At 46.1% G+C, this 144,179-nt stretch overlaps 3 protein-coding genes and 1 pseudogene across 3 annotated transcripts; 2 read left to right on the forward strand and 2 right to left on the reverse strand.

The window, feature by feature from the left end:
• Window positions 1–1,858: 1,858 nt before the first annotated feature.
• LOC120849710 lies at window positions 1,859–10,711 on the forward strand (annotated as a pseudogene).
• Window positions 10,712–59,962: 49,251 nt separating this feature from the next.
• On the reverse strand, window positions 59,963–71,582 carry LOC120849873. Its single transcript, XM_040222138.1, has 2 exons — window positions 71,448–71,582; window positions 59,963–60,466 (listed from the first exon to the last, which is right to left on the reverse strand). Exons 1-2 carry the CDS (start codon window positions 71,580–71,582, stop codon window positions 59,963–59,965), a joined length of 639 nt encoding a protein of 212 aa, XP_040078072.1.
• A 668-nt stretch (window positions 71,583–72,250) lies between these two features.
• On the reverse strand, window positions 72,251–95,856 carry LOC8030035 (protein app1). Its single transcript, XM_042292894.1, is given in 8 exon segments — window positions 72,251–73,342; window positions 78,995–79,072; window positions 79,075–79,192; window positions 84,986–85,389; window positions 85,493–85,579; window positions 89,166–89,385; window positions 95,366–95,451; window positions 95,621–95,856. Coding segments are annotated over 8 exon segments (1,296 nt in total). The 5' UTR covers window positions 95,802–95,856; the 3' UTR covers window positions 72,251–73,220.
• A 911-nt stretch (window positions 95,857–96,767) lies between these two features.
• LOC121837299 lies at window positions 96,768–106,552 on the forward strand. Its single transcript, XM_042292895.1, has 4 exons — window positions 96,768–97,794; window positions 99,019–99,276; window positions 102,313–102,573; window positions 105,765–106,552. Exons 1-4 carry the CDS (start codon window positions 96,768–96,770, stop codon window positions 106,550–106,552), a joined length of 2,334 nt encoding a protein of 777 aa, XP_042148829.1.
• The last annotated feature ends 37,627 nt before the right edge of the window (window positions 106,553–144,179 follow it).

The following is a 144,179-nucleotide window of genomic DNA, read 5'->3' on the forward strand; positions in this document are numbered from 1 at the left end:
CGTAGATGCGGACTAACTTTCAAATAACACTCAAAAATTGTATACCAGCGGCGGTCTTTTGAACTATAGAGTTAATATTTTGTACTAACATTTTATTGCACTCCTTGTAAGGGCGCAGCAATGGACAAGTAGTAATGTTTTTTTTTTATGAATCCGTTTGTAGAGTTGCAGTTCCTGTGACCTCTTACACGTTTGAACAAAATATAAACAAGTTGTTTGTACTATACCGACAAACGCATGAACTTATATGAAATATTCAATGTTGTTTTTTACTTCAGCAGATGTGTATTTTGAACTATTCAGTTAATTTTTCATCTGTTAACATTGTCTTGCACCTCTTGTAAGCAAATTATTGAAGGAAAACCAAATATTTGGTTCATTTCTTACAGAAGGTGTGTGCTTTTAATTCGTACACATTTTTATTCAAAATATCTGGTAAGGGTTAGGCCGAGGTTTGTCTTTCCCATGTATTTATCGTACCAGGTGTACATAAGTTAACGATTTCATCGTGTTTCCACGACGAATAGTAATCTAAAGTGTGTCAGTTAACATTTCTATTACTGCTTTTAGGGCTCAAGTGAAAATTAGGGTATAGACGAAAATTATATTTAACGGGCAGACACATTTAAAGATTTTTCGATAAAGGAGATAATTTTAGAATTATGAATCGTTACTTTTTTAGACTTTTTTTGCTCGATATAAAATTTGCGCTCATAAAGATCTTCGCTAACTCTGCCCATAATGAGACATGAAAGAACGACATTGTTGTTTCAATTATGTCGTTACCACCTTCGCAGCGTGTCCAGTGATGACGAAACGTGACGACGTGACGTAAACCAGTACGCTACTTTTTCAAGTATTATTGTGGCTGTGTCTTGAACCACTATGTTGACCCGCTAACACCGCTTCCTATGTCACCGTCCTGCGATATCCGATGCTCGGGGGCTTCCCTGTTGTCCCTCGTCTCCAGATAATCGAAGTAACTTCTTTTCTGACATTTTGCTCTTGCCACTGCGCAACAGTCGTTGAAAAACACGAAACAGGGACTGTTTTAGAATATACCTCTTACACAATTTCTGGCTAGAGAACCTAGAATCGTCGCGTACCCAACAAGGCAAGGTAAACCCAGGGGAACCAGAAATATTACTCTCTCCGTGTCATGGCGGCCGGAAGTGGCGCGAACATCATTTATACAGTTGCAGCCGCAGTGTCCACGGTGACGTATTTAAGCAAAACCAACGAAAGTCATGCGCACCACGAACAGGCGGCTTATATTTAAAAGAACAGGAAACATATTGACTCCAGTAGAAGTTTCTGAACCTAGAAGGGCAATGTATGCAATTCGGTAACAATTATTTTCAAAACTTGTAAGGACGAAAAAATGACGTAGAAAATTTTAAATAATTGTTGTTTTAAAATTGCATTATTGGGGACTACTGAAACATCTAACTCCAAAAAGTTCATCGTACCCCAACTACTCCTCGGACCACAGATATCTCACTGACAGTTCGTCTTATGAACTTCCATGTTAATATATATATATATATATATATATATATATATATATATATATATATATATATATATATATATATATATATATATATATATATATATATATATAAAGATATGTTATACGCCAAAAAGGAAAATAATAATAAACCTCTCAGCGATACGTTCCCTTATATGGTGCGCCGAATCGCAGCAGATAATTTTGTTACTTAAACTTAGAATACAAGTGTGACATTTAATAAAGGTTGTTTGGGAGTAAAATTACATCAGAGTTCTCCTTTCCGCGTGTATAAAACTAGCACACATTTTCTGTATGTTCACTTGAAGCCATAGCAAAGGTCCTGAAATGGCGTTTAATGTGTTTAGCTTCTTCAACTTGTCTTCTTTGTGGCCATCGTATTCAATGCCAAGTGAGCTTATTTTTTCCGTCTAACCGTTGTTTCTCTTTCAAGTATTTGAATAACGGCGAACTTAGCTCCTGACAAAATACGTCTCTATGGAAAAACTCGTCCATACACCTTATTGTGCACAGAAAGTCTCATGCTTAACTTTGGGCAAACTCGGTGCACTAGCATGTGTTAAGCTTCTAGTATTTCTGTTGTTCCTTCTGTTTGAATTTGCATACTAGATTCTTCACTTTCGAGTTATTTCAAACCCTCAGCACTGCGGAATGTGATGTTTAAATACGCATTAGTGCGGTATTTCTCTTTCATTGTAAAGCGACAAATAAAATATTTGATTAATGCGGCGTTTTAGTAAGCCAACGGATAGCAAAATAACGTCTAAACCGGTTCCCACATGATATCTCCGGATTTGCTGCAACATACTTCGGCCGTCACTTTTGAACGAACTAGTGGTTGGTGGAGCACTGATCCTTACTGCATGAAAAATGTTATTGCTTTTGGAAGGTAAATATCAGAGTTTTGTATATTTACGGGCACTTGCACTTTCATCCATAAATTACATATATAAAGGCAGCGGACATTTTTGTCTAAGGGCCATTATTTTAATTTTCTTAGTGAAATATATTTCATTGCAACACAATTGTGCGTAGACAACACTGTAGTGAAATCAACATCCTCAAATATTGTGCCACAACTTAAAAGAACCGAATATAAAACCACGATTTGTTTTCGAAAAACTTCACGGCTTGTACAGACAAGAACGAAATATCGTGATGTTATTATAATATCGATCTATATCTGCTACAGGTTTATTCATTCTACCATAACTGGATAGTCTAAACGCGCAGGCCGCATTGTCACGTGGTCAGACGTGACCACGTGACAGACTGACGTGGTGAGACTGATGCAAATAGGCGCGAATTTAATTTATCAAACACAGGTCATTTTGCACCGTCACACCGTGCTCGTGAGCTTGCGCTGGCGGGAGGTTAGCGACGGCAAGTGGGCGGAAGGCTGTCGCTCTTTCGTTCGCGTTCTTTTTTTTTTTTTTTTGGTTCAAGAGTGCACATTACTGCATTCTGAATAAAAATAATTATGAACATTTGCAGTTCCACTGAACCGCAAATATTTTCTCGAGAGTTTGCTTGATGATATATAGCGGGTGTTTTAGAAAACGCTGGCCAATTCGCTCCTCCGAAAACTACTCATCGCAAAAAAAGTCGGCTTGTGGCGTTATGGTCCTGGGCCAGGGGCCCATTTAGGAAAATTATTAAAGTTCGGGATATTTAAGTTGTTAATTATTTTTGCATAATTAACTTTTTTAATATTGTGTTTAAGGGCAAGGTTTAAATTAGAAAATTGCTCAGCATCATCCAAAAACACTAAATCAACAAATTGCAGAATGATAGAAGGCACGCGATGCATTTTACAGCTTTCTGAAAGACCGCACAAAAACGACCGGTTTTTAAGTATCGGTTTGCTATCAGAGCGTATCTCAACCCCGGCGGCACCGCGCCCCGTGGGGAGATAGTGCAACCAGCCTCTGCTGCGTTGTGCGATGACGGAGCAGCAGAGGTTGGTTGCACTATATCTCCACGGGGCGTGGTGCCGCCGGGGCCCAGATGCGCTCCGATATAAAAACCGACACTTAAAAACCCGTCGTTTTTGGTCGGTCTTTCAGAAAGCCGTAAAATGCTTCGCGTGCCTTCTATCATTTTTTCAATTTGTTGACTTAGAGTTTTTCGATGAAGCTGAGCAATTTTCTAATTTAAACATGCCCTTAAACACACTATTAAAAAAGATAATTATGCAAAAATAATTAACAACTTCATTATCCCGGACTTTAATAATTTTCCTAAATGGGCCCCTGGCCCAGGACCAAAACGCCACAAGCCTTTTTTTGTTGCGATGAGCAGTTTTCGAAGGAGCGATTTGGCCTGCATCCTCTTAAACACCCTCTATGTATATACTGGCCGAAACGTCGAAGAATAAACCGTCCGTTATTGCTGTTTTCACCGAGGGTTTTCGGTTTTCTTTTCTTCTCTGCTATATATATATATATATATATATATATATATATATATATATATATATATATATATATATGTATGTATGTATACACGGTGTTTTCTTAGCTTCATGCAATTGTTTAAAAAAAGCCGTGACAGCTACACTTATGCCGCTTGTGGAGGTGAGCTATGCGGCCAGGGGGACATAGTATAGGGGGCTTATCGAAACGATCGGTCGGCTATTTAATTAAAATTTATTCATTCCCTTTTTAAATATTGAAAATATACATATAGTTTCAATTTGAAACATGCTCAGCGTCATCGAAAACCACTAAATCAGTAATTTTAGAAAGACTTTGAGCGCGTGAGAAGCGTAGCAGTGCACCAAAGTTACGCCTCATGGAGCAGGTACAAAGCTAGCGGCTACGGTAAGGCGCCCGCGCGCTTTTTCCGTCTCTTATCTAGCCAGTCTTGTACCTGCTCCACGAGTGGTAACTGTGGTACAATACTACGCTTATCACGCGCCCAAAATCTTTCTGAAAATGACTATTTTAGTGGTTTTCGATGGCGCTGAGCAAGTTTCTAGTTGGGAACATATGACTATTTTCGCTAATTAAAACGTTAATTAGCAAATTTTAATTAATTAGCCGACTGATCGTAACGATTAGCCCCCATTATTAATTACCCCTGGCCGCATATATATATATATATATATATATATATATATATAGTACAAAGTCCGGGGCTTGGCTGCCGAGAGTTTGTATAGAATGAAGAGCCACTTCAAAAACTTAACTCCTTTACTTAGACGTTTCGACCCGAGACGGGTGATACGTCTAAGTAAAGGAGGTAAGTTTTCGAAGTGGCTGTTTATCATATATATATATATATATATATATATATATGTGTGTGTAGATATCTATATATTGTGAGCAGCGACGTGAACCAATAAGCTGTGAATATGCGTCAACTTCGGCAAGCTGACTGCGGGCGCGTGAACAGGACCCAGTTTGTGCATCCTGACGGCGGGGCGCGACAGCCGCATGAGCTCAGAGGAAGGATCGGACATTCTGCCGAGCGGCCGGTTCTCCTGGGACCTTTTCCAAGCACGCTGAGACACCTCAATCAACCTGCTCACAATAATATATATATATACTACATCGTACCCAATCGTGCGAGTTATCTCTAGTAAACAAGGATGTAAAAAGTCATGTATTAGAAAAGTAAAGTGCCAAATGCGCTTTTAACTAAAAAAAATAAACAAATTAGCTTTTCTTAAATATAATCGTATGGTTGGTTTAAAAAGTACTGTAATTTCTGGTATTGTATGCTTCAAAAAGGTTTGCATCACATTGTTGCGCATTAAACATTCAAGACGATGAAGGGAGCTTAGTTGTATTCAATCGTTTCATGAATTTATTTATATAGTTACGTTGTTTGTTTTTTTGGTACTTATAAAAGGTGAAAATAAATTCAACAAAATGTTCACTGTTTTATTTTAATCGGAATTCAAAAGTTAAAAGATACAATTAACGCGATAGAAATTTTGAAGGGATACATTTATCCATTTTATAGATTGCAGCATTGAAAGTCAGAAAATGAGTGATTATTCTTTTTTTTGTTTTCGTGCTTTATCGAGCGTTATAAACCTAACATTTTGTAGAAATGTTCATGATTGTGAAAATTACGACACAACATATATAAACGTGTTTACGTATATTAGGAATGAATTTTAAAAAGCGGCAGTCTTCACCACGCATTTATATAACTCGGCGGACTTTACTTGAGAGAACAGCTGTCAAGGAAAGTTGTAAGGCAAACGGAGGGAGATACAGTGCTGACTCTCGACTTGATTTGCCCATTAATGTAATACCTGATTAACTTTCTAATTATCGAGATTATGAAGTATGTTGCAATTCCAGTATTGATGGCAGTTACGGCTAGAGAATACATAAATGTAAAAAAAATTCAAATTGCCAATTTTGTTCGGGGCATTCATTGATTACACTTTGCGTTTTCCACGCCTAATTTTGAAACTGTGTGTATAAAGAGCGCGGTAAATTCCGTTAACAATACCACACAAAGTGTGGCGTAGACGTCTCGTGTTCATTATCATTATCTTGAAATCGTATTCTTAGTTAATGGTCCAACGTCGGGATGACAAGTTAATGACGAAGCTCCTGAAACGACGCCAGTCTTCCGCGCATCATTGCAGGCGGGAGTGTGGCACTCCTTAGCTCAGTTGTGGAATTAGGAAAAAACGAATAGAAAAATTTAGCGAAGTTTATGAAGAAACAAACCGGTTTGCGATAGAAAAATTGTTAAAAATGTTTTACCTTATATTCGAAAATACGATTATTAGTTCAATTGCAGCATTACACTAAATGCCAAGACTCGTAAAGCTAAATCATTGGTTCTTGTTTATTAACCAGCTTAGGATGACGGTTATTCCATCCCATAATGACCGTCGACCTTCATAAAAGCATGTCAAAATGGCACCCGTGTAATATTTATCCTCTATAAAACATGTTTAAATCAATGTCAAACACATTATGATACTTGGAGCGGTTTCAGGATTTCCATGTTTGTTTTAAAAATATGTGATAAGTACACAATGCAGTTTGTGCTGGTGAGTCTTAGAGTCAGGGTGATATAAGACATAATACCGGGAAAATCGTCCCACATTCGATAATTACCGAATATTTCTTAATAGGTGTGCGTTTAGTCGATACAAATATGGTTCGCACTGATTGCGACAACTGACACTAGAATATTGCCGCTTGTATTACCGAAAAGGAAGTATTATCCACATATCTAAAAGATCCGTCCTTAAACTTTCACCGAGTGTAAAAAGGAAAGACTCGAAAATGACCTTGTCTAATTGATCGCGCCGATAGAGTTAATATAACGTACGCTTGATGTTCAACTCGAGCTAGTGTGTTGTCGCAATGCTTAGCAGACAGCAACCATTAGGAAATTCACTTCCAGTTATGCATTTCTATGGGAAAAAAGTCGGTGCATTTTTTACCTGCGCTCGATTATAAGACCAAATATCTCCAATACTTCGTACGTACTAAATAGATTGAAAGTGTTTCAGTCACGCAGAAAAAAACAACTGGTGAGTTACGGCGTCTTTTTTCAAATTGATGGCATTTAACACGAAGCTAAAACGGCTTCGTGCATGCATTTTTTGTGCACTGTCAGACACAGTTAGCGCTAACACGGCGTTGGCACCTTCCAGCCTAAGCGATCAACGTATCCAACCAACGGAGGACACCCGGAAAACCAAGAGACGGCTGGAACTACGCAGGAACAATAAGCACTGCTTTATACTTTCTGCTACTTAATATGTGCGACGAGGCTTGTTTTCTGTTCAAAGCATCCCCCGTACATTTGAAATATTTAAAAATAGAGGGAAGCCAGAGAACGGGTACCCGATAAAAGCTGCTTTGCTTAAAAAAAAAAAAAGACGCATCGTTTATTGTTAACATACTTTGTTTTTCACGTTTTGAATGTTTTGTCACTCGTATAAATGCACGACGCTGTTATTTTTGCATGGTGACAGGACGTGCATATCAGCAATATACAAGCGCCACACGAATGCTGGCGAAGTTTGAGCTTTAATATCGTTCACTGGTAACGTAAACTGCTGTAACTAAAGCAAATACATTTTTTACAACGTTAATGAAGACACATATTATTCGGTACGAACAAAATAATTAATGTTATCCACCTAATTGTCCGGCAAAGAAACAAAATGCTTGGGCGTTTTTCTATAGGAATGCACAAGAGCACTGCAAAAGTAGACTGGATGCTGTCTGCTTCAACTTGCATCCCGGAAATCGCATAAACACTAGCGCCAGTTGAACCTCGAGCATGCATTGTAATAACTCTATGGTCCCGTTCTAGCTCACCCCCGTACATTCTAGATCGAATATTCAAGACACCGACTCAGTGGCAGTCTCTTGATGGTGACGAACGAATTCCACAGAGCTCGATTCTGCGTTTCCGTCGACTCCCACGCCCGCTACGATTTGTACAGTTGTCTTTATCCAGCTCCTTCGGTTGTTCGTTTATTTTGGGCACTAGTTGGCCCGATCAAACGTTGATTTCAGTTCAATATATATCGTCTCTTCACCTTCATACGTGGCAATATTACGCTTAATATATTTAAAATATCTACTTCTTCCAGCCTCCATTCGGTTGGTGCTGAATCAAAAACAAGCGCCACTGGTGGCTCTGGGAAGTCATTCGAAGTCCACTTCTGCGAAACAAACGTAATTGTTTTTAACCATTCTAGAGCATATTGTTACTTGATAAATACTTTTTTGCTTATTGAAAAACAATTATTTTTTATGTGAATGTCATTATTACAAGAAAAGAAACATAAACTTTGTTTATGTTTTTTTTTTAAATATAAATGTCCAACTTTTATCAGTTGAAGAAACGTTTAATTTATCTTGACTTTGCAGACGTCTTAGCTGATATGTTAGGGAAACTTACATGTTCACTGAAATCTCTTGTTTATTTTGTTTATGTGCTAAATTGAGTGTTTTTATTTGACATAAGAAATTTTACATAGTCGACCAGAACACGGTCGATATTTCGCATGCGGGATAAGAAATTCAGCAAATATAAAGTGGTAATGTATTGTGAAAATATATATACAGGGTAAAACAAGGAGACGCCAGGCTCTTAAAATCGACCGGAAAGTTGGTTTCTTAACCTATCGCGCTACGACTTTGTGCAGCGTTGCCCACAGATGGTGCATTTGTTTTTTGTCAAATTTCCGAAGAGCGATTTTACCTGAGGAAAAAGTAAAGCAAGAAAAAGGCTTAGCTCCTATGGAAACGCAGCGACGCCACCAGTCTGCAAACAACACGGCGCCGTTTCGCACGGGAGACAAGAGATGGCGCAAGCGGTCGCGACGCCAACTTCCGCCAACGAACGAGCAGACGACGCCCTAAGCCGGCCCATTCGCAGACAAAGAACTGCAGTTCCTTGCTGTTACCGCGCCTGTCTTTTTTGTTTCTGCGACTGTCGCCGCCTGCGGAACGCGTGCCGCTTTAGAGTCGAAAAGATCGTCTGCTAAAAATGCCTGCTCTCGGCGCCGTATGCTCGTTCGTTGGAGGCGTTTGTTGCGCCATCTCTTGTCTCCCGTACGAAACGGCGCCGTGTTGTTTGCAGACCGGTGGCGTTGCTGCGTTTCCATAGGAGCTAAGCCTTTTTCTTTCTTTACTTTTTCCTCAGGTAAGCTCGCTTTTTCCAGAATTTACCAAAAAAAAATGCACCATCTGTGGGCAACGCTCCACAAAGTCGTAGCGCGATAGGTTTAGAAACCGAATTTTTTGGTCGGTTTAAAGAGCCTGCCGTCTGCTTGTTTCACCCTGTAGTACGAAGCAGTTACTTTTGAGCCAAAGTAATTTTGACTCTAATCCAACACATTTGACTCTCAGTAATTTGTAATTGTAATTCATTACCTTTTTCAAGTAACGGGCACACGTCAGGTAACAAGAATAAAATTGATTTTTTTTAAAATATATTTTAAGCTTTACACTGTTGTTTAAAAAATAGCCGTGAAAGCTATACATATGAGGTTCGTGCACCTGCGTTATACGGCGAGGGAGACGTAGTGTCGGTGCTGATCGTAACGATCAGTAACTAATTAACTAAAATTAACTTTTAATTAATTTATTTACCTTTTTTAATTTATGAAACTATACCCATGGCTTCAATTATAAACTTTCTGAGCGTCATTGAAAACCCCTAAATCACTAATTTTCTAACCTTTGAGCGCGTGAGAAGTGCAGTAGTGCGCTAAAGTAACCCCTGGTGCAGCAGGAGCAAGGCTGTCAATGTGATAAGGCGTCCGCGCGGATTTTTAGTCTCTTGTCATAGCCCAAGCCTTGCACCTGTTGCACGAGTGGTAAGTGCAGTGCACTACTATGCCTCCCATGTGCTCAAGGTATTTATAGAAGTTATTGATTTAGTACTTTTGTGTGCGCTCAGCAAGTTTATAATTGGAACCATATGTTCTTTTTCTCTTAGTAAAAAGTTAAATAAAAAATTTATTTAGTTTCCTGGCTGATCGTTACGATTAAACCCCTATACTAAGTGCGGCTGGCTGTATAACGCACCTGCAAAAACCACATAAGTTTACATTTCATGGCTTTTGTTTTAAGACCAGATCTCTAAATTAATACATACAAAACCCCCTATAACAAATCCAGACTATACATGCCGCTTGAAACAGACTTGAAACAATTATAAATTGAATTAGTTATTCGTTGTTTAAAACAAATATTATACCATTTTGAGATACTATATTTCAACTATATAGATCTTCTATTTGAATCGCCTGAAATTAATATTTTGGATTCCATCGAGACCAAACATTCCAAGCATCTGCTTTGAGACTTTTAATTTTAGCATTTATTTTTAGTACAACAATAAAAATTTATTTCCGGCTATATGTTTTTACCTGTGATTGACTAATTGACTGTAATACGAAACACATGTTTAAGCGTTTCAATGCCAAAACATGAATTCGTACATAAAGATTGCCCGAATTCACGATCTTAGATAACAATTTAAACATACCTGCAAAAGCATGCTTCACACTTATCGCAACTCTTATTTCTCTTTCATTTCTAGTGTACAAAGCAAGAAGGAATGTGGGTCGGGTGCACTGGTAACTGTACCTGTGTACATGTTGACGACAGCAAGGAAGGTCGCTGCATGGAGTGGGAGGGGGACTATGAAGGCTACCCAGAAGCAGAAGACTGAGCTTGACTGTTTTTGGCGCTAACCGAAATGGGAACGTGCTCCCTAAGAAAACGAAATAACAACCCTGAAGCTACAGCCGTTTAATTAAGATGCTCTGATGCATGTATAATTACGAATAAAAAGAAAATAAACTTGCGGTTGGTGCAATCCGCGTATAATTATTAAAATTGTTAGTGTAGAGATAACAATAAAAAATTACTTTTCTCTTGGACAGTGTACGTTTTTCGAAAACAAATATTTTATTGCTAGTCAGAGCTACAAGATCATAATTAGAAAAATATATTTCCACGAGCTTCCGTAGCCGAGTCGGCAGCGCGGTGGGCTCACTCAGAAGCACTTGTCTCTGTTTCGATTCCCGACACTTGTGGGATTTCCCTTGCTGCTACCCGTCTCGGAGAATGACACAGCACACCGGTTCAACAACACGTAAACATTTAATGAGCGCTATCGCCTGCGCCGCGATCCCAACAGCCCCCGCGCATCCGCTGCGACGGCCTTTTATCAGCGGCGGAGCGCCGCTCGCGTGGCCAGTTGCCCTTGGCCCCCTCGTGGTCAAGATGACCACTTATGATTGTCGGAGGGGCAGCCTGGGCCAACCGCTTGGAATCGCCAGGTTGCCCACACATCTCCCCCCTTCCAAAAACGAAAACAGAGGACGTCTTTGATGGTTTTCGGGGGGGGGGGGGGGGGGGGGCTTCCTTCTGGGTCAGCAAGGGTCTTCTCAGATGAGCGAGCACGGGTCCGACGTCAGTACTTCCGGACAGTACCGATGCAGCCGTGGGGGGTGGTCTGATGATGGGAGCTGCGTCGCCGCTGTCTGGCACGAGGAACTAGAAATTAAAAACAACATGAGGCCATGGCGCGGTAGAAAAAAGTAGCCGCACACACGAAAGATGCCTGCCCCACTGTGCCTGCGGGAGCGCGGACCCTTTCTCTTCTCCCCCCCCCCCCCCCCAAAACACCGAAGAGGGCATGAACATAATGCACTTAGAACTCGTGCTACTCCCGGTCGTCTTCACCGCCGTCTCAAGTTGTACCGCTGTAGAGACGGTGTGGAATCTTCCGAGAGGTGGTCCGGATAGCCGTCATCTGGAACCTGCGACACATCTACCTCCTCGGGTTCATAGAAAGCTTTAAGGTCGGCGACATGAATAGACCCGCACACTTCACCAGATTCACAATGCACCAGCTCATAAGACAGGTTGGAGAGCTTGCTACTAACACGGTAGGGGCCATCCCACCTCTTTGCTAAAGAGGCCGTGAAGCCTCTAGCAGCATCACTCAGCGGATGAGTTCGCCTCAGTACCAGATCTCCTACCTTGAACTGCAGATTTCGCCTCCCCTTGTTGTACTGGTTTGCCTGCTGCAGTCTCGAGACATCGAGTCTCTCTCGAGCTTCACGCAGGTTCTCCGTGAGACGCTTCCGGAGATCTTCTGCGAACTGCGTGGTTGTGCGCTGCATGCTTGCAGGATCTGTGCAAAGGAGGCCGTTTCCCAGGGGAAACACGAGCTCTTTCCCAAAGCTAAGTTGGGCCGGAGTAAAACCCGTGGACCGGTTGATTGTTGTGCGGGTAGCGAATGCCATTTCTGCTAATTTCGCGTCCCAGTCTTTGTGTCGCTCTGTATGCGATACAAGCATCTGCTTCAGGTTACGGTTCACTTTTTCCGTGATATTCGCCTGTGGATGGTATGGCGAAGTCCGTTTGTGCCGTATGCCTAGCGCCTTACACGCATCCACGAACACCTTGCTAACAAAATAAGAAGCGTTGTCTGTAATAAGCGTTGCGGCAAAGCCAAAGCGCGCGAACGTCTCGAGAAGACAGTCCCAGATTTTCTTAGAGTCTAGTTTGCGCAAAGGAAACATTTCGACCCATTTTGTGAAATGGTCGGTCACTACTAGCAAATACTGATTGCCGCGTGGACTACGGGGAAAGGGACCGACAACGTCGCAGGCAACACACTCCCAGCGGTACTTGCTTTCGACCGACTGCATTAAACCTGGTGGTTGGCCACCTCGGGGTTTTGCCTTCTGACAAACCGGGCAGCTGCGTGCGTACCTCATCACATCCTGCCTCATACCTGGCCACGTTGCAATTTGGGACAACTTTTGGTAAGTTTTGTTCCCACTGCTGCGGCCTGCCAAGGCGGGATCATGCATATATGTTATAAACGACTTACGCAGTTTATGTGGTATTACAGACCGGAATGGCGGGCCGCAGGACCCATCGTCCGCCTGGGGGATGTATCGCAGCAGGATGCCGTCGCTGCTGAGCAGGTATGAGTCCAAGTCTCTGGGATTCCCAGCGTCGGCTGAGTTTTCTTCTGCCAGCTGGTGCATCACCTTCTGACAAAGTCCATCGGACAGCTGGACCGCTCGGAGCTCCTCTCTGCTCACCAGGGTTCCCCACCGCGACTCTGGTGTGATGGGCGCCGCATTGGCCAGTGCCACCAAGTCGGGATCCACCTGCATTTCCTGCCCGAGAAGTGGAGCACGGGACAACGCATCTGCAACGTGGTTAGCCACTCCACGCTTGTACTCGATTGTGTATTTGTAGCGCTGGAGCGAAAGGGCCCATCGAGCGAGTCGTCCTGCAGGGTTTTGAAGCCCTTTGAGCCACGAGAGAGCCACGTGGTCAGTTTGAATGCTAAACGAAGCGCCGTCAAGGTACATGTCAAACTTCTTAAGCGCAAAAATAATTACCAGGTACTCTTTTTCGGTTGTTGAGTAGTTTCGCTCCGCTCCGGTTAACGTATGACTGGCGAAAGCTACGGGACGAAGAACGCTGTCATGTTCCTGCAGAAGGACTGCTCCTAATCCGCAATCGCTTGCGTCGGTCTGCAAGACGAACGGACGATTCAAGTCGGGCAGGTTTAAACACGCGTTTGTAGTCACAGCCCTTGAAAGACACGCGAATGCGGTTTGCTGCTCTTGCCCCCAGCACCATTTCCTTTTTTTGCGGAGCAATCGGTTCAGAGGTTCAGTTATCTCAGCGCATTGCGGAATAAAATCTCTATAAAACGTAATCATCCGGAGATATCTCTGTAGGCTATTGACGTCATAAGGGGGTGGGTACTCGTTATTGCGCGCAGCTTATCTTCATTCTGCCGCAGCGTTTCGTTATCTACAACAAATCCGAGAAGGTTGATTAGAGGCGATGCCAACTGGACTTTATCTGGATGAATCGTTATGCCGGCTTGACGCATTCGTTCGAGTATGATCTGAAGGTGCACGAGATGCTCCTCGAATGTTCGTGAAAAGACCACTACGTCATCCATGTACGCCATCGCAAACTCGTACTTCGCGTCACCGAGGACAACGTCCATTAGGCGTTGAAAGCTGGCGGGAGCGTTGGACAAACCAAAGGGAAGGCGAGTGAATTCGAACAACCCCCTATGGCAAATGAATGCGGTCTTCTTTACATCAGCCGGATGAACTTCGATTTGCAGAAATCCGCGGCTGCAATCGAGGGTTGTGAAAACAGTCGCGTTTCCAAGGGCATACATTACTGAGGAAATACTAGGAAACAGGTAACTGTCTCTGACTGACACTTCATTTAGGCGTCTGTAATCATCACAAAGCCTTGCTGTGCCGTCCTTCTTTGGAGCAAGGACCACCGGGGAAGCCCACGGGCTTTTTGACTGACGTACTGCGCCTGTGTCGATCATTTCCAATAGCGCCGCATCAAGAAGTTCGCGCTTGTGAGCACTTATGGGTCTCGGATTGCACCTTCGGGGAGGTGCATCCTTGGTTTCGATGCGGTGCAGTAGGAGATCGGTTTTCCCAGGTTTTCCGTGAACATCGGCGAGAAGGGTTCCAGCAGTTGCTGGAGCTGCTTCTGTTTGTCTTCACCGGAACACTTTTGCACGGCTTTGAGCACGCTGTCTGGAAGTAAAGGCATCTGCCCGGCAAAGTTTAACGGGAACGCTTGGCCGCGAATACAATCCTGCCGTCTGGTAAACGGCGTTAATTTCGTTTCGCCACCCAACCAATATCCAGCCTGGGCGAAGTCGAGCAAAACCCTCTCGGCTGCAATAAAATCTCTACCCAGGATCATGGGCACCGGCAGTTCCAGGAGGTATACGAACCGTTGTCTTCGTTTTTACCATGAAAGGACATTCGTAACCTGACTGCGCCGGCAGCAGGCAGTGCGGACCCCGACGCTACTTGCAATTTCACGTTTGCTGACCGAAGATGTATCTTTCTCTTGTTGCACTCCGCAAATACAGCATCCCCAATAAGCGATATGTTTGCTCCAGTATCTAAAAGAGCGGCTACTGGTATACCTAGTACATTCACAGTTATACAAGGTTCAAGAGACTTGGGTAGAGATTCGATTCTACTCACAGCTGGGATGAGCACTGTCGGTCCCCCATTTAGTGAGGTTGTTCCTAACCCCGTCGGCTGGTGCGAGTCCATTAGGGGCCGGCCATCCAGAGCTACCATCTTTGGTGTTGAGAACTTCAAAGCGGCTCTGACGCTGGGCATCGGGCCGGCCTTTGGGTGAAAGGGAATCGCATTAGGGTCCAACTCAAATGCAGTTGCTTCGGGTAGCGTAGGACCGGGAACAGTGGAAGCTGTTCGCCCGGGGATAAGTGCAAAGGCAGACGCGCCGGGAGTCTCATGACCGAGAATGTTGTTAGCTGGCCGCCCGGGTGTCACTGCAACAGCAGGCACGCCGGGAGTCTCAAGACCGCGAACGGTGTGAGCTGGGCGCCCGGGTGTCGGTGTGAAAGCCGACACGACGGGAGTCTCATGACGTGGAGTGTTGTGAGCTGGCCGCCCGGGTGTCACTGCAACAGCAGGCACGCCGGGAGTCTCAAGACCGCGAACGGTGTGAGCTGGGCGCCCGGGTGTCGGTGTGAAAGCCGACACGCCGGGAGTCTCACGAGGAAGAGTGAAAGTGTTATGAGCTGGCCGCCCGGTTGTCAATGCGAGAGCAGACACGCCGGGAGTCTCAAGACCGCGAACGGTGTGAGCTGGGCGCCCGGGTGTCGACGCGGAAGGTGACACGCCGGGAGTCTCATCACGAAAAGTGTTGTGAGCTGGCCGCCCGGTCGTCGATGCGAGAGCAGACACGCCGGGAGTCTCAAGACCGCGAACGGTGTGAGCTGGGCGCCCGGGTGTCCATGCAAAATCGGACACGCCGGGAGTCTCACAACGAAGAGTGAAAGTGTTATGAGCTGGCCGCCCGGTTGTCGATGCGAGAGCAGACACGCCGGGAGTCTCAAGACCGCGAACGGTGTGAGCTGGGCGCCCGGGTGTCAAAGCGAACGCCGACACGCCGGGAGTCTCATGACGAAAACTGTTGTGAGCTGGCCGCCCGGTTGTCGATGCGAGAGCTGACACGCCGGGAGTGTCAACACCGCGAACGGTGTAAGCTGGGCGCCCGGGTGTCCATGCAAAATCGGACACACCGGTAGTCTCACAACGGAGAGTGTTATCAGGAAGAAAAAGTGGTGGAGGGCCACCGAGGGTCGATAGAAAACAGTCTGTCCCCGGAGCCCGTGCGAGCCTCCGGGAGGCCCGAAGGCGTTTGCGGCGGCTCGATCTCGTGGATTGTGTTTTCGACGCGGCCGGCGGAGAGTAGAAATTTCTTACCACCGCCGGCCGTAGCCGTTTCCCTGTGTCTGAGGCGGCCGCTGCCGTTCGCTGCAGTCCCGGTGTATGTGTCCTGGCTGGTCGCATCGGAAACAACGGGGCGTGACCCGCCCGTCGGCTTCGTGCGGTGTCCCGCTCTCGTCTGCCTCTCCCAAGCTCCGCGTTACCAGTCCAGAGGACAAGAACTCATCTTGACCAATGGAGGGGCTGTAGCGTTGTGAATGCGTGCCTTCGTAACCGCTGCACCTCCGTGATTCGTATGCACGAGGATCTAGGGTTCGTGATTCGTATGCACAAGGATTTGGGGTTCGGGGGACGGGCGCGTGATTGGAATCGTCATGTTCTCTCTCGACTCTATGTGCACGTGCGGTTCCAGACCACGCATATGATGGTTCCAGAGTCATGTTCTGCGGTGGAGGGGGTCGGTATCTTAGTTCCGCGAGGATGTCGGCCTGGATGGTGATCGCCTCCCGTGCCATCTCCTCTAAATTCGTAAAGGTACGTCCCCTGAGATGGGGATGGAAACGCGGGTGGCTTTGGCGGATGGCGCGTTGTACTTTCTCCGCGTCCGGTGCCGCGGCGTCGGCGATATCGTACCGGCCCTGGAGAGCCCTTACAAACTCAATAAGTGACACTTCCGGGTGCTGTGTGCGCGCGCGCAGCTCGTCCTTAATCCGCACGCTGTAATCCGGAGGCAGGAACTCCGTCCTAAATCGTGCCTCAAAATCTAACAAACTTGTGAATTTAGTTTGTCTTTGCCTCCCCAGCGCTGCACTGTCTGTCAGTGCAACCGGCAAAAAGCGGGTGAGGATGGTTTCGTCGTCAATTCCCGACGCAGCTTGGTAGTCCCGCAGTTCCGAGACGAACATCGCGACTGACTTTCTATCTGCGTAACCCGGAAAAACCGGAACGCTAAGCGAGAGCCTTAGGAAGCCCCTGGGGGGTGTACTTTCAGCAGGAGTGGGTCTTGAGCGCATCATCTGCTCTCGTGGTATGTTAAGAAGCCTGGTCATGGTCACTCTTAGCTTTGCTAGACCACCCTCTAATGATGCGCCTACCGGGACTGAGACTGCAGGCTTAGCGTCTGGTTTTATGTCGCTGGCGATTCCAAGCGGTTGGCCCAGGCTGCCCCTCCGACAATCATAAGTGGTCATCTTGACCACCAGGGGGCCAAGGGCAACTGGCCACGCGAGCGGCGCTCCGCCGCTGATAAAAGGCCGCCGCGGTGGATGCGCGGGGGCTGTTGGGATCGCGGCGCAGGCGATAGCGCTCATTAAATGTTTACGTGTTGTTGAACCGGTGTGCTGTGTCATTCTCCGAGACGAGCAGCATATCACGTCTGGGCGCCAGTGTGGGATTTCCCTTGCTGCTACCCGTCGCGGAGAATGACACAGCACACCGGTTCAACAACACGTAAACATTTAATGAGCGCTATCGCCTGCGCCGCGATCCCAACAGCCCCCGCGCATCCACCGCGACGGCCTTTTATCAGCGGCGGAGCGCCGCTCGCGTGGCCAGTTGCCCTTGGCCCCCTCGTGGTCAAGATGACCACTCATGATTGTCGGAGGGGCAGCCTGGGCCAACCGCTTCGAATCGCCATGTTGCCCACACACTGCATGTCCTTTTACCTTTCTTTATATAAGTGTAAGATTCGAGAAGGTTGGAAATCCGTCTAGGCGGAATATTCTGGGCTCCCAAAAAGGTTAGAAGCCGCGCCGCGCCGTTAGGAGTCAGCCTCGCCCAGGCGCTCAATACTGCTGTTACGGCGGCAATGACGCCTGCGACGCTAGCTTTTTTTTAAATTTTGTTTTGGGCACGAGTTTTCCCAATTAGCGGGGGATGCAACCGCGCGTCACTCAATCGGCGAATTTCTTTACACAAACCTGAGTTTGAGGAATGCACGAGAGTATTCGTTCTTTGGGAGGTTAATTATGAATTCGTAATGAAGGTTGTACGGCCTAGAGATTTTTTCTTGAGAGTGTTGAGGATTTTTAATAAAATCCAGAATTATTACAGTTTTGACTGTTTTGAGCGCGTTTTGAGGCATCGTTGAAAATACAACTATTTAAAAGACAAACGTGAGAAAACGCTTGACCGTACATACTAGGTGCGCACCTAATCTTAATTTTAAGACCAAGAAGAGAAAACTACATTGCGTTGCATTCGCGTATTTATGTAAATAAATTTACCCTGATAATTTTATTTCCAACGCGTTTAACGAGGTGGCTGCACTTGCACTAAATGCCTCAAACCGGAGATGTATTTGCTATTTTTCTCTCGAGCTCAAATTCGACCGTGATGTCTGGTTGCTCGGTTGCATATTGCATGTATATATGTATATATTTTTTTTCTATGCATAAAATATAAATGTATATATATTTTTAGGTTGCATATATATATATATATATATATATATATATATATATATACAACACGGGCACTTCACACCATCGTATATATATATATATATATATATATATATATATATATATATATATATATATATATGATCATTTTTCCTTCGACACGCAGTGTCTAGGGAAGACTGATCGCTTTTACTATAAATACGATGAAACTGATAATGATAAAATGACATCCCCTTTGAATGGTGACCCGAAGATTTCTTTGTACAAAGATAAGCAAACAACGTAAAAAGTGTCATTTATAATATTTCTTTTTTCATTCACACTTCATGATATGATATCCAATGAAGGCCTGGATTGTGAGTCGGATGCGGTTCCATATTTTGCGAATGCGGTTCGGATACGGATGCAAAGTATGCGGATGCGGATGGGATAGGGATGCAATAATGTAAAAAGTTTGCGGATGCGGATACAAAGTCTGCTGATGCGAATCGGATGCGGATAATCAAACTGTTATCCGAGCAGTGCTCTTGTTTAATAGAGATGGCAAAAGGTAACGGAGACATTCTTTTCCGGAGTTAGCCGAGTTGCAGGGACTAACCAGCCCTATATGTGCCTTGAAGAGTAACTAGAAGTTTTTTATTTGCAGTTGGGACAGATTACGTATATTACATATATTTCTTTGTGTTTCTAATTTAGAGCGAGAACTCAAATGACATATGTATAGGTTGCGTGCCCTGACACCGCGAGAGCGACGAAAGACAATTGAACTTGGAGTTCCGTTAGAGGCCTTATAGATGTGGCGAACATAATTCTTTTGTAATAAATGAATACGCTGTAGGTTTGAAGTCGTAGTTGACCCCTACACTAGTTAACAATAGCTTAAATGTGAGTAAAACAGTGACTTATTAAGAAACAACTTAACTTGTATGGGAAGGAGGTATCGAATGCGTCCAATTATGCCATTAATTTGAGCTATTTTTGTTAGCAGGTAGTTTACATGAGCGTCCCACAGCATCTTGGCGAAAAATACCACACCGGGACACCTGAAATTGTCTACCTCTTCTATATGGCGTGAATTAAGGTAGATTTCTCACTGTGTAGGAACAGGCTGTTTTTGAATTTGAATATAACCGTTTTTGTTCTTTTATCATTTACTTGCATAGAATTAGCTGCCTACCAGCTCTCGAGTGTTTTCATTGTGTTATTACGTCGAACAATAAGTTCATGAATCTCATGGCCAGAGAAAGAAATGTTAGTGTCATCCTTACATACTATAAATTTAGCTGTTCGGCTAATACTTAAAATATCGTTAAGATAAAGGTTGAAGAGTAGTGGCCCTAATACGCTACCCTGTGGCATACCACAAGGCACTGTTTGCGCCTTTGAGCATATATTGTTAATCTGGACAGCCTGTTTTCGATTAGATAAACAAGATTTTAGAAGCAATAAATCCCATCTTAAGATACCGAAGTAGTCAAGTTTTTCCAGCAAAATGTCAAAATTTACTAAGTCAAAAACCTTTGAAAATTCCACAAATACACCAAGAATGACGGCTTAGTTTTCAAATTGTGTGAGTATATATTCTTCTTGATCAAGTAATGCTAGTTCACTTGATTTGTTTTTATTAAAATCCGAATTGCTCTGGCGTCAACAAGTTATACTTATCAATAAATCTCGAAAGTCTCGAGAGCAAAAGTTTTTCAAACACCTTTGAAAAGACTGGCTGAATGGAAATTGGCATATAATTTCCCAGATAATTTCTATCTTCCCTTTTGTAAAGTACTGTAATCTTTGCTTCTTGCATTTTTGATGTGAAGACAGCTGTCTCTAAACGGGTGTTAAATATATCAGTGAGAATAGGCGCGATTATATCAGTACGTGCTTTACATGCCGTATCTGGAGAATGTCAACCTCACAGCTACTGCGACTATTAAGACTTTTGATTACTGATATCCCCTCAGGCGCGGTCACCGGTCGTAGAAACATTGATTTGTCATTTCGAATGCTCACATATTCGACAGCAGCCGACGAGTTACGACGTGTAGTTAGGCTTGCGAAGAAATCATTGAATTCGTCAGATAATTCGGCTCCAGGCAATTCTCTTTCATTCACTCGTAGTTTCAAGACAGGTGCATGAGGAGAACCACGATGTAATTGTTCGTTTAGTCTGGACCATAACACGCCATGGCGATTGCCTTTATCGGTTTAAACAGAGGAGTGGTATTCTGTCCGCACAGATCGCAGCTTCTTTGTCAATTTATTTCAGTGCTGTTTAAACGTCTTCAATTAGTCGAGTGCACGAGTATTCAGGAAGCATCTGTGTAGCTTGTATCTAATTTTCATCTCTCTACGCAGCTCCGGAGTGATCCACGGATTCCCTGTTTTTCGAGTGTATTTAGTTCTTTAATAGGGAAGTGGGCGGCATATAGATTTTTGAAAATGTTAATCAACTTATCGTAAGCATCATTCGCCTCACTGAATGTATCTGTTCTGTTCCAAGTTTCCCCCAGCAATGCAACGCGGAAAGAATTAAAGGCTTTCTCCGTAATTCAGTGGTATAGCAATTTAGGGCCTTTTTTAGCTGCTAGTTGAGTTACTTCCACAGAAAGAAACACAGGGAAATGGTCACTAACGCTGCAGGTTATAACTCCAGCCTTAGCGCAGGACTTCAATGAATTTGTAATAGACAGATCAATGACGAATTGGCATTCGGCTGTGACTCTAGTCGGCGCATTAATCATGTTAACAAAACCATTAGATGTTATTGCAGTGCTAAAATTCCTGGCATATTGGCTATTGTCACTCATGTCGATGTTCAAATCTCCTCCGGCAATTTAGGTATTTTTCTTTTCACCAACGAAGGCTAGAAATTGATCGTAGAATTTTAGAAATATCGAGATATCTCCATTAGGTGGCCGGTAACAAACAGAGTACACTCTCTTATCTGTACACAAAGAATGTATTTCATTGTCAGGCGTAATTAAACTGTAATAATGAAGTAACTGACATTCAGCATTGTCGCAGAGCAGTAAGGCAATTACACCACCTCGTCCATTCGATCGGTTTAAATAGTAAGTCGTACAGTTTAGTAACCTGAGCACATTATTTTCCCTCGTGCTTCAAGTCTGAGTTAACATGATGGCAAAAACTTGAAATGAAAATTCAGTAAAGAATACTTCTAAACAAATTACCTTGTTATTTACAGACCTCGTATTTAAATGAATACATTTTAGTAAACGAGGTGGGAGCCCAGACACAAGCTGGTCAACGTCACTCTGCCAATAATAGCGATGTTCGTCGTTCATGGCACAGTATTCCGTAAAAAGTAAATCTGCAGTGTACTCGCGTCTTCTCTCCCTTCTCCTCCTCCTCCCCCCCCCCCCCCCCCCCGAAAATAAACATAATTGAGAGGGCAGTTTTGAGGGATTTGAAGGGCGGGCTCACCCGAATGAGGACAATGCTAATTAATCCCGATTATAAGGGGGATTGTCCGGTTTCTTGACTTTTTGCCGTTGACTTTGCCTGGTGAACTTGGGCGGCTCCGCTGCACCTGGGCCACTCTGCTGGAGAAACTTGCACGGAGCGGCTGCCTCCGCTGAAGAGGCGGCCGACTTCGATGTCGGCGTCGAGCCGGTTGCTTCAGGGGATGCCGCCAGCCCGTCTGTCAGCTGAACGGCGTCGTCGACCTGTGGCACTGTTTTGTTGTCTTCCTTGACATCGCCACAGGGGGGGCGGGGGGGGGGGGGGGTGGGGGCCTCGGGTGTCGCTGCGTTCTTGCTGTTGTGTGGGGGAGTGTTCTACTTGTGTTCTGTGTATTCTGTGTATTGTGTGTGTTCTGTGATGTATATGTACCTGTATCTACCATGTAGCGTCCTAAAGTCGGGGGAACTTGAAAAACATTTTTTAGAGTGTGTTGGCTAAAAAGAGCCATAGGGAAACCCATACAGCCATCTTTAGCAGGCCATTAAATCGCTAAAGACACGAAAAAAGCCATCGGCAGCTACAGCATGCTGGCTATAGAGAGCCAGCCATTAGAAAAGCTAAAGAGCGCTATGGCTGGGCAGTGATAGGACGATAGACAAAGCTAAAAGGGCCTATAAAGACGACCATAAAATTGCTAAAGACAGCCATAAAAATTTTTTTAGCTAGTTGAGCCAAATAGCTAAAGCCGACCGTAGGACATTCTTGTATGTGGTGCCAAGACTCAATGCCAGGAAAAGCGCGCACAGTCAGCCACTCTTCTTTTTTTTTTTTGTTGACGATGCCGAACAAGCTCATTTTCGTCCAGATACGCAAGATGCACCCAGTTTCTCGAATATAACGCTCACCATTGTCCTGACAGTCTGAATTGCGATTATTGAACATTCGGTCAGGTTGTTCAGCGTGGCCTGGTGCTTCACGAGTCTGCCAACTCCGTCACATGCATTCTCCCATGTCCAGATGCCGATGATTTACTTATTCGAAACTCATGGACATATGACAAAGTTGTGTGCCACACGTCACAATAAGCTCTAAGCAACGTGATGCTAAGTGAAGAGGAAGCCTCGAGGCGGTGTAAGGAGCGTGGACAGAGGTTGCTAAAGCAAGAAGAGAATGAAGGTAATAAATGTAGTGACTCATGCACACGCAGCACACAATATCAGATAAAAAAATTGAAATTTCTGTTCTTGGGTTACGGGATTCTCCCTCGCCTTAAGACAAAAAAAAAAGGTTTCGAGTTTCTGGTGTGTTCTGTGTCGAGGCACGCACCTCGAGAACATCACTTTTCATTTCCTTTATCTGATGTTGGGCGCTGCGTGTGCATGCGCGTTGGCATGAGCCAGTACAGATATGCCAACCTTGGGAGGATTAAAGGTGAATTTGATTGATCCTGACATTGAACATTTCTTCTTCTATGGATGTCGTTTAGGGTTGAGGGTTCTAAGTGTGTAGCCGAGAGGCACAGTATGCGCACTGCGTGAACTTTTTCGTTGATATGAATGATGAATTTGTATTTTCTTTGCTGAATAACTTTGAACAGTCCTTGGTATTGTTGACGTAGAGGCTTCCTCTGGATTTGTCGTTCGAGAACGTGGCAGAGGATTTCTAAAATCCTCTGCCACGCAAGGTAATTTTGTTGGACAGGCCCAAGCTGGACTGGACATCAAGATTCTGGAAGGTATGTCGCAGACTCTCAATGAAATCTTCTGGTCTTGTTGAAATTGTGTCCTCCCCAAGGAAGTTCAATGGCAACCACAGCGGTGTTCCATGAACCAGCTCAACGGCGGAATATCTTACACCTTGTTTTTGAGCACTGCGAATACAAAGAAGCACAAGAGTATTTGAACTACCCACTAGTTCGGAATTTTATGTGGTGTGTGTGCAGATCTAATTGGCGGCGAAAACGGTCCACAAGATCATCGGATTGCGGAATGTATGGTGTGGTCCTCAGTGTGGTTATTCCGAGAATTTCGTTGAGCTCTGAAAAGAACGACAACTCGAAGTTCGTCCACGGTGTGTAACAATCTCCTACGGGTATTCGGATCTGGATACCCGCGTTGAGATGAAGGCGGTGGCGGCAATGAAGGCAGTGATGTCAGTTAATCGTGTCTCTTCTAGCAATCTCGTGCCTCTGTCAATACAGGTAGGAGGATCCCGGTGTCTATGCGATAAGGAAAAAGGCCTGATCATTTCAAGACGAAATTTGTCAAACAGGGCATCGTGATGGAAAAAGGTCCAGGTCTAGGGCACGGGGTTCTAATGTGCAATGGCCTGCTGAAAGGAGATGCAGGAGCGTACCCAGTCACGGGCGTGTGCTTTGACGCGACCTTACACATACATGCTCGTTATGATCTTCTGCGTTGCCCGAACCACCGGGTTTGAGAGGCTGTGATTGGCGTCGAAGCTTTTTTTGAAGTAGAAGAGCAGAATCAAAAGGCAGCCGCTTTGAAGTTTTGATATAGCATTTGACGACGATGTTTCCTGGAAAGGTGACGTCCTGCAGCTGCAGAAAGGATGACGCACGCAAAGTTTCAAGCTCCCGATCGTCGGCTCGCAAACGAGTGCGTTCTGCAGGATCCGGGAGCTGTGGTAAAGAAACGGAGTCCATGAGGTTTAGGACGTCAGCAGGCATGTTAACCACACGGTAGACGTGTCGAATGTCAATCGTAAATTCTCAACAGCAGGGCCAGCTGACTTATTTCCAGTGGAGAGTAGTGAGATCCGGTGTTGAAACTGGCATTAGTCGGAGGGTTATGATCTGTCCACTTGGGATCGTGAATGGTCTTCATTTAACAAAGTGTCACAAGGGCCGAACAGAAAAATATGAAGCAACAAGCACAACCCAACACGCTGTCGCGCGTTCGTGCGTGCTTCAGCTTCTTTAAAAATTAGGCGAGTGGTTTCCAGTGGTCATCTGTGCGTTGCTGAATCGCCGCATTGACTGCGGCCAGTTGCCGAGGCGTCCGTCAGAATTGAAGTTAGCGGGTTGTGCATCGAATACTGGAAAAGTGTTGCCTCCTTCAACGCTCGCTTTGCTTCGCAAAACGCTTGCTTATCCGCTTCATTCCGAGGAACAGCAGACGTTTAACGTCCGCTCTTGCCGACGTGAAGGTTAAGTGATTGAAGCAACTTGGCACAGTGCGGAATAAAGCGCCTTTAAAAGTTGTTGAGGCCAAGGAACTGGAGGATCTTGGTGAGTGATGTTTTACTCGGGAAGGTTTGAACTGCGCTGACTTTAGCAGGCAGAGGTCGAATGCCTGAGCTATAAAGACAGTGGACGCGAGTTTCCAGTTGGAGCACTCCAAATTGGCTCTTCGTGGCGTTGATAATAACTCCATGTTTCGAAAGCAGTTCCAAGAGAAGACGGAGGTGTGCTTCGCGCTCTTCTGGGGATGAGCTTGCAACTACCAGGTCGTTGATGTATGCCAAGACAAAGGGTAAACCCCGCGTCCAGCATCGATCGATCGCTGAAAGGATTGCGCCTCATTACTAAGGCCGGAAGGCATGCGGAAGAATTCAAGTGTTAAAAGGCCTGTGACAGCTGTTTTCGGGGATATTGTCACGGGTGGTGACCAATAAACAAGAAATTAACAGGAAGAAGTAAACGTTTAATGTGGCGAACTTGAGCCAAAAAAAAAAATAAAAGGGTACAAAAGATAATAACAGAGCGTCGCGGGCGTCGAAGTCGGCGAAGCAGCAGAGTCAAACGCTGGGGCGAAACTGGCCCCGCTCGCCTTGCGGAATCCCTTATGTACCCTCGTGGGTTTCTGGATCGTTCGGCGTAGAAGGTTCGGCGCGTAGAACATTCTAACCTCGAATCAGCAAGACGGTTCTCGAATTCACTAGAACATCACATTACAGTGTCAACAAAAATTAGTAGCCGCGGCCAGGAATCGAACCCCGGCCTTTTGCGTGGAAAGCAAGCGCGATAACCGTTATGCCACGCGCGCGCTGTCCACTTGGCCAGCTGCGCGCGCGGCATTACTCCCCCCTTTAAAAAGTGCATCGTCCCGATGCAACCCAAAAACAAAACAAAACAAATAAAAAGAACGCTAAACTAAAGAGTCATTTGGAACACATAAAGTCCACAGTCATATCGAGCGTAGTACGGCTTCAGTCGCACGACGTGAACGACCTGCGTTCGTGGAGGGCGGCGTGACGAAGTCCGTGTTCCGTCGGGCATCACTTCGTAGTTCAGATCTCCGAGTCGCCGAAGCACTTTGTAGGGTCCAAAGTAACTTTTCAGGAGCTTCTCGCTGAGACCGCGGCGGCGAATCGGTGTCCACACCCACACCCTGTCTCCGGGCTGGAAGTGGGCGTCCCGACAACGAAGGTTGTAGCGGGCAGTGTCGACACGTTGTTGAGCCTCAATCTGGAGCCTGGCGAGCTGACGGACTTCTTCTGCCCTTTGGGAAACCACCTGGCCGTCGTCACTTACGTCGACAGCCGGTTCGTGGGGCAACATAGCGTCCAGCATTGTCTTTACCTTGCGCCCATGCACCAGTTGAAAGGGTGTCACTCCGGTGGTCTCTTGTACGGCCGTGTTGCAGGCGAATGTGACGTACGGCAACACCTCGTCCCATGTCTTGTGCTCCACGTCGACGTACATGGAGATCATGTCGGCGATGGTCTTGTTGAGTCTTTCAGTTAGCCCGTTGGTCTGCGGGTGGTACGCCGTGGTGCGACGATGGCTGGTGTGGCTGAGACCAAGGACTTCTTGCGTCAGCTGGGCCATGAATGATGATTCACGGTCTGAGATCGGGACTTCGGGAGCGCCGTGCCGGAGGACGATGGACTCGATGAAGAACTTTTCGACTTCAACAGCCGTTCCTGATGGAAGGGCTTTTGTCTCGGCGTACCGCGTGAGATAATCGGTCGCGACGATGATCCATCGGTTTTCTTGCGTCGACGGTGGGAAAGGTCCGAGTAAATCCATACCGATTTGCTGGAATGGGGCAGATGGCGGCGCAATAGGCTGAAGAAGTCCTGCCGGTCTCGTCGGTGGCTTCTTCCGTCATTGACACTCGTGGCAAGATCGGGTGTAGTGGTGCACTGTCTTCGCAAGCTTGGGCCAGTAGTACTTTTCGCGTATCCTGGCAAGAGTCCTGCGGTAACCAAGGTGTCCCGCCGTCGGGTCATCGTGGCAGGCATGAAAAATTTCTTTTTGAAGACTGGAAGGGACCACCAATAGCCACGCTGTGCTGTTGTCGCTGAAATTCTCATTGTAGAGCACACCTTGTCGGATGGAGAAGGTTGGCAGGGTTCGTACAAAACCGCGGGGAACGGCGCTTCCTTGTCCCTCTAGGTGCTCGATGAGTTCTCGCAGCTCAGGGTCGTCTCGTTGGAGTGCTGCCATGTCGCTGACATCCAGCGCGCCGAGGAAACACTCATCGTCGTCCTCTTTGTTGTATAAAGGACCGGCCTCGACTGGGGCCCTCGAGAGGCAGTCGGCGTCATTGTGCTTCCGGCCGGACTTGTACACCACGGTCATGTCGAACTCCTGCAGTCGTAGGCTCCACCGGGCGAGGCGTCCGGAGGGGTCCTTTAGATTCGCCAGCCAGCAGAGCGAGTGGTGGTCTGTGACTACGCGAAAAGGACCTCCATACAAATACGGGCGAAACTTTGTTATTGCCCAGACGACAGCGAGGCACTCTTTTTCAGTCGTTGAATAGTTCCTCTCCGCGTTAGACAGGGTCCGACTTGCGTATGCGATAACTCGCTCTGCTCCTTCCTGCACTTGGACGAGTACCGCACCCAGTCCGGTGTTACTGGCGTCGGTGTGGATCTCGGTTTCAGCCAACTGGTCGAAATGGCCAAGAATCGGGGGCGTCTGGAGTCTTCGTTTGAGCTCGTCGAATGACCTCTGGTGTTCGTCTGTCCACTCGAACTTTACGACGTCCTTCGTGAGGTGTGTCAGCGGTGCGGATAGTTTTGCAAAGTCTCCAACAAAGGGCCTGTAGTAGGCACAGAGTCCGAGAAATCTTCTCACTGCCTTCTTGTCAGACGGGGGCGCAAATGCAGCTACGGCGCGGGTCCTCTCGGGGTCAGGTAGAACACCTTTGTTGTTCACGACGTGGCCGAGGAACTTTAGTTCTCCATAGGCGAACCGACACTTTGTTGGCTTGAGTGACAGGCCGGCGGTCTTGATGGCTTGAAGCACGGCTCGAAGTCGTCTGAGGTGTTCGTCGAAATCTCGTGAGAATACCACGACATCGTCCAGGTAGACGAGGCAGCTCTGCCATTTCAAGCCGGCAAGGACGGTGTCCATAACGCGCTGGAAAGTTGCCGGTGCTGTGCACAGCCTGACTGCCATTATTTTAACTCATAGAGTCCATCCGGCGTGACGAAGGCTGTCTTCTCACGATCTCGTTCGTCGACCTCAATCGGCCAGTACCCGCTCTTCAAATCCATAGACGAAAAGTATTGGGCGTGGCGCAGCCGGTCCAGGGTGTCGTCGATGCGTGGCAGCGGGTAGACGTCCTTTTTCGTCACAGCGTTCAGTCGACGATAGTCCACGCAGAACCGCAGGGTTCCGTCTTTCTTCTTTACAAGGACGACTGGGGACGCCGATGGACTTCTTGAGGGTTGAATGATGTCGTCGTCGAGCATCTCCTGGACTTGATCTTGAATCGCTTTCCTTTCCTTTAAGGAGACTCGATACGGCGACTGGTGGACAGGGAGTGCGTCCTCGTCAGTAATAATGCGATGTTTCGCCATTGGTGTTTGGCGAACTTTCGTTGTCGTGGCAATTCTGTCACTGTATTCGGCGAGGAGATCAACCAGTTGCCTGCGCTTCGGAGCTGGGAGCTCGGGGTCGATGTCGAGCGGCGGCGGCGTCGTGCTCTTCTGCTGTGGCGACGAGGTTTCCTCGGAGATTACGGTTACCGCGGCTGGCGCCTGAAGCTCCTCGACGTGGCCCACGGTGGTACCCTTCGTTAGGTGCTGTGGCTCCTCTCGAAAGTTGGTCACAAGAACAGTTGTACGTCCTTCTTGGAAATCCGTTACGCCTCTTGCGACACCAATTCCTTTTTCGAGTAGCGGTTGGACGCTGCTTCCAGAAGAGCTTCACCGTGCATGGCTGCATCGGTTATAACGGTGACGAAAACACTCGACCGCGGTGGTAGGTTTACATGGTCGGCGATAACTCGGATAGCAGTTGACGTCGTGTTGGTCTCCACTGGCGGCAGGACAGGCTTTCGCAGCGTCAACTGTCTTGCCGCGAGGTCGATTACGGCGCCATACTCGCAGAGAAAGTCCATTCCGAGAATAACGTCCCTCGAACAGTCTTGCAGAACGACGAACTTCACAGGGCATGTCTCACCATGGATCTCGACGCGAGCGGTGCATCTCCCGACTGGTGTAATGAGGTGTCCTCCGCCGGTTCTTATTTCTGGTCCATCCCACGGCGTCATGACTTTTCGAAGGCGGCGGGCGAGGCTCCCACTCAGGACTGAGTAGTCTGCTCCGGTGTACACGAGTGCCGATGCGTCGAGGCCGTCGATCACAACGTTGAGGTTGTTGGACACCGATGCAGGAGCGTCGTTGTGATGCGCGGCGTCGGGAGAGTGGGGCGCTCCGTCGTTCTTGGAGGCTCTTTACGTCGGTCGTCTTCGGCAACTGCACCTCCAGGGGTTGCCGCGCCTAGTTTCCCCGGCGAGGAGCGTGGGGCGACAGGCTTTCACGGCGGGGTCGGTGCATCGGCGAAGCTGGACGTCGTGGCGACGGCGACCGGAACTCTCGGCGGGACGCAGGCTCGGGGCACTGGGGTCTTCGCAGGTACTCGTCGATCTCCCGAGGGCGTTCACCATACCGGGGGCGCGGGTCGTTTGGGTGGAATCCGCGCAGCCCGAGTCGGCGGTATGGACATCGGCGGTACACATGGTCGGCTTCCCCGCAGTGGTAGCAGAGCGGGCGTCGGTCAGCCGTTCGCCACACGTCGGTCTTCCTCGACGAGGGTTGCTCCGGGCGGACGTCCTGGATTTGCCCTTCCTGGCGTCGAGGAAACTGTGGCATCGGAGGGTCTCGTCGAGGTGGCGCCGTGGCCTGGCGGTTAGCTTGCGGCGGTCGTCGGGCCATGACGGCGTAGCTCAAAGTCGGCTCCTCTGGCATCGTCGTGTTGATCGGAACCTCAGGTTGGAAGGCCCGGTGAACTTCATCTAGCACGACCTCGGCGAGCGACAGGGAGGACGGGCGATCCATAGAGGGGAACATCTTGCGGATTTCTTCCCGGACGACTTCACGGATGATGTCACGGATGCCTGGGAGGTCGGTACCAAGGTTGTATCCGGATGTCGTCAGAGTAGTCACGCCAGGGTGTCGCTCGTAGTGTCTGGCGCGTGCTAGTAGGGCACTCTCCATATTCGTCGCCTCCGTGACGAACCCGTCCAGAGTTGTCTGGGGATTGCGAATGAGACCTGCGAATATCTCGCTTTTCACACCCCTCATAAGGTGTCGCAGCTTCTTCTCCTCTGTAGCCTGAGGATCGGCGCGGGCGCTCAGGCGAAGAACATCCTCGACGAAGCCGGTGACGCTTTCGTTGGGGCCCTGGGTTTTGGTTCGCAGTAGGTCCTCGGCTCTCTCTCGGCGGTGGTGGTTGCTGAACGGAGCCTTGAGATGGGTCTTGAACATGTCCAACGACGTCAAAGAGGACTCATGATTCTCGTACCAGTGCTTGGCGGTACCCTCAAGCGAAAAATAGACGTTGTTCAGGCGCTGCTCGTCGGTCCAGCAATTGTGGCGGGCAACGCGTTCGTACTGGTCAATCCAGTCTTCGACGTCTTCGTATTGCTCGCCGTGGAATGGAGCAGCCGTCCACGGTACGACGGGCAGGTAAACGACGGCTGTAGTGGCCGGGGTCTCCGACTGGTTGGCCATCGTCGTCCTCCTTGTTTGCCTGGTCCTGGGTGACCTACTGAAAAAAACCATATGAATTTTCCATACGGGTCTTCATATAGCGTTATGGTATACGGGTCATACGGTTGGTACGGGTCATATGGTTGGTACGGGTCATATGGTTCGTACGGGTCATACGGGTCATACGGTTGGTACGGGTCATATGGTTGATACGGGTTGGTACGGTTTGTATGGTCCATATGGTTTGTACGGTCCATATGGTTTGTATGGTCTATGGTTGTTATGGATGATATTGTTCATGCAGTTTAAATGGTTGATATGATCTATAGGCCAACGCACTATTTACCAACAAGCCCTCACGAGGTGTGAACAAATTCAGTTTCTACACGAGGTGCAAGCACTGAGTGTGCGCAAGAACGACATTCAAGTGACGTAAAGCGTCTGCACATGCGCCCTAACAGTAGCAGCGCCACCGTAGCAACGTGACGTCAGGGCCGCGTATTGGTGTATATCGATCGTATTAACCACATGGTTCACTCATCAGTGAAACATAAAGTTCAGCAGGGAAACACTTTCCTTTTAAAGCCTATGCAAGATAGCAGAAAGTGCATGCACAGAGAAATGCTCGAACTTCGAGAAATTGTGAACATGCATTCCACCCGCAGGCTCGTTTATTTGTCCTCCAGTCTCAGGCTTTGAAGTAGCTCATGCATGCAAATGAGGCAATTCTTTGAGGCGAGCTGCATCTGCTTTCCCAGTTGGTCACAGGCTGACGCACCTCGGACGGGTATCTGAAAGTAATGTAAACAAAACCGACAGTCACATTACATGTTCTTGTAAAATAGTTTGTACAATATCTATCTAGTCAGTAAACCCTTTTCAAAAGTCTATCAAGCAACAATGGCTGTCAGTACTGCTTGCTCACGAAGTGCGTGACTGGATCTGAGTTCTCGCTGACGCAGGTCTCGCTTTCAGTATATGCTCAGAGTATGAGAGCAAGCAATGGCGGACAGGCGTTTGCACTGACGTTGGAAAAGGGTCTATTGACTTAAATTTTATGACTGACCTAATATTTAAAATCATCTACCTTCTGCAACTTTCACATTTTGAAAACAATCACAAACATTTATCAAGGCAATACATCACCGCATGACGGAAAATACATAACATACGACTTTCGTCAACTTACATACATACAACTTTCGTCACCACGGGACGTCTCTGCAGTCTCCCGGGACGCGGACCTCCCACGTGGTCACACCCCGGTCCAAGCATCCCTCCCGTCCCGTTTCCCAGAAGAACGCAGGAACAGGCAGCTGTCCCGATCATACGCCGAGACCCAAACGTCTCCACTTGTCTCCATCGTTCGTTAGCACCCGGTCCGAAGGCCGAGGAAGCGGGCCTCTGTTTCTCAGCGGGGTGTCAGGGGGGTCAGCTCCCGCTGTGCCGGGTGGCCCGCTCGGCGTCGCTCGGAAGCTGCACCCCACCCACGCCGCGTCGGTCGGCATGTTCGGCGGCGCCAGAATGCCGAGCCCGAGACTCTGGTCAGTCGATGGGAGGTCAATCGCGCTGCCAGGATGCCGAACCTGCTCTCTGGGTGGCCGATCATAACAGAACGCATCCACCAGGTGCACATTGAAAGTCGTTTATTTAGCTTTAAAATTAGTTTTCTTGTGCTTTTCAACGGAAGACTGGTGATTTTGAGGTTAGGGTGCAACATGCAACACATTAAAGCTAGAAAATGAGCGCTGAAATTTCGTTTCCCTACACCTTTAATGGAAGTGTAGACACATAATCTTAGTATAGTATAATTAATAAATTATTCTATGCATGAACAGGAACTTTCAGTTAAGTATATCATCCCTGCAGTCCATTAAGCACAAAATTTTAGTTTAGACTAGACAAATGTAAGCCAGAAACACTCAAATCCTGGAATTCATAAGGAAATAACTTTATTTGTGCTTACTGCAGACTTATTTTTCGCGGGCTCCATATTTCGCAATTAAGGACGAAGCTGAAGTTTTGAAATAATTCGCGGGTTCTAATTTTCGCGATGCAGTGGGATCTCCAAATAGATTCCAATGTGTTTACACTTTACCGGAATTGTTTACGGGACCTAATTTTTCAGCAATTGTAGGCGATTCGTAAAAACGATTCGACAGCAATCTCAACCAAACGATTCGACAGCAACCTCAACCATGGGGTTGCTGTCACGTGCCTTGCTTCGACGCTCTTATTGGGTCGGGAAGGCCGCAGCCTCCACAGCTCGTCAAGTTATCGTGAAACACAGAGTATAGTTGCTGCACTCGGAGTAAGGGTAAAGGATCGCAAACTCAACATGCCCAGCACCTGGAAGAAGGCATAGGACATACACCTCGAGGTTAAAGGGATACTGAACTGAAATTTTGAACTCACAAAACAAGGCTGGACAGATAGGCGGGACGGTGCAAAACCCAAAAACATCACTCATACAGCGATATCTCTAACGGATCGCCATATTTTTAGAAAAGAAGTGCCCGGCCGAGGAGGCCGACGAGACAAGGCACGTCACGATTCTTATTCCCTCTCCTCCTCGCTACGTCCCGTGTCAAGCTGGTGAACCGAAGCGAGGAGGAGAGAAGCGAGGCCGCTTCCCCTCATTCTCAAATTCTCCCGGAGGACAGTGATGTCAAAGACCTCGCTTGATCGTGCCCTTCTTTTCCAAAAGTGCAGCGATCTGTTTGAGATATCGATGTACGAGTAATGTTTTGGATTTCGTAGAGTACTGTTCAACGCTTCTAGAGCCTTATTTCGCGAAATTCAAATTTCGGTTCAGTATCCCTTTAACAAGCCACACGTCAGATAAGGTACTCCATCTGTGTTTAATGGTTCCAGAAATCTATCGATGCCCTTGCACCAGCGGAGTTGAATCGTTCATTATGAAAAGCAAACCAACAAAACTGCAAGATGTTTGGCAAAAATAGGTTACAGCCTGTGCTTTTGATTTGGAACTTCAGAAAGATGAGCTCAATTCTCTGGAAATTAGGAACTATGTATATTCTGAAAGAATTACTGTTCTGCATTTCAAGGTTGTCTCGTTAAAATAAAAAAAAATAAATACCAGAAAAAAGTACTAACCTGATATGCACCTATGAAGTCTTGTTTTGGCTAGCAGTGACCGGCCCTGGTTAGCAATGACTCCATGTCCCGAGGATTGAAATGATGGTTAAGTAACGTCCACCCCTTATGCACTTTTTGGTACAACTGGAAGAGACAAAACATCTTGTTAAAAATTACCAATCCTGTTCACGTGCGAATTTTGCAGTTCATGCTTCCTGAAAGTCATTTCCCACAATATTGTTAAATAAGAAGAATGAGAGCAAAGTTGTTTCAGTAAAGGGCCCCTGAAAAGAAAAACAAATGTTTTTTTTAAACAGACGTGTTGGGACACTCGTGTCAAATAATTAATTTTACGTGAAAAAAAAATTGGTCAGAGCAATATTGACGGCGCGAGACGCAATTTAGTCGGTAGTCACCTCCTTTCCACCTGTTTCCTCTGGGCACTTCGAGCGAGTAGAGGAGAAGGAGATCAGCTTCGCTTTCGTGTTGAAGTGGCGAGAGCGAATGACCATTCCGGGACGTCATGGACTTTGCGCGCAGAATTTAAAATAAATCTCTCGCCGTCAATATTGCTCTAAAAAATTAATTATTTTCGCATAAAATTTATTTTTTTGGCACGAGTGTCCTTATCAGACTGTTCAAAAAACTTTTTTTTTTCCAGGGGTCCTTTAAGAGGTGTTTGCCTGATATGCATCAGTGGAATTAGGTATTGACTATCAATGACTTATTGCCCCCAGGACTGAAGTGCTGTTTCAGTAAAGTGCCGTTCACACTCTTGTGACCGAGTAAGACCGAGAGAGACCAGACCGGTTTTTAAGCCTTTTGCGAGTTCTTAGGACGGGATGCGCCTGAACGCAGCTGGTCCTAAGAGATCGCAAGTGGCTTGAAAACCGGTCTCGTCTCTCACGGTCGTACTCGGTTGCAAGAGTGTGAACGGGCCTTAATGCTTCCTTCACAAAAAATTCAAATGTAAGAACACAAGCCCCAAAATGTTTGTGCCATTCTCCTCCCCCTACTTTTCTGTGCATTTATTTTTTTTATCCCTTGGCAAATCCTAAAGATTTCAAAATGCTTATCCTACATCCTTCCGTTAGACTGAGTGGGTAACCCGGAGAATTCATTGTTTGTGAGAACGCTTTTCCATTCACCCCATGCTGTTCTTGAAAGCAGAAACTCCTCTCTCTTAACCACAGTCATTAAGCACTTTTCATAGACCATGCACACAAGGTTGGCAATGCCAGCACAAGCTCATGTCTTCACTTTGAGCATGGATTAAGCATATATAAATAAATCTGAGACACCGGAAGAAGGAAAAAGGAGGACACAAAAAAGAGGACGACACACATAATGTCTTGAACACAGCTGCAGGTTCATACTAAAACCACACCATTTTATAAGGGTACACCGCAGTCAATGCCAAGAACCCTCACACTAAGTCACACCCCCAGATTGTCAGCAAGGGGGGAAAAAGAACTGCCCTCAACGTTCCCACACTTGCCAAAGTCAACCCACCGACTAAGAAGTAAAAAAAAATGCAGCTGTGGTTGAGGCGTGTTGTGTTTGATGTTCTCTTTTTCGCGTCCTTCTTCCGGTGTCTCAGGTTTAGTTATGTATGCAATTCACCACCCTTGCCTGCACTTTTACTCTTCTCTCAATTAAGCGTACGCCTGCAATTCGTAATATCTGATCTATGGAAAGTCTCTGATCCACCAAGCCTTTTCCATTATGAGCAGGCATTATTTATAAAAACCTCCTTTCATTACATTGTTTCAGAGAACAATTGTTCTTTTTTAATTAGGATCAACTGATCATATTAGGATAATTGCCAAATAATGGCAAATTCACGTGATACATCGAATTGCAATTTTCATCCGTGCACCATTTGTCAAGTTACCATCATGTAGGCTATTCCTGAGATTTGTCCCTCGTCCGCGGACACCCATACTGAAAGGGCAGAGTGCCTTCTTAATCGCAGATTTTTGGCAAGTGAGTAACTCGAAAAGCGTTTTTATGGTAGAGTAGCAACAGCTCACGAATATTTTTGTTTTCAAATCAGTCAAACAAAGAGAGTGGATCATTGCTTTGTCGCGCCACTCTTAAATCTCCACGCGTGAAAAAAGCTGCAAGAACTTTGCCCTGTCTAACACGCCACAGGTCTTGGTACTCCTCCAGCTGGTGTCAAGAAGCTTGTCAAAACTCGCCTAGCATGCTGCAATCTTTCCTGCAGATCCACCCAGTTTTCCATCCAGCAAGACCTTTCTTATGGCTTGTGCTGAAGAGTGGTGCACAAGCGAGCAGTGTGTAAAGGTATTTCCAAATGCCTCTCCGCGACCCCAGGACTTCATCGCTATGATGCTGAAGCCTCCTGAAGCAGGATCATACTTGTGTCATGTCGTTAGTAAAGTAAGTGACACTTCGCTCCAAGCCTGCCACTATGTTTTAGCCCACTTGGTATGCAACAGCGGCACACAACGATTCCTTTTCATGATAGCACCGTGATCCTAGTCGCAAACATCACTTCTGCTCTTGGAAAACAGTGCCACACTGCGATGTAGGCATTTTGCAAAATTGCAAGGCTGCGAATAGGTATAGTATGTCCTCGCTGTCGCCTGCTCGTCTCCTTAGTGTGGATGCGCTTGGTGGACTAACGTTCCATGGACGTCTTGTCACGTGATAAACCCATCCGCGGATTAGCACGTCGTGTAAATCAGCCATAGATGGACTGCGGAGTCTGCAATCACTTAACATTTTTGTTGACGTTGCCTGCACGTCATGAAAATGTGTTTCGTATCCAATTAGATATTCTCGAAGAAACAAGGAAACTGCATAATGATGTCGCAAAATATTCACCTTAACCACTTAACCGGTTTTTGTTTTACAGTTTTCCATCCTAATTTTTTTTTTCCTTTTTTAATGCTTGTGCGGCTTGGGCCGCACGTGCCTCCACAATCGGTCGCCATCCTTAAAAACGTGTACAATAAAAAAATGCGTGCTGCCATCTCTCAGCTGCACCGCAAAATAAGCTCGGAGCGGGCCTGGGACGTCCAAAACAGCCAAGGGGCAAAGTAGGATTCGTGGACATGCTACATTCCTCCTAAACGCCTAGGGAACGGCTCTAGGTGGAAGAGCTAGGCTTGCTTAAAACAGTTAAAGGACACATGCAAAGAAAGCAAACTTTTTTTTTCAACAGCCGGATTAGGAAAAGGAAGTCATAAAACTAATTTACAACGAAAAAGAAAAATTTTTAGAGCTATATTTACGGCGCTAAACGAATTTGTAGTTGGCGCCCGCGGGCACCGCGGAGAAGTGGCCCTTATTTATCACGTGATTGGCCGCTATTTGTCACATGGTGCCGTAAAATACCGAGCAAGCGCCCACTCAAACTTTAGAGATAATCGTGAAAAAATCAGGGATGGGCCCTTCTTCGCTCATCAATTTTACATATAAATGTACTTTGTGTATTTTCTCAGATCCTACAAATTTGGGAATGGGCGCTTAGTGTGGTGTGGGCGGATGCACGGTATTCTACGGTACTTGCACTCTTTCGGATGCTTCGTATGGTCTCGAAAAGTTACTTATTCATCTTCGTTTGAAGTGCAACAAAAAACAAAGATTAATAAGTTACTTTTAGAGCCCAAAGGAAGCTCCTGAAAAAGCGCAAGCAGACGTGATAAACCTGTGGACCGGTAATATGACAATGGCGGCACCCCAGAGCACACAAACTTGCACGGCGACGGCGGCGCCGCCGTGGAGAAATGCATTGGAGCAGCAGCGCACAGTGCTCAGCATGCGGCGGCAGCGGGTCTCCGCGGCTTCGGCGACACAGCGCGGCGGTGCACAGGTCTGACACGTGACCAGCGACGGCTCTCACGGGCGCCAACTACAAATTCGTTTTGCGCAATAAATATAGCTCTAAAAATTGTATTTTTTCGTTGTAAATTTGTTCTAAAGCAATCTTTTTCCATCAAGGCTGTTTTTAAAAAAAAATGTGTTTTTTTTCCTTTGCATGTGTTTTTTAAGGGTTTAAGGAGCTGCAGTACCTTCCATGTCATTGAATCTTATGTAGTAGTATATGATTCTAAGTCACAAGACTAGATTACAGAAAGTAACAAGAAAGAGGAAGACAGGACGTCATATTGTTTCATATTCTAATTTTTTCATCAGTCCCGTATTAAAAGGTTTTCATAATAAAACTTGCACTTGTATTTTATCTACACTTCTCTTTCTCACAACGTCCTGTCTACCAAATGGACCAGCGAAGTAAACTCCCCCCCCCCCCCCAAACATACAGACAACGCACAATGGAAATTTCTGGACACAATATTCCATGAATGTATTGGGCATCTGAACCAAGCTGAAGAAAAATTTTTGGTCTAAGGAAATAAAGGGTTACAAAACTGAAAAACATAGCAGTAGCATACTTCTCACTTTAGCACGTGTAGAAGAACCATTCATTTCTATTAGAAAGGTAGAAAAGACAAAGGCTCAGGTTACTCACCGACAGCAACTACCAGGACAGCAGGGGGGGGGGGCATGATTGTGGAGGCAGCTGGTCTCCAATGCTTGTGCCTTTCTGAAAATTGGAAGTAAGACTTTTAAAGCAAAATGACCCCAACTATTGCCACAAAACATTCTTTCATTCCATTTCTCATACCAAAAAAAGTTGGTATGAGGAACTTTGCCGGGCTGACACGGTGCAGATTCTGGTATTCATCTGCGTCGAAAAGCTTCTGTCAAATCGTGTCTAGCACGACGGAAGCGCTTTGCATCTCCAATGAACCGTTCAGCCAGCAAGACCTTTCTTGTAGGGGTGTCGCAAACCAGCCGACGTTCGAGTTTGACCAGGTTCGACTTTTTCCAACTTCTTGCGAAAAGTTAGAAAAATGTTTGACTGCTGTTCGCACGCGCGACATGCTGGCCACTTGGCTTCGGATTGGATGGTGATGGCTAAGGGATGAATTAAGGGCAGCACCTATTGGTTATTCCAGTTAATACAGTACAAAAAAGTAAGTTATTAACTTCTTCAGTAGTTAGAGTTAGTTTCTTTTATTTGCAACTGTTTATAAAATTAAAATAACCTTTTGAGTGAAAACAAATTTTTGTAGACCTAGACATGTTTGTATCATGGTCTTGCCACGCTGTCCACAAAGTCGAACAAGTAAAATCTGGTTAAACGTTTCGAAGGTTTGTCGAACCGGTTTGACACAGTCGAACCCCAAATGCTCGACCTAAAAATCCGGTTTGTCAAAAGTTCGCGGCACCCCTACTTTCTTGTGGCTGTGGTGTATTGAAGGCGCAAGCACGGAGTGAGTGAAGGCGTCTCCAAATGCCCAGTGGCGAGCCCAGGACTTCGTCGCTTCTACGCCAAAGTCTTCTCGAGTAGGACTACGCTTGTGTTTTTATCATGACTTTGTTCAGTAAAGCTAATGGTGCTTCACACTAAGCCTATCATTGTGTTAAGTCTCCCTCTGCACGTAACAGTGGCGCAGAGTTCTTTTTTTAAAGTAGAAAATGTTGATTTCGATTTGTGACAACTGTGTCACAGTGTGATCGCACAATGTTAGAGTTTCTCAGCAGTGTGGGGCCGCGAACATGTTTGGTACGTCCTGCCTGTCGTTTGTGAGTGTGCTCCTTTGTGTGGATCAGTTCGTCGTATGAATCAGCCATCAATGAAGAGTGCTGTTCATTTTGAACTTGATATAAATTAACTGAGCAGCACCATTTTGTAGGATGGCTAACCCGCCTAAATCCCCCTGATGTGTTTGTGTTAGTTTTGGAACTGGCGTGTAAGTGCCAGTGCACGAGGCCCATGCAGCACTTGTAAGCAAATGGCAATATAGCCCTGAAAGGAGAGGTACTTGGAAGTGAATTCTTTGCAGCTCGGAATAAAGCTATCTCGCCTCTGCCTCCTTCATAAAGTCGACTATCATTGCCCCGACCTCAAGAACTCTTTGTTATCACCTCCGGAATGAACATCATCTCGTATTTCCAGTTCCACAAACGCATTCAATCAGTCTTTCCTTTCTCAAGCCATCTGCGACTGGAACAGCCTATCATCCACCATCGTAATCCCAGAAGTATTTCTGGCAAGCTTACGGATTCATTTTTCTTGTTAGAAGTATTTTATTGCCACTATGTATGATTAATGAGCTTCCTTTTCTTGTTTGTCTTGATTTATATAACAATGGCATGTAAGTGCCAGTGCACGAGTTGCACACTGCACGAATCCTGACCGGGCCCTTAAGGTGAAAATAAATTAAATGAAATGATTGGCAACACAGCACTCACTCGTGGCACATGTCTCTCGCATTCGCACAATAAAGGCTGAACCGCATGTAAGCGGTTTAGCAAGCAACGAGACGAGACTGAGACTTGTCACTGTAGCTCGGTTTTCGGATTTCTAGAAAATGTCGCTCAATTACTTGACTGCTTGCTCCCGTCGCTTTCAAGCGATTACCTTGTCGCGAGACTGACTGAGTGATAGCAAAATGGTTGCCATTGCTTATCTCTTCGCTCGCTCAATCGCTTACACGTAATTTATACTTTTTGGCTGTTGGCGCTTGCAAAAATGTAAAGCGTGAATTTTATCAAAGGCTTTGTTCTTGCTTACTCTCAGACTGCTGCGAAAACTTTGGGTTCCAGTGAAATAAGACCACATGATTTCTTACTTTGCTTATGAACTGAGGAGGAAAGCTGAGGAGGCAGTAGCTTGAAAATCAGCTCATGGTCTCCTCAAGTTGTTTGGAACACCTTTTTTTCTGTTTTCTTTGGCACTACTCAATGCGCGTTTTTTTTCTCCCGACCTTCACAATAAAGTATTGCCAGAGGGTTAGGAAATGAGCGCTACATATACAGCACTTTGTATAAAAAGTCCGTGCCACAGTCGAAAAATAACTCCTTATACTTTTCGCAAGCAACGGCACCAATACAGACGGTACTTCCAAAGGCGCAGGTCACGCAATATTTCGAGTAGTTTCCCAGGACGAAAATCGAACTTGGATCCGACCTCCCACAGTGGAAACAAACGGGGTGCAAATACGAGCGCTAGGACGCAAACTGGTACCTTCAGCAGTCATGGGTTCCGCAAAACACACCGCCTAGCTAGGTGGTACCAAGCCGCCACCCGATTTGCAGGACTCAAGCCTTGAACACCGATCTACGAGATAAAGCTCCCCGATCACTCACCAAGCGCCTCGCTCGGCGCCCCACGCCCCCGTGGGACCTTGCCTCTGGGTCCGTTCCCGCCATTTGACTGCTCGCTCAGTGACAGGTCGGTTCCGGTACTTCCTTGGAAAAAGCTTGAGGGTCATCCAATGCGCAAAGAATGTGTGCGACAAGGAACCGCACACGTCCGCTTTCACGCTGCCTGCACACACAAGAACACGCCATACACGCTCTGAAAAGAAAGGGCTGGAAAAGTACTCACCAAGTAGACTGAAACCCACAGCTGGCTCTATGGGCACGCCGGCACCTGGGACACTTTGTTTCTTCAAGAACGTTCTTCGATGTTTTTCCGTAAGCCTAAAGGCCTGAAACCGCCCGAAATACGGTGGCCCGAGAGTTTGCAGCTTGGCAACGTTACTAAAACACTCAGTTGGGAAACTCACCGTCGAAACCTGGGCCGCTGGCGTCCACCGAGACCGAGCTAAATGCGACAACAGCGCCACTCTTTATCGTTTGTCTGTACTGTGGTCCCCTTGAGCTTTTTGAAAGCCTGTTTTTGCGTAAAAACAAACGGAAAAGACTCTTTTTGTATGAAATTTATTGGAGTTTAGTACCAAATGATGGGCGCGTGATGTTTTTATTGTCTTTAGTTCGCAAGGTTTTGCGGAACAATTAATATTGTTTTCAAACAAACAGGCCTCAGCGGGCCTTTCAGGTAGCACGTCCTGACCTAGGTGCATTTTAACGTCGGTAGTTCAACGCGGCGCGTCCGCCGGGGAGACGGGGTGGCACCCCTGTAACCTCAACCGCCGTATCTGTTCTTAAAGCCAAAGTGGAAGTCACGTGCAGTTCTGCGAGAGGCCGCTGCGGGAGAAATGGTGGCGTTGTGTTCGTCATTAGCTCGGTACTCGGAGACAGATTGAGGCCACTTTTACAAAGCTGTCTCTATGGGAGTTTCCCAACTGAGTGTTTTAGTAACGTTGCAGCTTGGTTTGTTTTTTATTTTGGTGACGATGGCGATGGCGATGCGGCGACGTTCGCTGGTTTGACGACAGGTGTTACGACGAAACTCGTTTGACGCAACGTAAATGTTCCTGTTTTAATCGACTTACATTACAAATTTTAAAAATAAATAAAAACTGTTTCAACATTTATATATTTATTTGTAATAAAGTATGCGTGTACTAAACTAAAGCTTGGCCTGGCTCAGCTTCGTTTTATTTTAACATGGCGGCGACAATCGTCTCGTTCGTGCTCTGTGCCGTGCTGGACCTATTGGCTGTTCACTGGTCGTCCTGTTATCCACCTCTTGCGATCCGCATCAGCCGCAGGCGTGCTGTCTAAGTATTGTGTGCCCGCCGGAAAGAATATCCAGTCTTCTCGGAGGAAAGGCTGCAACTAGGGCTGCTCGGATCGTGGCTCGGACTTTGTCGACACCCACGAACCGCGTCCGCGAGCCTCACGTCGACTGCTTGGTTCCTGCACGTTTCCGGCGTCGGATCCCCCAGCCTTGGCCTCAGCCCTACATGACCTACTGGTGAAAGACAATCTACGACAACCCGGCGTCTTTGGAATGCGATTACTACGATTAGTGGCTCTTAAAAACTCGGTAGCCCCCCTTCAGTGGTGAGCTCTTCGATGTGAATGGTGTTACCTTCACAGTGTCCCGACGCTCCGAACGGTCATTCTACAGGTGACCCTGCGAGACGCGAGCCTTCTGTGTTGCTTCAACTCTCAGTGTAATTCTCAAAATGGGCACTTGGTCCCGAATAAGCTGATGCACCTTTACTCACTCTCGAGACTCATCCCACGACGGTTCTAGCGGTACGTAAAACGTGGATGCACGATTCGGTTTATGGCGGTCACCTTGTCGATTGATACAGTGGAGAACACTGCTTACAGAAAGGATCGTTCTAAGAAGTGTAGAGCTGTGCTGGTCCTGGTACCTTTCCGATTACCCTTTTGGCGACGCCGTAACCTGGAGTATGAACCTCCCACAAGCATGGCAAGGTGCTGTTATGCTGCGAGTTCTGCCCCGCCTTTCGTGAAAGCTGAGTCCTACGGCTTGCCCAGCGAGCCACTGGTGCTCATTAACGCGAATTAAATGTGTGCATACTAGAAGTCTTGAAGTTGAGTCGCTCAGAGTGCAGTACATACCATGGAACCATTTCCAGTGGCCCAAGTGCTGGACAGTTCCGTGAGACAGTGTGCCCAGTCCAATTGTTTTCAACATATTTATTAATCATAATAATGCCTCACTGCAATCGACTCCACTGCTGTTACGGACAACCGGATGTTGGTGCCGCTTATCAGGTGACCCCAGAAACCACGAGGGTTTGCAGAACAGCATTGAGAAGGTCTGCAATAAACATTCAGCTACATTTCTTCTCACAGCATGTCAACAATTTTGTTCAAAACGTGTGGAACGCTGAATTTTGTACTTCGCATGCCTAGTAGAACAGGCCATAACACACTTAGGTGCCTTTCACAGCCTTGGTCCTGCAACACCTAGAGTACTGCAGCTTCATACAAAACTCCAATGAGGTTTATCTTGTAAGATCAGTTGAAAGTGTTCACCTAAGGGCAACTACAACTACGTATGTTAAAATTTCTTTACCTTGTATATTGTATATTGTACTTGTGTCCTGTGTCGTATCTATATGTGGTATACACTGGATGCCATATTTGAGGTGACTACTCGTAATGCATGCACGGCAGGGGAGGGAGAAATTATCTTCTCAACGGGGCTCTCCTTTGTGTGTTCCAGACTCGCCCAGACGTTCCTATTCTCTTTTTGAAGAATAACTTGTCACTCAAAATTCGTACAAGAGCAGCTTTCCGCTCTCAGTCTTCCGTGGTGGTGCGAAATGGGTGATCCGACGTCAGTGCAAGGCCTGTAGGCATGTTGGAAGCTTGCCAATAGTGCATGCTCAGCATTAGCGAGCTCAGCTATGACCGCTAGTGAATAACGCTTATTGCATATTATCAGCATCCCTTCTGTCATTCTTATTAGCCTCCTGCCGTCCGTGAACATGCCGAAGTTCCTATGCACATTGATTTATGCATTGTGAGTTTTCTGGCTTCTAGTAATTGTGTAATATAATAATTAGCTAAATATTGAATTTCAAAATAAAGTGCATATTTGCATCCACCTTAGACTACTTCTTTTTTTACTAACTCAATTTTGTATATAGGCGCTGATTTAGGATTTTTGATTAAGCTTATTTCTCATTTATATTTACATACATATTTTTCCGGCCCTCCAGACAGCAACAGATCCCCAATCCTTAGCCAAAACGTTTGGTTGTAGGCCGATGAAAATATCGATGGGTCGTAGCTTGGGTGGGTGACCTTGTTCTGCTTCTCCTTCCTGGTGAAGTGTTTGCTGCATATTTTGGTTTGCTGTAGGTGTCCTTGTTCCATTGTCGCTAGAAAAATTTAATTGTATTATTCGTCAGCAGCTTATAGCAAAACGTGAACTGCAAGGTGAGAAACGCTTCATAGAATAGAATAGAATAGAATAGTTTATTATAGGCTTCTTTCAAAATACATTTTCGAGAATCGTTGCATTTATGCACAAGTCGCACCCAGCCCCAGGTCGCGCGGCGCTCTGCCGCGTACAGCTTCGAAGAGAAGCTGGGAAAGCCATAAAACTTTGTGCCGTGCTAATTTTTGTATCTAGTGTTTCATCTAACCACGCAGCAACTGTTCTGGCTTTTTTAGTGCGGAATAGCCATCTCAGAAACTACACCGCTAATCCACTACTACAGCTGCCGCTGCAATGTACAACCAACACAGTGACTGCAGAAGCTTCCCGATTAAACCGACCTGTTTGCCGCTAGGGGTTCCCTCCGTGGTGGGGGCTTGTACATTTTATGTCTGCTCGGTTCCTTATGTATCCTCCATCCCTAATGTGACAATATTCAAAAATATATTTAAACCTAAAAGTACAGGGAGATTCGCCGGTAAAAGTGATTTAAGCGGCGACATTGCTGCAATTTCTCTCATTCGTAACTGACTGCTTTTGTCAAAAATGCTCTGCTGGTTCCCCAGTGTAAACCTTGCCCACGACATGGCATATTGATGTGATATTGATGTTTTAGATGAATGAAAAACGTGCCCCCAGTAAACTACCAACATGCTGCTACTGTAGCCAATGTACTATATGGGTCTTATGGTTCTCGATGGTTTTAATATATAGAGTCCTATGGGTAGATAGAGTTCATACCGGTTATAATGCCACGAGTGTCGCCGACCAAACGCGCTCATGGCCGAATGGTTATCGTCTTTGGCTCCTATGCAAAGGGCTCAAGGTTCAATGCCTGGGAGTGGACGCGCCTTTTCGTTATATCTGTAAATGTTGAGTTCTGGTAAATTCGAGAACCCTGTTGCTTATTCGAGGTTAGAATATTCTACGCACCGAACCTTCTATGCCAATTTTCCCAGACCGCAAGCCATTCTTCTACAATTGAGTAATTTCTCTCCGCCTTGGACAGTGCCCGACTTGCATGGGCGATGACTCGCTCAGTGCCTCCTTGCACTTAACCCAGTACCGCCCCGAGTCCTGCACTACTAGCTTCTGTGTGAATCTTGGTTTCTGCGTCCTAATCAAAGGGTCTAAGAACAGGAGAAGTCTAGAGAATTCGCTTCAGCCTGCGAATGCCTGCTGTTGCTCCTCGGCCCATTCAAACATCTCGGCATCTTTCGTAAGGTTTGTGAGCGGTGCAGAAATCCTTGCGAAATCCCAAACAAACGTCGAAAGTAGGCACAAAGTCCAAAGAATCTTGGCATGGCCTTTTTGTCTGTCTGCGCTGGAAATCCTGCAGCTGCACGAGTTTTCTTGGGGCCTGGGCAGACGCCAATGTTACTAACCATGTGGCCTAGGAACGTCAACTCGTCAGAGGCGAAAGAACAGTCTGACGGCTTGAGTGCGAGTCCGGCGGACTGCATGGCTTGGAGAACAGCTCGGAGTCGTCGCAAGTGCACGTCGAAGTAACTTGAAAACGCTATGACGTCGTCGAGGTCGACAATACAGGTCTGCCACTTCAGTCTCGCCAGTACGGTGTCCATGACACGCTGGAAAGTTGCTGGCGCCGTGCATAGTCCGAAGGGCATTACCCTGAACTCCTACAGTTCATCCGGCGTGACGAAGGCTATCTTCTCTCGGTCCTGTTTGTCAACTTCGATCTGCTAGTAGCTGCTCTTCAAGTCCATCGATGAAAAATACCGAGAGTGACACAGCCGGTCTAGCATTTGGTCGATGCAAGGAAGTAGATAGATATCTCTTCGGCACTGTGTTCAGCTGCCGATAGTCCCCGCAAAACCAAAGCGTTCCGTCTTAACCAGTACTACTGGAGAGGCCCACGGACCGCTTGAAGGCTGGATTATATCGTTGTTCCGCATTTACATGTACTTGCTCCTGAATGACCCCCTTTTCTTTTATGGAGACTTGGTATTGTGACCGATGCACAGGGAGCACGTCATCCTCGGTAATGATGCAGTGCTTCTCAACGGTGGTGGTTTTGCTCACCTTCGACGACGTCGCAAAGCAATCCCGGTATTCGGCGAGGAGGTTAATCAACCGCCGTCGTTTCGGGTCTGGAAGCTCGGGTCAATGTCGAGCTGTGCGGGAGACATACTGTCTTGCTGAGGTGACGAGGACTCTTCAGTTCTTGCGGTGATTTCGGCTTAGTTCCGGAGTTCCTCGACATGGCCCAGAGTGATATCTTTCAAGGGGTGTTGCGTTTCTTGTCGGAAGTTCGTCATGAGGACCGCAGTGCGCCCATCCTGAAGTTCAGTTATTTCTCCTGTGATGCCTATTCGTTTTCCCAGGAGCAATTGAATGTTGCCTTCCAGAACAACTTCTCCGCAGGTAGCTGAATCTGCTACGACGGGTACAACAACATGATTGTGGCGGCAGGTTCACGTGGTCGGCAGATACTTGGACGGTGGCTGACGCTGTTTGGGGTTTTTCTGAAGGCGGAACAGGTGTCCGCAACGTCAATCTGTTCTCTCCAAGGTCGATGACGGCGCCGTATTCACACAAAGTCCATGCCGAGAATGACGTCTCTGGCACAGTCTTGTAGAACGACGAATTCTACAAGACACGTCTCGCCGTGAATTTTGACGCAAGCAGTGCATCTTTTGACAGGCGTGATGTGTCCTCGAGCGGTTCGTATCTGTGACCCATCCCACAGCATCGTCACTTTTTGAAGGCGGTGAGAGAGTCTCCCACTCAAAACTGTGTAGTCTGCTCCGGTGTCCACAAGTGCTGATGCGTCCTGGCCCTCAGTAACGTTTAGGTTGTTGCGCACTGTTGCAGGAGCGTCATTGCGATACGTGGCTTCGGAAGAGTGTATGTGCCCCTGCGTTCTTGGAGGCTCTTGACTTCAATCGTCTTCGGCAACACCACCTCCAGGCGTTGCCGCAGCTAGTTTTCCTGGCTCCGGAAGTAGATTTTGAGTGGGGGGGCTGAAGTCAAGCATTTTGTTTTTGCATATTTTATTATAGGAGACAAGGGCTGCAGCCACATTTCTGTAATTTTATTTTTACTTACTGTCTATTAAAATATCAAATATTATTTGCATGAAGTTCCTTACTTAGCATGTGCGATCACTTTTCCTTCCTGCTTTATAACAACAGTAGGGAGTTTTAATGGCTCGTACACAACACAGTTGTGGGTCACAAATGCACACGCGTAGAATGCAATACAGTTGAACCTCGATTTAGCGAAGTCGCCGGGACCCCCTAATTATTTCCTTAAATCGGGAACTTCGTAAAGTCGAGAAAGACATTCTTCGGGATAGGCTGCGCGGGGAATCCGAATTTGTTCGTTAAATCGGGTTTCGTTAAATTGAGGTTCAACTGTACTGCATTTTTGCGCATGCACATTCTGACCCTCAAAGCTTTTACGTACGATCCACCAAAACTCACTAATATGGCAAAAACACTTACGCACAGTGCTTCAGACAATTTTAAAATTCCTACGGGGATACACAGCATTGCAAAACTGAGTTTGCAGAGAATCACGTTTATTATTCTTGAAATGCTCATTCAAAAAGACATCCACGCTATGAAATGAACAAGTAAACCAAGCTAATTACATATATACAATGACATCTTAATGCATATTTTGAAAATGTGCACAAAAGCGCGCTGAAGGAAACAGATCCATATGTAGGCCCCAAAGCCACGTGCGTTGATCGTCTCGAAGAAGACTAAAGGTCGCCAATCGCTCGGCGGTCCTGGAGACAAATTTTTGATGATGTCGTCCAGGTTAAGCTCGACACTCTTCCTTTTTGAATGCGCAAAATGAGGAGGCATGTTAGCCTCTTCTGAATCATGCGGCTGCATAGATGCATTTTAATGCGGCATAAGGCACTAAACGAGCGCTCCCCCGAAGCGACAGATGCAGGCTCAGAATGAAGAAGTTTCATATATTTTACGACTTGGTCCAGGAGGTCACGAATTTCGTCGGATTTTGCCTGTTTTTCTCAATATGAAGTCAATTGTGAGGGAATCAAGGTTGCTTAAAAGAGTCGGCAAAAGTAAAAACTGCGCAGAGTCGGGCCAGGTCAAAATCACATGCATGCAGCTCCTAGGGCCTTTTCCAGGTCATCTGTAGTGAACTGTCTTCCCCCATCAGCGTTAAAATGCTCTCTAGTTTTACTAGCCTGCTTCATACCAGGCTATTCAAACCGCCGTTGAGTTTCACTCGGAATGCAGACTATAGCCTCAAAGTACTTCTTCCGTAACGCTGCCTTGCAATCGAGTACAACTGGTAAAGAAGGTTTGTTGCTCATTTTGAGCCTTTTTGGCGGTTTTGTTGGCTTTGCGCTGCGCAGGTCCTTCAAACTAGCCGAATTGCAGTTGAGCTCGCGCAGTCCCACAACTCTTCAAACGCGACATCAGACCGCAGATGGGACATTGCCTCGCAGAGTCTCTGTAGCCTCTTTGATACCTGCGGCGCAAAACGTTGAACGTTGCAGTACCCTCGCAGGCTCTTCGCATGGACCGAACATAGCTATAGAAATGTTTATTCCTAGCAGTGTTTCAAACATTTTCAGAAGCCTCCCGTAACCGTTCAAAATGGCCCTGCTGTTGTCTGCAATCGAATATTCTGTTTGTAGCAGCTTGTTCAGTGTCTCCTGAACTAGGTTTTCAGCGAACCTTTTCATTGACTTCATTCTGACAGTCCACCTTGTTGGGCAAAGCGGAAGAAGGTTATTTGGCGTTGATCCGGCCTCTTCTGCCGCCTCGCTGACTGGAGTAATTACACTAGATGAATAAACAGTTTTGCGTTTCTTCGAAGTCGGAGGGGGGGGCTCAGCCCCGTCCTGAGAAATCTTGGGGGGAATCTGGACCCCCCCCCCCCCCCCCCCCCCCCGGTTCTGGAGTCCCTGGGATACAGGCTCTGTCGTCGGGGTTGTGGCACTGGACACGCTGAACGTCTTGGTGATGGTGAGCGGGATTCACAACAGAGAGGCGGTGGATTAACAACAGAGAGAGGTGAGGATGGCTAACATCGGAGGTACTCTTGGATGTTGTGAAAGTGTTCGCAGTACCTCGGGCGTGGTCGTCCAGGTCGAACCCACGCAGCCCAAGTCGGCAGTAGGAGCATCAACGATAGATGTGGTTGGCTTCCTTGCAGATGTAGCAGAGCGGGCGTCGGTCGGCTGTTCGCCACAGGTCAGTCTTTCTTGACAAAGCTTGTTCTCGGCGGACGTGCGCCCAATCTTCCTGGTGTCGGGGATACTGCGTGGCGAGGGAGCTTCATGTCGAGGGGCTTCCTTGTACGGACGCGGAGGTGGTGGTGTTCGGCGGACCACTGCGGCGTAACTAATTGATCAGTGATCTCCTCCGGTGCTGATACGGTGACAGGAGCCTAAGGCTGGAAGGCTTGGTGAACCTCCTTTCGCACGATTTCGGTGAGTGAGAGAGAGGACGGGAGATCAGCAGCGGTCTTCCCGGACGATGTTGCAGACAATTTCCCGAAGTCCGTCGGCACCGGCACTGGTTAGGTCCAGTCGGAAAGATGTTACGATTGGAGGAGCAGTCACGCCAGCAAGTCGATGGTAATGGCTTGCACAAGACGACAGCGCGCGCTCGATGTTGCTGGCTGCAGTCACAAGACCGTCGACGGCTGTCGGGATTGCGAACGATCTGTCGGGATTGCGAACGATCTGTCGGGATTGCGAACGAGGACTTTGAAAATTTCACCCTTCACGCCATCCTTAAGGACGCAAAGTTTCTCTCCCCCAGCTGCCTCTGGATCGGCTCGGGTACCGAGGCCCATGACATCTTCAAGAAAGCTGGTCATGGTAATGTTGAGGCCCTGCACCCTTCTATTTGGAGAAAGTCCTCCGTTCACTGTCGATGGTGGTGGTTGATGAACGTTTGCTTCAATTCGGTGGGCAGGACTTCCATGTAGTGAAAGAGGCTTCGTGGTTATCAAACCGGTGCCTCGCAGTGCCTTCAAGCGAGAGGTAGAGGTTGTGGAGGCACTGCTCAGTCGTCCATTCGTTGTGGCGGGCTACGCTTTCATTGTGTTGCAGCCAATCCTTGATGTCCTCTTGGACCTCACCGAAGAAAGGCGTTGGAGTCCGGGGTGCGATAGGCACGTATACGACGGCGGGGTAACCGGGGTCTGCAACGACTGGTTGTCCATCGTCAGCCTCGTTGGTTGCGTGTTCTAGAGTGGCAAAAGTCAGAATTCCGGGGTTAGGCCTTGGGTGCAGCGGCTTCCTTGGGTCTTGGTAGTTTGTGCGGATGGTACTCTTGAGTGGGGGACTGGGCTTTGGCTGTGAAGCCTCGGAGGGGTACGCTTCATGGGCTGCGTTAGCCCGCACCTCAACCAGAATTTCACGAATGACGATTGATGAGGCAATGAAAATTGAAGCAAACTAAACGATTAATGGGGCAAACTTGTGCCCACAACAAAATAGAAAAAGACTAGCGTCGCAGGCGGCGATGACGAGAGAACCGCAGGATCAAACGCGGGTGGGGCTATTTTGCGGCAGCTGGCACAACAGCCCGGGGAAAAAATGCCAGCAATTTCGGACGGCGCGTGTATCACTGGAGATCGTGTTAACCCCCCGCCTGCGTTCGCGCCGCTTCGCAGCGACAGTCTGCGGCTGCTCATTAGAAAAATATTAACCCATGACCCACACACGCTGCTTCGCGGCGGCCCGCTGGCGGCCCATGCCCCACTGTCCTCCACTTACCCCACTGTCCTCCACTTACCGTTTAGTTCAGCAAAGTTTCGTAGACAATATTCGTTTTCTTTTTTGTTTTTTTGTTTTTTTGTTTTTCATTGTTAATTGTAGAAAACAAATGTTGTAAATATCGCCAAATGCCTCAGCAAAAAAAAAAAAGAAAATTAAGCGTTGCAGGGGACTCCAAACCCTGGCCCGCTGGCCAAATCCGGCCCGCGGAGGCTTTCTGACCGGCCCGCGGCTGGCCATGGTGCTTATATTGAGCTCCGGCCCACGGCCCGCTACCAGTATAGGCCCGCTGCTACCAGTGCGTGCAGAAGCGCGCGTAAACACGCGACGGCGCGACGAGCACCGAACATACCGGAAAGAGAGAACACCTCATCGTATTTCTCGCTCGACGCCGAAGCGAAAAAGGCATTTTGAATGCTCGGTTCACACGAAAACTGACAGTGCGGTGGAAGCTGCGTGTTCGCCGGACCAATCAACTGCATGTCTCTCATCGCCAGATCTCGCCCTCCACTCGTGAATAATATGCAGAGAGGGTGTGATCACGTGGCAAAAGACCGGGAGTTGACTGGTTTAGCGGGTAAGCAGCTTTCAGTGCACTGTCAGCTTAGGGGTGGACGGAGGATAGAAGAATCTCGAACGCGGCTCCAGCCGCGCAAGCGGTGCGTTGGGGGGGGGGGGGGGGGGGGGGGGGGGGGTAGGGGGTGCTGTACGATTCTTCAGCAGGCACTCTGTGGGAAATATGTGGACATGTCGTGTGATTTAAAAGCTGTGGTTTCGGCCGTGAATTACATAAGGTCGCATGGGCTTAATCATCGCCAGTTTTCCTAAAAGATGGTGAATCGGAGTTTGTAGACGTTTGGCGTGCGATGGCTGATTTGCGGTAAACTGCTTTCGCGTTTTTTCAACCTTAGAGAAGAAATAAGAAAATTTCTCGCAGACAAGAAGCGGGCCGAACCGCTGCTTTCGAACAGTAAGTGGCTTTGGAAATTGTCGTTCAGTGTAGACCTGACGGAGCACGTGAATAAGCTGAATGTGAGATTGCAAGGCGAGACACGTCTTATTCATGACGTATCCATGGATATTAAAGGATTCAGGGTGAAATTACAGCTCTTCGAAAGACAAGTGTGAAACCAGACCTGGGATCACTACTTCCCCTATTGTGCAAGGCTCCGTACAGAGACTGATGTGGAATTCCCCTCATTCTTCGGAATGGAAATCCTCAGATACCTTCAGAGGCAATTTTTCGAACGGTTTGCTAACTTCGATAGGAGAGTTAGTTTGTAGTTTGACTTACAGTTTGTAGTTTATTCAGAATGGTAGTTTGACTTACAGTCAAACTACATTCTGAAGGAAAACTACAAGGTAGGAAATTTTATACAGTTTTACAAATCCTTGGGCTCTGAGCAATTTCCAAACCTGAAATAAACTGCTTTTTTGCACTACATACCTTTGTGAGCAGAAATTTTCAAGGATGAAGTACGTAAAATCCAAATACAGAGCTAACTTGTCTGTTGAACACTTGAAGTCCCTCCTAATTATTGGCTCATCAGGCTTGAAGCCGCAGTTCAGCGAAATAATAAAGCCGAAGGATCAGCTACACCGCTGATCCTTCGGCGGTGTAGCTGCACCTCATGTCCGAGTAAATGTGTCGAAATTCTGATACATTCCGGCTCAAATACTGCTTAGTGTTTTGTGGCATATAGTCGTGTGTTTCATCATCAGGTTCACCGTGCTTAGTCTCCTGCTTCATATCTGTAACTACGTTAAAATTCCTTTGCGTTCTCGTGTATATTGTGATATGAGTCATGTGTGATAACTATTGCATATTGTCATCACAGTTTTACAGTTCTCGTTAGTTTTTTATCTGTGCGAATATTCCAGAGTTCATATGCGCTTTGATTTGTGCCTGGTGGGTTATCTGGGTCACACTTATCGTATGTCACAATTACCTATATGCTGAATTTCGAAATAAAGTATATGTATTAATCCACCCTTGATTGCTTCTCGTTTTTACTCTAACTTGAGTTCCTCTATTTAAATGCTCATCAGGGCTTATTAATATTGTTTTTAATGATTTATAACATGTATTTGTTTTCCGGCCCTCGAGACTGCGAGAGGTCCCCAATCCGGCAACTTGGCCAAAAAGTTTGGAGACCCCTGCGTTATAGGGATTTGTCACAGAATTCGACTATTATTATTATTATTATTATTATTATTATTATTATTGTTATTATTTATTTATTTATTTATTTTTTGGAGTTCTCGCGAGGAAGCGCATCCGATCGCCGGACGCTCCCTTGCCCCGCGCGTTGAGCGGCAGGGTGGTTCGGGCCTCGTTCGCCTCGCCCGGTTTCTGTTTTATGGCCCCCTGGCGCCCCCCCCCCCCCCCCCCTCGTCCCGAAGACATTTCTCGCGAGGTTGAACTCTGTTTCACCTTCCGTCCGAGCACAGCGGACGCTAGGAGCCATCCCAGCCAATGCGGCGTTGAGGGAGTGTCATGCGACCTTGAGCTCCCTGTGTCGCCCCGCCCCACCGGCAGGTCACGCGACTTTCTCCCGGCGCTGGATCGGCTGGGATGGCTCGTGGCGTCCACTGCGCTCATACTGAAGGTGGAATGGAGAGTTGGTAGCGATGTGCGACGCGCTTCCCGGAATGTTGGGAATAGCTTCCAGATGTCGGAGTGGGGGTGCTCTTCATGGTTAGCTAGGGTAGGCTCACTGCAAGGCTTGCCAGTGTGACGTTTTTTTTGTTTTTTTTATATGTATTTTGTTGTTACAACTGCAGAAAAACATTTTTTTTTGGGGGGGGGGGGGGCGAGGGAAAGTGGGGTCTGTAGCTAGAATTTGGGAAATGTGAGGACCTCAGCTTGATTCCGATCCGAGTCAAGGGAGTGTGCGCGAAGACTTGGCCGGGGGGGTGAACGCAACGCGAAGTTTGGGCGGGACTGCGGTAGTGACGGAAGGCTGAGCGCGGGAGGCGTTTGGGCTCCCTGGTCCAAGCGCTGCCTTGGGCGCCCAAGTGTGTGTGCGTTCGTGGGTGAGTGCCTGCGCCGAGGAGCCACGCCGACAGCACCCAAGCGCACATCGACCTCCCGAGTTCGGTCGACATCGCAAGAGGCCGCGTCACCCCCATATCACTCACCGGACTCAGGTTCCCGCCACTCACCCCATATTACTTTGTATAGTTTATCCCCCTTTTAATTGTTTTTTTTTTCTTCCTTTGAGTTTGCAGAAAATGTTCTTTGAACGAGCGCCGTGTTTCCATGATAAGTCGCGCCTGAGCGCTTTCTCTGAGGGCGGTCCGTTGTGCCTCGCTGTCGGGAGTTTTGTTTGTTTTGTTTTATTTCTATCGGATTTTCAGTAAACCATCCTGTGGCTGGAAAGAAAGGAGTCTGTGTTGTTCCTTCTTCCCTCACTGTGAGTCCGTCATCAGGGCGTAGACCTATCGTCCGGTTAGCGGTCCTATCAAAATTATAAATTTGTTTGCATAGGATATCTTTTTTTTTTTCACCGAACCAGTAACATGATTGAACCAGTGTCACGAGTGTTCTACTGATTATGAAACAGACACCTTACCACTGCGCCACTTTACAACTTCGAATTGCTGTTTTCACAATTTGTTTTATACGAGACCGATATGGGACAACGGCCGACATTTCTTTTCCCTGGTGTGCCAGCTACCAGCAGAATATCCACTTCCAATCAAATGCTGGGGCGAGACTGACCCCGGCTCGCAACACGGAGCTCCTTATGTACACAAGTGGGCTCCTGAAAAAATCAGCGTAGGAGGTTCGGCCCATAGAACATTCAAACAACAAATAAGCAACAGGGTTCTCGAATTTACCAGAACTCAAAATTGACAGAAATAACAAAAAGGCGCGCCCGCTCCCAGGCATCAAACCTCGAGCCCCTTGCGTAGGATTTAAAGATGATAAACATTCGGCCACGAGCGCTTGGTCGGCGACGCGCGTGACAATAAGGTGGAATTGTTTGCAGTCATATGAACGTAAACGGTTGAGTATATGGTACTGGTGCGGCCATACGAATATAGTTTTGTATGGGCTAGACTATACAACCATACGGAACCACATGTGTATGGTATGGCTCGGTATGGTTCAGTCATATCCAACTATACGGAACCATACGTGTATGGTATGGCTCCGTATGGTTCAGCCATATCCAACTATACGGAACCATATGTGTATGGTATGGCTTCGTATGGTTCAGCCATATCCAACTATACGGAACCGTATGTGTATGGTATGGCTCGGTATGGTTCAGCCATATGGAACCGTATGAATCCATACCATGCCATACGGTTGGCCATATGGAACCATATAGATCCATACTATTCCATATGGTTTGCCGTAGGGGTTCATATAGTTTTTTTCAGTAGGGTGGCAAGGGTCCTAACTCCGGGGGTAGGCCAAGGTTCCGGCGACTTAATCGGATCTCGGTCTGGTCCTCGTTGAGTTCTTGGGGGCTTGTGTTCGGACTTGCACTGCGGGAACTCGGAGGGGAGCGCTGCACGGGCATGCGGTTACCCCGCACCTCCACCAAAAATGTCACGGGTGGTGACCACTAAACAAGAAATTGACAGGAAGAAATAAACGTTTAATGTGGCGAACTTGTGCCAAAAAAAAAAATAAATAAACGGGTACAAAATATAATAACAGAGCGTCGCGGGCGTCGAAGTCGGCGAAGCAGCAGAGTCGAACGCTGGTGCGAAACTGGCCCCGCTCGCCTTGCGGAATCCCTTATGTACCCTCGTGGGTTTCTGGATCGTTCGGCGTAGAAGGTTCGGCGCGTAGAACATTCTAACCTCGAATCAGCAAGATGGTTCTCGAATTCACTAGAACATCACATTACAGTGTCAACAAAAATTAGTAGCCGAGGCCAGGGATCGAACCCCGGCCTTTTGCGTGGAAAGCAAGCTCGATAACCGTTATGCCACGCGCGCGCTGTCCACTTGGCCAGCTGCCCGCGCGGCAATATCGTCGTTAGCTACCAGAATTTGGTGGTAAGATTGGGTGTGGTCAACCTTCGAGAAGAACGTCAACCTCAAAGATTGATGGTGAAATCTTGGATGTTTGGGAGATGGTACCGGTCTGGAATGGTGTTTTTTCGTGACCGCGGTAATCCACGCATTGTCGCCAATCCCCGTTGTTCTTGGAAACCATGTGTAACGGAGGTGTCCAACTGCTGTAGGATTCTCCTATTTTTCTGAGCTCAAGCCTATGGTCGAACTCGGCCCTAGCAATTTAATGCTTCTCCAGAGCTAGAGGACTTGGGCGGAAAAAATCCGGTGGACCTGTTGCTCGTATGTGATATGTGACATCTTATTCAATAGGTTTGATCCATTCGGTGGTCACATAAGTGACGAAAAGTCAAGGAGTGTTTCTTGGAAAGGACCTTGCATTGAGTGCATGGGGATGGAAACACCGGAGTTTTCGTCTTGTCGACTCCCGGTATATAGAAATGGGCGTTTTCTCTTGACGTCGACTGGCAGAAAATGGTGCTCGAGAAAGTCTGCGCCAAGGATGGCTTGACCTACTTCAGCCGCCAGGAATATCCACTAAAAAATCGTCAAAAGCCAAGACTTAGCGAAAGTGAACGGTCCGTGCACACTGAAATGAACGTGCCGTTCGCAGCTTGTAAGAGGCAGACAGGGTTACTTGTACGTCGGTTACGTGGAAAAGGCGACTATTTCGTAGAATCGGACCACTCGTTGACTCTAGCGGTGAGCGGGACGGTTTTTTGGCCACGCGTAGGAGCGCTGGCAGCAAATTGGATCGGGCCGTAACGGTGGTGGCAGTAGCAGAGACCTGATGAGTGATATCCACCCGAGTTGTCGCTGTCAGTTGGGGGGAATATAGAGCGCCATCCTCAGTGGGAATAACGCACAGAATCTCGGCGTCGTGAGGATAACTTGCACGAGCCGTTTGCACAGCTGGTCAAGGTAGCCTTGGGACATAATTGAGGTCTGGACGTCCTACGCCATGTTGCGGACACCTCCTGCTGACTGGATGGTCCTGGTGGCCAAGTGAGCGGAGAACGGGGCTGAGACATCCCTATCCACGTCAGCTAAACCGGCGAGTTCCAGAAGGTTGAGGGCGCTACAGGTGCATGTACCATCCGGACGTCTGTTGGCAGTCACTGGAGGAACAGTTCCCGGAGCAAAACATCCTCAATGGTCTTAGCATGTTCTCCAAGAAGCTCTGTCTTTCGTCGCAGGAACTGTAAGGGACGTGGGTTCCGGAGTTCCTCTACGGAGAGGCGTTGCTGCAAAGGGAAACGTTCAGACGCTTCAGTTATCTGAAGTTTTAATCAACATACAAAATAATCTAATTGATCTTTGAGCTACAAATTTGCTAATTTACCTTTTTCATCTTATTCACCAGGGAAGCAGAATCATTATTACTCAATTGCGCTACCTATAATATAAAGCTTCAAATATATATAAACCAAATAAAAAATCTGCATGCAAGGAGAGCACCTGATTACCAAAAAAAGTATGATCTATAATTAGATGGCCTATAGTAAGCTGCATTCTATATTCCTAGCAAAATATTTCAACACTCCCTTCACTCCGGCATGGTGCCTCTTGATAAGCTTTATGCCCAAGGAGTAGTAATTTCTAAAACAGGACACCATTCCTGTCCTACAAGTTATTGCGCCATCTTGCTCGCCAGTGTGCCATTCAAGCTCATGGAGCATGTTTTGTATACTCATATTTTCACGTCTAGGTGCTTTTAATTAATTATGTGCTAACGAACATGTGTTTCGATATCGCAGCTATGTATTACTCAACTATTCCAATTTGAAATATACCTTAAGATTAAAACTCACTTGACAGCTCAGCCTGATATTATCTTTATTGAATTCGCTAAAAAGTTTAATATATTTTCCCATCACCGCCTTCGTCTAAAGCACTTAAAACAAGGCATCGATCTGACAGTATAAAACTGGATATCCCCTCTTCTTAAAAATACGAAAACAATAAAAAATCAACATTGCGTTTTACTACTCTTCTATCCTGTGTATCCCATGTAATGCCTTCGGGCAGTTCTTATTTATAATCTATATAAATGTACTGCATTCTGCCATATAATCCTAAATTAGACATTTTGCGCACACTTGCGTCATTTACAGTAAATCACTACTCACAATAATCAGAATGATCTTCAACATTCTGATTGTTCCCCTTCTCCAGGGATTATTTTCGTCATTCTTCAACACGATTTCAATTATATATCGTCATTGTGACCCCTATGTGAAATGAAAATAAACACTACCAAGTGGAAGCATATGCAACTAAGTACTCACCACGAGCTGACACAATGCAGACCTTATAATTACAACTGGAACAAGTATCACGATATATGTATTCGTACACACATTTCGCATACACTACAGTGAGATAAGCTCATCTTACAAGCAAAACACTAAAATACAAAACGATTTGCCCTTTTAAGACAAATCGTTTATTGTCCACACCTCAAAACAAATTGATCGCATACATAATATTATTCCTCTCTAAATTAGTCTAGTCAAAGGGATCGGTGGCCGACGGGACTGAAGCACAGCAGCTTGGAGCCCGTGGAGCCGCAGTTCGAGCTTCAAGATCTATGGATCCTGGGTTAATTTAGTACCCCTGCCCGTTTCGACCTTTCTGAGCATCGTACCGGTGGGTGGTCGTGTATCAGTACTGCGTGGTGCACGTTAAGGACCCCAGGCTTGCACTTGTACCACACACACTATATCTCTGAACTACAGTAGGAGACACCAGATGCCTATTAAAGCTGACTAATATCCGGCGGAACAAATATACACACCACTCACTTACTACGAAAGACCCATTTGGAGCTCACATGAAAATTATATTTTTTTCGAGAGTAGAATTCGTTCAGAAAAGCAGCTTGCTTCATCTGCAAGCACTTTCCATCAACGACGGGAGAAATTTACCTAAACAATTCGAACCACTCGGTTAGCCCTTTCAGTTAAAAGTCAATAGAAACAACTGCACGACATCTGACCCACACTTGTATTTGCTTAATCATTGACATGTGAGACTGATAAAATGTTTGTGCGCGTGCGTGCGTTCAGGTATAACCTTTTTTCGATATTGCTATTATCACTTCACTGAGCACATCTCAAGTGACTGAAACCCGGTTTCATTTCGTTCTCCTGGTGTCTCAGAATCAAAGAGGTCGTGTGGGCGTCGTATTTAAATCATGCAATTAACGTAAAAACAAAACACAAACTGTATTTACACTAATGAATCAATCGAATATACACCATTAGAGAGAAGTGTCTCGGTCGGCTTCTGTCGTTCGCCTCGTTCCGCTCGTGACTCCAAACTTCTTCTTTCTTCTCCTTTTCTCGTGAGCTTCAAATTCTTTCCAATCTGCAACATCCTACGTCCCCACCCCCTCTCTTTTTTTTTTTCGCGTGAGATTTGCCTTCATTCATTCACTTGCCAGTTCCAGGGGGTAAAGGAGCTGCACGGGGCGCCGAAGCGTTACCCCGCTTGGTAGGCGCACCAGACAGGAACGCACGTGGTTGTCTCTGCCCAGCTGAACTGTTTCGATCCTCCCCGTTTTCCACATGAGCCGTGGGGTCTTGTCCTCGTGAACAAGAACGAGGTTCCCGTTCTGTAGGTCGTTTGTCCACGTCTCGGGCGACCGGTGTGCGGAGCGGAGCTGAAGGAGGCATTCCTTCCGCCATCTCCGACAGAATTGGTCCAGCAGTTGCTGCCTGTGTAGCCAACGCCTGGTGATGTCCCCTCTCACAGAACCTGGCATAGCTTCTACGTTGACTGATGGGAAAGCCGTCAGACGCCTGCCCAACAAGAAGTGCGCAGTCGTTAAAGCATCCTGCTCGTGTGGAGCGTCGAGAACAGGGGCCAAAGATCGAGAATTCACGACGGCTTTCACCTCGTGTAGCATGGTTGTCAGTTCTTCGAAACTAAACTTATTCCTTCCTAGTATATTCAGTAGACTACGCTTCACTGTCTGGACCATCCTTTCCTAGAACCCGCCCCACCAGGCTGCTCTCTCGGCGATAAACTTCTACTTTATCCGATGCTGTGAGCAGTGGTCCTGTAAGCGTCGGTTCGTGACAACGTCCCATACGCCGCATAAGTCCTTTGCTGCCCTCTTGAAGGTGAGGGCATTGTCTGAGTAAACGACGCTGGGTAAGCCCCGTCGAGCAGCAAAGCGCTGGAAGGCCATGATGAACGCCTCTGTCGATAGGTTGGAGACAAGTTCTAGGTGTATGGCTCTCGTCACCGCACATGTGAAAAGCGCATTGTACGACTTTTCATCTGATGCTGCAGTCTTTACCATCAGTGTACCGGCAGAATCGATCCCGACCACCTAAAAAGGACTTGCTTGGGTAATCCGATCCTGCGGCGAAAGTGCGTTCGGAGCGTTAGCCGGCTTGAGTCGGGCCAACCATAGAGTTATTATAATGTACGCTAGAGGTTCAACTGGCGCTAGTGTCTATGCGACTTCCGGGAGGCAAATTGAAGCAGACAGCAACCAGTCTACTTTTGCGGTGCTCCTGTGCATTCCTATGGGAAAACGCGCGTGAAATTTGCCTCTTCGCCGGAAAATAACACGAATGGCTTTTATTATTTCGGTTGTACCGGATAGTATGTACACTTATTAATATTGTAAAAGTGTAATTGCTTTAATTACAGCATTTTTCTTTACCACTGAACCATGTTAAGCTTCGCTATATTTCAAGCCCAAACCTATGTTCCCTGGCAGGTATGTAAAAACGAGCGACGATTCTAAGCAAACTAACGATCGAAAAGAATGTAGAGTGTGTTCAAGGTTCGCTGGCGTTGCGGTGGCGCTTATATATTGCTAATATGCCCGTCCTGTCAAACATTCGAATGTAAGAAATAAAGTACGTGGACTACGAAAGGTGTGCCTCTTTATTATTTCCTATGTCGGGCAGTTCTTATCGGGCCCCTGTTCTCTGACTTCTCCCTATTTGCAAAGATTTGGAGCATGCGGTTGATGATTTGAACCCAGAACATGCATCTTTGCACATATTCATGAACAGAAAGAATTAATAAAGCAGTACTTATTTATTGCAAATCGGACTATATTAGGTGGCTTTCAATTTATTTTGGTCGCCTGCATGCACAAGGAGTTATTTATCCAATGTTACTGCGTAGTTCTTGCCGTCTCTCTTGGTTTTCCACATGTCCTTCGTTCGTTTGACACGTTTATCCCCATGGTGGAAAGCGCCGATGCCGTGTTCGCGCTAACAGTGTCCGACAGTGGACATAAATACACGTACGAAGCCGTTTTAGCACCGTTTTGAATCCGATGAATTTGAAAGAAAAACGCCGTAACTGACCAATTATTTCATCGGCCTGACTGAGAAATGTTCCAAGCTACCTAGTACGTACGAATTATTCGTAATATTTGCTCTTATATTCGAGCGCGGAGAGAAAATGCAGTCGCTTTTTCCCATAGAAATGCATTACCGGAAGTCAATTTCCGACTGGTTGCTGTCTGCTTTAATTTGCAGCAGCACACTAGCGCCACTTGAACCTCTAGCGTACATTATAATAACTCTATGGGGCCAACCGAGAACCCCTACATTTGTTGATGACCTTCTTCGCCAGCTGTCTTGCTCGTGGTATCCAGAACCGCTCTCGGACTTGGGTTAAGGTGTCCTGAAGTCTGCCGTGCAGTGTTCGACGGTGCCAGTCTCTTACCAATAACTCAGTGAAGCGGTGATCGGGAGGTAGCAAAAGCGGGTACTTGACGTCGATTGTTTCGTTTAATTGTTGCAGTCGTACCCCCCACCCTTAACATTCGATTGGGGTCAACGCAGGGCGCGAGCGAGACTAAGCTGGATCGCCTTTCCAGATTCTTATCTGCCCTTAGATCGTTCAATTCTTGTGTAAAAGCTTCCTGTTGCGTTCATGCGATCCACCAAATCTCGACTCGTTCAAGTTCTTCGCACGCTAGTGGACCCTCACGTCGGTTTGGCAGCGTACGGCAGTTATTTACAAACCGCATAATTCATGCAGTAATCCTGAGGATCCTTTCCAGCGCCCCGTACCGTTCAAGTTCGAATAGAGGTGCAATCCCCTCTGTTGCCGTCTGCATTACGTGATGTTTCAGCTTTCCCTCTTTTGCAATAACTGTTACTGGAACGCCGTCGCCCATGACGAGGTTCGGCCATTCGTCTTCGGTCTTACCAAGCCATTTTGGACCCTTCCACCACAGTTGCGTACCTTTTAGAGTTTCCGCAGATATTCTCCGTGTAACCAAATCCTCCGGATTTTCTTGTCCCGGGCAATGCATCCTTGTAGAAGGTCACCCTCCAGATTAAAGCTCTGCCACTCGATTTGCCACAAAGGGCTTCCACTGAGTTGCTGACCCGCGGATCCAGTGAAGTGTGATAGCGCTATCGGTCCAGTAGAATGTTTCTTGAATATTTATGATCCCTCCAAGATACTGGCCCATCCGTCTTCCAATCACTGCAGCCATTACCCTATTGGAAAAACGTACAAGAAACAAACCTGCTGCTTGTACAGTTCTGGTAGGACACAACCATAATTTCTTTGTGTTATGCATGCAGCTAGTTTGGTTTGGCGTTCTGCATAACTGGAGATACCGGCGCCGCTATGGCTCCGGGTCTGTCTATACTGGCAGCCACTTTGCTTGCCGATATGATTCGGTGTGGCTGGTATGATTTTGCGTCCGATGACGTAGGTGACTGCCGTCGTTCCAACAAAAACGCTTATACCACAGGACCACCGGTATAACCAAATCATACATGCAGAAAGACGACCGCCATCTTCCAACAAAAACGTCCGTCGTTCACCACCGCTATCGTTACATACACCATACATGTCGAAAAAGAACATAAGCCACGTTTACACGAATGCGACTTAGTCGCATTGAATCCAGTTGCCGCATTCAATATGCGGTCATGTAAACGGCATAATGCGCAAAGCGCATCGCATTTTGGAACGGGGAGGATTATCGGAAGGCGCTCGCTGCGGGAGCGAGTGAACAGCTGAGAACATGGCGGCGGCCAACCTCGTCGGCGGCGCGGAGAGCGGTCCCGCAATTTTTTTCCCGAGAACGCAAGCTTTTATTGCGATCATAAGTAAGCGGAATATAGCGGAGCTGCTCGGTGACGGCGGCCCCGTCCAAACCTTTGCGAAGTACGACTTGCGCGTCCGAAGGGGTCACAAAGGCTTCAGTGCAAGCACGAATGACACCGAGAGCTCCGAGCACTGTAGAGCACTGCATGGTAGCGCAGAACGAGCAGCTCCTACCTCGGTGCAGTTCCTGACTCCGCAAGAGCCTCTCGGACTCGGAGTCCGGTTGGTCCGGTCGCGATCGGCGAGGTCTAGCGCGGCGAAACGCGGAGGCTTCCTCAAAGCGTGCACACACACGTCGCCTCTCGTTCAGAGTGAACCGGCGGCCCGGCCTGGAGTCCTAAACGCCTTCCGTCTCCCAACTTCTTCCACAGCACCGAAGACAGCGGGCACGATCTTTACGTTCACTGAATGCGTCGAAAGGCCTCCACGTGCGATGCACCGGAAAACGTGGTGCGGCTGGTGCCGGAACGGAACTGCATAACTTCGAGCTTTGAGTCAACGTGCACGGCAACAAACCGATCGTGACACCAAGCCGCGGATATCGCATCGCCGGTCGACAGCGGCAAACGGCCCGTTGCTCGTATCGTGGGCCGTGACTCGTACTCGGCCAACTTGGCGTCTTTTCGTGGCCCCTCGCGTCGTCGCAACCAGCCACAAACCCGACAAACCCACCAGCCCGAAACCGTAGCGACCGTAGCCTGCGTTGGAGAAAAGCGAAACCGAAACGTAAAGCTTCCGCCCAGTGGCTTCCGCTGCCGCGGCTTTTCTAACTTCGCGGCTTCCGCTTCCGGTCGTCGCGGAGATGGCGAAGATAGAGCGGTGTGGGGGGTCGTTGGCTCGTTTACGGTTACGGGACAGATGTTTTGCGGTCCGTTTCTACTGCGTCTCTGGCTCTCAACTGGACGGCGCCTCTCATAGTTCAACCAGGCGTGGTCAGCCTGCGTCAGGCCGGCTCGACTCGTCCGATCGCCGGACCGCAGGCGACTTCCAAGTACGGCCGTTAGGCCTAGGATCCGAAGGCCTAGGATCCGTGAAGCGGTAAGCGAATCTCGTCCCGTTTTCGTTCTACTTTTAAATTACGTTAGGTGCGCTACAGTATAAGCATGCGTGCCAAGTGTTCGTGACAATTTTGAACTAGAATAATTGTGCTTCATTGCGGTCATTTGCCGACAATGTAAATCGAGCAATGAACGAGGAGCCATGCTTGAAAACGGTGTATGTACGATGTTAACTTCTACCTGGGCGGCTAAAAAAAAAAAAGTCAAGACTGGTTACGGTTGGATGCGAGGCTGGTCCCAATGCGATGGTAAGCACTTAGAGCGCCTTTCTGAACGGCATGTTAGCAATATAGCGATCAACGAGACGAGCGACGGCGAGAAGCTACGAGAGCTGGCGCCGAGCGCCGAAGATTTCTCACTCTCGCTGCTTGCGCCGCTCGGTTCTTGGGCTTCTAGAAAACGTCGCTCACCGCCTTCGTCGCTCGCACCAATCGCTTTCATAATGTGTGTCTCGTCGCGCGGCTGACTGCCGTGTTTATTCGAATATAAGTCGACCGTTTTTTTTTTTTTTTTTTTTTTTTTTTTTTGCGACCCTACCGGAGGCATCAAGCTATCGAGTCCCCGAGCCGGCGTTGCCGTAGAGCCGCGCCGAGTCTTGTTTCAAAAAGCTTTTGGTTGCCGAAATGGCTCGCCGCCCGCGGTGGCCGGTGTCGATATCGCGCGCACCCTCCGGGCGTCGTATTTCGACATCGCGCCTCTAGCGTTCCCCTTGCTGGGCAACGGGTAAGGAGAGGAACGCGATGCGCCATGCACTTTACCCTCCATCCTCGCAAACGCGCAAAAAAAAAAGAAAAAAAAAAAAAGATGTTATTTTTGTTAGTTGCTTGAGGCGGCTCGGCTCGCGTGTTGCTCATGGCGACACGGAGGCTTTGCTTGCGTCTTTGTAGTTTGTCTTCCGTCGCTTCGCACCTTTTTTCGTTTCTTGTCGTCATTTTACAACGGTGTCAGTGAAGTATTGCTGCGAATTTGCGAGGATGTCTACCCAGCTGACGAAGCTTGGGACGATGATAACATGTCCAGAAGTTCTGACGGTGATGAAGTTTTTGGCATCGCCCCGTGATTTAGCTGAGATTGATGTAAATAAAGGTTTCTTTCTTTCTTTTGCCCAAAATTTCCCCTGTTCTTAAAAATAAAAAAATAGGTCAACCTATATTTGAATTTTTTTTTTCCTGTGGATCCAATAAATAGGGTTCGACCTATTTTCGAGTAAATACGGTAACTTTAATTTTTATTTTGGGTTACGTCGGACGCAACTCGAATGCTTGACAGTTACGTTGGGCGTAACTTTAATTTTTATTTCGGGTTCCGTCGGACGTAACGTTAGACACTCCGTTACACTTAAGGAAAATAGGGGCTGCTGGTTCATCATATAAACCAACCATTTGTGTTTAATTAAAATGCATCACTGACCTCAAAAAAAAAATACTGCTATCCTAGAGTTTATGCTATAGGAATGTAGCGCTTCAGATAAATTTGTTAATTTTTACTTTTAATCCCTGCCCCCTCCAGGTACAACATCTGGCCTAAAGCAGTGTTCCGGATCTCCTTCCAAGACCTCAGGCGGGTCGTCATTCAATCCATGAGTCGGCGGCGTCTCATGGGCGTGTTGCTGGTGCTTACTGGATGGTGCTACCGAGGGAAAAGTGGTCATGCTTGGGAAAGGCAAGTATGGCCGCCGTAAGTATACATATTGTCTTTACCTTTGCTCGAATCCACTTTTAAGAAATGCACAGTTCGCATGTGTGCATCTCTCAATGTTTCCACAGTCGGCTGTTTTTTTTTTTTTTTTTTTTGAGTGCTCCAACTCTGTCAGCACTAGTTTCTCTAGGTCATGCAAATGGGATGCAACACTGAACCACATATGCTCTCGCAACAAACAGTGCTGTGGAGAAGCACAGTGGAATTTACTCTAGCTTTATAATGCAGCACAAAATAGTTGACTCCAAGTATAGCTACTTTTGTGACTCCGTTTAACCAAAAGCTCTGCCGAAACAAACTTGCCGCCTTATAGGTAGTGCAAAAGAACCTCGCGTGCCTAACCTGGAGAAGGGCATTTTTTTTCATAGGTCAATTTTTTCTTAAAGCAATACCTTCAGCCTCCTTGAAATGTTAACATCATGTGACACACGGAAGAACAGTAAACTCTTTAATGTTGGCGAACCTTTAATTTTCGCGGCCTTTAATTTTGCAGAATTCAGTGGCTGCGATTATGTCCTCTGTGACCGATTCGAGAAGAAATAGGGGCCACGAAGATAAGGGAGCTTTACTGTACGTCGGAGGAAAGAGGAAGTCACTTATGTTTGTAAGCAGGAGTAAAACCAACAACAACAATCATGGTGTCGACACTTTGTAAGCCTATCTGTGTCTATTGAATGATATCAATTTTGTTTTAGTTCGTTAAACATTGTTGCCTGTACATTGTGGGATGTCGTCTTCAACACGAGCAGTGGTTTTCTTCTCAAGCAGGCAGCATGGATGCGTGACGCAGCACAACATAGTTCATTTGCAGGTGGTACCGCAGGTTGAAGGATGGTTGGCACAATATGGGGGAATCACAATTCAATGTTCTACCTCGGGCGTAGACAAGATTTGCTTATTCTAAATCATTTTGTCTAAAAATCTGGGATTCGCGATGAATGTACCCGCATGGTTGGAAGGGCCAGACAAGCCTTGTGAGCGCTTCATTTTCTAGCGTCTCAGTCCTGAACCCACTCACGCACCACATGTGTAGATGTTCCGATAGGTGGGAGCACTTATTTGGAAAATGGTGAATGGCAACTGTTATCTTTATCAGACTTCTGTATTATGGTCAAAGTTGGACTGCATATTTGCAATACTTTTTCTCACTTAAAAATATGTCATACTAAAATATGTAAAATAGCCGATGACAAGAAGAGAATGGCTGGGCGTCCTCCAGCACGTGCTTGTGCTTTTCACCCCACTTTGGACAGATGTGCTTGCTCCAGGCTCATGAGGCGCTGAAACGTCATCGAAGGTAGCAGACGGGCTGGTGGTGGAACAATGGAGACTTCTCCCTGCCTTTCTCATGCTGTCAGTGAGCGTGTACCTCCATACTCTAACTTAGCTTAACCTGCACAGAGCTGAGGAGAATAGGCTTGGCGAGTGCCCTTACTGCATATGCATTTGTGCAGCTGAGGCACTTTCTGAATCAAGAACATTGTGTATCTTACCTTCAAAAACACATCATTTTGGGGGTGCAAAAGGAATTGTAAGGCATATCTTTGTTTGTATTGTCCTATTACGCATCGCAGGCACGTTGCCAGGGGGAGGCTTATGAGGCCCGCCCCCCCCCTCCCCCCCGATATCTTTCATTTTGCATGGGTCCTCCTCTCCCCCCTCCCCCTCATACAGTGTTTTGTTATGAGGGGGCCCCCCCTGAAACAAAATCCTGGCTACGTGCCTGACGCATCGACTCCAACTTAATGCGGAGTTGACCCACCCTGTTGATAAATTTATTGCCTGCCAGGTAGTTTGTTTTGCACTCAGTTAATATATCAGTATTCAGTTAGGTATCCCAAGTCATTAGTCGTTGGGATGCAGTCTCTCTGCAAGTCAGTCATGTTTAACATTCATAAAACTGCTTGTCAAATAATGGCACTGTCGAGGACATGTACTCGGCTCGAGCAATCGCTGTGCACAAGCTGGTCGTGTGGATGCAGACAGCAAACATCCCGGTTGAAACGTCCTTCCTCGCAATGTAGCTCAAGACTAGGTCAGGGCCCCACTCACAAACGTCTATACTTTGCATCTCTTTAAGCTGGACCACTTTTGACACTACAAGCCATTGCAGCAAAAACAGTGTGAGACATGATTATAAGCTCGACGTACCATGGCATCCAACTAAAAGGTCACATGGCTTGCAGCTTCTGCCGTAATTAACTTTAAACTGAGATAGTTTGGAATAATGCTCCCGGTTTCTAGTGTTGCCCTGCACGGTTAACAATTTGGTGATATAGTGCTGCATTGAAAAATCTGCATTCGTGACTGTATCACCTTATGAATGCATACTAGCTATTAAACTCTCCATTCTGCAGAGAAATGAAATGCACTTTGCTTCCAATTGCAGCTACTTCTGGAACTTCATGGTATGAAGCACCTTATGGCTGCAAGCTCTGACCGATCTTGTTCTCTGGTCTGCGCAGGCCCATTGCAGGGAGTCACTCCGAGAGGCTCACCAGAGGTTCCTGCCCGTGGTCGTTCTAAATTTTTTTTGTTGTAGGTGTGCATCCTTTCGGTCTTTCCCTAATGTACTCGGGCGTTTTCTTTTCATTGTCGCAGATTTGCCTCAAAATTGGTTCAGCACACAAATGGATGCTGTACAACTGTATCCCGCATATTTTGTTCAAGTTAACTTTTCTTTGCAAAAGTTAGATTTTTTTATAAAGGTTAGTCTTTTTTGTTTTTATTTACAAATTTATTTGAGTTTCCATGGGCAACACTAAAACGTTATGCCAAGGGCAATGCCAAGTTCACTGCTCTAACTTGTTCTCAACTGATTGCAAGAAATTTTGTTAATGTCGTGAAACCTCTTTCCAGCACTTGCTTTGCAGCATGGAAACAAATTATACATGGGACATACTCTTTTTTAGACTGGTTGCTCATTCTGCAGGTCTGCCTTCTATAGATGTTGTGCTACTAGAGAGCAGGCGAATTCGATTGTTGGTTTTGCCATTGCTTTTTTTTTAGCAGTTGTCTTAATAGTTCTTGTAAATTTAAAAATTTTCCTAAAAAGCAAGTCGGCAAGAATATCTAGTTTGACTAGTTAGCTGAAAATAATGATCTAGTACCCTTTAGTCAGTAAAATAGATAGTTTGTGCCGGTGTTAGTGTCAAGTAGAGATGCACGCTTTTTAGGCACTTTGCGCAGAGTGGTACCCATTTTTATTGGTTAGCCTCTTGGTGCGCCAACTAAACTCTTTCTATCCAGACACCTGCCCATTGCTTTTATTTGGCAGGCATTGGCAATAAAATAATATAGTGTTATTCCTCGGTGGCTTAAAAACCTAAAGAAAGAAGTTTCTTCATGTTTAAACGCAAAGTTTTATAAAGGCAAAAATCAATTAAGCCAGTAGCAGACGACACATAGCCTCAACAGTGCTCCGCGCCAACAGCGTTGCGTCAAAATAGCGGTCGTCTCCTTTTTGCTGCCTTCTCTCTCCCTCCTTCGGCACTCTCCTCCCTTTCCTCCTCTCCGGCACCTTTGTCACCACACCCACTGGTTAAACTCTCCCACTATACGGCTCTGCATTGCAGTAGTAGTTTTTTTTATAGTCTTTAGAGTTAAATGTGAATATTTGACAGAAATCTCCCAGGTTGGGGTGAAAGAGGGTTAAATGAATGCATTTGATCATTCGCCTTAATTCGGTACCCATCATTTCAAGGCCTGTGTGGCCTTGTCCTGGGGTGTGTCTATGACTGTGGCTGTGAAGGAGCAGTTTTTTAATAGGTGCACGTACAAAGTATAAAAACAAAAGGATCTATGTGCTGATCACGAAAGAATATGCTAGCCATTCTAATGTAGCTCTGCCAAGTACTTGATTGTGATTTATTTTTATTTCCAGCTACTTGGTTGCCTCAAGATCTGGAGATCCTAGTGGCTACAAGCTTGGACTCGATCTTTTTCTGTGGTCCGGCCAGGACCATGGGGGAGGTAATCCCAGCAACAAGAGCATCACAGTATCTCCCTGCCTGTGACTTTCGATTAGCATCACGACAAGGGAGTCCTCATGCCACCAAGTGTTAGGTATGCTACTCGAAATAAGCATTCTTACCTCTTCTTGAAGTGAAACAGCAAAAGCACTACTAAGCCTAAAATGAAAAAAACATTCAAATCTCGGGTTGGATGGAGTTCCAATTACAAAAAAGGCGTCTGCAGACATGATTCACATGTGAACTTAAAGCCCACGGATGTAGGTTCGACAGAGTCACAGAAATAACTTCCCGCAGATGGCTTCGCTAGTGCTATACACAAACAAATTCTTAAAATAATCATTGTGTTACGTTGGTGTCATCAATCTTATGTACCTACCCCACCCAGCAGTCGGGACATGTGAAATATAAAAAAACAGGAACTTGCACATTGTCAGCTCTGCAAAGATAATATATTGAACCGAGCATAGCACGTTCAACTTAAGAAAGCAATTCAGTGCAGGCCTAGTTTTAAGCTTCACATATTTGTTATTGCCCTTCATAATGAAGTAAAAACTGCTTAAGTTGTGGCCCAGTACAGGCTTTCTATTAGTGTTAAAAAGTGTTAAGGCAGTTTAAACAGCTCGCTCCAAATATTTTCTTGAAATGCATAGGTTTATGGAAATTATTATGTGGATGTTTGCAGACAGTCATGGTGAGACCAATCTTTAGTGCCAAGTGTTCCACTTATTCAGAGTTGGTTGAGTCTGTAAATATTGTAGGTCGCAAATTAAATTTTTATAGTATGCAATGGGCACAATCATCCGTAATGCCCTATTGGAAAATTTTGATGACGGAAAGATGATGGAAAATCCTCATACAAGCGTAACCGTAATATGGGACATCCTATACCGGCGAAAATGTGGCTCCACCATAGCGGATTGAGATGGAATATGATACAGGTCGACGGAACCATACAAGCGTGTCGTATTATGGGACATCCTATACCAGCGTAGTGGATTATGACGGAACCATGGTGGTGCACGGAACCATACATGGTTCCGTTCGCCTACATGGTTCCGTTCGCCTACATGCTTCCGTTCGCCTCCATGGTTCCGTTCGCCTCCATGGTTCCGTTCGCCTGCATGGTTCCGTGCGCCTCCGTGGTGGTTCCGTGCGCCTCCGTGGTTCCGAGCGACTGCATGTAGTCGCTCGGAACGATGGAGGCGCACGGAACCATGTTGACGAACGAAACCATACAACATAACGTTTTAGGGGACATCCTATACCAGCGAAAGGGCGATGACAGCATTGTGGAACCATATGGCAGCACACCTTCCACATACCTGCTTCATACAAGGATCCAGGCACACAGCCAGGATTTTGTTTCGGGTTGGGGGGGGGGGGGGGGGGCCTGCCCATGACAAAATGCTGTATGATGGGGAGGGGGGAGAGGAGGCCCCAGCAAAATGGAAGATTTCGGGGGGGCCCGGGCCCTTGGCCCCCCCCCCCCCCCCCTGGCTACGTGCCTGCAAGGACCATACAATTGAATTAGATTATACATTTAAATCATAATATGAGATAATCACAGAAGCGAGTTGTATAAAATTGTGCTGGTTTCACAGGCATGAACCAGCACGCAACCTTGTTCAAGGTCATTGTCGAACACTGACAGTGTAAATGCAACGGTTTGGTAGATTTTCTTACAAAACGTATCTAAAGACCTAGGTTTCCAACTTATCTTTCATTTCGGAGAAACTCAAGCTTCATAACACACCTTTTTATTTTCCAAATGGAAGCACAATAAAGATGTATACAAGCAGATCATAAACACTGTACCACATAGGTACAAAACTATATGAAACTTCCATTTCCAATTTTTTTAAAGCGGTTATATATTCTTTTGCCCATACACTATATTAAGAGCTTTGCCTCTTGCCATAAAAACCTAAACGACGAGATGGTTACAAATATATTAAAAATGTTTGCTTTTCTATAGTGACTTAAAAATATGAAAGACTAGAATTATAAATGTATATTCCAAACATTTGCTGCCTCTAGCTCAAACTGATTTTGCAGTTTTAGTGTTAAAACATTATGTGCAGTCTAAGGAACAAAACAAGCAAGCAACAAGAGTGAGTGAGCGTCCCAAGCCACTTGCATATGGCACCAAAATCAGCGCTCCCAAAATGACATTTTTATAAATTTAATATACCTTGACTAAGAAACTACTTATCCGATTACACTAGAACTTTTACACCTTATAATAAAATATTTTGCCAATAGTTTGAACCGAAATGTTTTAAGAATTCACTACACTATAACGTAAAAAAATTTTAAATATAAAAGTTTTCCCCTAATGGCTTATGACTAGAAAACTATTTTTTTTCTTGCATGCTGCATGCTCATATTTATTTTCTTTTCGGTTCAGTTCAAAGCCAGTAACATGTAGAATATATGTGCCAAATTAAATGAGCATAGTTTTTTTTTTTTTTTAGAAAAGATACATTAAAAACAAGAACTCAGCTTGAGATGTGACACTCCGTTACTAAAAATATAAAAAAATGCTTTAGTAAAAAAGCAACAGAAAGTTAATTCCAATAAAAGTGCAGTTATACTCTGTAGCTGTGTGCAGTGCAGGCGAACGCAACACCAGGCAAAGAGAGAAAGGGCGAACACTAGGAAGGCGGGACGGGAGAGGAGGGCGAAGGAGGATGAGGGGACAAAGGGACAGCACTAGGAACGTTCAAGAAAAGAGTATTCTCTCCTCCTAGCCAGCCTTCTTATTACTTGCCCTTTCTCCCCTCGCTTGGCGTTGCCTTTGCCTGTACTGCACGCAACTGTTGTCACGGAGTATAAAATCTGCTGCTGCTGCTGCTCAGTGGTGCTTTCTGTTCTCGTCTCCCAGCAGCCTCCGGATGTGCGTGTTGAGCTGACCAAGTCTCAGGGCGGCCGACACAACTGGTGACGGGTTCCTCTCGATGTATGCTGCGAGGGCACCTGGAATATAATGTAATATTAAGTAGGTGACTGTACCAGTGGACGCAAGACCTTAAACAACATCCGAGAGAATTTTAAAAAAAAGTAAGGAAGAACAGAACACAGGTAAAAACTGGAACGGTTCCTTGAAAAAGAGAGCTCATTGCTACATCGATGCTGTCTTCACTGGGTGTTGTAGGGACTCGGGGGACATTAGATGGGTGGATAACCACAACAATATTTTGATTATTAACCTAAATTTGTTCATTAGCTTTTTAATTGGTAGTCTTACGGGCCATGTCGTAATTGCAGTTTTGAGGCAGCTAAAATTAGAGCCTAACCAAGGTGTCTACCAAATTGCTTTTTTTTTTTTAATTCCCCGACTTTTCAGGTGTTCCATGACTATTTTAATTGAATTTTCTGACCCACAACTACCGACACCATAACAAAATATATTATAGATAGACACTATTCACAAAGCAAAATATTTTATTTACTTCGGAAGATGTGTAGAATACAGCATAGACCAAGCTTTACTGTTTCAGGGAGTTTGGTCCCAGTACCTGACCAGCATATCCATTTTTTCTCTCCGAGTTACTTTGTTCATAAACTCATCAAAAGCAACCAGCAGATATGGCACGCTAGAAAGGCTTGCTAGCAACTTCTCTTGAAAGTATGGGCCGATACCATGACATATGGTATATCCCACTTTGTCTTTTCTAAGCTGCATTTTTTTGGCGGTCTCACACATGGGGAACATCAACGGAAACAGCGAGGCAGATGCTGCCGCTAAACGGAAAGATCCACGAGTAACTAGTGTTCAAACACCACATGATCTCGGCCCCCTTTGTGACTTCGTTCTTCAATAAAAAGCCACCCACCAACGCCTTCACATAGGGCCTAAGAGCTTCCGTGGCGGTGGTTAGATGCATTGCTGGAGCCCTACAAGCACTATCGCTACCTCTGGACAAAATGCCCGTTGCTGTCGCGGAAGGCTAGTCCACATTTGTCGCAATCTTGAAAAATACGATTGGGATCTGGGAAACGCCTTGCAGATATTTCATAGCAGCTTGATGTTTCTTACCCTCAACATGAGTAGTAATCGCCCTATTCCCCATGTTGCTCAAGGAGAACTTCTTGCAGCACATTGTGCAGTAAGCTCTATTTGGATTATTTGGGACGGGCCAAATCCAATTTGCATTCGTTGATATGTCCGGGTTTGTCCAGTTGAAGGAGCACTTCCTCGACAGCAACATAGTCACTTTCACATATCTCCACTTCCGGAAACTTACACAATAGAAAGCACAACCCAAAGCGACAAACGCACGTGGCAGAGCTTGTAGAGTGCAGGCATCCAGTTGCATTTACAGGGAGGCGCGAAAACACCATATCTGACAAACGAATGGACCGCTAGGCGTGCACCCCTCAGAGGGTAGATGAATGAACGACGCCTGTTTTCCTCTGAGTGAGTGGTGACTCGCGCCACCTAGTATCGGCTAGAGTATCTGTTTCTCCTCGTAATAGAGCAACACCCCCTGACTCGTCACAAACTAAAGAAAATGGCTGCTGCTACTCTGCTTCACTAGCAACTGTGAGTACATCTTGAGCCGCCATACTTTAGCGTTGCTACTCTAAGGTGTAGCTTATTTAGTGGCTTCAGAGTGTACTAAAAAAATGATGAGCCGCCAGCTTCGCACATGCTCTTGTGTGAAGCGCAGCGCGTGGAAAGTTGCCATGGCGGAACTGCGACTGTACCCGCCCGTCTGCGCCCGTCAGCTTGGGCGGGTCGTGTCGTGCCTAGGGGGTTGCGACGCCGCACTTGACTGCGCTCAAGGCTATGCCTGCCCGTGCCTGGCGCTTCTAGCGTAAGCGGGCAAGCATGGGATAAATTCTCTGACTCCGCAATCTTTTTGGAAATTTCCCTGACAATTCCCTGACTTTTCCAGGTTTGTTAAAATTCCCTGACAATTTCCGGTTTTCACCGTCGGTAGACACCCTGCTAGCCCAACCTAAAACAATTTGCAAAATGGGACGGGACTTTGAGATATTTATTAATGAAGTTTCGTTGTCTATTCACCTATTTCAAAACGCAAGAGGATAGAGCATCAGAAGTTGCAAACTGATCAATGCATAAAAAAACGATGCAGCCATCTCACATAGCTCGTGACTATCTCGACAGTTTGTAGTTGGTGGATGGGTTGATGTCACACCTCCAAGACAATGATGTGATGAGGGCCCGAAACCACTACAGGGGGAAAGGGCTACCGGAGCTTCCCCCCAAAAGAAAAGAGTGCAAGTCCTAGATGAGAGGCTTCGCCGGCGTTGGGTATATGCATTTCCCGAACTTCGTTCGCACTTTTTTTATGTGTTTTAAAATCCCAAACGTAATTAGAGCCACATGCTTATATAGCGACAGTCCCCCGGTCATCGGGACACCATTGCTTGGTTATAGGGTGCAAAAGTAACGACAGAAAGCGTTGAATACTGTCCAAGGACCTATGTAGCTTGCACGGAATCTGTCAATGCGATTGCAGCTGCAATGTCCTGAAGCTCCATCGCTTTCCACATGACTTTTTGTAACTTTTTGTAACTGAATTTATCCTAATATTTATGTTTTGAAGTGGTCACACTGGCTCGAGTTTATCATCTACAATACTTAGTCGAAGGCTAATTTCTGCCGCCGGGTGTGACTGGAAATTGTCGATAAGTTAGTTCTATCGGTTTTCCTGAATCGCAATCTCCTGCGTGATACCAGAGCGCCATGAACCCATGCTGACCATCACAATGCGAATAGATTCTTCTTATTTTCTAAATTTGCACACAATGTAACTGGAAAGAAACCTTCAATTTCTGTTGCTGAAAGTTGAAACATGCTCATGCATCCATTTTGAATCGTTGAATCATTGATTGACTTTTTCAGCAATAGGCCCATCTCATCTTTGCTATTTTCAGTTCTCGACAAAAGACACTCGTCAACACGTTTTATTTGAGGACCCTGTATCAAGAGTGTGTCTTTTTTCGAGAACTGAAAACGGCAAAGTCGAGATGGGCCTATGGCCGAAGCGAGACGACCAATGATTTACCGATTCGAAATCGATGCATGAGCATGTTTCAACTTTCAGCAACAGAAATTGAAGGTTTCTTTTCAGCTACATTATGTACTGAAATTTGAAAATAAGCAGAATCTTGTCACGTTGCGACAGTCAACATAAATTCATGGCTAACTGGTATTGCGCAGGAGATCGCGATTCAGGAAAACCGATAGAACTAACTTATCGACAATTTCCAGTCACACCCGGCGGCAGAAATTAGCCTTCGACTAATTATTGTAGATGATAAACTCGAGCCAGTGTGACCACTTCAAAACATAAATATTAGGATAAATTCAGTTACAAAAAGTTACAAGCTGAAACAACACTTATCACAAGAAAGCTTGCAGGCACCTTGCGAGCGTACCCCATGTTCATCGACGGTACAGCGTTAAGTTCGGTGGACGCTCCATTCACAAAATGTTCCGAGCACAGAGGATGGTATTGGGGAAACGTCTTTTCGGTTTACGGATGCAACCCACTGCCGCCGGAGATCAGGGTCATGTGGAAAGCGATGGAGCTTTAAGACACTGCAGCCACACTCGCATTGCCGGATTCCGTGCAAGCTACATAGATCCTCGGAGAGTATTTGACGCTTTCTGTAGTTATTTGTGCACCCTATAACCGAGAAATGGTGGCCCAATGACCGCAGGACTGTCTTCAGTGAAGCCTGTGGCTCTAATTAGGTTTGGGAGTTTAAAACAGAGAAGAAAGCGCAAACGAAGTTCGCGCAATGCATACAATCAACACGGGCGAAGACTCTCATCCGGGACTTCCCCTCTTTCTAACACACCAGCAAGTGAGAAAGTACCGGTAGCTCCTCCCCCCTTTCCCATCTTCTCTCTCAGTCTCAAAATGGTGCCACCCACCATAAAACAATCTATACATGAGAGCATGACGCTTGCTCATTGAAAATGAGGCATCAGAGCCCCTAACAATAGGGGTACGGATTTTTTTCTTTGTGATGTTTGATTTCATGCCTTATAACTACATAAATTTATCAATCCCTACTTCACTGTCGGGGGAAAACGGTGGCCGAGTGGCCTAACGCGTCTTAGCTTGGAGCATGTGGAGCGAAAGCTCGCGATGAAGAACCCAGGGATCTTGGGTTCGATCCCTGCCCTGCCCGTTTCAATCTGGATGAGCATCGTACTGGCGCGCATACGTGTAATCACTGCTCTGCGATGCACGTTAAAGACCCCAGGCTAGCAGTCATGCTGCACTGGTTATATGGCTCATTTACGGCAGAAAACTTAGAGCCAATCTGAGGCAGACTGACCTTTCGCTGTCTCAACGAACTCAACACAATTTGCCTTTTATTTACTTCACTGTCGAAGCCTGTAGAGAAAGGTCACTGCAAATGCATTTCGTGTATGATGCCTCAAACTTCATTGAACTTTGAGTAAAAATTACCGTTTTTTGCGTGCCTAAAAAATTTTGTGTTGTTTTCATTTGTACCGATACCTGCTTGATTTTGTTTGTACCGTACCCTCATGGGGATGGGCAGTATTTTTAAACTAAAAAATAAATAAATAATTGCTGGCATAAAATGTGCCCTTGTCGCTGTACCACTGTTGGGCCTGAAAAAGCTGTGATGCCACTGCCACGAAACTGACCTCCTGGAAAATACAGTCTTGGAGGGAAAACAGCAATACTTAGTGCTGTCATGACTAGTGGCAACCAATCTTTGTGCCTACAAAAGGCTCTTCGTACAAGGTTTATAGACATGTGGGCGGAAAACAGTCCCTTCAGCTGACCAGTGCCGCCACGAAAAGTATATTTTTTCGCATATGTGGAAAGGTACTACAACCTTTGGCTCACACAGTTACTTTGGAAAGTGGCACACATGATACCTCAACCCAGAGCTTTCAAAGGAAAGCTCAACAGCTGGGAGTTGAGATTTTTCCACGCAGTAGCAGTGCGGCCCAGATTAGAGGGGAACCTCAATTACACATCCCTGGTTTATGCGACGTCCTGCATTTCACAACGAATTAACACAGTCCTGGCTAGCTCCTCATAAAAGCAATGTCCGTATAACACGTTGAGAGATTCACCTGTCCTTCCTCATACGATGACCTGCGGGAAAACACTGAGAACCAAACAATGCAGGTGCACACAGGCACGCGAGTCTCCCAAGCAGCAGCAGCGAAACATTCCAGAGATTCGTCCCCATCGTTAGAACAGTATGTCCTACGTTCTCCCCTTGCGCCACCGCTCTTCTCTCTTTCTACTTTGATTCCCCTTTCTGTCTTTCTTGTTCCATGAAAGAATGACAATGTTCAGTTTCCTGCCAACTCCTGCTCTGCTATTACCTGCATTCTCTCCGTGCCTCTGCCATTGATCTGTCGCGCTCGCTCCTGTCTTTGCAAAAGTTAACAAGCTCAATGCTCGAAACCTTCTGGTTGTCTCCGGTTCCACACGTTTGCAGCACGTGCTGGCACACTGCGGCGCACTACTACGCACGACGATGTGTAGAAAATGGACCGCCCTGACGCTAGAAGAAATATATTGAATCGTCGAAAAGGCAGACAAAAGAAAGGAAGAGACTAACGTTTTTAAATGAAGTAAACGAATGCTTACTTACGGCGAATATATTTCAGTTTTTGAGGAGTCAGGGCTTGCCTTCCCAATGCGCCACTTTTCAAAAGACGACGGCAGGGGTCCCTGTGAGGCTTCTGTTCCTCAGGTTATCCGGCCATAGCGCTCTGCAGATGTCCCGAACGAATATGGAGTCCGTGCCTGCATCCATCAGTGCTTCCATGTCACCGGGCTCCAGAAATGGCTGAAAGTAGAAATGGAATGCATGTGATCCTATGCTTAGACCTGACATATACACAGAAAGGTAGGAAGAGCCCTTAAAGGGGCCCTGCAAGGACTTTTTTTACTGGTTTTTAATTTGCACCGAACCTGAGCGTACTGAACGTAGTAACTTAGTGAAACTTTTCTTTTCTCGAAATTCGCTTTGTTTTAAAAGTTATAGGCAAATTAAAATTACAAAAACAAGCAAAAAATAAGCTTCCTCATGACGTCCTTGGTTGCTTGAGTGGCCTTGAACTAGGGAAGGGGTAGTGGGCTCATCGCGGGAGCTCACGGCTGCCACACTCCGTGTCGACGGCGCGAGAGGGTGCCACTAAAGCATGTTCTGGTTAGGCTGTATGCAGCGGGCAACCAGAGCGGCTCTCATTGCATTTGCTGCGCGATTAAGCACTAATTCGGCATGACACCTCATTGGCCACAAACGACAGCAAACACGGGGTGAAGATCAGTTCAGAATGGGAGCCACTTCGCGCTGCCATACCGCGAAACGGCCAAACCTCCGAGCGTTCCGAAGGCCTTCGGAACGCTCGGAGCCGGTCGGATCCTCATATCCATACGACCGCAGCGCCGCCGCGTACATCCGGGACCTTTCTGTGTCGGCGCCTGATCCCACTACTTTTTTCTAGTATGTGCCGCCTTTTCCACCGCTTGGTGGCGGGTATGTCGACGGGTCATTTCTTGTTTCCGCACTTTATAAACAGCATCTGTTTCTTTTCTGATCTAAAATAGTGAACAAAAACTACTTTTATAAGTAATTGAAACGGTTCGTGCCACTTATATTTTGTAGGTCGACTAAAAAGAAGCTTTTAGCGGCTCTGACCAGTGGTAAGCCTAGGATCAAAGACGTTACATTTTGCGTGCTTTCGATACCGCGGGTCGCCCTCGTCGGTGGAGGAGGTTTCCGCGTCGTCCGGTTAAAATATGACGCACTGATATTTAGTTACTCTCTCCGTGCCCGCTGGCTTGCCCTAACCCCAAGAGACGTGGAAACCGCAAAAAAAGGTAGACGCTTAAATAAGATTGCAAGGCCCCTTTAAATTTCTACCTTCTCCCATAAAGTATGAGGCCTGTTTTCTTTTCTGAGGAGATAAACTCCCTCACCAGCTTTTTTTGGAAATACGAACACAGCCAGAAGGAAGGGGGAAACGACACTGAGGAGAAGGTGGCAGCTTGAGCAAGTTGGTGATGCATCGTATAAGCCTACAGTGCAAAAACGGAATGAATACACAAAAAGATAGGGAAACAAAATAACAAGGACGGTGCACTCTCTCTGTGTACTTGTTTTGTTTTTGTGCTGTAGGCTTATATACTGAGGAAAGATTTTCTGCCCAGCAGAAAGTGACCTTGCATGTATATGATGATAGAACTATCTCACACAAGCAATTAAAATACTTATTAAATAGTACCGTATAATTGCGTGTAAGGGCCGCACCCCCGTACTTAGGACAAAATATTTCAAAATAAAATAAGAGAAATTATTCATGTATGCACCGCACCACCTTGTTTCTGAGGTGCGCCGACTGCAATGCATGAAAGTTTCTATGAATATATATCGCTAGGTGGCACTAGCCACCGCCTGAGCACGTAGCAGCACGTCTCCGCGTCCCCGATATTTGCTCTCCATTCATCCGTATCACCGTATGGCACAATGGCTGCCGACCTCGATCCTGTTTGGCCGCACCGTCGGGATGCGTTTATGTTGCGGCTGGAAGACATTGAGAAAAGATGAAGGATATGTCAGCTTCCGTGGCACGCGCGAGGAATGGGGATTCAGCGGGCTCGGTTCGCGCGTGCACTCTGGTTTCTGAACGCCACTGTACGCTCTTGGTAGGTTTTCTTTTGTTCTTTAGTTCGTGTCAAAGCGTCGTGATTTGTCTGCCTTTTCGCGCAATGAGAGCTATGGGCAAGTACCACTTCAACAGTCATACGGGATTCAAGTCGAAAGTTGCTGCGCATGCTATCAAGTACAAAAAAAAAAGATGTGTATAGCGCAGTATGTAAACTAATTAAATCCGACTGACGATTCAGTCCGGATTCTGGAGTGAAGGCGTTTTCGACCAGTGCACCAGACCCAGAGCACTTGCATCAAATCTTGCATCAGACTTTATCCAAATGCTAATATCTGAACAGGCTGGTTCAGACATTAGCGTTTGGCTGCGCTGTGTCCGCTTGCAACGAGATGTGATTACGAGTTGCCTTTGCGACCCTTCAAACAAGACAATGGGGAGGTGATGCGCTGCATGATGCAGCGCGACGCGATGCAATGCAGCGAGTCAATGCAGATGCTTGAAGGTAGAAAAGGAAGAGGTCGAAGCTGTTGCTGCCCCATTCCACATAGTCACCCTCAGAAGAAAGGGTCAAGTCGACCTTGAAACGTTGTGAACCTCTTTTAAAGGTGTTATGACACGCCAAAAGTAAAATATGAGAAAACAATACTGCTAGGACCCATTGTACGTTCCTATAATTCTGCCAAGTTTGTTTTGAAAATGGCGCGATAGTTTTGTGGATAAATTGATTTATATGCTGGTCCTTCGAAGGGGCGGATCCAGGCGGAGCGGGAGGCTGGTGAACTAGCCAGCCTCCCGTGCGGCGCCCCCTTGCACGCACTCGCGGACTTGCCTCTCTTGGGAGTCTCGAGCTTCAGCTTCCTCGTTTACCTTCCGCGTTTCGAGCATGTGGTTCATGACGATTACGTCTACGGCACTGCTCGCCTTGTCAAAGTGTTCAACATTGATCGCAGCAGCGATGAGAGTGATTGCTATCCAGAGATGTTGGAAGCTGTTCATTTTGACTGCGATCCGCTGGCGACCAGCTCCAGCGACGGCGAGTTACGGTCAAACTCGCTGTGGTCACCGTTGTCCGGCAATATCTCGCAAGTGCATGCAGGGTGGAAGGTCAACAAGCCGGGGGCGAGAGCGAGAATAGCGTTCGGGTTGCCGAGTTGCATGAGCAGTTTTGATCGTACCGCGGCAAGGAGAGCTTGGGCGATCATGGGGGCGCCTAGAATGAGAGAGTGCATCCATGATAACGTGGTTTATCGACACCATTGTGTGACTAACTTGGGCAGCGTTGCCTCGTTGCTAAATGAAAATGAAAAAAATTTGTAAATTGGTTATTGCAATTATTAGAGCTATAAAAATTTCGTAATTTGGTGTATATACTAAGTAGCCTTTGAGCATTTCATTTGAAGAATAATCTATCCGTTTAATTTTTGTGTCATAACCCTTTAAGTGTTTTTGGGTTGGAGTTTTTTTTTTCCCCCAATTGAAACCAACACTCTTTCGCAACGTCACTCTTGATGCACTTCTTTTTCGGAGACCAATAAAATGAGAATGCAGATAGTGAGGCTCCGTTTTTCTCGTCCATTTGCAAGCGCAAAAATAGGCGCCCTAAAATTCAGTAAAGCATTGAGCGGTGTGCTAGTACCCCAAAAAGATAAGAAAACACATGTTCCTAAAAACAACAAAAGAAAGCTGCCTTTTTTTTTTTAAGGCAGTTTTTGAAGTCGTTTTAAAACAAGACCAGCTTCCCATAAGAACCAGCCATGGTGTTGCTCTGGAGTGCAAAACAGAAGAACAGGTCCCCCATATTAAAACGTTTTGCAACATTAAAGGGTAACTCCGGTCCATAGTTTTGATTTTGGGATTATGACTGTTCTAGCACAGTCAGCGTCCGTGAATTACAAGGTGTAATTTGTTTTTCGGTATTGTGCATACTTTTAAAGATATCGACGCCTCAAAAGTTTTGTCTGGGGCGTGGTCAACAAAATCGAAACTAGCCGCTCGAGGCCCCAGCAACACTGGACATCAGTCGCTAGGTGGACTTCACGTTATCGTCGTTCTTGTTCAACGAAGTGCTTTAACGAGTATGCGGTCCAAGCGGCACCTATGTCTGTTGCGCTAGCCGTTTAAAGATAAAAGGTAAGTTGCTTTCATTTTAATTCTGTATACGTGGTAGATACCCAGCATATGTAGCAATAGTTAGTGCGTATACCCAAAATCTAGCGACTGGCAGGCGAGTGAACTCGCTCGGTGTCGATGTAGGATACCAATCTCACTACCCCTCTGCTTCGACTATGGTAGTGGGTATGGCGTACGCCAAATTGAATACCGTAGTCGTTTATTTTGCTAAAACGGCGGAAATAACATTCTGCGGCAAAATACCCTATTGCTTGTTGCTGTTTGTATGAGCGGTGGAACGCGCGCACGGCAGGCGTTGATTAACTTTTTGTAAAGTTAGTTAATTAATTACGTTTGAAAAACCTAATTTGCGAAAATATCAAAGAAAAGGCTTGCCGCACTCATAAGAAACACAAAAAAAACTTGTGATTGGAGCTAGTTAGTGGTTGTAATCTACATGCCCACCATTCCCCATTCAACGAAGCGTGAATGCTCCATGTTCAACACTGCATTTGACAATGACTGCTTTATTGATCTAGATACTTTTATCATGTTTACCTTTTGTGCAGGACATACCACTTAGTAATGCGAAGTTCATTGCTATGTTGACTGCATGTTTTACCTTATGTCTTCACTGTGGTTCGGCTGGAATCATCCTTTTCACTAATTTAATGCAGGACAGATATCGGCAACCCACAAATGCTGCTTTTTTTAAAATCTCTGCCTCCTTTCTCCATATGGGATAAAGAAAGCTTTTTATTTTGAATCCCTGCGTCAAGGTCGTGTGCCAATTTCCACACTGGGCGGGCTTTTTCTTTTTTTTTTTTTTTTCAGCAGACACGTTGTTTAGTGAAGACATCGAAGGCGACGACAGCTGGAGCCTTAACCGATGTGCACATGACCCACTGCCACATGCTGACGAACTTCGCAGGAAGAGTGCTTCTTCGGTGCGCGAGTGCGCACCGAATTACTCGCTAAAATGAGCCTTGGAGTCCTCACAAGCAAATAAACAAAAGGCTATGCTGAAGCTACACGAGCTAAAGATAAAGCAACGGCTAAACACACCAAGCACCAGCCGAAGCAGCGGCGGTAGCGTCTCAAAGAAGCACACTTTCCCCGCTCGACCACGCAACAAACAAGCCCGTCCGAACCAGGAAAAAAAAAAAAAAAAAAAGAATGATCATGACGTCACCGCCCGAGGTTGCTTTAGCGATCGGTGATCCGCTGGCGGCCCCCTAAGGAGCGGCTGCTCGCAGCGGGTCGCATTTTTATTATTGGCATTAGTTGAGAATACGGCGTCCCCTTGACGTAATATTTTGGCTGGGGTCGTATTCTGTGTCACTAAAGCGATACCAGTAATTTGTTTCCTTTTTAACTTTGGCCGGAGTCGCCCTTTAGGTTCCAATTAAAATAATTTCTTTTCTGCCAAGAAATGGCACCGCAGATTTGGTCCACTGCCATTTGTTGACATCACACTAGAAGCCGAGAATTGGCTCAGCACGTTTTCGGAATGTTGACATCTCAGATATTTTGTTCCATCGATAATCGCTGCGCTACTTACCCTTACATTAGCTGTCAGATATTCAGTTATAAGTGCAACATTTTCAAATCCCAATCTCACCGACAGATGGAGCAGTTTGTGAGCAGCCATTTGCCACACGCAGCTCTTTGCCTGGCCACGGCATGGAACTAGTCAGTGAAAAGTCAAGAATGAAGGGCGAGGGAAATTGAGGGTTGGGAGGAGGAAGTTGGTGGAAGGCTGGAGAGAGGGGGATGCTTCCTCCTCTCCACCCTTCCTTTTTCTCGCCCTTCGTTCTTGAACTGTCATTGACTATAGGCATACACAAAAATTATTTCACCTGAACTTCAGCAGCATTGCCGGGAAGCACTACAGGCTCTTCCTGGGCTGGCGGTGCGGCTGGCACTTGCTCTTGTACTTCGATTTCTGGATCCGCCAAGACTGGCGGTTCCAGAAGCGGTGGTGCTGGGGCTTGTGGAGCCAGGACTGGTTGTGGCAGAACTGGTTGTGGCAGAACTGGCGGTGGCAGGGCTTTCGGTACTGGTGCTTGTTCTGCCGAAGCTAGTTGTGGGGGGACTAGTGGTGGCAGGATTGGCCGTAGTGGAACTGGCTGAGGCAGGACTGGCGGTGCCAGGGCTTGCGGTACTGGTGCTTCTGGTGCCAAAGCCAGTGGGGGGACTAGGGGTGGCTGTGCCAGGTATGGTGGTACCAAGACTGATGGTGTTGGGCTGGCGGAGTCACCTGCTTCATTTGAAACTTTCAATTAGATCCCCAGTCAAACTTGTGCCCCATAAAGTATCTGTGTGAAGTCTACAATGCTGAACCTTTTTCTAAAGATCCCACTTACTAGTCTCAACAAATGAGTCTGAGAAACAGGAAGCCTCGGGAATAATCTCCACTCCAGGCAGCACGGCTGGGCGGGTAACCAGCAGGTCTGCAAATGTATTTCCTCTTTACATTACCGAGCAAGACACGCAAAAAATCGCCCCTCAGTAAGCAGGGGCTACTTGCAAACCGAGCTGATGCATGTACCGATCACCAGCCATCAGCGGACTGTAAGCCATATACAAGAAGAGACTGCTCAAAAACATTACAATGCAAACACCCCAAGTTTCATACCGAGTCCATAAAACCCGAGTCCATAAAAGGCACACAAACATCATTCATAAACCTTTTACACTAACAGCTGCCTTTTGTAAGTTTTGTGGGGTTTGCAATGTCGTCTGCTGTCGAGCGTAACCAATGTCAACCGCGCACGCATGGGCTTTCTGCAAGGTGCACGGGAGACCTCTGTGCGAGGAGGAAAGGTTTCTGTGGTGACCCTCGCTTTGTTTGTCGTCTGCCCGATCTCACCGTTCTGGGCAATTCGAGTTGAGGGCTCCAAAAGCCAGTGTGGCTCGCGACAACCGTCCAGAGGAAGCCTATTCACTGCAGACCAACAGCAAAGAGAAGACCCGTCCCGCACACACCGAAGTACCACTGCAATTACAGCAACAGCTGCATTAAGGACGTTTTGCGGGGTTTGCAATGTTGGCATCGGCGTCGCGCATAATCGATCTTTGCCGTGAAAGCAGACAACAGCCTGGCTGAATGTCGCCGTCGTAGATCACCCTCCTCGCCGGTACAAACCTAGGGAGGCCACTATGAGTCTGTCCCGCAGTGGCACCATTATCAACCTTGTTTTAGCAAAGGACATTACGACGTTCATCGAATGTCCTGCATTCCCAACCTACTGCAGCAATCACCGAGCACTTGTGGCAGTTGTTGGTGCCACTACCCACGTCAACGACCAGACCGCTTGCCTAGCGACTGGGTGTCTGCGTTCTTACTACCGCTGCAAAAGGACAGCCTTCATCCTTTCTGTCACAATGTGCGTCAACACAATGCTGCCCCCACACTAAAATAATATAAAGCGGTATGCACATCACTGTCGTCAGACTATGCTCAAACATTTAACTCGCACTACAGTAAAACATCTGACCACTCTCGCTGTTTTGGAATCTTTTAGTTCTGATTAGGGTTGTATGTGTATTAAAATTTTTGTGCAAGAGCTTCAAATACGGTATTTGATATTCGCTGCTATATTTTGCCCATATTTTGGCAAAATGTAGCAGCGTGTAGCAGGGTTAGCCCCTTGGCGCAGTTTGGCGCAGCAATCACATGACTGGAGTCACGTTCAGGGCGCAATTTAGCGCAAATGGCGTAGCACTTCCGTCACTCCATACACACCTGCCATGAACCCCAGCTTTGACCACACAAAAGATGGTCGAGCGTAAATTTTTTTTGAGTGCTGCAGCACTTCAAGCTGGGTGAATACCAAAATAAACTAATTGGCTAGTTATTCAGACAACCGTAGATGCAGACAAGTTCTGCTTTGTCCCGATGTGTCCTAATTCATGTCTTTCATCATATACCCTACTATTTCCATCATCCTGATCATTCCAACTATTTGTCCTTAAAAAGTGAACACTCGTACCTGGCTGTAAGAAACCTTCCTATATGGCAGGTCAAACGAAACGAAATCTCAAAATCAATAGGCTTAATTTCATCTGCAAAGCACCCTTTACCGGAACGGCTGAAGTACCAACTGTATTATGCGCTGATATATACCAAGGTTTATTACTGCTTTCTTGTCTGGGGTCAGAAATTGAGGACAAATATCACACATCTGCATTTATTACAAAAAAAAATCTGCTCGTCTAATGCACAATTGTGCTTATGACGCACGCACCGCTCCGCTTTTTGAGAAGTATAAAATTTAAAGCTTTGAACATCTCTACATTTATAAACTTCCACCCTACATATTCCATGACCATAGACTTCAACAACCTAGCTATCCATCTGCATGCACTAGACCCGACCACCATGACATTATTTGGACTAATTAACCAAAATATGTTAATTAACTTTTTGATTAGTGGTCTCATGGGCCATTTCGCAAGTGCAGTTTTAAAGACGGCAATTATAAGAGCTTAATCAGATTAAAGCAATTTGCAAAAAGGCAAGGGGCTACTTGATATTTATCTATCGACTTTTGCATTTTCTTCGCCAGATTAAAGAACCGCACGCAGCAACAGTGCAGGATGCGGAGGGCGACGTACCCATTTTGTGCACTTGTCATTACCTCGACGGGCGAATTTGCCAAGAACGCGCTGGTGACGAGCCGCCTGAAACGACTACCGTGAAATTTCCAGCAAGCGCCCCCACTTCAGCAAAAGCCCCCCCCCCCCCCCACCCCACACAACTTCACTGCTAATTTCACATTTTCACGCCGTTCCGGGAAAGCGCCCCCACTCCCCGCTACGCACCCGGATCACGCACCGTGCTAACCACGCCCAGGCAACACTGGCCTGTGAAATTCAGTCCAAGAATCCAATCCAACCTTACTTTGCAGCCCTATCGCCACGCGCCACTCTGGCTTTGTTTTGGAGGTGTCAGATCGGCTATGCATTCTTACAAAACGTATATCAGACGTCTCAACACATCAAGCTCGACCCGCTATGGGAATGGGACCAGAATTTTGAGTTTGCTACAGCCAAACTACGGGAAAGCCAAACTTCGACGAAAGCTAATAACGGTGCGCCGGTGTTCAGTGAATACGTGGACGACGCGCTTTTTGAATACCTGGAGCGCAAGAGAAGTGCAGAATGAGCCGTTAGCAACCTACTTCTTTCTGAGCAGGCTGTCAAAATAGCCAACGGCATGCAGTTGGGAAACATCGCGGAATGCTGCAGACTTTTTCTTGCGACCGACTCTGAGGAGTCTTTTGGTGGTTTTGAAAGTGAATAACGTAGCAGTGACATATCTTTGGCCTAATAAAGTCTATGTTCTCAGAGATAGATCAAATATTAAATTCGTGCGCATGCGCTTTTTTTCTTCTTCCGTCGGAAAAATTTTGTCGCCATCTTGAATTCGGTGCCATTCCGGGATAGCCAGCCCGCCCGCCCGCCCCCCCCCCCCCTTCCAGGTTATTTTGACTTGCGTGGGGAGGGGGGGGGGGGCGCTTGCTCGAAATTTTGCAGTATTTAACTGTTTTGTGCACTGATAGGTGCGCAACTTCTTGAGCTGTTACAGCATGTGGTTTTCGAATCAGGTAATGAATCCCAAAATTGCACCATTAGCATCTCAAAGCCCCTCGAGTTTTCACAACTTGTTTCAATTGGGTTAGCCCTTGAAATCACTCGTTTTAAAACTGCAATTCCAACATGGTCTGTTACACCATTAATTAAAAAATTAACAATTTTTTATTGATTAGCCAAAATATTGTACAATTATCCAGGGTTATCCAATCACCTAATGCCCGCCAAGTCACAGAAACACAGTGAAGATGGAATCCACGTAGCAGTGAGCGCCATTTTTTGAAAAATATTCTGATTGAAAAATATTTCCCAAATAACAGACAAATATTTAAAAACAAAGGGGACCTACATGTGCCTCTAACTGAGGAGGGAACTTGTCCGTTTTTCCTATTGTACCCAGTCTCAGTGGCACCGAAGGGCTCCTAAAGGAAAGAAGCATACCGATCCTGTCCAGGAGAGCTTCCTGCAGCCTCCTTGTCAGCTGCCGCTCGACCAGGAACTCCCCCTGCATTACCACGAGCTCTGCCCGCAAGGCCGCATTTTCCTCCTCCAGCTGGCTCTGAAGAGGGTTCATTCTCTCCTCAGGCTTTGCTGGCTGTGGCCCTTTCCCCTTGCCACTGTTAGGAACCTTGGGACCATCTCTCTTCTGCTTTTTTGGTACCTGTATATTAGGCCACAATAATATGAGCAAGAACTGAAATGAGGGCTTATAAGAATTACAATGTTTTGGAGCTCCTTTTTTGAGCTGCATAGATCGAATCAATAAATTTTACAAGAATGATTGTGACTTACTTCTTGCAGGACAGGATGGCCCCTGACATTTATGAAATGAAAAGCTATTGAATATGCGTAAACACCATCCTTACGACACCGAACAGAAAATAGATGCCTGCGCACTCGGCAAAGTTTGAGAGCCGGTCAAAGCAATCCACGTGCCAATGACATAGCGGAGCTTAGAACAATCAAACGGCAGCTGAAAGTGACTTTCCCTGCCTTCCGCGATATTGCACATTTTCTTGACTACTCGTCAATTGCATGACGACAACAGCGGAAAGGTGCCAGCTTCCAAGGCGGAGGCACTGGACACTGCCATCTTTTTGTTGTTGTGCAAACATATTTGGTAAGGTTGCATGAAAAGTAGCCAAGATAATGTAAAACATGGCTTGGGGGGCGAGGGGGGAGGGGGTCATTTTCAGCTGATGAATAAAATTCTGGTTTAGGATTCTTACGCCGCTCTACAATCTTGGTGTGTGCGCTCTCCACTTCTAAGATGCCACAAACACGTAAAGGAAATCCATGTCCTAAAACCTCACTTTACATGTACGCTCAGAGACCATGACAACTACCGGCCAGGTGACGTAGCAATACATATGGCAAGACTGAGGCACAACATTATCAAAGGGGCTGAGGAGCTGTCCGAGATTGTCTATTTGTGGTTTTAACTCAATCTATATTAGAGCACGAGAAGCCATCACTCGTGATCGGCTGACAAGCGCCGTTCAACCACGTTCGGCCAGGCTCGGGTGGTGCCATCTGTAGGTCTGAGATGTCACAACCTTTTATCACATTTTTAAGGGGGTACGGAAACAAAAATTGAAATATTCAGATTTCGTTCGGAAATGAGTAAAGCATGACGGATAATAACCGTAAATGATAATCGCACGTTTGTATTTTGAACGACTGGCTATATTTTTCGTTCCAAACGGTGCACTCGAGCAAGCACTCGAAGAGAAGCGAACGGAGAGCGCAATGAGTCATGGGATATCCGGCGCAAACAAAAACAGAAAGATTTCCCGCGTTCGTGGAGTAGCAAGGCAGGCGTGGTTATGAGCTTTGCCCTTAATGGCGTTGTCAGCGTTGTGGTGGTGTCAATAGCGTCAGCATGTTACAACCGAGCCGTTCGAAGCACCCGTAATGTGACAAGCGTGTGGCTGGCCCAAGGAGCACGTAGCTTCCACAATACTGTCAGCTTAGGCCTGAACAGGGTGGTGAAAACAACTTTTGTTCGAGTTTTGAGCGACGGGCTAATCTTCTAGGGAGAAAATGGCGGTGTCCGGTTGCACGAACGAGGGTTCGAGAAAGAGGGGAGTCCTTCCTTTCCGTCTTCTTGGACCGTTTGGTACAATACGCGATTTGTGAGTTCAGCTAGGAGGAAAGCTAAGAAGGAAAATGTTGAAATTCCAAAGGGCGGCGCTGCTCCGAAGGAATCTGCTACGTCACGACTACGTAGCAAGTTCCCCAACGCTGCTAGATTACCTTCCAAAGAGGCTCCGCATGCATCCACGAGGTGCGCATTGAAAGATTGTTTATTTAGCTTTAAAATTACGGAAGACTGGTGTTTTTGAGGTTAGGGTGCAACATGCAACACATTCAAGCTAGAAAATGAGCGCTGGAATTTCATTTCCCTACCCCTTTAATATTGAAGTAATGAGTTGGCTGCACACCATTGTAATTTTTTTTTGATGCTTTGAAGCACCTAAATTGAGTTACAGCCATAAATAGACCATCTGACACGGGCGCTTTGAACCGTCGTTGAGTCTATGACAGTTAACACGCACACCACAAACCGAGGCTCTGTTACACATTTAATATCCTGTACTGTTTAGACACCTGCAAGTTGTATAGCACCAATTAAGTTCAAACAATTTTCACTACCAGTATTATCTTTTTAATGATAAATATGCTATTAAATGTGCCGAAGTTGAAAACATAAAAATCGACTGCAGCAGAACTCTGCATCAATTGGAAAAAAGAAACAGTAAATCTTTTTTGGGTTATTAATCCTTGCAAACGTTTACTTTCATCAACGGGGTCATACACCAATTTTAACATTATGTTCTTTTCTACCTTTGTGAGCTGCAGGCTTTTTGCCTTGTGTGGCTGTCTTCAGTAAAAAAAAATAATTCCACAACAACTCTTTAACATTGACACAGCAATTTGAAAGTAATTACGATAATTTTTATTTAAATTTTTGCCAAACAATTTTCTTTTACTATATTTTGCCACCAAGGGGAGAGGCACAACAGCACATGCGCATCCGTTCTTCTGCAAGAATGACAGTCAGTTCCCGCAATTCTTGTATAGAAAATGGCGTACCATTGCGATTCCCACGATTACCAGCAACCTCCACCCTTCCCCGCGCCCCGTTGTTCGGCAGCACCAAGAGTTGCAGAGTGAATTTTACGACAGTGTGAAATGTGGGACATTCTAAAGATTCTGGAATTTCTCGCATGACGCAAGACACGAGCCCTTAATGCGGGACAGTCCCACGAGTGGTGGGACGGGTGGTCACCCTAGCCCCAACTGTGATTGAAACTGAACTGAGATGGTGCTACACGGCTCTCTAGAACCCAGTTGAAGCTAAAACAAAACTAGTTCTTGTGCCACATGATCAGTCTAATTGCTAAGGTAGTTTACTCGGAGACACACCTTTTATTTATTCATTATGTTCAATACCTTGTTGCTTTTTAGCGGCGTTTACACAAGTACCAAAACAGATTCAGGGCTAGGTTGCACATATTTTAGTCTAGGTGGTGCAAGCTACCGCCCGCAGGTTATAAATGGGCTATTTGCCCATTTATAAACCTGGTCCTTCTGCAATCTTCTCTCGTTTGGTGGCTCATTTTAGCGGAAGCTCGGACGCCTAAACCTATTCCTTCCTAGAATATCTGCTGCTACAATTTTTTCGAGACGCCTCTCCCTGCATTCCAAAACAGTAAGCGCCTCGCAAACAATGGTCGACGGCAGTGGTCCCGCCGACAGGTGCCATTTGACTTCCGTTGGGGAAGTCCCTTCAGTTGAACTGAGGTAGGGGAGCTCAGTTGAGCTCGACTGCGGCTCGATGACAGTTGGTGCCGCCGTGTAACTCCGGCCGATCGCGATTGAGTCAACTGTCATTCACTCAATGGCAGTTGAGAGCACCCGTGTAACTAGGGTAATAGAAACCTTCTTAGTGCCCCTTAAATATATTGTTTCACTGTTAGCTGGCATTGATTTAGAAATATGTTTAAAACCAAAATTACAAAATTGTGCAAAATTTGGTGGCAGACAGAGCTTGCAAACATACGGAGACAAATAGGAGACGCTGCGGCCCCATTTTCTCTTAAACATTTTCGATAACTGCCCATAAATTTTTATTTTGTTGATGCAACGTTCTGAAACTTCGGCACTTTGCTTCAGCCGATAGGTCTACGTTCTTGGAGAGTTCGAGCTCGCCGTGATGTCTAGTTTACTGTTGCATCCCGAAAAACACTGCTTGGTTTTCTCGCAAACTCCTTGCACTCTCTTGCCTAGGAACGCGGAGCGGTTACAGATATAGCAGAATTAGAAAAATGTAGTGTCTAGAGTACCGTCCGACGGCACTCTTGCAGAGCATTCAAGTGCCGTCCGACGGTACTCCACTCACGCGTTCAAGTGCCGTCCGAAAATCTCGTATTAAACGAGTTCTCAAAAAATTTTTTCTAAGCTGTAATGTAGCTTAGTGGTAAGATGTGTGCTCCCTAAGCAAGCGGTCCCGGGTTCGATCCCCAATGCGGGCTTATTTTTCTTTCTATTGCTCGAAAAGTTTGTTTTGTCGACGCATTTGGCGATACTTACATTTCTTTTTTACGATTAACAATTGAAAAAACTTATGTTGTTGACGAAACTTCGCTGAACAAAATGGTATGGGACTTCGTTTCTGGAGGTGCATGGGTGAAACTGGGGCTTGGTTTGCCGGCTGGACGTCGCGAAGCGGCGTATACGGCGAGGCCAAATGAGTCAATAAATTTGTAATTAGCAGCGACATACCGTCACCGCGAAGCGGCGTGAACGCAGGCGGGGGGCTGTGTCAAGGGGTGTCCAAACAGGACACTACAAAACGCACGACTCCGACAAATCGTCAAAATTGAAGCGGACGCTTCTATTTTTACGATTCGTCGGAGTCGTGAAAATTTTTCAAGGAGTCGTGAAAATTTTCACGACCACAACTTCTCTCCTCGCCTCCTCCACTTTTCTCTGACGTCGGTGCCCGTGAGATTTGACGTCACACGCCACCTGCGTCTGGCTCACCTCGCCAACGCGTACCGCAGTCGCCTCGGCTCGAAGGCCAAGGAGGTCAGGCTTCGGGTGGCTTTGGGACATTCTTGCGTCGAAGGGTGCGTTTCGGTCGCCCTGGCTCAGCTTTCTTTGTCAAAATCCACGTTCGTAGCTCAAAAAAAAATAAATAAAGTGCAGTGCGCAACAGTGAGACTTTTAATTGTATGTAGAAACACTGAGAACTTAAGAATATATCATTTATTTCATTAAACTCCAAACCAACCAAGTTTGTTTGTCTATGAGATACGTTAGGAACAAGAGCCACGGGAATCCAATCCAATCCACAGAAGTGCTGGAAGATGACAAGACTATGGTGCCTGGAACGCATCTCCGACTGGTGTGTTTACCGCGGCCAAAAAAAGTGGTCCCTTGATTTCCGCCTGATGACGTCATAGAAGCGTCATGCTGTCGCTAGAGTTCCTGTATAGGCTCCCTACGGGAGCCAGAGTTGCGCATTTGTTTTCCCCGCGCCGCCACGCCGCTATTCGCGGAGATCCATCACGTGAGGAGCAAAGCATCCGTTGGCGTGCAAGAAAGCCACCTTTACGGTCGCTCCGCCGACGTTTCTCTTGCCCCGGCGTATGTTTCCCTGCTTTCCGCCTCCTTTTCCTCCTCTCCTGTTTTCCATGCGCGGCGGCGCGCGCGGCGCCGCTATTCGCCAAATTTAGTCACGTGAGGAGCAAAGCATCCATCTCGTGCGGGAAAGCCCGCTCTACGGCCACGCGCCGAGGCTGAATGCGCAACTCTGCTACCGTAGGTAGCATATACAGGAACTCTAGCTGTCGCCGGTCGCGACCCTGGCGGTGTCTCAACAGCTGTCGTGTCTATAGCAGACGCCTGTTCTGCTGCAGGTCGCTCCCCACTGTGACAGTCCACAGTAGCAGCTGCCGAAAGTTGGGACGCCTGGGACGCCGTGACGACAGCGACACTCGCGTTCGCTTGCGCTTTTCGCCAGAATCCCTAAAGCCAACCACCGGGATTGCGACAGTCAACAGCATGACACTCCGGCTTATGTGACGTCATTTGTTGCCACTTGGGGACCACTTTTGGTGTATGGGCAGCATAGGACGCTTAACACACCAGTCGGAGACGCGCTCCAGGCACCATAACACGACCTTGGATACCACGCGCGCTCGCCTGGCTTGCCCCCTCACACTCTAATCTTTCCTTTCCCGTTTTCGGGACTTGAAAAACGGCGGTCTTGAGCGATCGACCGACAGCCAACAAAGCGTGTGAGTGGCTCTCCAGACCCACGTGATGAGCGGAGCAAGGCCGCCGTGGAGGAAGCGAGGGGGAGATTTGACGGGGGAAAGTTTCCCCCCGGCAGCCTTGACGGAGGGAAATTTCCCCCCGACGGCCGGTAGCGGAGCGCGGCACGATTTGCCGGAGTCGTGAGTTTTGTAGTATCCTGCTTGGACAGGCCTTTAACGAGCTCCCGTGATACACGCGTCATCCGAGTTTCTTTCGGACGGCACTTGTAGGCGCGAGTGGAGTGCCGTCGGACGGCACTGTAGACAGAGCAAAAAATCTGTTGAGGTTACCATACAATACACACAAATACTTACTCTTGGTCGAACTTCAGTATTCTCAATAATGACGGGAATTGCTAGGCGGGCAGCTTGCATCTTCTTGATCAGATCTTTTTTGGTCTCTGTTACAATAAGCAAAAAAAGTATTGAGTACGTCAAAATAGACCGCAAACAGAAAAGTAATACAAGGCACGTTCGCCAACAGAAACCCAGATGTCATCTTTTGATTCTTTCTTGATAGCATCAGAAACATCAAATAACTAAGCGGGAAACAGGAAGTAAAGCACTCACCTCCGAGCATCGTAATATTAGCCGGATAGTAATTTTCCTCTTCGCCCGCCTCCGAGCGCCAGTAGGCGAGCTTCACGACTGTGGGATCGAGGTCGTCGATACTCGCCGGTCTAAACTTTTTTATCAAAGTTACCGGCAAAATCGATTTTTCGCCATCGAGGTATTTCACATACGCGTACATGTTTAGTTTCTCAACTGCAGTTTCTGGCAGCGCGCTTTCTGATCGGTTCACATTGTTTCCAGGCGCCGTGGAACTTTTTGGATTAAACGTAGACAACAAATGGATAAGGTTTTTCAGCAAAATGTTTCAACCGGTGGATGCAGTATTGTTAGCAAACGTACACAGCCGTACACATTAAAAATAAAAACTATTATAAGTGAAAGCAATTAAAATTAATTAGCCAGTGACAAAAATGAACTAGCAAAGCCAACAGAAAAAGGCACCAAAAGAACTTGTAAAGCCAATAGAATCCAATCCTCCTCGCCCCCCTCTCCTTTCTTTACCCCACCCCACCAAGCCCCACCCCCCGTGATATTGACGCATGTTATAGTTTCGCTTTCGCTTTCGCTTTCCTTTTTACGTTCACAGTGAAGCGAAGTGCAGGGGAGGCCTTTGTACACCGCAAATGAAACACTCGAACCAGCAGAGGGACTCCTTCAGCCAGGTGCGCGATTAAAGTTACCAGGCAATGCTTGTTGTCTGTGTCGAGTGACGAGGAGCTGAGCTGTCGGGCGCCGAAGAGCGAGCGCGTCGTAGTTGTCTGGTCACGAGCAGCGAGAGGGTGACCGCCACTAGCACAAAACCAGACTCGTCGGCTTCAGCCAGCCTTTCTAACTCTTGAGAATCATGGGGAGAGTGCACCGAAGGAAACAATACTTAAGGAAGAAGCCTTTCGTCGTGCCAAGATCCACACGGCATAACAGAGCTTTGCGGGCAAATCGTGCGGAAAGTACTGCCAGCGCCGAAACTTCCGCGGAGCGCCAGGATGCTCGCCCGGGTTCCTCACGCGAAGCTGGCGAGAGCCGTGACATCGAACAGGTCAGTGGATTTCCCCGTGTCAGGTGCGCGAGCGAAATTGGCACAACTCAACAAACCGGAGAACAGTCGTTGCCAGAAACTTCTGCGATACCCGACGACTACGACGAGATGACAAGCGACGCCAGCAGCTCTGCACCCGCTGAAGACTCAGAAGGAGTTAGTCAGGACAGTGATGGATCTCTCCCAAGCTCCGACGACGAAGTGCACTCTGATGACGACAGAGAAGATGAGGCCGGCGATCCTGAGGGCGCGGGTGAGGGCGTTGGTGAGGGCGATCAGCTTCCATTTGACGACGTTCGTCTGCCGGGTTCAGGCACCACAGTTATGATGGCCATCGTGCTTTTAGCATCGTTCGTTATCGCTCATGCGCTCTCTTGGGCGGCGCTTGACGATTTGTTGTGCATCATGAACGCTATCTTCGGCTGCATTGCAATGCCACCATCCAAATACCTTTTTCGCAAGCTGTGGAACAAGGACAAGGCTAACTATTTCTACTACTGTGAAGCCTGTGAGACACTTCTGAACTTGGACATGACCTGCGAGATCTGCAACACCACGTACGAGTTAAGGAAACTTCGAGCTAATGGCTGCTTCTTTGTGATCATGAATCTTCGGAATCAAATTCAGCACCTAGTGATAAGGAACAGGCAGGCACTTCATGAAAACCTTGAGAAGATAGCTGCAACTGCCGCAAATGAAAACATCAATGACATCACAGCAGGGGCCGCTTACAGAAAGCTTAGGGAAGACGGAACATTGCGGTATGGTGATCTGACCATTACATTCAATACGGATGGCAGCCCACTTTTCAAATCATCAAGAAACTCAATCTGGCCCATCCAGTTCATTATCAATGAACTTCCTCCTGAAATAAGGTTCAAGCACCCAACACTTGCTGGTCTGTGGTTTGGGAAAAAACACCCTAAAATGACCCTGTTCCTTGGCAAATTCGTCGAACAATTCAACAGCATGGAGCCACTCACGTGGACCCACATGATGAAGACGTACCACAGCAAAGTTTACGCTCTCTGTTGTTGCGTAGATGCACCAGCACGAGCAGCAGTGCAGAACTTTATGCAGTTCAACAGCTTCTTTGGGTGTCCATGGTGTCTCACAAAGGCTGAGCACAAAGAAGGTAAGAAACTGTGCAATATGCTCATGACTGAAATAAGAGTTGAAACGCAAGCACGTCCTGACAGTATTGATGATCCTACTAAAAAGCTCAGAGACAGTCGGCACAAAGAACGGAACAGTCGCAGCACTGGCATTTTTCTGCATAAGCAATGTGCTGAATGCATGTGATGCAACATAATGACGAGGTTTCAGACCAAGTATATGTGATTTTTTTTCTTAGAAGAGCCAAATCCAGAAACCAAAGCTGAGCCAATTCTTGTTGAAATTCTGGGTATATTTGGGTGTGCAGTTTCCAAAAGGTACCACAATGAAATCAGTCATATGTAAGAAAAGCCACTGTACAGGTGGCTGCGATACAGGGCTGAAATCTATACTGATGAGCAAACTTTCATGTTTATCTCAGATTTGCTCCACATGGGTTTGGTTCTTTTGAAAACAAAAGAAATAAATAAAAAAAAAACATATGCATTATAAGATAAATAGGGCACTTAAATAGATCATTTTTAATGTCCACATTGCTCTAAATTTAACCAACCACCTTGATTCTGAGGAAAAGAAACCCTAAAAAAAGCTCATATTACTTGAATAAGTGTGATGGTGAGCAAGCTCAATGGTTCAGTTATTACAAGTGCCAGGTAATAGCGTAATAGATTTCAGTATCTGAAAGCCATTCATGTGTTGTTTTCATGTAAAATACAGCTCTATTAAAGAAATATTTGCACCTCAAATCTTTTTATTTGAAGGTGGCTTGAACTATAATATCTAATTAAAAATGAAGCAATGATATTTTGAGTCTGTCTCTTTAATTATAGTTATATATGCAATTACACTTAGACACATTGAGCACTAAAAACTTACAGTTGTAAAAATCATCACTGCCAGTAATGAAGTGCAATTTGTTTCCCTTCAAAGCAGAAATTAAGCCCAGTATTTTCCGATTTTTAAATTTGCAGAGACCAGATCTTATTATTCGTTACCTCATTTAGATTTCCGAAAGCTAAAGGAAATTAAATATTGTGATGCTCTCAGTTTGCAAAATATGAAAAGTTGGAAAAAAAAACAAATTTAATTTTGAGCACAGACTTCTTATAACACGTCTCATTTCGACCTAAAATTTTGTATGAGGCCGATTGTGAGCAAATCTCGATCCACTTACAATAAATCCAGTTCATCCACTATGGAAGTCTGCTAAAACAGGTGTCCGGGTGCACTTTGTTGTTTGCAGGAGGCATGCGATACCTATCATCGACCCCTGGACCAGAACGAACACCAGCAGGAGTAATTCGGGATGCACAACTGGCAGTTGAACTAAACACGGACATCAATGGTGTGAAGGGGCCCTCACCTCTGACGAACCTGATGGGATTTAACATTGTCTGGGGCTACACGGTGGATTATATGCATTGTGTGCTCCAGGGCGTCTCAAAGCAGATAACCGAGTTCCTTGTCAACTCATCCCACTCACAGGCATCTTTCTACATCGGTGAGGACTTTAAACTCTTATAGCTAACATGGTTTACACTGAGCGAGTAAGGAAGGCATGATTGGGCAGCACTCAAGAAGTCCAAACAGTGACACCGTAGCCATGCGGATCATGCATAATTGCTGGCTACCTCGCTACAGATAATGTCAAGAGATAGAACAGTCATTTGGTTGTGATATAGAACCTTTATGCATCCCAGGCTGTATGCAAAAAAAAAAAAAGCAGGGATGGAGGAAGGAAGAGAACAACAGGCAGCATGCGATTACACCTAGTGTTGTCTTTTCCTCCCTCTGTCCTTGTTTTTTTTTTTTTTTTTGGCATTCAATCTGTGATGAAATACCAACTACCCTAACTTAGTATTTTGCTTTATGTGCCCTCTGTCAAACGGATGCTTCAGTTCATCCTTTTTAAACTATGCCACTCTGACATGATAGACTAAAGAAGGAACATAACAAAGCACTTAAAAAGGCACTACAAAGGTTCTTGAGATCATCTCTTTATGGCCACAATGTGATCTACGTGCTCTAAGCATACCAAAAATAAAAATAAATTACACTGCTGTGCGGCCTATTTTAGTATTGAAATGTGCTCAAAGTTTGCGGCAGCTCAGACCTACAGATGGCGCCACCGAACCAGGCCGAATACAGTTGAACGACAAACGGCACTCATCAACCAACAACGAGCGATGGCTTCCCATGCAGACAAGGAACCGACCAGTCATGCTCATTCATGTGGGAAGCAATCGCTCGTGATCCTCTGACAGCGCCGTTCGTCATCTGGCAATAGTTCAATTTCTGCGATATATTGCAAAAAAAAAAAGAAATCTTTTGATCACATTTTTAATACAAAATTAAGGGGTGCACAATTGTAATATCTGAATTTTTAGAATGCTTAAAGCCTGTAGAATTGGTCATGACTAGGGTTCCATATCGTCTGTGTATTTTTCTTCAAAGTCAGAAATGTTTTTGCAGTGTTTTTTTTTTTTTCTCCCGAATTCGGTGGTTTTACGAGTCTATTTTTGGTGTCTGCCAGAAATCGGGGTTTATGTCGTAAAAGCAAATGCATATCTATGGCATTTTTAGGAAAAATAACTCTTTATGTGCTGTTTCACAGATAAGCACATGGAAACAATGTACAAAGAAAAAGGTGGCCTCACGGGCAGTTCACTGCGGTCAGTGTTCAGGCCACCACAAATAAGCCTATTGATGAAAGGTTCTTGCTGCGCAAAGCTGGGGTTTTTCTTCTTTCATGTGAGCTACTATTCAGGATTTTTTGTTGTTACACATTTTGAGAAAAACCCTTCGGGGGTTACTTTTTCAGTGCTTATCGGGATATACCGAAAACATACAGCCCTATTTATGACAAAGAATAGACGATATCGGAACCATCTTTAGTGCCCCTTTAAAATACAGATGTGAGTGATCGGAAAGCTCAGACAGCTCAAATGTGGCCGCTTTGCCTGCTTATTCCAGGCAAAATAGTTTGAGAATCATTTCCTCACTAGTTGACTATAAATGACAATAGCTATTCCATCCCACCCCTAAAATAAAGTTTCATGCATGGTAATTTTTTTGTGACTTCTATGTATATCGCTATATATTTTCAGTAACATAGCTAGCGGTCCACTGCGGCATAACCATGTGGCTGGTTCAGGGGACAAGCCTCCCACCAGACCATTTTGCCTAATTTCTTGTATTTACAGCTTCTGTGGGGCAAACTACAGACTGTCCTTAAAGTAGAATTTTTTTGTTACTAGATTTGTGATTAAAACTTTTTAAATATTCTGGGCCCGTTTGCTCGAAGCGCATACCGCAGCTAAAGTTAGCCGCAGTACCTAGAAGAGGGATTTTGAGATCACGTGACTGGTTCAATAGGGATGCGGGGAAACATGGGCGGTGCCCAAGTGAGTGAGCGCCGGTCGCTTTGGAACTAATATGTCGTTGTAGCTGCAATATCGGGCGCATGAGTCAGCAACGAATAATGGAGAAGGCCTTCGCTCTGCCTTACCTCACTTAAACCGCAAAGCATGGGCATTTTTTAGACAGTGTTTCGATTCTGGGCATTCCTAAGCCTAAAAATGAACGCGATAATTGTTGGCATGGCAGCGTCTTTGGAAAGCGGATTGTTGATAGCACACAAAAGCAGACAGCGTCCTGACAGACTTTTTTCTCAATTATCCAAGCATCGCGAGGAGAACGCTGCAAGTGTAATTCTACGGCTCACGCGCGCTGCCCTTCCTCTTATAAAAGATTTGAAGTAAAAAATCATAATAAGGCTTCAACGAACGCGCGTGCAAGGCAAAATTTGTTTTATACTTTTTGCTTTAGAACAGTTACTACTGCAGGCGCCAGCACGTGCGACGCATGCAACTACAGTCGTAGCATGCACCTCGGTGCTTGGATAATTTAGAATAAAGATCTGTTGGGACGCCGTCTGCTTTTGTGTGCTATCAACAATCCGCTTTCCAAAGACGTTGCTATGCCAACAATTATCGCGTTCATTTAGGCTTAGGAGTGCCCAGAATTGAAACACTATCTAAAAAATGCGGCGATGTCATTGCCCATGTTTTGCGGTTTAAGTGAGGTAAGGCAAAGCGAAAGCCTCCTGCACCTTTCGTTGCTGACTGACGCGCCCGATATTGCAACCACAACGACATATTAGTTCCAAAGCGAGCGGCGCTCACTCACTGGGGACCCGCCATGTTTCCCCGCATCCCTACCGAGCCAGTCACGTGATCTCAAAATCCCTCTCCTAGGTACTGCGGCTAACTTTAGCCGCGGTTAGTGCTTCGAGCAAACGGGCCCTGGAAGTGCTCCAATAAGTTTGCCAAAGCACACTGCAATTACCTGCTTTAACTATGATATCCTGTCAGACATGAATACCTTGATGAATATTCCAAAAAGTAGACTGTGCTTTTGCATGATGATGCAAACTTACAATACACGTCATGTGAATGGATCTCTGGAAAAGCCAATCTATGATAACACAGGGATGTACTACCTAACAGGACCTATCCCTTCACTTGTTTCCCTACAGGCAGACCAGCTTCTCTGAGGCTGGTTAACAAGCGCCTGCTGAGTATACGGCCACCCCATTGCTTCACACGACTGCCACGAGCCCTTTCGGAACGTGGGTTCTGGAAGGCGAGTGAGTGGAGACTGTGGCTGTTATTCTACAGCTTGCCCTGCACCATTAACATCCTACCCGACCGATATTGGCGGCACCTGTCCAAGTTGTCCGAAGCAATCTTCATCCTGCTCTCCACGAACCTCAACGAATCTCGGATAAAGCATGCCGGTATGATTATAATTGTAATTTGTCACATTTCATATTATAACGCTGAGTTACTGGTGAATGTGTTATATCTGGATTTACGAATGAAGAATTAGCCATGAGACCGAACGTTTTATAAAGACGCAATTGTTGCGAGCCTCCTTCCCCGCGGGTGTTAGTGAGTGTGATTGGCTCGTAGAAATATACACAGCAGATTGCAGTATGTGACATAGATGGATGTTACAAAATTACATTCTAATTACTTCAAAACTATCCTACGCAACTGCTATTGTGAAACAGCAGCTCCCTTTTCAGAGCTAAAAAGATACTGGCAGCTCTGTTTTGATTGAGGACTTTGCTCGTGGCTCTGTTTGAGCTAGAGACAATGGCACAGCCAGAGTGGGGGATATGGGGGGTTCAAACCTCTCCGAAAAGTTTTCCAAGACTGTCCACCTTGTCAACACTCTCAAGAAGTGACACAAGACTAACAAAAACTGTTATGACATTAAGCTATCGCTTATGTTAAGACATTAAGCTATCGCATAATATGAGAGACAGCAACAGCTGGTAGTAATGATTCAGAATAATCAGCTATAAAAGGTGGATTGAATAATTTCTGATTTTGAATTGTAACCATTTACCGAAATGCGATTGATAATTTTTCAATTTGAATAGAGGACCAACTTGTAAGTCTCTTGTGCGCCGTTGATGTATTGCTGGAACCACAGGTGGTCAGAAACGTCACAGGAGTAGCCGTATGAATTGTAGACGAACATCCACCGAAATTTGGCAGGTGTCGTCTCGAACCTTGTGGCGTCTTGAGCTATCCCTCAACGCCCTCGTCGAACTTTTGTGTTGTGCTAGCGGGTTTCGGAGTTGACTCTTCTGGGTCGAGGCTGCTCCGCACTGGCGCAAGAACCGTTGTGGTAGGCCAAGACTTTGCTGGCGTATTGTGCAGACCTAAGCTCTCGATCTGCTAACACTGCCTAGCATAGCGGCTGAAGCCAGAACTTTTTGCGATGGACCCTGCGAATGAATGAGAGCGATGAAATGAGGCATGTGACAACATACCGGCAGAGTGCTCTTCCTGGCACCTTAACTGGCTCACGGAGTCCGTAGAAATGTTCTTAGCCAACTCATGGTGAAGCGATATAGAAACGCCAACCCTCGGTTCTGCTGGCACTGCCTCGTCATTGCAGGTTGCGCATAGTGATCAGTCGGTGAGTCTGCTGTTTTGCGTGGACCCAGGAAAGCGATGAAGCCTCTGCGCGCTCAGTCTGCTTGCTATCGGCAGTGGAGCAGCTGAGCACATTGGCTGCATCACTTTCTAAAAGATGCTAGCTATCAGCTCCTTTCTCATGAATTGATAATATTCCCAGAAGCCAGGGTGTAAGATAATCTTCAGGCATGTACAGCACGCTCTACGCAGCTGCCAGGTAAAGTTCGCTGGTTGCTTTGATTTCAAGCTGCGCATGAAGACGACTCGTTGAACTGGAGTCATCTTGGGACTTGTTTCTTTGCTTTCTTGGGGGAATTTTGTCCGCTCTCGCAGTTGTGCCATTTGGCCGGCCGATAGCACTCAGCCGTGGGCACGGTGGCCGTGGGATGATGCGGCCTTTTTGAGCGCTCGTTGACTGAATGTTATCGGATTGATCTCACCGTGTATTTAGGAGCACTTTGTCCTCACTTAAAGGGTATATCTTACTCCGTGCCAGAAGTATTTGCCAATGGCGTCAGCCAGAATCCGGCGAATTTAGCCATTAACAGCTGTCGCTGTAGAAGTTACTGTCACCTTTTGCTGTCATTCTCTTTGGCTTGCACATTCCCGTAAGGAAAGGAAGGGAATAGTAACTGGTTCGGTTTTGTGAACTACTAAGCAAGCAAAACAGCTGAAACTGGCCTTCCTGAAGACCACTCTGGATAAGAAGTTTGGCACTCAGCGACACAAGATGCCATGAAATTGAGAACATTTTTTGCCGTTTGTCAGCTGGTTGCAGCGTGAGCAGGACAGACAGACATATGCTTATAACCGCCCCCCCCCCCTTCCCCCCCTCTTTATAAATTAACCGACAGTTGCATAAAGGCGCTGCTTGCTTGAGTACTGCCGTTCACAATGGCGGAGAATAGCGGGTACGTTGGAGTTGTCATTATGACCAGCAGGTGAAGCACTAACAAATAACACTTCAGGTGCACAATCTGTGGAGAAAACGCATTTGGAGACAGAAACTGAAGTGTAAAAGAACTATGTATGATCTAAGATATGATTCTGTTTGTTTAGCAGAAATTCATAACACTTTTGTGCATGCAACCTAACGCACCGCCAGTGCAAGAATTTGTGTTTCCCCCCCGGGGGCGCTTTTTTAAACTTTTTATTGTCCTAAGTGGTCGAACACGCTCCGCAACTAAATCCTGGCTGCGCCACTGGCTAGAGAAAACACAGTGCTGATCTTGAGACTAGATAAACATGAATTAATGTGTTGTCATCATAATTACAATCCTGCAGTTGTGAGCGAAGTGCAACAAGGTAGAGGGCTTAGAGCGATGAACTGGTATCCCGTTCACCAGGCAAAAGTGACCCTTACCCCCTGGCTGTTATCAGATTGATCACACCGCTGAATACGTGATCGTAGCAAATCCTGAGGCTTCCACGAAAACCTAAGCCGAGATTTGTATTACGATCACTAAAAAACATGATAAACTATTTTTCAATATTGTGAGCCTTAGAGATCAGTGTCTAGCTCGGATAAAAGCCCAAAATACAGCACTGTGGCTGATGGCTGCCCGTGTTTTTGTCGTAAAAGCACATTTTGGACTTAAAACAATGGAAGCATGACTTATCTCGTCGGTACTGTTATTAAATATCAATAATTAAGCAATTATCTGTGTGCAGTACTTCGTTAAAAGCTAGACATTAAAAATCTAAGGTCACGTGTCTAGTGGTAAAAAATCTGCAACATTTTTTACCTCTAGACCACTGGTGGGGGTCACTTTCAGCTGCCAGTTTATCGCTCTAAGCGCCTCTGTACCGTGTTGGCAAAGTGCCAGGATTGAAGACAAAACATACAGGACAGCACAGATGCAAGAAGCCCCACCGTTATATGTTGTTACGCACATTCTGTTTTGAGGTCTTAGCGTACGTGTTCATTACAATAAGTATAACCTTCATACTTCATTCCTGTCTTTACATTTTGTTCATTTGTCTTCTTGTGTTTCAGAACACCTTCTGCAACAGTTTGTGGCTAGTGCCGCAAGCCTGTACGGTGACTCATTTATGCGTTTTAACATCCACCAACTCCTTCATCTTGGGAAGGCGGCACGGCAGATGGGCCCGCTGTGGGCACATTCAGCCTTTGTGTTTGAATCCGGCAATGGGAGCATCCTCAACCTTGTGACAGCAGCGAAGGGAGTACCACTGCAAATTGTTGAGCGGGCATTAATGGCCCAGCAAGTGGAGGCGATCGTAAATGCTGACAAGTTGCCTCAGAAACTCACGGAAATCGCCAAGCGACTTCTAGGGGAGAAAAGAGTTCAGAAGAGCACTTATGTTAGGGAGGTGTGCCTTCTCGGCACAGGCAAAGTCGTCATTTTCACGTTGGCGGAGCAGGAGTGTTTTGTAAACATGTTCGGACAATCCTCAGGGACTGGCCAAGAGTATCTAAGAATGATATGCAAAGGTAAAGTGTATCACAGTGTAAACTATGTGAGAGCTGTCAAATCTGACACAACAGTATTTTCTACAACAGAAGGCCTCTACTTCATTATTAACAAAATTGTCACCCTAACTATCGCAGACGAAGAGAAATGTGTCCTGTTATGCACAAAAGTAGTGCCCATCGAATCGACTCAGTTTCCTGGCCACATTAAAGAATGCTTTGTGTCACAGCTTCTGACACCTTCTGTAATTGATCCAGATGACATTGAGGGCTGCTGCCTTTTGATGGACTTCAGCTTTGAGGATTGCATGTACGTTGCAGACCTCCCGAATTACATCGAAAGAGACTAATGTCATGTCTTCGAAACTTTCGAAAGGGGTAACACGTTTAAACTCATACATACCAGGTCCACTGCTGACTTCTAGATCTCTACTCGACGGTTCACCTCTACTCCTGAGAGGACGAGGAGACGGGAGGAGAGACTTGTTCACCCACAGCATCGTTTAAACAGGACTGTGGAAAACAACACCCTGGGTTGAGAAGTATTTATTCCTTTTTTCTGCTGCTCTCACAGCAGTCGAGGCAAACTATAAGTCAAGCTAGCTAACTCAGCGGTGAACCTGGAGGATAGCAATGCAACCTGTTGGTCTTTTTCAGCTTCCGAAAACCATCTTTGTGCTTCTTACAAAAGTTTGTTTTGGGCAAGTGTAAAGCTGGGTAGGATGAAGCATTTCTTTTTGTGTCAGAAAGCAGAGCAAACTTGTGAGCGTTTCATTACACAGCCTGAGATTGACAACTGGTTTTGAGATTTGGCGACACTGGTTCATGCTGTAGATGAGAAATTTAGCCAGTGCTGTATGGCTGCTAGTCTGGGGTATTTAACATGCATCACACAGCAGTGATATCAAGAGCATGTGGCAGTACAATGCTCATGTAGCTCGAAATGGGCCAGGATCCTTGGAGTTTGTGGGTGACAGCATTTGCTTGGAAAGAATGATGCAGAAAGAAAAGACAAACCAGAAACGTCCTCTCTGAGTTTTTGACATGACCTCTTTGACCCTCTCTATTTTTTATACCTACACTTATATAGTTCTTGATTTTAACAAAATGAAAACCCCGAGTTGTGCCATAATTCAACCTTTTTGTCAATAAAAATGTTTTTCGGTGGATGCTTTGCAACAGGATTCTCTACTTACCTGGAATGGAGAGCGTGATGGTAAGGATAATATAAATAAAGGGAGAAACAAAACACAAGGACGGACAAGACAATTTCCCTACTGGCAGCAGACGTTTAATGAAAACTCCGACGACCCTTCTTTCCACCATTTATATTCGGATTGTCTTACTTTAAGCATTCAGTGCACATTAAACCTGCAAATTTGAAGCCCACAATTACTTTGAGCATATAAACATCTCACTAGGTGCCTTCCATAATGGTGATCTCACATACAAATAGAACTAAAAAGCTACCTTGTGAAAATCTCGTATTAAAACAGCTCACCGTAAAATGCCTATCAGAGATAGTTAACTGCAGAACTATACGATACACTACTAAGTTTGCCAGCATTCTGATGAAGCGCTCGTCTGAACTTGGGGGTCTATTCACTTTTATGTATCCAAAGCACATGTGCATACCTGCGATAAACATTTGTGTGCAAAGCTTTTTGTCAGATTGTCCAGCATTGGTCGACATAGATGTCTGCATACTTGTGAATTAAGGGTGAAAAGCATGTTCAGTGGTATCTCAGTTTCCGGTTCTTTTCCTGTGTCTGTTTGGGGGATCGACGACACCTTCCAAAGGTTTTACGGCTGTGTTGGATAAACGGGCTTTTCGTAAGTCCAAGCTTTTACAGGCACAACCCTTCTATGGTTGCGAGCAGTCGGGGCAACATGGAAACTCACAAAAGCCGACAATAGTGCAAAATTCCACAAAAGCAATGATACAGAAACAACCATTCATACACATGAGTTGAAGAAAAATGCCTGTGAACAGCTAGGACAAGAAGAGACCAACGCCTCTGAGGGCTGTAGACGACATTGTTTTGCTTCAGTTGTATGGGATGTCATATCGAACTGGTGGCAGCTACTCCTACTCATTGCTTGCTTTGACGTACGACGTCTTCTGTGCAAAATAAATGCAGTGAAGAAAACGCTCGAGGATGTTCTGTCACCAGAAAGGACCAAATTACGTTGGTGAAAGCTATCTACTAGAGAAGCATGATTGGAATATGAAAATACTCAACCCTCGCATGTCCAGTGGTTAGAATGAACCGATGGAGGATGATTCTTGCAGTCAGAAACTTGTTACAGCATTAAGCAGTTTGAATAGCATTCATTAAAGTCTTCATACAGCTTGCTCAAGAAATGGCAAACTGGGCATATGTATTACATACTTTAAAGCTGTTCATTCGTGAAATGGTTTAAGCTATCAAAGAATCGACAGATGAGCATAATGAACAAAGGGAAATTAAAGGTAGTATACCGAGTGTCCCAAGTAGCGGCCAGGCTCTTTTAATCGACCGCAAAATTCGGTTTCTTAACCTATAAGGCTACAATTTTGTGCAGCGTTGCCCACAGATGGTGTATTCGTTTTTGTAAAATTTGCAAAGAGCGAACTTACCTGAGGAAAAAGTAAAGAAAGAAAAAGGCTTAGCTCTTATGGAAACGCAGTGAAGCCACCGGTCTGCAAACAACACGGCACCGTTTCTCACGCGAGACGAGATGGTGCAAGCGGTCGCGACGCCAACTACCGTCAACGAACAAGCATACGACGCCGAGAGCCAGCGTCTCTGGCAGACAATCTTTTCAACTCAAAAGCGGCACGAGATTTTTACGTATCGGTTGCCAATGCATTATTTTACCATCCTTACTAATAAAACACATTGAATGGACACATAATCGATTAAAAAATGCCTTGTCACGTTATTTAAACTGCTCTTTTCGTAGTACTTATGTCGTCTGCTTTGCAGTTCCTTGTTACGCCCGTTTTGGTTTCTGCGACTGTCGTCGTCTGCGGAACGTGTGCCGCTTTTGAGTCGAAAAGATTGTCTGCTAAAGACGCCAGCTCTCAGCGCCGTATGCTGGTTTGTTGGCAGCAGTTGGCGTCGCGACCGCTTGTGCCATCTCGTCTCCCGTGCGAAACTGCGCCGTATTGTTTAAATACCGGTAAGTTCGCTGCGTTTTTATAGGAGCTAAGCCTTTTTCTTTCTTTACTTTTTCCTCAAGTTAATTCACTCTTTGCAAATTTTACAAAAAAACGACAACAAAAAAACACTATCTATGGGCAACGCTGCACAAAATGGTAGCACGATAGGTTAAGAAACCGAATTTTGCGGTTGATTTAAAGAGCCTGGCCGATACTTGGGACCATACCTCGGCAAAACTCACATATGAGGTTTGCCGATCCCCTCAAGCCCCTCACTCACCCTCATCTTCACGGGTGAGGTGAGGGTGAGTCAGTTTCTGAACCAGGAAAATTCATGAGTGTGAGGGCGAGTGAGGGCCGTGAGGACCGTGAGTGCGTGAGGGCGGTGAGTGCGTGAGGGGCTTGGGGGCGGTGAGTGGCGTGAGGGCCATGAGTGCGTAGGGGTATGAGGGCCGTGAGGGCAGTTAGTGCGTGACGGGTTAGAGGGCCATGAGGGCGTGAGGGCGGTGAGTGTGTCAGTGGCATGAGTGCGTGAGGGGTGCGAGGGCGGTGAGTGCGTGAGGGGCGTGAGGGCGGTGAGTGCGTGTGGCCCTGTTCAGACTGAGCAACATTTTCAGCAATTTTGGTGTTGCTGGTGGGTTGTTCCCTAGCTTTCCCTAGATCGACAGGAAGTGTCGAGATCGGGTTCGGCTCGAAACAAGCGAGCAACTCTGAGCAATTCGAAAACGTTTGAAACGGCTGCGTCCAATCATGGATGCAATATTCTCACGTGATACCTCGTGTTGGTGACGATGACAAATCGCAGCAATTGGTTGCTGCGTGTGAACACGGGGTATCACGTTTGTGGAAATAAACTGTTTTAGAAAGATGCACTAGTATTTTCAACGAGATTTAAATGCATAAAAATATGTTTATAGTGCGTAATTGTACGTCTAAATAGTGCAAGTAAAATAAAATTTCATGACGATGACAAATCGCAGCAATTGGTTGCTGCGTGTGAACACGGGCGGCCCGTGTTGCTGGTGTTGCGACGTCAAGTTTCTGGGCGATGTTGCCCCATCTGAAGCGAGCCTGATCGAGTGGCATGAGTGCGTGAGGGGTATGAGTGCGCAAGGGCCATGAGGGTGGTAAGGGACGTGAGGGCTGCGACGGCCGTGAGTGCGTGAGGGGCGTGAGGGCGGTAAGTGGCGTGAGGGCCATAGGGGTGTGAGAGCCATGAGTGTGTGAGGGCCGTGAGGTTCAGTGAGGGTGAGTGAACTGCTGAAGGCAGTGGCGTCACAAGGGGGGTGCTGGGGGGAGGGGGGGGGGCAGATCGCCCAGAATGCAGCGCTCCTAGGGGTGTCGCGGCGGGACCCGAGGGGGAGGGGTCGCGGCAGGCGATGAGCGGGAGTGGGGGGGCGGGTGTAGCCGCGGGCCACCGCCCCGGGTGCCGCTGACCCTAGTGACGCCACTGGCTGAAGGTGAGTGCGACTGTGAGGACGAGGGTGAGTGAGGGGCTGAAGGTGAGTGGCTGAAGGTGAGTGTAGCTGCGAGGGTGAGGGAGGGGCTTAGGTGAGTGTGGCTGTGAGGGTGAGGGTGAGTGAGGGCGACCTAAAATGCAGACCTCTGCTTGGGACACCCATCAGAAAGACACCGAAATGCATTTTTTTTTACATTTTTTGTGGTGGGCTTTTAGTGTTTGTATATTGTTTGTGTTCCAGATTTGTCTTGTACCACTCCCCTCTGTAATGACCCAGGGCCTTGATGTTACTTAAATAAATAAATAAATTGATAATATTTGCTTTCTGCAGACCACAAAAGGGAGTGGAAACATTTATTTTGATATATATTGTCACTTAATTAAGCAGATAATGTCCGATATAGTTAGCTGAAAAATAAAAATATGCAGTCTGACCCCCAGGTCAAGTCATCCGTACCCGACCGTAACATCGGCACTTTGTCAAAATTCATGATGCTACTAATTGCCAAGCTTCATGGGCCATGAAGGCAACCGGGAGGGCAAGGGGCATGGGCGTACCAACCTGGGGGGGGGGGGTGGGGGGCAAGGCCGCTGGCCCCCCCAGTTCTCAGAGTGGGGGGGGGGGGGCAAGGTATGTGTCTTGCCCCCCTTAAACAGCTGCCACTGCAGAGGGCCAACACTGGCCTGCGGCACCCAAGGGATACCAAGGGCACCCCCCCCGGCGTGTATGGTTTGCTTCCCCACTCAAAAACAAGTTCGTACGCCACTGAAGGGGGGCACTTGTCCCCCTAGTTTTCAGGGTGGGGGGGGGCAAGGCATGCGTTATGCCCCCCCCCCCCCGAAACAGCCGCCTCTGGGCAGGGCAAGCGCTGGCCGGCGGCATTCAAGGGATAACAAGGGCACCGCCCCCCGGCCCTGGGTGTGTGTGTGTGTGTGTGTGGGGGGGGGGGGGGGCGGCGGGGGGCGGGGCGGGGGTATTGTTTGCCCCCTCACTGAAAAACAGGTTGGTACGCAACTGCCAAGCTTTACTAACTTTGTTGTCAATGTACTATCGTACATCGACACGTACAGCTATTATTGCACATACGGTTGTCCTTCGAAGCCAGCGGAATTCGCAGCCTCGCCCGTTTAGCCAGGAGAGGCGAGCGCAGCCGTGTCCTGGCGTGGTTCCCGCCTGCAGCGACGATTAACGCCCGTGTAGCCAGGAGAGGCGAGCCCAGCAGTGTGCTGGTGTGATTCCCATCGGCAGCGACGATTCACGCCTTGGCCGATCCTGGCAACTCAACCCGACCAGCAGGAAGATTGTGCGTTGTGTTCGTTGATGCACCCTACACGTCGGGCAGAAGTCAGTCAGTCAGAGTTTTGAAAGTAAGGAAATCAAAGGAAGTGTTGTTGAGCCGGAGGCTCAATATGTCACCTTTGTTTTGGGATAGGGGAGGGGGATGTTGCCCCAGTGTCGCGCCGCTAACTCGCGCCGCCGCGCCACGCCAGCCGCACAAAAAAGCCAGCCAGCCAACCCTCTTTCCTCTTTCCAGACTAGCTCAACTTCTGCGAAGAGGTCAATTCCTCTTCGCAGAAGTTGAGCTAGTCTTCTTTAAATCTTCTTAGTAGTTGGCCGTCACGAAAAACACCAGCGCCAAGCACCACCAAGGAGCCCTGACAAACCTAATGTTAAGCCGAATTAGGACCGAATCAGAATAATAAATAAATAAAAACTGGGCCGGAAGGATAAAAAATTGTGGCCAGATGGGATTTTGTTCCCTTAGCCTTACGCCGCGATTGAAGTGTCAATCGTAGTACCAATTTGTCACCGAGCGCCGAGCGCGCCCGAGCTTGTCTAGGCGTGCGAGTTGCCCCATAACACGCGACCTTCCTTATTCAGGATTGTCGGTGCTCCTATGATTCAGGCCGCCGGTACGCGGAAACGCACCGCGGTGAGAATTAAGTTATCTCCGCTGGCGACGCAGAGGCCCCGCGAGCGGAGAGCCCTGCGCGAGAAGCTAACTCAGAGCGAAAGACAAGGGAGCGGATCGAAAAGAATACCTTTGTGTTCGGTGTTAATCCAGTTGGTTGGGTCGCCCCGTGGTCCGGAACATATCAGGCGATCGTATCCAGAAGTGGCCGCCGCGAGCGAGCCGCCCAGGAGGACCGCGGCGCCGTAGAGTAGGAAGCGACGTCGGCACCATATCACTAGGACTACTCGGACCGCCGGCCTCGGATGCAGCCACCCGGCCGCCCAGCGAGACGCGGCTTCCGTCGGGGATGGCACGGCGATATGCGATATCGCCAAGCCGAAGACGGAGCCAACGGAACGCAGAAGCCGGCGGAGCTGGCGGAGCCACGAAAAGAGCCGATTTGACCAAGTACGAGTCACGAGTACGGCCCACGGTACGAGCAACGGCCCGTTCGTCGCTGCCGACCGGTGATGCGGTTTCTTAGGATTGATGTCACGGTCGGTTTGTTGCCGTGCCGTCCACGCTGGCTTTGCTGTGCGGTACGGCTGGTGCGGCTGTCGGGTACTTGTGATGCACATTATTCGAGACAGTCGCCCCAAGACGTCGCCGGGACGAGTTGACCGAGGAATTCGTGTGAGCTCAACGTCGGTCTATGTTCCGTTTCGACATGTATGGCATATGTAATGATACCGGTGGTAGAAGATGGTCGTTTTGATGGAAGATCGCAGTCGCCGTTCTGCATGTATGATTTGGTGATACCGGTGATCCTGATATATAAGCGTTGCGTTGGAAAGATGGTGGTCGCCTACGTCATCGCACGCAAAATCATACCAGCCACACCAAATTTTGTCGGCAAGCAAACTGACTGCCAGTATAGACAGACGTGAAGCCATAGCGGTGCCGGTATCTCCAGTTATGCAGAACGTCAAACCAAACTAGCTGCATGTATAATAACAAGAAATTATGATGGTGTCATACCAGAACTGTAGAGGCAGCAGGTATATTTCTTGTACGTTTTTCCAATAGGGTGACTAGCTCTACCTAGGGGAACTTTATACATTTACTACGGCAAGATGGTTTCACAAAACTAAGTATTTAGTTTATTCAACTCCTGCACTAACCTTGTCTTTAGAAACTTTTTATATTCTTTGCGATGCTGAGATAAGATTCTGGAAATAGTTTTTCTAGAACTACTCTAGATATTTCCAGTTCATCATTTTTCTCGCAAAGCATTCGAAAGAGCCAAACCCTGTAATGTACGGAGGGAAATCACAGAATGATGCGACGGACAGTTTGGAACATTCGGCACTGTAACAGTAATAATGACATGTCACTTATGTAATGCTCATTATCGCAGATCAAACTGCTTTTTCCGTCTGCACTCATTTTCAGTGGACTCATTCAGCGAACTCGCACCCGAGACTGCAGCGCTGGGTTCTGCGAAGTAATTTGCATGAATATAGATGCAACAGGTTTCTTTGAGAGTGCGTCTAACACGTATTCTTCATATTGAATCTGCTACTGTATTCATGACCATGTCCTTAATTGTATCCACATTCCAGCTTATTTTTATTTTGACATTTGAGTTTTCTTCAGTACTTTTCTCAACATCTGTGCTTGTTGGGCCGTACTCAAGACCATACATCTTGTCTTTCACTATTACATCAATATATAAAACTGTTGATGCCGAGTGAGAATTCAAGGTACCGAATCTGTCGTGCGAGTTAAATAAGAACCAATAAAAAGCTCTACAAAGGAAATTTTGTTAAAGGAGGCTGTATAAGCATTAGAATAGCACATGCCATGCTAAAAAAAGAATACAAATTCTTGTTAGGTATGCAAGGATGACACTGCTGTGCTGTTTCTGATGTGTCACAAAAAAAATCAGTGCCATACAGTGTTCCTTATGGAAGTACAAACTGTCGAATTCAAAGCCCAGAAGTTTTATTCAAGAATGTTCCTCAATACAAATGTATTTAGAGATCTGAGCCACTGACTCAAACATGACTATGTGGCGAACATTCATTTTCATGTGCATTATAGTTTACAAGGTCTAGTCTGCATTGATTTATTGCATTCATGCTGAAACTGGGAGGGGTTCTCTGGGTATGAATAAAGATATAAACATTTCTTAAAATCAAAACATTTGAGAACAGACTAGACGGCTCTGCATTGCAGTAGTAGTTTTATTTGTAGTCTTTACAGTTGAATGTGAATATTTGACAGAAGTCTCTCAGGTTGGGGCGAAAGAGGGTTAAATGAATGCATTTGATCATTTGCCTTAATTCGGTACCCATCATTTTAACGCCTACGTGGCGTTGTCCTGGGGGGTGACTATGACTAAAATAAGAGGATCTATGTGCTGATCACGAAAGAATATGCTAGCCATTCTAATGTAGCTCTGCCAAGTACTTGATTGTGATTTGTTTTTATTTTCAGTTACTTGGGTGCCTCAAGATCTGGAGATCCTAGTGGCCACAAGCTTGGACTCAATCTTTTTCTGTGGTCTGGCCAGGACCATGGGGGAGATAATCCCAGCAACAAGAGCATCGCAGTATCTCCCTGCCTATGACTTTCGATCAGCGTCACGACAGGGGAGTCCTCGTGCCACCAGGTGTTAGGTATGCCACTTGAAATAAGCATTTTTCTTACCTATTACTAGAACAGCCAAAGCACTACTAAGCCTAAAATGCAAAAAAACATATTCAAATCTTGGGTTGGATGGAGTTCCAATTACAAAAAGGAGTCTGCAGACATGATTAACATGTGAACTTAAAGCCCGCGGATGTAGGTTCGACGGTGTCACAGAAATAACTTCCCGCAGATCGCCTTGTTCGTGCTTTACCCAAACAAATTCTTAAAATAATCAATGTGTTTCGTTGGTGTCATCAATCTTATGTCCCTACCACACCCAGCAGTCGGGACATGTGAAATATAAAAAAAACAGGAACTTGCACATTGTCAGCTCTGCAAAGATTTATATAGTAAACAGAGCATAGCACGTTCAGCTTAAGAAAAAAATTCAGTGCAGGCCTATATTCATGGTTCACATATGTGTAATTGCTCTTCATAATGAAGTGAAAACTGCTCAAGTTGTGGCCCACTACAGGCTTTCTATTAGTGTTAAAAAGTGTGGTAGAAAACATGATTGCGCTTGGAAGACGGGGACATAGGAAGGACAGACACAACAGAGCGCTAACATTCAACTGATTTAATTCAAGAACCTCAGCGTAGAAACGGACTTTGTCACCGCACCACATCTCAACCAATCCGTTCTGCCACGGACCGCAAGTACGCCAACTCCTTATCTGCCAAGTCAATCGACGCCATACTGACACAACTTGTGCCGGAACTATTTATAGTGTCAGCCTCCATAATCTCGCTAACAGTCCTATCTTTGTGCCTCTCAAGAACAGTAGACGAAGCAAATAATTGTTTGCACCCGCAGTTATGACAGTGACACGACAGATCATCACTGCGAGTGCAAACCATTATTTGCTTTGTCTACTGTTCTTGCTAGGCACAAAGATATGACTGTTAGAGAGATTATGGAGGCTGATGCTATAAATAGTTCTGGCACGTGTTGTGTCAGTGTGGCGTCAATTGACTTGGCGGATAAGGAGTTGGCGTACTTGCGGTCCGTGGCAGGGCCACGGATTGGTTGAGGTGTGGTGCGGTGACGCAGTGTGTTTTTACGCTGAGGTTCTTGAATTAAATCAGTTGAAAGTTAGCACTCGGTGGTGTCTGTCCTTCCTATGTCCCCGTCTTCAAAGCGCAATTATGTTTTCTAACGTACCGTACCAACTTGCCCAACAATCAGCACTTGTTAAAAAGTGCTATTGTGTTTTAAGCAGCTCGCACCAAATATTTTCTTGAAATACATAGGTTCATGAAAATTATTATGTAGATGTTGGCAGACAGTCATGGTGAGGCCAATCTTTAATGCCAAGTGGTCCACTTATTCAGAGTTAAATGAGTTTGTAAATATTGTAGGTCGCAAATTAAATTTTTATGGTATGCAATGGGCACAATCATCCGTAATGACTAGCTCTACCTAGGGGAACTTCATACGTTTACTACGGCAAGATGGTTTCGAAAAACAAAGTATTTAGTTTATTCAACTCCTGCACTAACCTTGTCTTTAGAAACTTTTTATATTCTTTGCGATGCTGAGATAAGATTCTGGAAATAGTTTTTCTAGAACTACTCTAGATATTTCCAGTTCATTATTTTTCTCGCAAAGCATTCGAAAGAGCCAAACCCTGTAATGTACGGAGGGAAATCACAGAATGATGCGACTGACAGTTTGGAACATTCGGCACTGTAACAGTAATAATGACATGTCACTTATGTAATGCTCATTATCGCAGATCAAACTGCTTTTTCCGTCTACACTCACTTTCAGTAGACTCATCCAGCGAACTCCCACCTGAGACTGCAGCGCTGGGTTCCGCAAAGTAATTTGAATGAATAATGATGCAACAGGTTTCTTTGAGCGTGCGTCTAACACATATTCTTTATATTGAATCTGCTAACTGTATTCATGACCATGTCTATAATTGTATCCACACTCCAGCTTATTTTTATTTTGACATTTGAGTTTTCCTCAGTACTTTTCTCAACATCTGTGCTTGTTGAACCATACTCAAGTCCATACATCTTGTCTTTCACTATTACATTAATATATAAAACTGTTGATGCCGAGTGAGAATTCAAGGTACCGAATCAGTCGTGCGAGCTAAATAAGAACCAATAAAAAGCTATACAAAGGAAATTTCGTTACAGGAGGTTGTATGGGCATTAAAATAGCACATGCCATGCTAAAAAAAAATAAATACAAATTCTTGTTAGGTATGCAAGGATGACAGTGTTGTGCTGTTTCTGATGTGTCACAAAAAACAAAAAAAATCAGTGCCATACAGTGTTCCTAATTGAAGTACAAACTGTTGAATTCGAAGCCCAGAAGTTTTATTCAAGAATGTTCCTCAATACAAATGTATTTTGAGATCTGAGCCACTGACTGATACATGACTATGTGGCTAACATTCATTTTCATGTGCATTATAGTTTACTAGGTCTAGTCTGCATTGATTTATTGCATTCATGCTGAAACTGGGAGGGGTTCTCTGGGTATGAATAAAGAGATAAACATTTCTTGATATCAAAACATTTGAGAACGGACAAAAGGAAGGATCTGAGAACGGTATCTTAGATTCTCTTCTTTTTCTTACAGTATATCTAATGTTCACTTTATTTCACCTGATGCATTTAGTTTTTAGCGCAGCTGTTAGCACCCGTTTCCGCGTTTCGCGGCGTCGCTGTCGGCGTAACCGCCCAACTAAACTTGGCAGGAAATTGAATTAATGTTGTGGTCATGTGACGTTAATATTTCCGCTAAGTCTAGCTGAGAAACTGAATGTTTTTATGGATGACGTGACACGGTCTTGCGACGTCATTTTCCCCGCTACTTTTAGCGGAAAAACTGCATTTGTGTTGAGGTCATGTGACATCAATTTCCGCACTAAATTTATTGGGAAACTTAACCCGCTAAATTTAGTGGGGAAATTTCCCCCTAAATGGGAGGGAGCAGAAGAGGAGGAGGGGAGGGGAAGGAGGGGCATACCCTCCCATCTTCCTCTTCGAGAGCTGTACTGTATTTTCTCATTACAGAGAATTGTAAACGTCTCATATTTCATCTCATGTTTTTTGAACTTTTATATTGCAGGTGCGCTTGCAGCACAAATCTGGGTTGTGCTGATCCTCTACGCACAAGTTAGGAACTCCTGAGTGACAAGAGTGGGAGTTTGGTCTGACAGCTCAAAGGACACCATTGTTCAGTATTGAATTTTTAATTATCTTCTTTAGAGCAAAGTTAAGCTTTGCTGCATGCAGTTCCTCTAAAAATAAATACCTGCAACCAAATTTACCAGGTCACGACATTTTGCCTCTGCTCTTAGTGCTCCTGGTGAGCCTCGGATAAGAGCTTACTGGTGTGCAAACATCATAATTGTTTGAAACCACTCACTGATGTAGAGACTCATTGACATCCAGCACTCCAATGAAACGCTGGATATCCACAAGTATGCAAGCGGGAAAGGAACCATACAATCATATTGTATTGGGGGACATTCTACGGTGTTTTTTTGTATATTTACAGATTTAAAAAAAAAAAGCCGTAAAAGCTACATTTACGCAGTCTGTACACTTGAGTTATATGGCCAGGGCGGCATAGTATAAAAGGCTAATTTGTAATGATCAGTCGGCTTATTACAGAGATGTGCCAGACATCTTTCAGAAAACTAGATGGAGGTTCATTCTCGCGTGGTTTTATCCCGCGAATCTGAATATCCCGTTCGTTTTCCACAAAGATATAACTAAACGTGAGAAAACACAAAAAAAACATCCTACCAATAGTGACATCGTAAGAAGACCTTTCAGCCGCCAAGTGTGTGTCGCTTAAGGGCCGCGCGTCCAGTCGCAAGTTTTCTAGGTATATTCTCCCGCATTGGCACCAGTCGTGACACATTTTTCTGCCCCTTTAAAAAATAGCATGTGCGTGCATAGCTTTCATAGGCGCTGAAGATGCGTGAACAAAGATTTTGAAAGCTGCTCTTGTGACGTCGCTCTCTAGGGAAGTGCTTTCAAAGCGCTTTAAAAATGACTCTATGCAGCCTCGATTAATTAAATTAGCAAATAATTTTGATATTTGAGATTCTGGAGGTAAAATGAAGAAGATTTAAAAGTGTTTTCTCAATTACAAAACCGCTTCAGCCTCTCTCTAAGTATAGTATGTTCCTGAAATTTTTAATCAGTGAAAATAGACCGATGGTTCCAATTAGAAACTTCTAAGCATCATCAAAACACACTAAATCAATTTTCTTTGAGAAGATATAAGACAAGAGCAGCGTTTTATGGTGTTCTAAAAAAATGGTCAATTTGGACACGTTTCCAGACTTCGGTTTCTTACCAGAGCGCATCTTTGCACCTACGGTCCTGCTGCCCGGTGGCCGCAGTGCGAAGCCGCCCCCTCGCTTCCCTCGTAGGATAGAGGGAAGCAAGGCGCACATGTGTTGCGCGTCTAAGCCCCTGGGGAACAGGACCGTGGGCGCAAAGGTGAGCTCTGATAAGAAACTGAAACCTAGAAACTCGTCCAAATAAAGCATTTTTACAGAACGCGTAAAATGCTACCCCTGCATTTTATCCTTCTAAAAAGATTTGATTTTGTGGTTTTCAGTGACTCAGCAAGTTTCCAATAGAAACCATAGTTTCATTTTCACTAATTAAAAAGTTAATTAACAAATTGTATTTAATTATCTGACTGATCGTTACGACTAGGTCCCTATACTACGTACGCCTGGACATATAACTCGCCTGCACAAATCGCATTAATTTAGCTTTCACGACCTTTCTAAACATATATGTAAAGCTTAAAACTAAATTGCCATGTACAACAGTGAAAAGGCGAAACCACCATGTTGGAGCCATATGGCTCCAACATGCCGGTATCGCCTTTTCGCTGGTATAGGATGTCCCATATTACGTTATCCATGTATGGTTCCGTGCGCCTACATGGTTCCGCCATAATCCACTACGCCGGTATAGGATGTCCCATAATACGACACGCTTGTATGGTTCCGCCTACCTGTATCGTTCCGCCGTAATCCACTATACTGGAGCTGCCTTTTCGCTTGTATAGGATGTCCCATATTACGGTTACGCTTGTATGAGCCTTTTCCAACATCTTTCCATCATCGATATTTTCCAACAGGGTAGTTCTAGTCGAGGTAGTGTTATCCGCATTATGGGCGCCACATGTGATTTCGAAAATATCAAGTTCACCTCTACCCTCCCATCTTCTCCTTCAGCTCTCAGGTAGGCACAAGTGCCATAGGCCACCGGACTTGCGTCGCAGAAGACGTGTACTTGGACAGAATATATGACTTCTCTTGGCGTCTTCACGATGCAGCGAGGAATCACTATCTCTTCTAATTGTGGAAGTTCTGCGCACCATCGCCGCCTTTGCACCAGTAGGTCGTCCGTTAAATCGTCCTCCCAACCAATTCCTCGCTCCCAAGATTCGCTGAAACAAAACCTTGATTCGTATGACGAATGGAGCAAGAAGTCCCAACGGGTCGAAAACCCTAGCAGCTGCACGGAGTACATAGCGCGTCGTCGTGCCGCTGCACGTGACGAAGTTCAGGATCCTCTCCACAGGAATGGCCAGCGTGTCAGCGTCACGTCGCCAAAGCAGTCCAAGTACAGCTGTCGGCTCTGAGAGTGCAGACGTTGATGCAGCTTTATCGAACGATCTTTGCAGTTCTGTCGCGTTGGTAGACCACTTTCGGAGTCTCATTCCTGCATCTTCTAAAATCTGGTTGGATTGTTGCTGTATTCGCGCCGCTTCTTCGATAGTGGGGGCTCCGATCAGGAGGTCGTCGACGTAGAATCCCCGTTGAAGCTGTTCCCCAGTCGATCTCAATTCTCCCTTGACGTTGCTAAGATGATGAGTAAGAGTGGCCGTTAGTAGAAATGGGCTGGCCGATGTCCCAAAGGGCACTCTCGTCATCCTCCACTCTTCAACGGTTGGTTCTGAGCTTGCTGACGACGAATCTCTTTGGAACCACAGGAAGCGCAGGACGTCTCGATCTTCAGGTCGAACGCTGACCTGCAGAAACGCCTTTTCTATGTCCGCTGTTAGGGCGATTGGGTGTAGACGGAAGCGCACCAAGATTCTGACCAGATCAGCGTTGGGATTCGGCCGCTTTTCCAGGTGTTCGTTGAGTGAGACAACTGCTGGGAGATGAGAAGAAGCGTCGAAGACGACTCTCAGCCTGGTGGTTTCGGATTCATTCCGGATTACGGGCTGATGGGGCACATAATAAATACGTGGGTTCGTCGACTCGGCGCAAAATGGGCTCGTTGAAACCTTTTCTGCGTGTCCTGAGGTGATGTAGCTGCATATGAAGTTGTAATCTTTTGCGAAGGACTCGTCGCGTGACAATCTCTTCTTCAAACTCTCAAGACTTTTCAATGCCAGCCTGTGGTTATCCTTCAGTTCTCCCGCGACGACCCTGAATGGTAGACCCACTCCGTACAACCCATTCACTTTCCGTATTGTTCGGTTGAACTCGTTCAGCAGTTCGTTCTCTTCTTCCATCTTGTTGGAGGGCTGGTCAGAAATGCCGATGCTCTCTAGCTCCCCAAAACGCCGCAGGATGTCTCCGACGTTCTCGTTCCTGGAGCATTTCGTTGTTAGCACGCATACCATGCTGCTGGTGCTGCCTTTGAGAGATCTGTGGTTTGACACTGGGCCCTGAAAGGTCCACTCAAAAATGGTGCTTATAGCTACCAGCTTCTGATTTTTCTTGCAATGCAGCACTTGGTCACCGTTCACTCGCCACAGCTGGTCTGAACCGACCAGAAGGGAAATGCCCTCTTCAGCAGTGGCCAGAGGGGAGAAAAGCATGTCCGCAATACGACGGCCGTTTTTCATCTTACGGCGCACAAATTCGTGGTCGACGGGTACCTGCACAACGTCCTTACAAATGAAGGGTACCTCGACGGCCTCGATGACGCACTCTTGGTCGTATTGGCTGTGCAACCGTACTTGTACTAGTCGCCGACGTTGCGGTCGTGACGTGGAGTGGTCGAACGTATTTAGCCGGAGGCTAACATCTCCCAGAACTTTGAGGTCGAGTTTGCGAGAAAGATCCTCACGAATGAACGTCCGTTGGCTACCTCCATCGATAATGGCTCGCACGTAAAGTCTTTGGTTGCCTTCCTCATCTCAGGCTCGGAACGTTTGAAGAAGCACTTCGGAATCCAATGGGACGTCAGTACTGTCGGAGATTGCGTTCTGGACGCTTGTCGCAGGGGCACCTCTAATAGATTTCTTCACGTTAGGTTTTCAGTTCGAGTCGCACATGAATGTGGCACGTCGACCGGAGCACGACGCGCATGTCACCTTCCGCCGACACTCCCTCGCCCGGTGCCTTCCGATTGTGCATCTGAAGCAGCGGTTTTCTTCCGCCAGCCTCCTTTTCTTCGCCTCTAACGTGAGGTCGCCAGTACATACTTCTGTTGCGTGCTTGGTGGACCGGCAAAAGAAGCAGGGGCTTGTGATATTTGCATGTAGCACAGAGGCTGCAGGCATTCTGGGTCTTTCAGTCCTTTTCTTCTGCGTTTCTTGCCGTTCTTTCTACTACTCCGGCTCTCTCCCTACTCTCAACCTCAATCCGAACGAAGCTTAGAATATCGGCGAGCTTATCTTCGGCATCGGCGAAAGAGGGTGGCCTTGAAGCGCTCCGGGTGGAAAGTGGTCCGTTGTCAGCCTGTCCGGTGTCCGGCGCCGCAGGTGAAGTCAGTGAAGTCCGACTGTTTTGCGTTTCTCCCGACGACCTGTAGGCAGTGCTGCTTGCCTGCTGTCGGTGATAATTTATGACGACCTCGCTCGGCAAGGCCTTGAGGAGGAAATCGGATATCATCGTGCAGTACGTTGCCGATCCCACGCCGAGCGCATTCAGACCGCGGATGTTCGTCTGAACGTGATCGTACATCTTTTGGAGGCCTTTCGTGTCTTTTGCGTAGGCAACAGGAGGCAGTGCTCGGAGATTCGCCAGATGATTTTGCTCAATGCTTTGTTTATCACCGAAGCGCAGTGTCAGGATTTCAATGGCATCGTCGTAGCAGGCGTCAGTTGCCTGAAGCCCAGTGATGGCCGCCGCCGCTGGTCCGGTGACATGGTTGCGCAGGTACTGAAACTTGTCCGATCGTGGAAGCATCGTTTTCTTGGATAGCAAGACTGAAATGCTCCCAGAAGCTCTGCCACGCGCTGACCTCGCCGTTGAATGTTTAAAGTTGCAACTTGGGAAGCTTCACGCTTGTCGCGGAAGTGGTGATCTGGGCGGCCTGTGTCTGTTGTTCTTTACGTCTCAGTGAGTCAGCCTTGCAGTCCAACAGCGTCATCATTCGGATGGCCTCGTCGTCGTACTCCGTGATCGTAGTGTATTCTGCGACGAGGTCGTGTTCCCACACATGATCTTCTATCTCCACGTTCAACTTCTGAAGTGCCCTGTTATTGGCCTACAGCCTCTCTAGCCAGGCAGTCAGCGACGGCATGTCCGCTGTCTCCATCCCCGCTTTCGCCTCGTGGATAATTTTCGTGTTTTGCGACCGCTTCACTCCACGTTTTGCCTTGAGATGTTCCATGTTTGACGATCTCCCACACAGCTCTCGGAAACAGCGTTCCAGGCAGGTGTTCCACAAAGGGGGAAAATCCGCTCACCTCAATCGTTTTCGCTCCCGGGTTTCGGCACCATAATGTCTCAGAATCAAAGATGTCGTGTGGGCGTCGTATTTAAATCAGGCAATTAACGTAAAAACAAAACACAAACTGTATTTACACTAATAAATCAATTGAATATACATCATTACAGGGAAGTGTCTCGGTCGGCTTCTGTCGTTCGCCTCGTTCCACTCGTGACTCTAAACTTCGTCTTTCTTCTCCTTTTCTTGTGAGCTTCAAATTCTTTCCAATCTGCAACACCTGGTTTTGTTTCCTTTCATTTTTAATCATGAATTATGAAGCATGTGCTATCTGTTATGATTCCCCTTTGTGTAATGCATCCTCTAAAATGACTTACTTGAAGGAGTCCTCCCATAATTTGTTTTCATGAACCCCAACTAAATTTAGATTCAAAATATCGGCATTTACTTTTTTCGTTATGCCATTTGGTATCTCGAAATAGTGAATAGACCGTGTGAAATCGGCGAGTGAAAAAAGATGACAAAACAAGCACTCAAATGTACGCACGGCTTTCATTTCAGTGAGGCCTGTGGAACACATGCTGAGTGGTCAACCGATCAGTTTAAAAATGGACTATTCGCAGCATTTTTTTCGTGCTACTGAGCGGGTGCTGAACCGAGATTTCAAAGCATTCATTTCATACCACGAAACTGCTTTGTAATCAGTTGGGAACAGTCTACGGTACGAAGAGTGAACCTGTGCTTTCAGCCGACGTCACACACGTAGGCCGTGTTCCAAAATTTACTCGATCTTACTCCAGGGTAAATAAAGGTTTTGTACCCCTGGCGTTCTAAAACCTACCCGCGTCCAGCGTGTTTCAATCTGTGCTGTCACGTAATACGCTCTGCCGGAGTAGCTCGGATCCATTCGGGTAAGGTTTGGAACACAGACTTATTGTTTCTTGTTGATATTTTCACTTGAAAAACACATTGCGTATCAAAATTGTAAATGCAATAACTTCCCAAAAATAGTTTTTATTTTGGCCCAGCATTTGGTTACAGTGATCTGGGTCTATGTAGAAAACTACATGTACAACTTAAGGTCAATAAATTATTTAAACAAATTTACTCCCGTAGGTGCTATGAGAGGAATCGGTATCGAAAGGTTATTAAATAGTCATCGGAGCAGAAGTTTTACTCCACCTCGACAATAAAATCAGCGAAGTAGGATACTACTGTACCGTAGACAGCAGCTGCTGTACCTTAGACTTTTTTCTCTGCAGTCACTCCGTATGAAATTTTTTCAACCACGTCCACAGAGGTACATGTAAATGTTTGTTGTTTTATGCAATTGTACAACGAAACGTGCAGAAGAAAGAAAAGAAAACTACGCAGCTGCTTTGCTTGGCGTCATCGGCCATTGCGTTTTTCAACGTAAAAAACAATGAAGTGCGTTTCGAAAGACATCGAACTTTAAAAAGGTCTGTCCCTCTCTGATGTTTTTTGCATTTTGAGTTTAATCTCTATTGTTCTATTTTTCATGTTCTGATATTTCAGTATATCCCGTCACAAGTGAACGCTGCAAAGATTTCTTTTTCATAAAATGTCGCTCTAGCGCTTGGGACCATAATGCCAAAGGTTTAAGATTTTTTTTTTAAATTTTATATCAAATTTATTAACGATGTTCAGTACGTTGCATGTTTCCGGTACGAGTTTGAACGTTGCAAGTATTCGGAAGGGTGCCCCTTCCTAGTACCGGACACCGCTCATCGCCAGATATTTTCGGATATCGCAAATCGTCATACATATTAAAAAAACATCAGTTTAAAAAATTGTCTTCATAATATTGTAATAAAAAACGGTAGGTTATGAAGCGTTGGCATCTTGTCCCAACCGCTAGAGTACCATATGGACGCAGGCGAAGGGTTCGCCGACGAGTAGTGTATTTTGCGCTGATAAAAAATACGGTTATTTTGTACAGTTATCAAGAGGATCTGTTATGGAAAGGGCGGCGGCTGCTTGCGATGAGCAGTGTGAAGAGGGACGACGTTCAAATCCGCGAGGGTGAGACGGGGCACTGCAGTCGAATTTTCTAAGGGAATAAAAGGCGGACGCGCTTGGTTTAGCTCAGAGGAACGGCAAGTGGTTTTGCCCCTCTTGCGTGAACGCATTATTCTTGGCGGCATTTCGAACGTGCCCTATCGTGTACAGTTTTTCATATGTTGTTTTTCCCCTGGTGACATGTGTGATAGTAACTAGAAGAAGGCCGACAGACACTACTTTGCGGTTGGACGGAAGTCGGGTTGCTCATGTAGGCAGGCAGCGGGAGCTCGAACGAAGAGCGTGTCCCGAGGGACAGGGCGGGTTCAATTTGAAGCGGAAAAAACAGGCACTTTGCAAAAACATTATTTGTGTGCGAGGAACATTTTCAAACTAATATAATCATTTCCGACTGCCTTTCAAACACCTACCTGTTTGGTCTTAAAAAAAATAGGAAGACAAAATATGTCGCAGTATGTGCGGGAGAGTTTGTCAAGCTTATACGCTGCACACATCCCCTCTTTTTTGTCGTTGAAGAATGAACCTGTATTCTGCGACCACCAGAATATCGTGTGCGTTTTAACTAAGATGTATCCACAGTGAGATTTTAACAGGTACCTTTTAATATAAGTATGCATGCACCCAATTGCGTTATATGCGGAATAATTGTTTGTAAACCAAAACACAAGTTGTTTGTTAATATTTGGAACCCGACTGGTGCTGGAAGAAAAAAGCGATCAGATCCACGCAATTTCTGGGTTATAAGGAGCACACATCTGCTTATTTTAATAAACATTTATTGCTTACTACATAACAGTCAATAATATTCAACCTTACAAAGTCCTCTTCCAATATCTCAACACTGAGACGAAGTCTATTATCAATAAAATATTAGGGAAACATTCAGTTGTTTCATGCACATCCAGCACCTTGAAAATGAAAGCTAAATAACTTTCGTTTTTTGAAGAATTAGAAGTTGTCTAACTACTATGATTATATAAAATTAGTGAAGTGAAGTATGAAAGCAGCAACACAGGGAAGAAATCAACTTGGTTGTTGAGGAGGTATTTTTGGAACCAAGACACTAGCAGCATGTTCTTCCAAATATTGAGTCCTCGTGTCACAAGCAGACATGGACTTCTACATTTAAACAATAAAATAAACTGCATAGGATGCTATGACACTGACCACTGTTGTTTGAGCACATTTACATTTAATTATTTCTCATAAAATCGAGGAGATTTAAAACAAAATTCTTCCGAAACGATGTCTATTTAAACGGGAAAATATTTAGATCAGTTTCTGTAGTAATCTTGTTCCTTCTAAATACAAAAAATTAAAACATCGCGGCGATTTCGATGTATGACACAAAGTTGAAGAATAATGGTTCACGCCTCAGAGGTTCATGTAACCATTGCAGAACTTGTGCTAGTGGGAGAACGGAAGAGTGTTTTTTTTTTTAGTTTGTTCAGACAATACATTTTGTCGGCAGTACCAAGGCAAAAGATCAGAAGGTCTGACGAGGCCTCGGTACCGCTACATAAATGAAATATTAAAAAGACAATGACACTCGTCGACAGCAGAGCACAGTAAAACAAGGAGCGCTTTTAAATAAAATATAATGAATAACAAAGTATACATATCAATGACATTTAGATTGTACACATTCTTGATAATATAAAACTATACTATAATACCATAACACAAGTAACCTACAAAAACAACAAAAACAACAACAACAGAGATAGCAAAGAGGATAAAACCAGGTATTTCCGATCAGTTTGCAACATTTGTGGGCAAGAGAGTTTCTTTCACTATGCTTTTGTATCTCTTTAGCAAGATTTATGACTTAATAGGTGCATGAAGATAACTGTGTGTATTAAGGAAGTTTGGAATTCAAAAGGAGAGCGATTTTCTGCCCGTGTTTGTCCTGATTTTGGGGAGTATATACTTGTCATTTCGAGTGTTCTAATGGTGGTCGGGTCTCGTGCATGCAGATGGATAGCTAGGTTGTTGAAGCATACGGTCATGGAATATGTAGAGTGCAAGTTTATAAATTTAAAGATGTTCACAGCTCAAAATTTTATTCTGCTTAAAAAGTGAAGCTGTATGTGCATCCTAAGCAGAATTGTGCATTAGACGAACAGGTTTTTCTTTGTAATAAATGCAGATGTGTGATATTTGTTTTTGTTGTCTGACCCCAGACAAGAAAGCAGTAGTAAACCTTGGTATATATCAGCTCCCACAAAAAGACCCGAAACCGACTCCAGAGCAGTTCCTTGCAGTCATTGCTCATCAAAATTTGTTGTGGGGGTATAAATAAGGACTTCCATAAACGCGAAGGCCGAAGCAACGTCCACCATGTGCGCTGCTGAAGCAGTCTTTGTCAACATCTGCTTAACATGGGACCCACCAATGCGGGTAGAACACGCCAAGGGGGCTTTGGTACATAGGATAACTCCATGGCTGTTCCTCTATCGAGTTTCAATTAGAAGATACTTAAACGAGACCGCAAACGTCACCGGCTTTGCCCGCTCCGTGGCAAGGGGCAGTGAAGGCGGTGTTACATTTTGCTTGCTTTGGGACGCGCTCACAAACTCCAGCTTTTCGAATGAACGCCCTCCCAATCTCCCTGTAAAAAATAAAAAAAAGGCAACGGGAAGCCAACGTGCCAACGATTCTTTTAGTGTACCATCTTATATTGGTGTTAGCTTAAATAAGAAACAACTAATGATTTTAAACATTTCTGGGGCGAGCACAGGGCCCCCTGACAGCCTCGGGTCCGGGGCTGCAGCACCTTTATCCGTCCCCGATGACATACTATGACATACCTTATCTGGCCCTGATTACATACTATACTTTACAAATTAATGCTGACATTGAACAAAAGAAATATTTTTCTAATAAGTTTAGCATTGAGGCTGATAAAAAAAAACAATTTTATTTTGAAATTGTATCATTATTGTTTCGGAGTACATTTACTGTAAGAGGTCTTAGCGACGCACAAAATGTAAGCTTAGTGTGTTTTTGTTTGTTCATTTAAGTTTATATAAACTAGAATATCATGTTTAGAAACAAATATTCGCGGCTTAGTACTGACTTCTAGGTGCGGGCTGTAGAATACTCCAGGAATAGTTGCAAAGTGTGATTGATGCATGTTGCAAAGTCTGAGTGATACCTGAAACATGAAGACGTAACTTTAAAGGTTACATGGTCTCCTTGCTGTTCAAAAACAATCCAGTTTCTCCTTTACGTGTATCGGAGTACCGCACGTAAAGACTTACTACACAGGAAAGAGGAAAGTTGGGCCAGTTGGTTCATGGTTCTTGAAATAATTAAAAGCGCCGAAAAAGACAAGGACAAAGAAGTGGAACGACACAAGGCGCTCGCAACTGTTTATTTTGAAAAGTGCATGCATTTATAGGCCCCATAACCCTGTTAGTCATCAGCGTGTGCCTTGTGTCGTTCCACTTCTTCGTCCTTGTCTTTTTCGGCGCTTTTAATTATTTAAAGAACTGACCACACGTTTTAGTGATTTTTGGTTCGCGTCAAGAAGCCCTTCGTGCTTCAAAAAAAAATGTTTTTCTTCAGCAAACATGCATTTTTCTCAGAAACTTTGGAGGCAGTGCTTTGAATGTAGTATGATGTCGGCTTGTAGATCTCACATCTCAACATTTTTGTATATTATATATTTGTATCAGTGGTAAATATTGCTTATGTCTGTTTGCGATGAATAACCTGAATGGCTAACCGCGGCCTAAATTTTAAACAAAACATTGTCTGATGAGTCCCGTCTCAATATTTAAAACAATGTAAAGTAAACAATACTTATTAGTAGTAGTTAATAAGTGCTTTTGAATGTGAGTTTAGTATTCTTAAATGGCCCTTGAGAAGAAAACAAAAACTGTTTTTTTTTAACAGTCCGGATGGGACAAGCATGTCCAAAAATGAATTTTACGTGAAAAAAAAATTTTAGAGCAATATTGACGGCGACAGATTTATTTGAAATACTTAGCGCAACGTCTATGATGTTACGAAATGGTCATTCACTTAACGAGATGGTAATTTGTTCTTTCCACATAAACGTGAAGGCGAAGCCGATCCACGTCTCCTCCGCGCGCCCGATATGTCGAGAGAGAAAACAAGTAGAAAGGAGGAGACTAGCAACTAAATCGCGTCTCGCGCCGACAATATTCCTCTAAAAATTGTTTTTTGCACGTAAAATTAATTTCGTGACACGCGTGTTCCATACAGAGTGTTAAAAAACAACTTTTTTTTCAACCACTAGTGTTCAATGGAAATTTAAAGAAAAGCTGAACAATAAATGGCATTTAAAGAGCAGCTCCTAGTTTTGAAGTAGGTTTAGTCCTGAGCACCAGCGATCAATATAACCTTGCTTAGAGATTGTGATGACGTAGATATTCTTAGCAAAAAAAGGCAGAAGAGAGATGTGAAAAAGGGAACGAGAGTGTCTTTGCGGAACAGCGAGAGGTCGGCAGTCAGAGCTGGGCGCAGTGACCTGCACCAAAGCAAGGACTGGGCCTTGCACTGGTGCAGCAAAAGCCGACAACGGCTTTACCGATTCTTCATAGAGACCGAGTCTTTGGAAAGGAGTCAACCGGCGTGTCACTCCTTCGATCGGTTCAAGACGGAAAGACAAGCCAGAACGCCCGTACCCCGAAGATTTACCACGGTACAGCTCCAATTCATACGTCCACCCAACGTAACCTCAGTCGTCGTAGGGACAACAATACTACAACCGAGCAGTGTCGGACCAGATCCAAACTTTTTAGATATGCCTATTTATTTTTATATCGGGCGGTTACTTTTTTTATATCATAAATTGTCGATTTCCAAGAACACGTCTCTGTGTTTTCTTAAGTAACAGATTCGAACCTTTTGATTACACGGCTGCCCGCGACAAGCCAAGTTTCTTACAATTTTGGAAAATATTTAATTTAAAAGATTTATTTGTTATGAACCTGAAAGTGAGAGAGGAAGAAACTTATGGTTGCCTCCATAGAAAATAAGAATACTTTATTTTTCTGGTGTTTTAAAAGATGGTTTCTTTACCCGGTGCAATTATCGAGGTGACTGCCCTAATCAGAGTTAGGCAGCAGCTAAGATTGAACAGGCTGTAGATTAGAGAATGACTTAAAGAGTAACTTGCCTACACCAATGTCGATTATGAGAACGTGAAGTAGATCAAGCAGGAAAACCTCGAATGAGAATTGGAAGCTCAAGAATCTGTTAGGAGAACGCTGGAATTTTTGCTTAAAGCTAAGTTATCGATAAAAGAGAAGGCAAAAAAATTTAAAGGGCCAAAAAAATTACACAGTTTAAGGTGGAGTTCGATCGCCTGATTGTTTTATTTTATTTTGTAAACAGCAAATGTCGTTCTATTGACTCCAACAAGGTTATCCGAATAATACTGGATAGAATGTGTCTAGTTTGATAAGGCAAGGAAAGCCAGCGCATTTAAAGCAATTGCTGACGACTTCGACGAATTACCTATCCGAGAGTCATGCACACCTGACAAAGTTGTGTGCCATACAACAGAATATGAGCTACGCATCGTAATGTTAAGCGAAGAGGAAGCCCAAAGAAAGAGTAAGGAGCGTGGACAGAAGTTGCTAAAGCAAGAAGAGTATAAAGGGGAAAACATATTAGCGGATCATGCACACGCAGCGCACAACTTCAGGAAAAAAAAAAGAAAATTGATGCCCTCGGGGTACGTGATACTTCCGCGCCTTGAGACAAATAACACCAGAAACTCGAACCAACCGCTGCGTCTACCGGGTGTTCTCTGTCTCGAGGCGCGTGAGTGTCGCCATAGCCTCCTCTTTATTGCAAAGTCTGGCAGATCGCCATAAGAAGCGACCATCGAAATTGCAAAGGTAAAGCGCCAGATAACGGATAAGAGGAGAGCGACGTGACGCGCGCCCCTCTGCGGCGAGACGCCGAAACACATTTCTCCCGAGCGATGGAATGTCCGCTCGTGCTCCTCGCGTCGAGTTTGAAAATCATGTTTCGGGTCCTCGCAGCTGCAAAAGCTGTGCGCTGACAACCAGGGTCGCCGAGAAATGCTCTGTGATACCAGATCCTCGTGCCCCAAATCTGCGACCGGGCACTCTATGGCTCCGTCGTCGAACTGCCAGGCTTTGTGATTAAAGATGCGTATATAGTATCACGCACCCCAAGAGCATCAGTTTTCATTTTCTGTATATGATGTTGGACGCTGCGTGTGCATGAGTATTGGCCTGAGCCAGTAAAATAGGCCCACCTTGAAAGGATTAAAGGGGAATTTGATTAATGCTGAAATTGAACGTTTCTTTTTTTATGAAATTTGTTTAGGGGTGAGGGTTCTAAGTGTGCACGTTTGATGCACTGTATGCATACTGCGTCATCTTTTTGCGTTGATACGGATGATCAATTTATATTTCTTTGTTGCATCATTTTGAATGGTTCTTTGTATTGTGGATGTAGATACTTCGTCTGAATTGGTCATTCCAAAACGTGTATAGCGTTTTTGGAATCAACTGCCACGTACCGAAATTTTGTTGGACAGGCCCGAGCTCGACTGGACAGCAAGGTTCTGGAAGATCTGTCGCAGAGGCTCAATGTAATCTTCTGGTCTTGTTGAAGTTGTGTAAGCTTCAAGGAAGTTTGATGGAAACATGAGCGGTGTTCAATAAATGAGCTCGGCGGTGTAATATCTAATATCTTGTTTTAGAGCAGTGCGGAAACAAAGAAGCACAAGGGTAGTTGTAGAACCCACTAGTTCGGAGTTTCGTGTGCTGTGAGTGCCGATTTAATTGGCGGTGAAAATGGTCCACAAGACCTTCGGATCGCGGAGGCTAAGGGGTGATCCTCAGTCCGGTCATTCTAAGTATTCTGTTGAGCTCTGTAAAGAGCGACGACTCGAATTTCGTCCACGGTGTGTAACAAATCTCGGAAGGGCATCCGAATATGAATACCCACGTTTAGATGAAGGCGGTGGCGACTGTGGAGTCTGTGATGTCAGTTAATGGTGTCGCTTCTAGCCATCTTGTGCATCTGTCGACACACGGAAGATGATCCCGGTGTCCATGCGACATTAAAAAAAAGGCCGGATCATTTCCAGAAGAATTTTGTCAAACCGGGCATCGGGAGAGAGAAAGGTCCTGGCCTGGGGAAAGGCGTTCCGATATACCATGCCCTGCTGAAAGAAGACGCAGGAGCGCACCCAGTCAAGGACGTGTGCTTTGATGCAACTCCACGCATACATGCTCGTTATGAGCTTCTGCGTTGCCCGAACCCCCAGGTGTGACAGGCTGGGATTGGCGTTGAAGCGTTTTTTGACGTAGAAGAGCAGGGTTAAAAGGCAGCGGCTTTCAAGTCTTTATATCGCATGTGACGATAACTTTTCCAGGAAAGTTGACGTCCTGCGAAAATTTCGAGCTCCCAATCATCGGCTTGCGGACAAGCGAGTTCTGCAGGATTCGGGAGCTGTGATAACGAAACTGCGTCAGTGAAGCTTAGGACGGCATAAGGCACGTTAGCCACACCTCAGACGTGTCGGATGTCAGTCGTAAATTCTGACAGATAGGCCAGCTGACGTATTTCCAGTGGTGAGTAGTGAGATCCGGCGTTGGAAATGGCAATGATCAGAGGGTTATTAGATGTCCAGATGGTGACTGGTCTTCACTTAACAAAAGTGTCATTAGGGGCGAACTGAAACGTCTGAAGAAAGGAGCTCACAGCTAAACACACTGCAGCGCGTTCGTGCGTACTTCAGCTTCTTTCAAAAGAAGGCAAGTGGTTGTCTGCTGTGCATCGATAACTCAGAATGTTGTGCACCGATAACTATTGAAGTGTTGTCTCCGCCAACAATCGCTTTGCTTCGCGAAATCCTTGCTCATCTGCTTCATTCCAAGGAAGGGGAAAAGTTTACCATCCTCTCTTGCCAACGAGAGGGTCAAGTGGTCGAAGCAACTTGACACAGTGCCGAATAACGCGTCTGTAAAAGTTGATAAGGCCTATGAACTGACGGAGCTTCGTGAGTGACGTAGACAGCTGGAATTCTTGAATTGCACGTGATTTTATTAGGCTGAGGTCGAATGCCTGAGCTATGAAGACGGCGGACTAGAATGTTCAGTTCGATCACTCCAGACTGACTCATCCTGGCGCTGTTAATGATGCCATGTTTGGCGAGCCGTTCCAAGAGAAGACGTAGCTGTGCAGTTTGCTAGTCTGGGGATGTGCTCGCGACTACCAGGTCGTTGACGCATGCGAAGACAAAGTTTAAATCCCATGTCCACCATCGATAAATCGTTTAAACGTTTGCGCCGAGATAGTAAGGCCAGAAGGCACGCGAAAGAATTCAAATAGGCCAAAAGGACTGCCCTATTGGAAAAACGTACAAGAAACAAACCTGCTGCTTGTACAGTCCTGGTATGACACCACCATAATTTATTGTTATTATACATGCAGCTAGTTTGGTTTTGCGTTCTCCATAACTGGAGGTACCGGCACCGCTATGGCTCCGGGTCTGTCTATACTGGCAGCCGGTTTGCTCGCCGATATGACTCGGTATGGCTGGTATGATTTTGCGTCCGATGACGTAGGCGACCGCCATCTTTCCAACGAAACGCCTATACCACAAGACCACCGGTATAACTAAACCATACATGCAGAAAGACGACCGCCATCTTCCAACAAAACGTCCATCGTTTACCACCGGTATCGTTACATACATCATACATGTCGAAAAATAACATAAGCCGCGTTTACATGAATGCGACTTAGTCGCATTGAATCCAGTTGCCGCATTCAATATGCGGTCATGTAAACGGCATAATGCGCAGAGCGCATCGCATTAAAGTCGCTAGACAGAGGTGGATCGAGATGGCGAGTGCGCATTCATTCAGCCCATGTAAACGAAGATCGCATCGCATTTTGGAACGGGGAGGATTATCGGAAGGCGCTCGCCGCGGGAGCGAGTGAACAGCTGAGAACATGGTGGCGGCCAACCTCGTCGGCGGCGCGGAGAGCGGTCCCGCAATTTTTTTCCCGAGAACAAACGCAAGCTTTTATTGCGATCATAAGTAAGCGGAATTTAGCGGAGCTGCTCGGTGAGGGCGGCCCCGTCCAAAACTTTGCGAAGTACGACTTGCGCGTCCGAAGGGGTCACAAAGGCTTCGGTGCAAGCACGCATGACACCGAGAGCTCCGATCACTGTAGAGCACTGCATGGTTGCGCAGAACGAGCAGCTCCTACCTCGCTGCCGTTCCTGGCTGCGCAAGAGCCTCTCGGACTCGGGGTCTGGTCGCGATCGGCGAGGTCTGGCGCGGCGAAACGTGGAGGCTTCCTCAAAGCGTGCACACACACGTCGCCTCTCGTTCAGAGTGGACCGGCGGCCCGGACTGGAGTCCTAAACGCCTTGGTTTTGATGCTTCTTCCGTCTCCCAACTTCTTCCACAGCACCGAAGACAGCGGGCGCGATCTTTACGTTCACTGAATGCGTCGAAAGGCCTCCACGTGCGATGCACCGGAAAACGTGGTGCGGCTGGTGCCGGAACGGAACTGACGGAACTGCATAACTTCGAGCTTTGAGTCAACGTGCACGGCAACAAACCCATCGTGACACTAAGCCGCGGATACCGCATCGCCGGTCGACAGGGGCAAATGGCCCGTTGCTCGTATCGTGGGCCGTGACTCGTACTCGGCCAACTCGGCGTCTTTTCGTGGCCCCTCGCGTCGTCGCAACCAGCCGCAAACATACCAGACCGCGACCGTGGCCGATGTCGGAGAAAAGCGAAACCGAAACGTAAAGCTTCCGCCCAGTGGCTTCCGCTGCCGCGCCTTTTCTAACTTCCCGGCCAGTCCCGGTTTACACGCTTCCGGTCGTCGTGGAGATGGCGACGCAGCCAGGCGTAGCGGTTTTGGCGCTGGCTCCTTCTGCGTTTTACGGGACAGATGTTTTACGGTCCGTTTCTACTGCGTCTCTGGCTCTCAACTCGACGACGCCTCTCATGGTTCAACCAGGCGTTGTCAGCCGGGGTCAGCACAGCGCGGCCGGCTCAACTCGTCCGATCGCCGGACCGCAGGCGACTTCCGATTTCGGCCGTTAGGCCTAGGATCCGAAGGACTCTGTTTCCGTGAAGCGGTAAGCGAATCTCGTCCCGTTTTCGTTCTACTTTTAAATTACGTTAGGTGCGCTACAGTGTAAGCATGCGTGCCAAGTGTTCGTGACAATTTTGAACTAGAATAATTGTGCTTCATTGCGGTTTGTCATTTACGAAAAAGTAAATCGAGCAATGAACGAGGAGCCATGCTTGAAAACGATGTATGTACGATGTTAACTTCTACCTGGGCGGCTTAAAAAAAAGTCAAGACTGGTTACGGTTGGATGCGAGGCTGGTCCCAATGCAATGGTAACCACTTAGAGCACCTTTCTGAACAGCATGTAAGCAATATAGCGATCAACGAGACGAGCGACGACGAGAAGCTACGAGTGCCGGCGCCGAGCGACGAAGATTTCTCACTCTCGCTGCTTGCGCCGCTCGGTTCCTGGGCTTCTAGAAAACGTCGCTCATCACCTTGATCGCTCGCACCAATCGCTTTCATAATGTGTGTCTCGTCGCGCAGCTGACTACCGTGTTTATTCAAATATATGTCGACCTTTTTTTTTCTTTTATTTTTTTTTTTTTCGGAAATCGTGACTAAAGAATTTCGACCTACATTCGCGACCAAATTTTGCGACTGTACCGGAGGCATGAAGCTATCGAGTCACCGAGCCGGCGTTGCCGTAGAGCTGCGCCGCTTCTTGTTTCCAAAAGCTTTTGTTAAACAACCGAAAACAACAGCGGTGGCCGATGCCGCTATCGCGCGCACCTCTTGGGGCATTGGATTTCGCCATCGCACCTCTAGCGTTCCCCTTGCTGGGCAATGGGGAAGGAGAGGAACGCGATGCGCCATGCACTTTGTCCTCCATCCTCGCAAACGCGCACAAAAAAAGAAAAAAAGATGTTACTTTTGTTAGTTGCTTGAGGCGGTTCGGCTCGCGTGTTGCTCATGGCGACACGGCGGCTTTGTTTGCGTCTTTGTAGTTTGTCTTTCGTCGCTTCGCACCTTCTTTCGTTTCTTGTCGTCATTTTACAACGGTGTCAGTGAAGTATTGTGGCGGATTTGCGAGGATGTCTACCAAGCTGTGAAGTGATGTAAATAAAGGTTTCTTTCTTTTGCCCAAAAATTCCCCTGTTCTTAAAAATAAAAAAAAAGTCGACCTATATTTGAATTTTTTTTTTTTATTCTCGGTGGGTCCAACAAATAGAGTTCGACCTATTTTCGAGTAAATACGGTAACTTTAATTTTTATTTTGGGTTACGTCGGACGTAACTCGAATGCTTGACAGTTACGTTGGGCGTAACTTTAATTTTTATTTCGGGTTCCGTCGGACGTAACGTTAGACACTGCGTTACACTTAAGAAAAATAGGGGCTGATGGTTCATCATATAAACCAACCATTTCTGTTTAATTAAAGCGAATCACTGGCCTAAAAAAAATACTGCTGTCCTATAGGAATGTAGCGCTTCAGATAAATTTGTTAATTTTTGCTTTTAGTCTCTGCCCCACCAGATACAACATCTGGCCTAAAGCAGTGTTCCGGTTCTCCTTCCAAGACCTCAGGCGGGTCGTCATTCAATCCAGGAGGCGGCGGCGTCTCATGGGCGTGTTGCTGGTGCTTCTTACTGGATGGTGCTACCGAGGGAAAAGTGGTCGTGCTTGGGAAAGGCAAGTATGGCCGCCGTAAGTATAGATATTGTTTTTACCTTTGCTCGAACCCACCTTTAAGAAATGCACAGTTCGCATGTGTGCATCTCTCAATGCTTCTACAGTCGGCTGTTAATATTTGGAGTGCTCCAACTCTGTCAGCGCTAGTTTCTCTAGATTATGCAAATGGGATGCAACACTAAACCACATATGCTCTCGCAACAAACAGTGCTCTGCTGAAGCACGCACTGTGGAATCTACCCTGGCTTTATAATGCAGCACAAAATAGTTGACGCCAAGTATAGCTACTTTTGTGACTCCGTTTTACCAAAAGCTCTGCCGAAATTAACTTGCCACCTTATAGGTAGTGCAAAAGAACCTCGCGTGCTTAACCTGGAGAAGGGCATTTTTTTCATACGTCAATTTTTTCTTAAACCAATACCTTCAGCCTCCTTGAAATGTTAACATCATGTGACACTCAGAAGAACAGTAAACCCCTTAATGTTGGCGAACCTTTAATTTTCGCGGCCTTTAATTTTGCGGAATTCAGTGACTGCGATTATGTCCTCTGTGACCGATTCGAAAAGAAATAGGGGCCACCAAGATAAGGGGGTTTTACTGTCCATCGGAGGAGAGAGGAAGTCACCTTTGTTTGTATGCAAGAGTAAAACCAACAACAACAATCATGGTGCCGACACTTTGTGAGCCTATCTGTGTCTATTGAATGATATCAATTTTGTTTTTGTTCGTTAAAAATTGTTGCCTGTCCACTGTGGGATGTCGTCTTCAAAACGAGCAGTGGTTTTCCTCTGAAGCAGGCAGCATGGACGCGTGCCGCAGCACAACATAGTTTATTTGCAGGTGGTACCGCAGTTTGAAGGATGGTTCGCACAATATGGGGGAATCGCAATTCAATGTTCTACCTCGGGCGTAGACAAGATTTGCTCATTCTAAATCATTTTCTCTACAAATCGGGAACTTGCAACGAATGTACCCGCATGGTTGGAAGGGCCAGACAACCCTTGCCAGCGCTTCGTTTTCTAGCCTCTCAGTCCCGAACCTACTCACGCACCACATATGTAGATGTTCCGGTACGTGGGAGCACTTATTTGGAAAATGGTGAATGGCAACTGTTGTTATCTTTAAGGTGGACTGCATATTTGCAGTACTTTTCCTCACTTAAAAATATGTCTTACTAAAAATATGTAGTATAGCCAATGACAAAAAGAGAATGGCTGGGCGTCCTCCAGCACATGCTTGTGCTTTTCACCCCGCTTTAGACAGATGTGCTCGCTCCAGGCTCATCAGGCGCTGAAACGTCATCGAAGGTAGCAGACGGGCTGGAGGTCGAACAACGGAGACTTCTCCCTGCCTTTCTGATGGTGTCAGTGAGCATGTACTTCTATACTCTAACTTAGCTTAACCTGCACAGAGCTGAGTAGAATAGGCTTGGCAAGTGCCCTTATTGCATATGCATTTGTACAGCTGAGGCACTTTCTAAATCAAGACCATTGTGTACCTTACCTTCAAAAACACATCATTTTGGGGGTGCAAAAGTAATTCTAAGGCATATTTTTGTTTGTATTGTCCTATTACGCATCGACTCCTTCAACTTAATGCGGAGTCGACCCAGCCTCTTGAAAAATTTAATGCTTGCCAGGTAATTGTTTTGCATTTAGTTGATATATCAGTATTCAGTTAGGTATCCCAAGTCATAAGTCGTTGAGGTGGAGTCTCTCTGTAAGTCAGTCATGTTTAACAGTCATAGAAATGCTTGTCAAATAATGGCACTGTCGAGGACATGTATTTAGCTCGAACAATCGCTGGGCACAAGCTGGTCGTGTGGTTACAGGCAACAAACATCCCGGTTGGAACGTCCTATTTCGCAATGTAGCTGCAGACTAAATGAGGGCCCCACTCATAAACGTCTATACTTTTAGTCTCTTTAAGCTGGACCACTTTTGAAACTACAAGCCTTTGCAGCAAAAACAGCGTGACGCATGATTATAAGCTCGACGTACCATGGCGTCCAACTAGAAGGTCACATGGCTTGCTTTGTGCACTGAATTTGCAAGGATGGCTTGAAGCTTCTGTCGTGGTTAACTTTAAGCTGAGATAGTTTAAAATAATGCTCTCAGTTTTTAGTGTTGCCCGGCATGGTTAACAAGTTGGTGATATAGCGCTGCATTGAAAAGTCTGTGCATTCATGACTGTATCACCTTATGAATGCAAGCTACCTATTAAACTCTTCGTTTTTCAGAGAAATGAAATGCACTTTGCTTCCAATTGCACCCGCTTCTGTAACTTCATGGTATGAAGCACCTTATGGCTGCAAGCTCTGACCGATCTTGTTCTGTGGTCTACGCAGGCCCATATGAGGGAGTCACTCCGAGAGCCTCACCAGAGTTTCCTGCCCGTGGTCGTTCTAAATGTTTTTGTTGTAGGTATGCATCCTTTCTGTCTTTCCCTTAATTGTACTCAAACGTCTTCTTTTCATTGTCGCCGATTTGCCTCAAAATTGGTTAAGCACACAAATGCACGCTGTACAACTGTATTGTACATATTTTTTCCAAGGTAACTTTTCTTTGCCAAAGTTAGATTTTTTTATGAAGGTTAGTCTTTTTTGTTTTTATTTTCAAATTTATGTGAGTTTCCATGGGCAACACTAAAACGTTATGCCAGAAGCAAGGACAAGTTCACTGCTCTAGTTTGTTCTCAACTGATTGCAAGAAATTTCGTTAATGTCGTGAAACCTCCTTCCAGCGCTTGCTTTGCAGCATAGAAAAAAATTATACATAGGACATACTCTGTTTCTTAAACTGCTTGCTCATTCTGCAGGTCTGCCTGCCATAGATGTCGTGCTACTGGAGAGCAGGCGAATTCGATTGCTGGTTTTGCCATTGCTTTTTTTTTTTTTAGACATTGTCTTAGTAGTTCTTGTAAATTTGGAGATTTTCCTAAAAAGCAAGCCGGGAAGAATATTTAGTTTAGTTAGGAAGCTGAAAATAATGATTTAGTACCCCTTTGTCACTAAAATAGATACTGTGTGCCGCTGTTAGTGTCAAGCCGAGATCCACGCTTTTTTGGCATTTTGCTCAGAGTGGTACCCATTCTTATTCGTTAGCCTCTTGGTGTGCCAACTAAACTCTTTGTATACAGACACCTGCCCTCTGCTGGTACACTCTACCCTCATGTTCAGCGAGTGTATGAACCGGAGTTGTATCCACAGTCGACACTCGCTGAGCACGAGGGTAGGAAAATCTTTCCATTGCAGCAAAGCCATATATGGGGAGAGTCTGGCAGTCTATGATTTCGCTGCCGTAACGTCTCCCTTCCGAGTGAGCTGTTCAGGCCGCGGCACAGAGCAAGAGGCGTGAGCGCATGCGCGTGAACTCTAGGCTGCTCCCAGCTGAGCGGGGAGGGCCGCCATTTTCATTCATTCGCCCGGCATGGGATCGATATTCAAATTTCGGTTCTTTCCTTTTATTTGGCAGGCTCTGGCAATAAAATGATATAGTGTTATTCCTCGGTGGCTTAAAAACCTAAAGAAAGAAGTTCCTCCATGTTTGAACGCACTTTTATTTAGGCAAAAAAAATAAATAAGCCCGTAGCAGACGACACGTAGCCTCAACAGTGCTCCGTGCAGACAGCTTTGCGTCAAAATGGTGGTCGTCTCCTCTTTGTTTCTCTGCTGCCTTCTCTCTCCCTCCTTCGGCGTTCTCCTCCCTTTCCTCCTCTCCGGCGCCTTCGTTGCCATACCCGCTGGCTAAACTCTCCCACTATACGGCTTTGCATTGCAGTCATCATCATCATCATCATCACAATGCCTTTATTTGTGCCAATTAACAACCAACAAAGGTCTACAATGTGGCACAGTGAAAAAAAAAAACAAATTGCACAACTGTAAAACATGCTCAACTGATAAAACTAGCATGCAACAAAACACGACAGTACATTTTTAGCGACGGAAAATAATCTCATCTAATTGTCTACTGAGATTTACGTAGCTATCAAAAATATCAAACTTTTGATGCCAAGATTGTTTACACTTGTCTGCATACTACAAATAAAACTACAGTAGTAGTTTTATTTGTAGTCTTTACAGTTGAACGTGAATATTTGACAGAAGTCTCAGGTTGGGGCGAAAGGGGGTTAAATGAATGCATTTGATCATTCACCTAAATTCGGTACCCATCATTTTAACGCCTACGTAGCTTTGTCCTGGGGGGTGACTATGACTAAAATAAGAGGATCTATGTGCTGATCACGAAAGAATATGCTAGCCATTCTAATGTAGCTCTGCCAAGTACTTGATTGTGATTTGTTTTTATTTTCAGCTACTTGGGTGCCTCAAGATCTGGAGATCCTAGTGGCCACAGGCTTGGACTCAATCTTTTTCTGTGGTCTGGGCAGGACCATGGGGGAGGTAATCCCAGCAACAAGAGCATCGCAGTATCTCCCTGGCTGTGACTTTCGGTCTGCGTCACGACAGGGGAGTCCTCGTGCCACCAGGTGTTAGGTATGCCACTTGAAATAAGCATTTTTCTTACCTATTAATAGAACAGCAAAAGCACTACTAAGCCTAAAATGAAAAAAAACATATTCAAATCTTGGGTTGGATGAAATTCCAATTACAAAAAGGAGTCTGCAGACATGATTAACATGTGAACTTAAAGCCCGCGGATGTAGGTTCGACGGTGTCACAGAAATAACTTCCCGCAGATCTCCTTGCTCGTGCTATACCCAAACAAATTCTTAAAATAATCATTGTGTTTCGTTGGTGTCATCAATCTTATGTCCCTACCACACTCACCAGTCGGGACATGTGAAATATAAAAAAACAGGAACTTGCACATTGTCAGCTCTGCAAAGATTTATATAGTAAACAGAGCATAGCCCGTTCAGCTTAAGAAAAAAAATTCAGTGCAGGCCTATATTCATGGTTCACATATGTGTAATTGCTCTTTATAATGAAGTGAAAACTGCTTAAGTTGTGGCCCACTACAGGCTTTCTATTAGTGTTAAAAAGTGCGGTAGAAAATATGATTGCGCTTGGAAGACGGGGACATAGGAAGGACAGACACAACAGAGCGCTAACTTTCAATTGATTTAATTCAAGAACCTCAGCGTAGAAACGGACTGTGTCACCGCACCACATCTCAACCAATCCGTGGCCCTGCCACGGACCGCAAGTACGCCAAATCCTTATCCGCCAAGTCAATTGACGCCACACTGACACAACTTGTGCCGGAACTATTTATAGTGTCAGCCTCCATAATCTCGCTAACAGTCCTATCTTTGTGCCTCTCAAGAACAATAGACGAAACAAATAATGGTTTGCACCTGCAGTCATGACAGTGACACGACAGATCATGACTGCGAGTGCAAACCATTATTTGCTCAGTCTACTGTTCTTGCTAGGCACAAAGATATGACTGTTAGAGAGATTATGGAGGCTGATGCTATAAATAGTTCCGGCACGTGTTGTGTCAGTGTGGCGTCAATTGACTTGGCGGATAAGGAGTTGGCGTACTTGCGGTCCGTGGCAGGGCCGCGGATTGGTTGAGATGTGGTGCGGTGACGCAGTGTGTTTCTACGCCGAGGTTCTTGAATTAAATCAGTTGAAAGTTAGCACTCTGTGGTGTCTGTCCTTCCTATGTCCCCGTCTTCAAAGCACAATCATGTTTTCTAACGTACCGTACCAACTTGCCCAACAATCAGCACTTGCTAAAAAGTGCTATTGTGTTTTAAGCAGCTCGCACCAAATATTTTCTTGAAATACATAGGTTCATGGAAATTATTATGTAGGTGTTGGCAGCCAGTCATGGTGAGGCCAATCTTTAATGCCAAGTGGTCCACTTATTCAGAGTTAATTGAGTTTGTAAATATTGTAGGTCGCAAATTAAATTTTTATGGTACGCAATGGGCACAATCATCCGTAATGACTAGCTCTACCTAGGGGAACTTCATACGTTTACTACGGCAAGATGGTTTCGAAAAACAAAGTATTTAGTTTATTCAACTCCTGCACTAACCTTGTCTTTAGAAACTTTTTATATTCTTTGCGATGCTGAGATAAGATTCTGGAAATAGTTTTTCTAGAACTACTCTAGATATTTCCAGTTCATCATTTTTCTCGCAAAGCATTCGAGAGAGCCAAACCCTGTAATGTACGGAGGGAACTCACAGAATGATGCGACTGACAGTTTGGAACATTCGGCACTGTAACAGTAATAATGACATGTCACTTATGTAATGTTCATTATCGCAGATCAAACTGCTTTTTCCGTCTACACTCATTTTCAGTAGACTCATTCAGCGAACTCCCACCTGAGACTGCAGCGCTGGGTTCTGCAAAGTAATTTGAATGAATATAGATG

Source organism: Ixodes scapularis, unplaced genomic scaffold (genome assembly GCF_016920785.2).
Source record: "Ixodes scapularis isolate PalLabHiFi unplaced genomic scaffold, ASM1692078v2 PGA_scaffold3__209_contigs__length_174095766, whole genome shotgun sequence".
Lineage (NCBI taxonomy): Eukaryota > Metazoa > Arthropoda > Arachnida > Ixodida > Ixodidae > Ixodes > Ixodes scapularis.

Bases quoted from the DNA above. Each gene is read 5' to 3' on its own strand.
- LOC121837299 (XM_042292895.1), top strand. From the start codon at position 96,768: ATGACAAGCGACGCCAGCAGCTCTGCACCCGCTGAAGACTCAGAAGGA. The intron at 97,795-99,018 runs GTAAGAAACTGT...TGTTGTTTGCAG, and splicing joins AAAGGCTGAGCACAAAGAAG to GAGGCATGCGATACCTATCA. The intron at 99,277-102,312 runs GTGAGGACTTTA...GTTTCCCTACAG, and splicing joins ACAGGCATCTTTCTACATCG to GCAGACCAGCTTCTCTGAGG.
- LOC120849873 (XM_040222138.1), bottom strand. From the start codon at position 71,582: ATGGTTCCGTGCGCCTCCATCGTTCCGAGCGACTACATGCAGTCGCTC. The intron at 60,467-71,447 runs GCGAACGGAAGC...GGAAGGAATAAG, and splicing joins AGGCGAACGGAACCATGGAG to TTTAGTTTCGAAGAACTGAC.